At 46.4% G+C, this 137,314-nt stretch overlaps 5 protein-coding genes across 8 annotated transcripts; 3 read left to right on the top strand and 2 right to left on the bottom strand.

Annotated features, from left to right (window-relative positions):
• Positions 1-18,352: 18,352 nt before the first annotated feature.
• On the top strand, positions 18,353-45,191 carry Gnl2 (G protein nucleolar 2). The gene is made up of 16 exons (XM_048350923.1): positions 18,353-18,528; positions 20,071-20,155; positions 21,109-21,203; positions 23,161-23,300; positions 25,795-25,979; positions 28,997-29,063; positions 30,376-30,534; positions 31,075-31,188; positions 36,501-36,629; positions 37,872-37,976; positions 38,705-38,863; positions 39,051-39,164; positions 41,352-41,803; positions 42,523-42,641; positions 43,701-43,786; positions 44,978-45,191. The coding sequence occupies exons 1-16, from the start codon at positions 18,465-18,467 to the stop codon at positions 45,128-45,130; spliced, it is 2,226 nt and encodes a 741-aa protein (XP_048206880.1). The 5' UTR covers positions 18,353-18,464; the 3' UTR covers positions 45,131-45,191.
• A 635-nt stretch (positions 45,192-45,826) lies between these two features.
• Positions 45,827-54,217, bottom strand: Dnali1 (dynein axonemal light intermediate chain 1). Of its 2 annotated transcripts, XR_007211568.1 has the most exons (7): positions 54,080-54,200; positions 53,452-53,597; positions 50,880-51,049; positions 49,859-50,037; positions 49,356-49,520; positions 46,614-46,722; positions 45,902-45,926 (listed from the first exon to the last, which is right to left on the bottom strand). XR_007211568.1 is itself a non-coding variant. In XM_048350924.1 (6 exons), exons 1-6 carry the CDS (start codon positions 54,158-54,160, stop codon positions 46,687-46,689), a joined length of 777 nt encoding a protein of 258 aa, XP_048206881.1. In that variant the 5' UTR covers positions 54,161-54,217; the 3' UTR covers positions 45,827-46,686. The 2 variants fall into 2 exon arrangements, 1 of the variants encoding a protein (XP_048206881.1); XM_048350924.1 differs by having other exon boundaries at positions 45,827-46,722; positions 54,080-54,217.
• A 1,820-nt stretch (positions 54,218-56,037) lies between these two features.
• Snip1 (Smad nuclear interacting protein 1) lies at positions 56,038-63,162 on the top strand. The gene is made up of 4 exons (XM_048350922.1): positions 56,038-56,322; positions 57,632-57,734; positions 59,932-60,518; positions 61,698-63,162. The coding sequence occupies exons 1-4, from the start codon at positions 56,111-56,113 to the stop codon at positions 61,963-61,965; spliced, it is 1,170 nt and encodes a 389-aa protein (XP_048206879.1). The 5' UTR covers positions 56,038-56,110; the 3' UTR covers positions 61,966-63,162.
• Positions 63,163-70,232: 7,070 nt separating this feature from the next.
• Positions 70,233-93,530, top strand: Meaf6 (MYST/Esa1 associated factor 6). Of its 3 annotated transcripts, XR_007211567.1 has the most exons (8): positions 70,233-70,401; positions 71,520-71,635; positions 74,364-74,451; positions 74,552-74,597; positions 86,524-86,716; positions 90,679-90,736; positions 91,355-91,388; positions 92,911-92,970. XR_007211567.1 is itself a non-coding variant. In XM_048350920.1 (7 exons), the coding sequence occupies exons 1-7, from the start codon at positions 70,312-70,314 to the stop codon at positions 92,917-92,919; spliced, it is 576 nt and encodes a 191-aa protein (XP_048206877.1). In that variant the 5' UTR covers positions 70,233-70,311; the 3' UTR covers positions 92,920-93,530. The 3 variants fall into 3 exon arrangements, 2 of the variants coding, with proteins under 2 accessions (XP_048206877.1, XP_048206878.1); XM_048350920.1 differs by lacking the exon at positions 90,679-90,736 and having other exon boundaries at positions 92,911-93,530; XM_048350921.1 differs by lacking the exons at positions 90,679-90,736; positions 91,355-91,388 and having other exon boundaries at positions 92,911-93,530.
• A 10,239-nt stretch (positions 93,531-103,769) lies between these two features.
• Zc3h12a (zinc finger CCCH-type containing 12A) lies at positions 103,770-112,582 on the bottom strand. The gene is made up of 6 exons (XM_048350919.1): positions 112,465-112,582; positions 111,263-111,742; positions 107,165-107,304; positions 105,834-106,068; positions 105,325-105,431; positions 103,770-105,209 (listed from the first exon to the last, which is right to left on the bottom strand). Exons 2-6 carry the CDS (start codon positions 111,706-111,708, stop codon positions 104,362-104,364), a joined length of 1,776 nt encoding a protein of 591 aa, XP_048206876.1. The 5' UTR covers positions 111,709-111,742; positions 112,465-112,582; the 3' UTR covers positions 103,770-104,361.
• Between the last annotated feature and the right edge of the window lie 24,732 nt (positions 112,583-137,314).

Here is a 137,314-nt window from a genome sequence, read left to right as displayed (position 1 = left end):
ACATATATGCATATATGTAAGTATATGTGTGTGTCATTCCAGATCTCATATGTGTGTTATAAATATTTTTAGAGAAATCTTTCACATTAAAAAAAAATCTGAGGGGCTGGGGATATAGCCTAGTGGCAAGAGTGCCTGCCTCGGATACACGAGGCCCTAGGTTCGATTCCCCAGCACCACATATACAGAAAACGGCCAGAAGCGGCGCTGTGGCTCAAGTGGCAGAGTGCTAGTCTTGAGCGGGAAGAAGCCAGGGACAGTGCTCAGGCCCTGAGTCCAAGGCCCACGACTGGCCAAAAAAAAAAAAAAAAAAAAAAAATCTGAGGCACCAGTACCTCACATCTGTAATCCCAGCTACTAAGGAGGCTGAGATCTGAGAACCACAGCTCAAGAAAATTCATGAGACTCTTCTTATCTCCAATAAATCACCCAGAAGAGCCAGAAGTAGAGAAGTGGTTCAACTGGTAGACCACTTGCCTTTAACAAAAGAAGCTTAGGGACAGCACCCAGGCCCTGAGTTCAAGCCCCAGGACTGGCAAAAAAGAAAAAACTACTACTCTGAGCATAACTTAATTTGGATGGCAAAATTTCACCAGAAATATTTGATCTGTATTTAGACTTCTTACAAATTAAGATTGAAGTGGAAATGTGCATACTCTAGTTGTTTTGAGAATAAGTTTCCCAGTAATTGAATATTTTCAATTTAGTTCATTAAAATTGTGCAACATTAAAAATTCAGTTCTTCAGTGGCACAGGGGCCATATTTCAAGTGCTCAGTAGCCACACACATCTGTGGGGACCCTGCCTGAGACACCACAGTCCCATGCAGGAGACACAACATGTACCAAATGTCCTGTGGCAGAAAGGAGTGGTATTGAAGGAAATGAAAGAATAAAGGTGGAAGACCTGGAGAAAAAGTGAGGTGAGATGATTCCAGAAAGGTCTTCTGGATTCCAAGTTCAGGAAGGGGCTGAAAAGTGATAAGCAGTAGATGGACATGATAAGGTTTGCGGTATGAAAGCAGGTTGAATGGAGAATGCTCAGGGAGCTATTGCTGTGGTCCAGGGGAGGCATGTTGGAGGCTTGGAGTAGGGTATGGGCTGTTTGGAAGAAAGTGGAATGAGTCAAAGGTATTTGGGGAATAACGCTAGCAGAGTTGGGTGATGCTCTGGGAATGAAAGGTACAGGGAAGTGGAGGTGTCAAGGACAAAACCACTCTTTCTGGCTCAAACACAGACAGATGATGGTGCTGTGTGCCCCCAAGGGAAACCTGTGAGGAAGGCCAATAGGGAAAAGGAAGAAGAATATAAACATGGCTTGACCATGTTGAGTTTGAAGTGCCTTGGAGACATGCTGGTGGAGATGGTGCACAGAACAATCAGATCTAACCACAGGACTTTGGGGGAGGGGCATTGCAAGGAGCACACAGAAATCAGCTACGCCTCACACCTGTAGTCCTAGCTACTCCGGAGGCTGAAAACCATGGTTCAAAGACAACCTAGGCAGAAAAATCCACAAGATCTCCAATTAACCATCAAAAATGAGAAGTGGGAAGTGGAGCTGTGACTCAAGTGGTAGGGTGCTTTAAGCAAAAAAAAAAAAAAAAAAAAAAGCTAAGGAACAGTGCTTAGGCCATCGAGTTCAAGTCCCAATACCTACACACGAGAAAAGGAGGAAGGAGAGGAAGGGGAGGAGGAGGAAGAAGAAGAGGACAGGGAAGAAGAAAAGGAAAGGAAAAGGAAAAGGAAAGAGGCTCTGGGCTTGGAAGAGGATAACTAAAGGGGAGGCCACTGGTGAGCTCAGGACTCAGCCTGGGAAATGACTTCTCACACTTTACTCAGAGCTGTTGAGGAGAGGGGTGGAAGCAGACAATTCTTTATTGGAAGTTTCCCTGAGGAAAAGGGGAGAGAAAAAAACACCACAGAGGATAGAAAAAAATTTGAGTGAGTTGTTGCTACTTGAAGAACTTGGAGTTTTCACTCAGGATCTCGTGTTTGCCAGGTGCTCTATCACTTGAACCACACCTCTACTCTCCCCTCCCCCTTTTGTACCTTAGTTATTTTTCTAGTAGGGTCTCACAATTTTGATGGGGGTGGCCTCAGACTACAATCTTCCTGCTTCTAGGTTCCCTTGTATCTAGGACCACAGACCTGCCACCCCCAACTCCAGGCCCAACTTATTGATTGGGATGGAATCTCACTAACATTTTGTCTAGGATAGCCTTGGACCATGACCCTTCTAATTTCTGCATCCCAAGTAGCTGGGATAACACACATGAACCACCACACCTCATTTTACGTTTTGGGGCCAGAAAGTCTTACACATGCTTCAGGCTTTCTGGGAAGGGTCCAATGAAGGGAAAGGTTAAAGACACAGGAGAGAGGGGGAAGTCCATCCTGGAAGATTTCTGTGGAGAGAGCCAGCTCTTCAGGGTCAAGGTGAGGATCATGGGTCTGTATACCTGGCATTCCACAGGTGCCATCCCCCTCTGCACCGGTCAGGACTCAGAGCTCATGCAGGAGCTTCTCACAGCCCACCCAACCTCTCCCCCTCACTCTACCTTGCATCATCTCCCTGACCTTCACCTGCCTTTGCCAGTCTCTCTGATCCCAGCAGTCTTCCACTTTGGCTTTTGTTATTTCTGTTCCCCTCTGTCAGTCATCACTGCCTCTTTAGGGTTCCTCCTTTGCTCTCCCCTCTTTCTCTGTTCCCATCACAATCTCTGCTCTCCTGTGTGTACCATAACCCTTTGTCTTTCTCTCTCACTTCTGCTGCCATTTCTCAATCCATATATGCCTTGGCATCTTGGGTTCTAAATTATTCCAATCTCCTAGATCCTTAGATGATTCCCAGTGTGGCCATGGACCAGCCTCATCTGGGAGCTTGTTGAAAATGCTAAAGCTTAAAACCAAATGCTGGTGGCTTACACTTATAATCCTAGCTACTCAGGAGGATCTGAGGATCATGGTTCAAAGCCAGCCTAGATAACAGTGTGTGAGAGACTCTTCAATTAACCACCAAAAAACTGGTAGTGGAATTGTGGCTCAAGTGGTAGAACACTAGCCTTGAGCATAAGAAGCTCAGAGACAGGGGCTGGGAATGTGGCCTAGTGGTAGAGTACTTGCCTAGCATGTAGGAAGCCCTGGGTTTGATTCCTCAGTGCCACATATACAGAAAAATCTGGAAGTGGCACTGTGGCTCAAGTGGTAGAGTGCTAGCCTTGAGCAAAAAGAAGCCAGGGACAGTGCCTAGGCCCTGAAATAAAGCCCCAACTCTCTGTCGCTCTGTCTCTGTCTCTGTCTCCTCTCTCTCTCTCTCTGACACACACACACACACACACACACACACACACACACACACACACAATTAAAGCCTAGGCCCCAGCCAGACGTAAAGGATGTGAATCTCTCTCCAGGATAGTTGCTTACCCTTAGTCATGTAAGCTTCCTGCTCTGAGGCATTCGGCTTCTGCACATGACTGCCTCAAGCTTCTCTTGAAGCTGAGCAGCTTGGGTGAGGAGTACATGGATCCAGCAAGTCTCTAGCCCTCAGATGTCCATGGCATACCTCAGCTTCCACATCTACAGAGTTACCAGGGAGAATCCTGATCCTGACACTCTGAGAGCTTCTAAGGTGTGATCTCGGGGATCCCTTGATACAGAGAGCCCTGGGCCTACCTTCTCTCATCTTCCTCCCTGTCCTGTGCTGAGCTGGAGGGTGATGTGGGTCTCAAAAAGAGGGGCAATTCTTACAGCCCTGAAAGCATTCAACCTGAGGCCAAGACCAAGAAGAGGAAAAGGGACCAGAGTTGATTTTGAAATCACACTTAGTACTTTTTAGGGATGAATGGGTTCTAGAGAATGGAGTCTATGTATACTAAAATTCAGGCTTTTCCACATCTCCCCAGGTTAAGACAACAGCATGTGATTGTACTTGGTTGTTATTGTATACCACATTGTTATTTGGAAAATCTTAGCTTTTTCCTCTGCAGGCTCACAGCCTTGCTCAGACGAACACATTTCTGGCCATCTTATTCAGTTCCAGCTCTGGTATGTTTCAGACTGATTCTCCAAAGCATGAATTTGTTTTTCCTTTCATTTTTTTGGGTGATGAGGTTGTGTTTTCTTGATTTGTTGTTGTTGGATTTTTTTTTAAGTGGGGATTTTTCCCCTTTCTGATTTGTTTGGTTTGTTCTAAGAGGACTATGAGAGAATTTAGGGAAAGGGTCAGCTTCTTGGGACTCTGTTACAAGTCCCTGACACAGGGCCAGGACCCCAAGTGCTGGCTTTCTGCCTCTGACCCCTCCAGCTATGGGCCGGACAAGATTTAAATGGGCAACAGGTGGAAAACTTATTGACTGGTGCTAAGGAAGGAGGAAAAACAACCAGAGAAAACAGGTTCCATCTTGAGGGACTAAATGGATTCATTGAAGATGGCTAAGGATACTGTCCATACGACCAGTCAAAGGGAGCAAGAACAAAAGCCCAGTTATAGCAGAAAAGAGATCTGAAGATTAGATGCGGGGGGTGGGGGGGTGGAGGGGTGGGTAGGCTGAGCCACAAGCATTCCAGGGCTGGGTGCACCTGCTTTGGTGTGGCAGACCTGCTGGCTCCTCCAAGAGAAAGAACCAACAGAGAGCGAAGAATAAACAGACCTTGCTTGACTCAAGACTTGGTTGAGGGGCCCCTAGCATGGACGATGGTAGAGCCACTATTCTGGGCTCCTATCTTTCTCTGGTACCCCTAAGTCTACTATGTTGTTGTTGATGAGGATAAGAGATTCCTGCCAATGGCTGGAGAAGGTGACTTGGGTTATACCCTGGAGCCTTCCAGTACTTAAGTAGGAAATTGCGAAACAAGGCTACATTTTGAAAGAGAAAGTATGTGAAAAATGGTTCCTCCCTCGCCCATTTTCTCCTGGAGCTTGGTGCAGGGAGGTGGGTGAGATGGATAGCTGGCTAGATTCACTCTGCTGTGAAAAGAGACTAGAACCCAGTCCCTAAGGGCCCCCTCAGGTTAGCTCCTGGCAGCTGCCAGCCTTTGATGAGGCATTATTGATACTGGGATGCATTCTTGCCATCTGTTGAGCATCAGCCTGGTCCATGGAGAAGGCCAGCTCTTTTTCCCGGCTGAGTTTTGTCTTCTGAAGGGGTTGGCTCCTGAGGGCTCCTACTGCAACCCAATATGGACGATGGGCTGCTGATTGAATACTTGGAACGTCTTCAGTTTGAGCCAGACCCGTCCATAAAATGGGAGGCATTTTGGCAGTTCCAAGGCCCCTGGCACACCCAATCTTGGCCCAGGCCTGGATGTCTTCTTCAAGGAGCCGGGTGGGCCTCCTGCCAACATACTTCCCTGGGAAACATCGAAGTGAGTTAAAATCAACAATGAGTTCATCTCCAAAAGGAATAAGCTGACAGCCTTAGGGCAGGGGGACAGGAGGAGGGAGAGCAGAGCACTGGGGGCAGAGGGAGCTAGGTGATACTGGAACAATCAGACCAGATCCAAGCCTGTCAGGAGAAATGGCAGCACAAGGAACAGCAGAAGTGTTTTCCCAGGCAGGCCAGCCCTAGAAGACTGTCTTGGCAAAAATGATGACAATAATGGTGTCAGAATCCCAGGGCCATGAGAAGGATTCTTTCAAGGACTGAGGTCTAGAGCAAGGCAGATGGAGAGAGGTTGAGATGGTAGCTGGTAGCTCGGTTGGCCCCAGGCCTGCCTCAGGGTGGGCTGTATCCTTTTGGGGGATGTGAAGGGGGAGGATCTGACCAAGGTCAGGGGATGCGAAGGCTCATGAAGGATGATCGTCATGGTTGTCATGATGATTGTCCACTTTGTTTTGTTTGTGTGTCCGTACTGGGGCTTGAACTCAGGATCTCATGCTCTCACATGGCTTTTTTGCTTGACCACTCAAGTCATCCTTTCCACTCCAGCTTTTTTCTGGTCAATCGGAAATAAGTCTCACAGACTTTTCTGGGTTCAGATCACGGTCGTCAGATCTCAGCCTCCCGAATAGCTAGGATGACAAGCGTGAGCCACCCACCAGGACCCTCCCCCCTCAACATTTGAATCTGAACACCTCTCCTCATTAAATTTGTCTCTGAGGACTCAATGTGAAGACAATGATGCCTGCTTTTCGTTGCCCTTTCTGAAGGACACTGACTGCCCTTGACTCTCTTAGCCTGGTGATGCCCGGTGACACTCAGGAGTCAAAGTGGGACTACCTGCAGCTGAGGCCACCTCCCTGTGGGCATCAGAGTAGAAGCCCCAGCCTGTCCTATCATCTCAGGGTGGGCTCAAAGTGGAGGAGGGTGGGCCGCACTTCCCTCCTGCCAGCTACTCTGGATGGAAAAGTCTGATAAAAAGTTGCTCCTGCCAGGTCAAGATACACATTACCCATCTGGCTTAGACCTCCCATATGCCCCCGGGGCTCAGAGACTGGCAACAACTGCCTTGAATATACACTTGGCCTCTCTCCCAAGGGCAGGATCATTGCCGATAGACTGTGTTTGATTTCTCTCATGCCCTCACATTCATTCTCATAAGATATTTTATTGTACGAGGTATTTGCCTACCATGCATATTTACAATTCTTTTCCTGCCACCAAACCAACAAAATGTCCACAGACATTGCATCTTGATTTCTTACAAACACATTCTCTCTGCATTCCCATGGTTTACCCTTCTCCAGTTTCCCTTCTTTTCTTTCTCTCCCTCTCTTCTTTCTTTCTCTCTCTCCCTCCCTCCCTTCCTTCCTTCTTTCCTTCCTTCCTTTCTTCCTTCCTCCCTCCCTCCCTCCCTCCCTTCCTTCCTTCCTTCCTTCTTTCTTTCCTCCCTCCTTCCCTCCCTCCCTCCCTCCCTCTCTCTCTTTCTCTCTCCTACCTTTCTTTCCTTCCCTTTCCTTTCTTCTCCATCCCCCTCATCTGTTTCATCCTCAGATCTTTCTGATCCCTCTCCATGCTGGTTGGATTTCTGTGCTCTCCAGGAGAGGCTTTATACTTTACAGCCCCATGGGATATTACCTTCTTTTTTTATCTTTCTTGCCAGTCCTGGGGCTTTATTTCAGGGCCTGAGCACTGTCCCTGGCTTCTTTTTGTTCAAGGCTAGCACTCTACCACTTGAGCCACAGATCCACTTCTGGCTTTTCTGTTTATGTGGTACTGAGGAATCAAACCCAGGGCTTCATGCATGAGAGGCAAGCACTCTACCACTAGGCCATATTCCCAGCCCCAGAATACTACCTTTTGTCTGCCTTTTCCTGCTTTCCTTTTGATGTATAGTTTCAGGCTCTTCATGGCTAGGACTTGCTCAGTCCAGATTTCTCCATCTTTGGCCAATGGCTTCTATTTTGGGCTACCATAGACTAGATGGTGAATGAATGAAAAAAAAATTAGTGGATGAAAAAGTTTCAGCTTGAATGTTTTTTTTTTCTGTTTTTCTTTTCCCCTGAAGATGATAGTTATTGGTGATGTTTATTTTTCTTTCTGGGAGGAAAAATGAGAGCTACATCAAAGATCATTGGAACACTGGACCAAAAGCAAGCTGGCCTTGATTTTTCTGCCATTCAGATACTATTGGTTATGACAACCTAGATGTCAGGGGCATCTCCCACTACCTCCATCCCTGTCCTATCCACACCTATGCTTAGAATTCCTCCTGGTTGGGCTAGGAGACTGCTACATTTCAGTGCTGTTGGACCTGATGCTTCCTCCCCTGCAGTGTTTCCCTATACTTCCACCAATATGTAGTACCCAGTGCAAATTAGTGCCCTCTGTGAAGCAGCCCTGCAAGGCTCCCTCTGCATTTCTTTTTCTTTCTCTCTGTGGATATGTCTGTGTTTGTGTCTATGTCTGTGTCTATGTTCTGGTAATAGGACTTGAACTCAGCTGGAACACTGTTCTTTAGTTGAGTTGTTTGGGTTTTTTTTTTTGCCAGTCCTGGGGTTTGAACTCAGAGCACGAGCACTGTCCCTGAGCCTCTTTGTGCGCAAGGCTGGAGCTCTACTACTTGAGCCACAGCTCCACGTGAAGCTTTTTCTGTTTATGTGGTACTGAGGAATTAAACTCAGGGCTTCATACATGCTAGGCAAGAACTCTACCACTGAGCCACATTCCCAGCTGAGTTGTTTTTTTTTTTTTTTTGGCCAGTCCTGGGGCTTGGACTCAGGGCCTGAGCACTGTCCCTGGCTTCTTTTTGCTCAAGGCTAGCACTCTGCCACTTGAGCCACAGCGCCACTTCTGGCCATTTTCTGTATATGTGGTGCTGGGGAATTGAACCCAGGGCCTCATGAATACGAGGCAGGCACTCTAGCCACTAGGCCATATCCTCAGCCCCCCCCCCTTTTTTTTTTTTTTAACTCAAAGCTTATGCTCTGTCCCTTGGGCCATAGCTCCACTTCCAGCTTTTTATTAGTTAATTGGAGATAAGAGTCTCCCAGGCTTTCCTGCCCAGGGTGGTTTCGAACCCTGATTCTCAGCTCTCAGCCTCCTGTGTAGCTAGAATTATTGGCCTGCCCCCCTCTGTATTTCCAAGAACCTTTATTACTGTTGTCACCATCCATCCACTTTTATCACATCTGTTATCTGCGCCCTCTCAGCTGTATGTCAGCTCTAGTATTCATTATTCCATTCCCTGCCCTTTTCCACACCTCCCAGGGTATGGATCCAGCTGGAAACACAATGGCAAACATTTACACAGCACTTGGAGCCACTTTAAATCCCTTTATGTGTAATGCTTCCGTTTACCCTCAGTTCAGCCCTGTGTATATGGGGGGGGGGGTGGATGTCCATTTTACAGATAACTGATATAAAGAAATGGAAAGAAAAACAGGTGACCAGGGACACACAGCTGGTGAACACTGTGGTTAGGATTGGAACACAAGCATCTTGGTTACCACCAGCTAGTGGGGAAATTCCCATCTGGTATGTCCCTTTCTCCACCTGGGTGCCATGACACCCAATCTATGCAGCGTCTTACTCATTTGCTGAAAGAAGTACTTTAGAGGGTGCGTTACATGTGATCGTAAACGACGCCATCGGGCCCACAGGAGCTTCCACCAGGCTCTGCCTCTCCTGCCCCTCATCAGCATCCACTGCTTGTGGCAGCCCAGGTTGGATATACTGCCAGTGCTATGGCTGCCAAGTGTGGCCTGGTGTCACTCCCCAGCAGCTATCCTGGGAGAGAGGGGAGAGTCTCCCAAAGCTGTCCACTCCAATGCCTCAGGGCCACATTGGGCAGAGGTGGTCAGCTCTCCCCTTCTCTTGGTGTCATGCCTTGACACTAAAGTTGGTCTCAGTCAGTGGCTCATGCCTGTAGTCGTAGCTACTCAAGAAGCTGAGATCTGAGGATCATGATTCAAAGCCAGCCCGGGCAGGAAAAGTTTTGAGAGTCTTCTCTTAATTAACCACCAGAAAATTGGAAGTGGTCCTGTGGCTCAACTGGTAGAGTGGTAGCCTTGAGCTGAAGAAGTCAGGGACAGCACCCAGGCCCAAAGTTCAAGCCCCATGACTAAGAAAAAATATAGTTGGTCTCACAGAAACTAATGAAGTGTGTGTGTGTGTGTGTGTGTGTGTGTGTGTGTGTGTGTGTGTGTGCACCAGTACTGGGGCTTGAACTCAGGGCCTGGGTGCTGTCATTTTGCTTTATCGCTCGAGGCTGGCGCTCTGGCACTTGACCCACCACTCTCCTTCTGGCTTGATGGTAGTTTAATTGGAGAAATGAGTCTCATAGATTTTCCTGCTTGAGGTGGCTTCCAACTGCAATCCTCAGCTCTCAGCCTCCAGAGTAGCTAGAATTGCTGGCATGAGCCACTAGTGCTCAGCTGTCAAGAGCCTATTTGAGATTCCACTTGAAGCCTCTTTCTCCTTCGGGATCAGAGATCATCTGGCATGTGCATTCCTTTCAGTACATCACCCCAAAGACCTGATTTGTGCTCAGGCACAGGCTCTGTCTTTCTTCTCCACATATAGTTTAAACCTCTGCAGAGAGCCCCCTGCTGGCCCACTCATGGAGGGTGGTGGTGGTGCTGACTTGAATGCCAAGGGCAGAAATAAAAGGGAACATCAACATTGAGGTAGGCAATGTACATTCTCAGAGAGCAATGGCGGCTGGATAGTCGTTCAGGAGTCAGTTACATGCCCAGTCAATGTGCAGAACACCACCGGTGCCCTTGGATAGGGATAGTGAACAAGATTTTTTCTCTAAAGGGCCAGGAAGTAAATATTTTAGGTTTTGCAGTCTAAACATTGCTGTCTTTCACAGCAATCCATCCTTCCCTGGTAGGACAAAAACAGCCATGTGCAAATAAATGGTGTGGTTGTGTTCCAATAAAACTTCATTGAAATTTCATATCACTTTTATATGTCATAAAATGTTACTTTCTATTTTGTTTGCTGGTACTGGGGCTTGAACTCAGGGCCTCACATTCTTCCTTAGATGTTTTTACTAGGGCTAGTGCTGTACCACTTGAGCCACATCTCTACTTCCAGCTTTTTGCTGGTTGGAGATCAAAATAAGAATCTCTTGAATTTATCTTCCTTGGCTATCTTCAGATGGCAAGCCTCAGATCTCAGCTTCCTGGGTAGCTCTAGATTGACAGGTATGAGACACTGGTACTCAGCTTACTTTATTTTTGACCCTTTGAAAATGTAGAGCCTGGGGCTGGGGATATAGCCTAGTGGCAAGAGTGCCTGCCTCGGATACACGAGGCCCTAGGTTCGATTCCCCAGCACCACATATACAGAAAACGGCCAGAAGCGGCACTGTGGCTCAAGTGGCGGAGTGCTAGCCTTGAGCAGGAAGAAGCCAGGGACAGTGCTCAGGCCCTGAGTCCAAGGCCCAGGACTGGCCAAAAAAAAAAAAAAAAACAAGCTTGTGAAAATGTAGAGCCTATCCTCAGCTTTAGGGCATATTAAAATAGGCAGCTGGTGGGATTTGCTCAATGGGCTATATGTTTTGCCTACCCCTATGCATGCTTTTCTTGGGCCCTGATGGCAAAGGGGACAAGTTGCACAGCAGAAACTTGGGTCTCAAGTCCTGGGTGCAATAGTGAGGCTTCCCAGAGAGTTGCTCAGATCTAGCTAGAAGCAAAAGTGATAGCTCTCTTGGGGCTGGTTGAGTGGCTTAAGTGTGAGATTGTCTGCCTTAGCAAGTGGGAGGTTCTAAGTTCAAACCTTAGAAGATCCAAAAAAGAAAGGAAAGGAAAAGAAAAGAAACTAAAAGTGACAACTTTCAAATCTCTCTCTCTCTCTTTTTTGCCAGTCCTGGGGCTTGAACTCAGGGCCTGAGCACTGTCCCTGGCTTCTTTTTTTGCTCAAGGCTAGCACTCTACCACTTGAGCCACAGTGCCACTTCTGGCTTTTTCTATATATGTGGTGTTGAGGTATTGAACCCAGGGTTTCATGTATACGAGGCAAGCACTCTACCACTAGGCCATATTCCCAGCCCCTCAAATCTCTTAAACATCTAAAACGAAGATTTCTCCATCCAGCTTGCACAGGATGTTGAAAGACTGCTTTTCCCAAAGAACTAGAGATTGCTCTTTTTTCTCTAATCAGGGTTTTTGAAAGTTATACAAATAACGTTTCAACCACTTCTTCTGCTGTTTCGAAGGTATTCACTACTTTTCTTCCAATACTTTGGCCTAAATCCCTATTTTGGAAATATTCCCAGTTGACACTAGACAAGAAAGGAAGCAAGATGGATGGAGAGGTTGAGGAAAATCTCAGTATCTGGCTGGGTAGAAGCTGCCCCTAGGACAACACTGGCTAGATAGAGTGTCCCATAACACACTGTTTCAAGAACTGAGTTTTTCTGATTCTCTCTGTGTGTCTGTCTCTCTGTCTCTCCCTCTGTCTCTCTTGGTGCTGCTGGGCTTTGCAAAAGCTAGGCAAGAACTTCCCAAACTTGAGCTGTAGCCCCCAGCCCCACTTTTCAGATGCTTGAACATGACATTATATTTCTGGGAACAATCCAAGAAACTTGGTGAACATTTTTTAAGTGTTTTCCTAAGGAAAAAGGAGGAGGTGGGCAGGAGATGAGAGGGTAAAGAATTACACAAGATTTAGTCTAACTGCTTAAAAATCAAAAGGATCATTGGATAGATAGATATCAAGAGTAGTGAAAAACACACTGATCCTGGAAAGATGACTTAATATGGGCCCTCTAGCCTCCTTGGAGCTTAAACAATTATCTACAATTTGGAATTATGCTTTAAATTCCCACATCAATGTGTGTTCTGGATCCATTTCTCAGGATGCAGCCAGCAGCTCTGAATTCTCTAAACCAGGCTGAAAATGAGAGGGCACTAGCAGCATTCCATAAATGTGCGTCTCAGATTTTTCTTCATCAGATTCTCCTGAGGACCTTTGGGATCCAGTTATAGCAAGAAGCAAAACACTGCTAGCTACATTTTCAAAGCTTAACCTAAGAGTCCTTTGAAGAGCTCTTTATCCAGCAATGACAGATGCCAAGACCAATAAAAACTACATTTTTCCCACTTACAAGTGATAACCAGATACATAATCCATGAGAGTTGTTTCTAAGATGAATCTCTCAGTCACTTCTTACCAGCTTGCTGCCATCCTTACCCCAGAATTTCCCAGGCATCATCAACTGATCACTTAAGGCAATCTGGCCAGTTAAGCCTTAATTTATTTCCTTTTTCTTCTGTCATGGGGCTTGAAGTCATGACCTGGGTGTTGTCCCTGAGCTTCTTTTGCTCAAGGCTAGCATACTACCACTTGAGCCACAGTATCACTTCTGTCTTGTTCTGTTTATGTGGTACTGAAGAATGGGCTTCATGCATGCTAGGCAAGCACTCTACCCCTAAGCCACATTCCCAGGCCCCGACTACTGGCTTTTTGTGGTGAGTTAGAGTCCCACAGACTTTTCTGGGCTGGCTTTCAACCTTGATTCTCAACTTTCAGCCTCCTGAGTATCTAGGGTTATAGATAGATGTGAGCCATTCGTGCCCTGAAGCCTTAGCTTACTTTTCTCATATTTGCTGGCAAATTCTTGAGGCTGTATTTCCAAAGACTCCTTTCATTTTCTATCAAGTAAAACAAGAAAACCCTGAAACCATATTGTAAGTCTGTATCTATTCTTGCTGGGTCCAGAGCCTTCTGTGTGAGGACTAGGACTGTTTTGCATTCAGCAGCAGCCACTCTGGGGGTCTTACTCCTGGCCCAGAAAGACAGGGGTCTGTGCATCCTGGGCTTGCCAGAGGACAGACCCAAGGGGAGAAAATAGAGGAGTCTGCTGAAGTTCAGCTGGAAAAGCAAAAGCCAACAAGCTGGCACTAATTAAGGACTAATGGCCTTACAATGGAGCATTGCCAAAGGATAACGACCCTCTGGCTGCAGCATAAATATCAAGACAGTTGGGACAGAGCCAAGACATATATTTTCAGAGAGCGTTAGATCCCACTGCAGCCTTCTTCACCCTCGTTCTGCTGCAGGAAAAACATGAGAGGATGTAAGATAGATGGAGAAGAAGCTAAGACTTCCAGAACTTCCTTCTGGAAAGGCAGCCTGAGAAGCTCAGAGTTATCGGAGGGAAGGACTTTGCTTTTCAGATCTGGAAGTATTATGAGCATCACTAGGGGGCTAGGGTGTAGCTCAGTGGTAGAACACTTGCCTAGCATGGATAAGGCCTGATTTCTATCCTTAGCAATGAATAAAATAACAACAACAAACAAAAAAACAACACCACTGGGCACTGTGGCTCACCCTTGTGATCCTAGCTACTCAGGAAGCTGAGATCTAAGGATCATGGTTCAAAGCCAGCAAGGACATAAAAGTCCATGGGACTCTTATAGCTAATTAACCACCAAAAACCAGGAGTGGTGCTGTGGCTCAAGAAGTAGAGTATTAGCCTTGACTGAAAAACTTTAGAAATAACCCCTAAGCCCTGAGTTGAAGCCCCATACTAGTTCCAAAAAACAACAACAAAAACCCCATAACAATAAAAATGCCCCCTTCTGCCCTACACTGTCCCTTAAATCTCCAAGTAGCTATTTCTAACCAGCTCCCCCAAATGACTGATGCTGGCATTCCTCAGACCCCACTTTGAAAAATGCTATGTCAGAAACAGCTGCTATTTGCCTATCCAACTCCAACAACAGGTCGTTACAGGTGGAAGATGAAAGTGAGTTCAGTATGCTCTGCTTCCCGAGAAAACATCAGTCTGAGACATGGCACTATTGGAATCAAGAGGTATTTCTAGCTAGTCCCTGTCAGGCTCTTCCCATTGACACAGGCCTGTGGCTACTAGTAGCAAGATTGCACTGGGATGAAAAGCTCATCCAGAGTCAGGGGCAAAAAAGAAAAACTCCTATCTGCATAGTGTGCAGCTTTCTGTGAGGCTTTGTGTACCATAACTCATGTAAGCATATTTCAGGCTTTTAGGGTAGTTAACTTATTCCGTCTGTTTTAGGGCTGAGGAACCATAGGCCTGGAGGTGTCTTGCCTCCTCTGGTTGCCATGACATTAGCAAAAGAGTGAAAAATAGTCACTGTAGTACAACTGTGGGAAGCAAGGCTGGCAAACCAAACCAGTCATTTGAGCTAGAACCTATCTCAGTAGGACTGAGCATGGTTGTCGGGATGGTCAGTTCTGTTGTAAAAGGGTCCATAGGTCAGATTGTAAAAATAGATGGGAAATTTGGATGATCAATGCAAAGTAGGAGAACAGGAGAGAAACAACCCGCCATATCATCTGGGAAAATGAAACTCTTTGGCAAGACTTCACAACAGCTTGATTCAAAATTTCATAATGAAATTATGTCTCTGATCAAAGCCTGCATGAGCTCATGGGCTGATTTTTGCCATTCGTGTTTATTCTGGTTTGCACCAAGTTGAGGCAGCAGAAACACATTAACCTAATCTTCTCTCTTTGTGGAGGCTATGGTACCCTCATTTGGGGATCAAAGGGACAGTGTGGAGCAGAAGGGGACATTTTAGATTGTCACTGAACTCAAGCCTTCTCCTTCTAGCCATCTTAGATCCTTTGCACACATGTCAGGGGTAGGGCCTTTCTAGTAAGATTGTCTTTAATCTCATAACACTTGCCTTTAGGTCAATCAAAGCTTAGATAAGGACAGAGAAAAAACATCCAGCTCTCCTCTAGGACATAGCCTGCTTTGGGTCTAGAAAGAATATTTTTGGCGTTTCTTAGTTTCAAATTCAGAGAAATGTTCAATCATCTCTCCAACTAGCGAATCTCCCTGTATAACAATCGTTCTTTTTAGGGGCTGGGAATATGGCCTAATGGTAAAGTGCTCACTTCATATACATGAAGCCCTGGGCTCCATTCCTCAGTACCACAAAAATAGAAAAAGCCAGAAGTGGCTCTGTGGCTCAAGTAGTAGAAAGCTAGCCTTGAGCAAAAAGAAGCCAGGGACAGGGCTGGGAATATGGCCTAGTGGCAAGAGTGCTTGCCTCCTATACATGAAGCTCACGGTTCGATTCCCCAGCACCACATATATGGAAAACGGCCAGAAGGGGCACTGTGGCTCAGGTGACAGAGTGCTAGCCTTGAGCGGGAAGAAGCCAGGGACAGTGCTCAGGCCCTGAGTCCAAGGCCCAGGACTGGCCAAGAAAAAAAAAGCCAGGGACAGTGCTCAGGCCCTGAGTTCAGTCCTCAGGACTGGCAAAAAACAAAACAGTTGTTCATTTTTATGACTTGTGTTACACTGTACCAACCCACACCTCCTCCCCTGTATTCTGGCTTATCCCAAGGGCATGATGATGGTCACTTCCAAACAGCATGAAGTACCACAGCAGAGGGAGGGTTCTTGATGGAATGACTAGAGGCTTTATTTTGGCTTATAAGAACAGAAATTGCTGCATCTCAATGTAATAACCTGGGGGGGGGGGGGAGTCCCGCCCCATGTTGTCATTGCCACACCCCACTGCAGAGCATAAAAGGGGATCCCGTCCCACCTTGAGGGGACCAGAACCACCACCCCCAGACTGCTGGGGGGGGGAGGGATATAAGAGGGTGGGATTTCTGGGGGGAAGAAGAGGCATGCCAGGAGGTGCCTCATGGAGCTGAGCAGTGCCCGGGTTCCCCTTGGAGGCCCAAGCCCCTGGCCTGTGGTGTGGAAAGGCCTTACCCGGGACTGCAGACAGAGGAGACTCGAGTCCGGACAAGCCGGTTAGGGAGGCCCGAATTTGGGCCTGCAGAGAATGGAGGGCAGAGGGGCCTAGCTCTAGGGAGGAGAGGCCTGCAGAGCCAAGACCTGCAGAGAGGGGACGGAGAGGAGCAGAGCAGAGCCTAGCGGAGAAGAGCCTGAGGCCTGCTGAGGAGTCCAGAGCCTGAGGCCTGTGGGAAAGTCTGAAGCCTGGTGCCTGTATAAGCCAAAGAGGACATCGAGAGCGGAGTGGAGGCCCAGTGGAGCGCAGATGCCCATGGAGAGCCACGTGGAAAGTGCAGTCCCTCAGAGAGGGGACAGGCCTATGAAGAACAGAGGCCTGTGGAGAACAAGAGGCCTGCAGAAGCCTTTGGAAAGGAAGAAAGGAAAGAAACTCACCCCCTGGAGGCTACAACTGCTCCTAGCTCTGGGGTAGCCTGGGGCAAGGCAGTTGCAAACTGACTAATAAAACTCATTTGTCAGCCTTGAGCAAAAAGAAGCCAGGGACAGTGCTCAGGCCCTGAGTCCAAGCCCCAGGACTGGCCAAAAAACAACAACAACACAAAAAAAACTCATTTGTCACCTTTAACAGTGCTCAGTGGATTTTCTCCCTCCCCAGAATACAACACTCATTGCCTTTGTCTGTCCTCAGTTAAAAAGACATTTCCCTCTATTCTTTTTTGTTAATCTAGAGTTTGAACTCAGAGCCTCACATTTTCTTGGCTAGCACTCGACCACTTCAGCCATGTGCCCAGTCCTTCTATTCTTTTCTTATTTATTCAATGAGTAGTTAAGGAGTCTTTATTTTAGTTCAGGTGTTTATTCTAAGCTTTGCAGACAGTAAACAAGTTTGTAAGGTGTCTGCTTATAATGAAACATGTATTCTAGTTTTGACAACGTAGTCAATATATACTTATAGATAAGATCATTTCAGCTAGTGCTAAGTACCATAAAGTCAATAAAGCAGAATGATGTAACTGAATAACCTCAGAAGGTAGTAAATTTGAACATATTAGGCAGGAAAGATTTCCTCAAAAAGAAAGGGTTGCCAGATAGATGAACAATGATTTTTTTTTAATTTTTATCAATCGTGGGGCTTAGGAACTCTGGGTTTAGGCACTGTCCCTGCGCTCTTCAGTTCAAGGCTAGCATTCTACCCCTTGAGCCACAGCGCCACTTCCAGTTTTCTGGTGGTTAAAGAGTCTCACAGACTTTCCTGCCCAGGCTGGCTTTGAACCATGATCCTCAAATCTCAGTCTCCTGAGTAGCTAGGATTATAGGCGTTAGCCACTGACACCCTGGCTCAATGAATAATTTTTAGTCAATGGATGTCCTAGACAATATTTGGAATTAACTTATTCTAGGAGATTTACTCATTTTGTCACCTGAAATTCCAATTTAACTGTATGCCCTGCATTTTTATGTGCTAATTCTTATACCTTACCAATAAAAGACCTTTGTGCAGAGAACAGAAGAACCAGCCATGCAAAGGTTCGGGGACTGATCAGACGGAGATATGAATTATCACAAGAATTCCATAGGGTGTGGTGAGGAGCCTGGCCTTTTCTTTCTCTTCCTCCTTCCCCTCTCTCATATGATAAGCCAACAGACCATTAGAGGTCTTTTTTTTTTTTTTTGCCAGTCCTGGGGCTTGGATTCAGGGCCTGAGCACTGTACCTGGCTTCTTCTTGTTCAAGGCTAGCACTCTGCCACTCGAGCCACAGCGCCACTTCTGGCCATTTTCTGTATATGTGGTGCTGGGGAATCGAACCCAGGGCCTCGTGTATACGAGGCAAGCACTCTTGCCACTAGGCCATATCCCCAGCCCTAGAGGTCTTTTTTTCTTTTTGGAGCTGGGGTTTGAATCTAGGGCCTGTGCTTTCTAAGCAAGTGCTTTACTTCTGAGCTACTCCCCCAGCTTAAAGCTTTAAGACCCATCATTTTGTGGAGCGCTAAAGGACAAACTCAGAAGGTGAGTCTTAGCCATTGGTCTGAGAAGAGGCTTTTTAATCTGGAGTTCTGAAGTTCTGAGCCGCTGGTCCTGGATAACTGGGAGGTTGCTATGGAGAGGCCGCTTGGCGGTTGCTAGGGTGGGAAGGGGCGGAGCTCGAGTCCGGATGACGTCAGAGCGTCAGAGGCGGAGCCAGAGCCTGGAGTGTCTCGGAGCGCGCGGCGCGCTCACCGGAAGTCGGGCGGGGCGGGCTGTAGTGCGGGCGGAAGTGACGTATCACCGCCTTCGTAGTTGTGCGTGGTTCACGCGGGTGACTCCGGCCTAGGAAGTTCGGACCTCGTTTACCCAGTCTAAGCCAGGGGCGTCCCGGTAACGTCGGCAAGATGGTGAAGCCCCAGTACAAAGGACGGAGCACCATAAACCCCTCCAAGGCCAGCACAAACCCGGGTACGGTGGACGGGGCTCGCCGAGGGTGGGGGCCTGGCGGAAACGTGGGGGGGGGGGAGGAAGAGCTGAGGAGGCGGCGCGGGGGGGGGGTGCACCTGGCGCCACTGCGCGGGATGGGGAGGGGAGGGGTGGGGGATGGGGAGGGGAGGGGTGGGGGAAAGCGGGTCACGTGTGCGGCTGTTCTGCCACACGCCCCCAGGTCCCGCCGCCGCCCACGGGAGCACCAGGGTGTCTGACAGCTGAACGCCCGGCAGGCCCACGGGAGTCACCTGGCCCGAAGTTGGGGCATGGTGAATTCGTTGGCAGCCTTGGAGGCCCTTCAACTGAGATACAGTAAATCATTTTACAAGTGGAGTAGGACGTGCTCCCAACCCTTGGGAAACTCAGTTCGAAGCTATGTCAGAAACAAAAACAACCCAGAGCACTAGGCCCACCCAGGAGGAGCCCTTTTATACTTTGACCACACGTTCTTGCCACCTTAGCTTTGGCCAATTAAGTGAGAAAGAAACTTGCAGCTTTGGCCCGTGGAATTTTCCCGCTAGGTAAATAGATAACGATTATTTTTGCTACAGGTGTTTTCGCAGATGAGAACCAGTTTTGGCGAGTTTCCACCACCGGGGTGAACAAGATGGGCTTTGGGGTAGTCTCTTCCATTCGAGTTTAGTTAGTGAGACTTTATGGTTTAGAGGCTTGGTTGTGTGTTTTGTTTTTTAAACGACTTAACACATGTTAGATGTTTCCCCTGGATGAATGATCCAGTTTGAATAGCCTGGAATCTCAGAATATTGGCCCAAAGAGGCCCTCAGAGATTGTGATTTTTATTGGTGAAGAGACTGAACCGAAATAGGGGAAAAACGGCTTTCCTTAATAGTGCTGCCAGTAGTATTTCAGGTGCATACAGGTGCTAGGAGAAGCTAGGTAAAAGTAGCTTGCTTATTTGCCTTGCTGTTCTCTTTGTCTCTGACATGGAAGGCAAGAATTGCTACCAACTTTATAACTTCTTGACTTAAGAAATTAAGAACATGTATGCACTAAAATATGGTGCATGCAAATGATGCTCAGCCTTTGATAAACTGAGACATGGCCATGAGCATCTACATGGTTAACAGCACAGCTGTTGATCACATGCTTTCTTATTCTTCTAATTTTGGCCATGACAATTGGGTATTTGACTTTAGGTGAAGTGCCTGAGTACTGTGCCTTGATTTCGTGGCCTGCAGCATGAGCATGAATGTATCTCTTAATATGATTATTGTATGGATTAAATGAGATGATGTCTGCAGTGTGAGTGGCACAGTGCCGTAATTAGACTTAAAAAAATTAGCAGTCATTGCTGTTACACCCAGTCTTTTTGGGGTTAAAGATTGGATCAGCCATGATGTACCACATAGCTGCCAGTAGTAGTAATTTATTGGAGTAGAAATTTTGTGATGTGGTAGCAGCTTGACTAGTCTAGATAGTTGCTTGGTGCATTGTAACCAGTGATCATACTCAATGCTTTTGATTATCCAATAGTATACTGTCAACTTCTGCTATTCGTAGATCGAGTACAGGGAGCAGGAGGCCAAAACATGAGGGACCGGGCCACAATCAGGCGCCTGAATATGTACAGGCAAAAGGAGCGCAGGTGAGTGTTGGGCACTGTCTTCCTTGCCCCTTTCTTTATAATACTATCCTGATTTTGAGTTAAGACCTGTTAAGCTTCTGAGGTTCCCATCCACATTGGCCCCAAATAGGGATCGTGCATTTTCAAATACCATTTTACATGAGTGTTGTGATAAATCGTCGATTCCTAGTTAAAGTCATAGGTAGTGGAGGGTGAAATGGTGATTGTTTCACATACTCCCCAAGGTAGAGATTTTGTTCCTTATAAGCTAACCTCCACAGATGGATCATTACATTTCAGAGGTAATTACCATCAGATAGAAATTTAAAAAACATGCAGGATTAATTATGAAAGCTGCGCCCCTAAAAAAAACCCAAGACCTGTTTTCTCTAGTCAAACTTTAGATCTCAGCATTGTGGCACTTAGAAACTCTGAGTTCTGCTGGGGCAGCCTCTACTCTAGGGACTTGCTGACTGTGGCATTTTGCTAGCTACTCTAAAGTTATCTGGTAATTAGATTCTTCATCTCTTCTAAAAGATGTGTCTTAAATACAAACATCAGTAAACTTAATCTCTCTTAGTCACCTACTTTGAAATTTGTTTTAGAATTTTGAGTTCCAGGATAAATCACTCTCTACTTGAAATTCATTTAAACCAGTCTTCAACTAATTTACCAAAAAGACTCCAAGTATGTGACTTACAAAAAATAAAGCAAACAAACAGTAAGTGGATTTTTAAACAACATTGTTATTCATCTAGCAGAAATCATTACGTGCTCTGTTGCAAGAGGTTAAATGTCTTTTGGGCAATCTGTTTCAAATGTAGAAGTGCTTTTTGTTTACTGAAAGCTGTATTTCATGATGATTTAAAGCAAAAAAAAAGTCTTTTTGATGGAATGGGTATTCCATAAGCCAAACTTTGCTGTTGTTGCCTTTCTTCTGTTGTCAACCCAAATCTGTTATTTCCTCAATTTAGAAACAGTCGTGGTAAAGTGATTAAGCCTCTGCAGTATCAGTCAACAGTGGCTTCTGGCACGGTGGCACGAGTAGAGCCAAATATTAAATGGTTTGGTGAGTGTTTCTTTGTTCTGTAAAATGTATACTATGTGGAAAAGGACAGTGTGTGTAAATGCCTAAAAGGCAGACGTATTTAGTTAAACTATCAAGGATTGTATGAGAAAAGGACAAGAAATCCTTGTAGTGGGAAACAAGTGCTGAGACTAGTGGTGAATTTCTTAAATACTTTTTATTGGAAAGAGCACCTCATTCGTAATTGTGAGCCTCCTTACCACTTAAGCAGGCAAAGCTATCCTAATGATTAACAATCATAAATCTTGGAGTTCTCACCTTTCACTTTCTAGTTGCACTGTCTGATAGGTGGCTTTGCAGTCTAGGCCTTTTTTCAGCTTGCAGCGGAATGGATCCCATTTTTAGGCTTTTCCAGATGTGAATTAGAAGTATCTCTAGTCCCGGGGTACATCTTCCTTTGGGAACTCCTCCCTTTCAATCTTTAGTTGGCTCTTGTTTCGTTTTGTTTTTTTGCCAGTCCTGGAGCTTGGGACTCAGGGCCTGCACACTGTCCCTGGCTTCTTTTTGCTCAAAGCTAGCACTCCACCACTTGAGTCACAATGCAACTTCTGGCTTTTTCTGTGTATGTGGTGCTGAGAAATAGAAAATAGGCTTCATGCATGCTAGGTACACACTCTACCTCTAAGCCACATTCCAAGTCTTTTAGTTGGCTCTTGATAAGGTGCTTGGTGGTCATTGTTTGACTGGTATTTGACTCTGTGCCTGGGAAGAGATAGTAATTGCCTGTCTTTTATACCTTTCAATAGAATAACCCTTAACTGCCACACAGAAAAAGAATCAAAGAAGGGGCTGGGGATGGAGCTCAGTGGTAGAGCATTGTTGCCATGTAGGCATAAAGCCCTTAGCTTTAGTTTTCACCATCGCAAAAAAAGAATGTCTGCAATATGGTATAGAGGGGCATTTAGCATGGCTACTAGGTACTGGAAATTCAGATCCATAGAACCTGAATTTGAAATCAAGTTCTGCCAATTATGTGACTGTTTATTAAGTCTATCCATCCGTCTTGGTAATCTCTAAAAGATGGAGTAAGAGCAGTACCATCATGAGATTGCAGTTTGAGGCCCACCTGAGGAAGAGATTTAGCAAGACCTCATCTCAAGTGTGGTGTGTATGTATACCTATAATCCAAGATATGTGTAAGCATAGGTTGGAGGCTATTAGTCTGAACTTGGCACAGGCAAAAACAAGACACTTTATCTGCAAAATAACTAAGACCTGGCTAAAGTGGCAGAACACCTGTCTACTTAGCCAGCAGGAAGAATAGTATCTCACAGGACTGTTGTGTCAGTTAAATAAGTATGTGGAAAATACTAGCAAATAGTAAGCATTACTGTGTAAGCATTAACTACTGTCATCAGCACTGATGTTTAACATTTGTGCTGCACTGCTGTTTAATCGAATACTTCCTTCTGGGTTTCTCAGTTATAAGGAGTTCACCACATAGTGTTTCAGGGTTTTGTTTTTGTTTTCTTTAGAATAGATTTAGTGGTTCATAGTTTCTTCAAGCCCTCATAATCCTAAAAATTAAAACTGTGAGGAGTTTCTGAGCGTTAAGGTTCCTATCTATACAAACTGATCAGCTGTTGATTGGCTCCGGATTTCTTTGCCAGAACTAACAAGAATGAGGACATTTGTCAAATCTTATTTCCATTCTTTTTTTTTTTTTTTTTCAGTTTCATTTAGTCAGGAAATGGGCTTGGAAAATGGTCGATACTCATGTGTTGGGGTTGGTGGATTTGCTGTCACTGTGGATGAGTGCTGGAGAGAGTGTTAGATTTTTTTCCTTCTGATGTTTGAAAACAGCTACACGGAATGATGTATAGTTGATTGGGTGGTTGAGAGTCATATAACATAATTGCCTTTCACTGTGTCAGGTAGAATGGGTGCAGAAGTGAGTGAATCCAATTATTAAGTGGCAATGTTTTTACTTGTGAAACAGGAAACACACGTGTGATTAAGCAGTCATCATTACAAAAGTTCCAAGAAGAAATGGATAAAGTTATGAAGGATCCATATAAAGTTGTCATGAAGCAAAGCAAGTTACCAATGTCTCTTCTCCATGATCGGATACAGCCTCATGTAAGATGTAGGATATTCTGGTGATGGAATTGCATAGACAAACTTCCTGGAGATTCCTCTACAACATTTTTTAGCTTTTTCTTCTGAGACTTTTCTCTTTTCCCCTTTGATAGGGGTCTCACTTTTAGTAAGAATTGAGTTTTTCCAAACAGCTACAGTGGAATCCTGGATTGAAATGTGGAGTTTGGAATGGGACCTTGCTCAGTCCTTATCGGTACCCTTAGTTAGGTTTCCCTGTGAGCATTAACTTCCTTGCCAGTAAAGACTACTTGTCTTCCTGTGTGGATACGGATGAAATGACTGTAAAGCGTTTGGCCCACAGTAAGCACATAGCTCACTTCCTCATAAAGGCTAAGTCGACAGTAGTTGGAAGTAATTTTAATATGTCTTCCTTGCAGTACTGGGAGTTGAACACTGGGTCTTGCACATGCTTGGCAAGTGCTACCCCTGAGCTACATCTCCAGCCCCTTTTTATGTTGGTTAGGCATACTTGTTTTAAGTGGTAATTCCATCAGACTACAGAGAGATGAAGCATTAGGACTGAAGTGGAAGAAGTCCTTTGGTGCTTTGTTCTTCCCTGTCTTTGATGAGATCCTTGGAGATTCTTTTCAGCTGAAGGAAAGGAAAGGGTGCTGTTCAGACAGTTGTTGATTGCTGAAGTTTGAAGTACAATGAGAACTGAATCTGGATGGAACAGAATGAGTTTCGAATAGAACAAAGAAATGGCCTAATGTTTGTCTGCACGTTTTTACTTGCATCGAATAATAATTCCCAGAAATGTAGCCAGTACATACACTTCAGTTCCAGTATAAGGAGGAGAGGAAAACATTGACATGCATACATGGATTAAACAGTTCAAAGAAAAGTGTTTACTCAGAGAACAAAATAAAAGCCAGGGCCTGGTTATTGCCTCAGGTTTTGTCAATTATGTTTTGTTTTATGATGGACTAGAAGAATGGCACCTATTAGTGGAGTGACTGTTTTCTTTCAGGGAAACACATGAGTGTAATTCATGAACCACAGACAAGTTGCTCATTTCCCTTGTTCTCTTTGTCATTTCTCCCTAGAGCCATCTTCTAACCAACTATTGAATCCTGTTTCTGGGAAGAACAGAGAGGTTCTATTATGGATTGTTTTGTTCCAGTTATTGGTGCTCCTAAAGCCTTAAACAGCTGATATGTAGAATTGGAGGGCCTGCATTTACAGCAGTCAGCTTACATTTTAGTACAACAAAAGTTTCAAAATAATTGATGGATTTTCTGCTTTGGCCACAAAAGCTTACCTGTTTTATTTGAATTTCATATCTATATGATATATTAGATCTAACTCCAAGATTATTCTGAACAGGGAGTAAAATCAGATACGGCTTTAAGTTTTGCACATTTAGCTCTTTGTGTATTAAAAATATGTAGCAGTATGGTAAAAGTATTTTATGTGATTTACATATGAACATTAATTAGTTTCAGCAGACACACAATACTGTATTTCATAGGTATAAGATTTTCAAGGATAAACTTGGTTGAACTTGACTTTATAACCTAGTTCCCATGGAAAATGTGAGTCTTTGTTTAAGGATGTTCCCTCGCTTGGAAGCTAGCAAGGAAAACCGAAGCAAGAGCCTTAGAAATCAAAGAGAGATGAGTTAAAGTTCAAAGCTGTGAGGCTTGCTCCAACCCCAAGTTTTGTAGCAGTCACTTACCAAGGTGCTCTGAGGGGAAGAGAGTGATTTTTTTTTTTTTTTTAAGGAGATTCTCTGCCACCTCTTAACATTCTGTTACGTGATAGATGCTAACTCAAACTTTGACTTTTATCCTGCTTCAAGAATTCCTGTGCCTGTAATTCCTTTACAGGCACATCAAGTTCTAGTTAGTATCAAGTTTCTTTTATCACATCTAACCTATTCTTTTGGACTTTGCTAGATGTTTTTCATCTGAAGTCTTTCCATGTGCATTTAATAAAAATGTTACCTAAATTAGGGAAAATGTTATCTGAAACTAAAATGCATCTTACAAAACAAGCAGTTCCTTTTAGCCATGAAAGAAGTGAACTTCCAAGAAAAAGTTGGCATTTACAGTTGGTTAAAAAAAAAACACATAAATTTGAGTATGATTGCCCTTGACAAAATCTGTGAATTTGGTGAATTTTATGCACTTGCTTGAAAGCTCAAAAAAATAAATGGTCAGAAAAGATAAGTTAATTTTCATCATTCTAGCCTTAATTGCATTTGACTGCAATTTATGATAAATGAAATAAAACCGTTTTTGGCAAATACCGCACAACTATTCATGTTTGCTTTATTTGTGTTTCTCCCAGGAAGTGTATAGTACTTCAGAATAGAAGAACAAGTGTACTATTTAAGTGGGCATATCTGATTTGCAGCCAGACTGAATCCATGTTCTTGTAGATCTTAATGTGTGTAGAGCAGGTGGTTTTACTAGCATTCTACTTTTTCTCTGTGCTTTTCTTAGTTTTATCTGTAATTCTTTCCCTTTAGAACTCAAAGGTGCACATTCTTGATACTGAAAGTTTTGAAACTACATTTGGACCCAAGGCACAGAGAAAGCGGCCAAACTTATGTGCAAGTGATATGCAGTCTCTCATAGAAAATGCTGAAATGTCCACAGACAGCTACGACGAGGGCAAGGACCGCGACTTGGTAACCGAGGACACTGGTGTGAGGTATGCTTTTGATGTTTGTTTGATCTCCTTATTTGCTCTTCAGCTTCTTTTTGTTGCTACTTTGTCACTCACTCGAGCCATGACTCCAGCCTGGTTTTTCGCCGGCCTATTGGAGATGGTGATGCTTGTTTTCAGGCTGACTTCAAACCATGATCTGCCAGGTGTCAGACTCCTGAGTAGTTAAGACTATAGGTCAGAGCCATTTCTTACACTCTTGTTTTCTTTACAACTACAATACCTTAAGCCTACTTTTAACGTGTGTGTGTGTGTGCGCGTGTGTGTGTGCTCACACATGCACATGTACCAGTACTAGAGCTTGAACTCAGAGCCTGGCTGCTGTCCCTTAGCTTTTTCTGCTCAAGCCTGGTAACTCTACCACTTGAGCCACAGCTACACTTCTAGCTCTTTATTAGTTAATTGGAGATAAGATTATCACAGACTTTTCTGCCTGGGTTGGCTTTGAACTGAGATCCATGGGTATCAGCCTCCTAAGTAGCTAGGGTTATAGGCAGGAGCCACTGGTACCCATCTAACTTGGCTTTTTAATTTTATAGATTTTCCTAAATTTTTAAGACTATGTATCAGATGTGTAATACATATGTGTAATGCCAGAACTTGAAGGTTGAGGCAAAAATTAACCTGAATTTGAGGGCAGCCTTGTCTACATAGCAAGACCCTGACTCATAAGAATAATGACTTGAGGATTGGGCATGGTGGTTCCTTCCATCTTGTGATCCTACCTTGGAAACTGAGACTAGGATCTTGTAGTTTGAGGCCAGCCAGTGCAAAAAAAAAATTTGTGAACTTCCATGTTCACCAATGGCTGGGCACAGTAACCCATACCTGTGATCCTCAGCTAAGGGAAAGCACAGTGGCCATGTGTGGTGGTACATGCCTGTCATCCCGGTGGTGCAGGGAAGCACCAACAGAAGGATAGCAGCCCAGGTGTAAACAGAGACCTATTTTGAAAAATAAAGATTCAGCTAGGAAGGTGGCTTAGTTGTAGAGTGCTTGCCTAGCATGCACGAAGCCCTGGTTTCTATTCCTCAATACCACATACACAGAAAAAGCAGAAGTGGCACTGTGGCTCAAGTGGTAGAGTGCTACCCTTGAGCAAAAGAAGCTCAGGGACAGTGCCCAGGCCCTGAGTTCAGTCCCAGTACTGCAACAAACAAGATTCATAATTTTGTACAACCTTTATTACCACTACTTAAGTCTGACTCCTTTTATCTTGTAAAAGTAAAACTATCCCTTAAACAGAGAGAGAAAGTAGAGAGGGAGGGAATAATAGCCAACAGCAAAGTGGTGACAGCAAATGGTTCAAGTGATAGAGTGCCTACCTCACTGGCAGAAGGCCCTAGAAAACGTAAAAACCCCAAAGTTTAGGGGAGTAGCTCAGTGGTCTGGCGCACTTGCCTAGCATGCACAAGGCCCTGAATTCTTTCCCCAGCACTGCCTCCAACCCCCACCCCCAAAAAGGAATACATTTCCATGTCAGTCAACAGTAGTATAATAGTTTTTCCCTGGGTGAATCATCCATGTGACTAAATTTCCCTCACTTTCATATATCCCCCAAAGAAATTCTTGTGTGGCAAATCATGGCGTCAAAGGTTGTGCTTGTTACTGACAGACAGCTGTCCTGTTGCCCTATAGGAAGGGCTTACCTGTTCAGCTTCCTTGGGCAGGGCTGGAGAGATGTCTTTTGACTGAAGTGGAGGTTTTACCCCTTCTTCAGTGGCTGTAGTGATGTCACCTCATTTCTTTTGCCAGTTCACCCCATGCTTGGGGCCTGAGAGAGATAATACCAAAACCATTTGAGGCCAAGCAGAAGGTAGGAGCAGGCTCATTTATATTCTAAGAAGTATTTGAATTTTTTAGTTGGCTTCATCATCTAGTGATTTGAAATTTTCCTTCCTCCAAAAAGTATAGGAGGTAATAGGGGAAAGCAAACTATTTTTGCCAGGTACCCGTGGCTCATGCCTATAATCTAAGCTACTCAAGAGGCTGAGTTCTGGGGAGTGCTGTCCCTGAGTTCATTTTGCTCAAGGCTAGTGCTTTACCACTTTGAGCCACAGTGCCACTTCTGGTTTTCTGGTAGTTAAATGGAGGTAAGAGACTCACAGACTTCCTGGCCCAGGATGGCTTTGAACTGTGATCCCCACATCTCAGTCTTCTGAGTAGCTAGGATTATAGGTGTGAGCCACCAGTGCCTGGCAAATCCAAGGTTCTTTATCTCCAGTTAACTACCAAAAACAAGAAAACAAAAAAACAGTTGGAAGTGGAGATGTGGCTTAATTGGTAGAGTGCTAGCCTTGAGTAAAACAAGCTCAGGGACAGCATCCAGTACTGAGTTTAAGCCCCGAACTGGCACACACAAAAAACCCCAAACTTTTTTATATTTCTCAGGTAAATAGATTCTAAACCTTATCAGAAAAAACAGATTCTTAAACTGAGCAGAAAAAAAATCCCATCACTTACTTTACATGTAACTGAAATGTACGTTATAATTATGGTCCTGCTGGTAGCCTTTCATAGTTCTCTGTGACAAGGTAGCCATGTTTTCCCCCCATTTAATTTTTTTTTAATTGTAGTAAACTACATACTGTCAAAAATGGACCATTATAACCATTTTAAGCACACCGTTGGGTGGTTTTAAGTCCAGTTACATTGTTGTACAACCTTTACCAGTGTCCACCTCCAGAACTTCTCATCATCCCAAACTGAAAGTCTGCACCCAGTAACACCAGTCCCCATTCCCCCCTTCCTCAATCCTTAGTAACTACCATTCTTTGTTTTGTGAGCGTGACTTGTCTTGGTACCTCATACAGGTGGAATCATATAAAATTTGTCCTTTTGCAGTAGGCTCTTTTGCTTTGTACAATGTATTCAAGGTTCATCTATTTTGTATTGTGTGTTAGAATGTGCTTTCTTTTTGAAGCTGGGTAATACTCTGCTGTAAGCATCTTTTTCATCTTGATGGTGCTTCAGTTGCTCATTTTTAGTGCTTTCTTATTTAGAAATGAAGCCCAAGAAGAGATATATAAAAAGGGACAGTCCAAAAGAATATGGGGTGAGCTGTACAAGGTAAGATTCTTCCATTCTCAGTTCCTTTGCCTTTCATAATTCTTGTGAGCACCTGATTTTGGTAGATTGATACTCTGTCACTTGAAGTACAGGTTCTGCTACCTGTTCATCCTCTTTCTCCACAAAGTAACCATGACTGAGGTAGCCACACATACTATCATTGTTCTAGGGAACTGTATTTAAAATTACCTGTACAAGAATGACAGCTACCTTATGTACACTAAATATTTTGCCATCCAGTATTTCCTTAGATTACCAATTTATCTTACTTAGAGCCTCATGAGAATTATTAAGCTATTTAGTCCTGCCATCTCTCTTTATAGGTGAGAGAGCATATGTCTGGAAAAGTTGATACTTTGCCCAGCTCTCTTATCCTGAGTCCTGATCTGAGGCTTAACTGGATGAGATCTATGCTCATGAGAATAAGGAAGAAAGACCTTCAAATGTCACATACCTGGACAGTACAGTAATAGAGAAATTGTGTGTGTGTGTGTGTGAGTGAGAGAGAGAGAGAGAGAGAGTATTCATTTTCTATGAAATATACAAAACCTATAATACTTAGTAGTTAGGAAGTAGAGTTAACTCAGGAAGTTAAGGGGTTTTTTTTGTTGTTGTTGTTTGTTGTTTGTCAGCTATAGAGCTTGAACTCAGGATCTGGGCACTATCCCTGAGCTCTTTTTGCTCAAGGCTAGAGCTCTACCACTTGGAGCCACAGCACTTCCGGTTTTCTGGTGGTTAATTGGAGATAAGTGTCTCACAGACTTTCCTGCCTGGGCTGGCTTTGAGCTGCAATCCTCAGATCTCAACCTCCTGAGTAGCTAGGATTACAGGTGTGAGCCACCAGCACCCAGCTGTTAGTGTTTGCATTTAAAATTTGGCAACTTTGCTGGGCGCTGGTAGCTTACCTCACCTCTGTAAATCTTGCTACTCAGGAGGATGAGATCTGAGGATTGCTATTTGAAACCAGCCCAGACAGGAAAGTCCATAAGATTTTTTTCCTCTGATCAATGACCCCTCAAAAAGCCAGAAGTAGGGCTGTGGCTCAAGTGGTAGAGTGCTAGCCTTGAGCACAAAAAATCCAGGACAGGTACCCAGGCCAGAAGACTGACACACACAGAAAGGCAAGTTTTAAATATTCATAGAATGAAAAAAAATTGAATTCTGGTAACTGGCATTGATATTGGCTATACCTACTTTTCCTTACAGGCTGCTTTGCAGTTTGTAAATAGTTTTCCCAGGTTTCCTTACAGGTTGTCCATCTTGGATTTTGTATGTATTACAGCAAACTACTTCTTCCTCTTTGAATTTGCAGGTAATAGACTCCTCAGATGTTGTAGTTCAAGTTCTTGATGCTAGAGATCCAATGGGTACCCGTTCCCCTCACATTGAAGCTTACTTGAAAAAGGAAAAACCCTGGAAACACCTCATTTTTGTACTCAACAAATGTGATCTTGTTCCAACCTGGGCAACAGTAAGTACAGAGCTAATTCAAAACAGATGATAAAGGCCTCTTTTAGCTCAAGTAAACTTGAGATACCTGTCAATACATCATTGTCATGGTTCCTAGAACTTCAGAAATCGAAGTGCTGTGCTCTTGAAGTGGTTTTTAGTCACTGCAGAGTTCTTACTGGAAACACAACTGCAGTGTGCTGCATTGATAACGTATAGGGGCAGGCACCCTTCTTCCTCTAATGGCATGGTGTGTTACAGGGCAGCTGCAGGACCCATCAGTGATAGGCCGCTGCCGCAGCTTCAGTCCTGCAGCACACATTGTGTTCCCATTGACTGCATGTAGTAGCAGTACGGGCATTCGGGAAGTACTGTTTTGCAGTACTCAGACAAAAGACAAGCACTTTCATACTTGACAGAATATTTCCAAGAATTATAAATAACTTTTTTTTCCTTAGGCAACTATATTTGAACATAGTACAGTAATTCCAGCTCTGATTCTTCTGCATATTGTAACTACAGGAAGTACAGTTCACCAGCATGTTTTGCTCTCTCCTTTTAGAAACGATGGGTTGCTGTTCTCTCCCAAGACTACCCAACCCTTGCTTTCCATGCAAGTCTTACTAATCCCTTTGGCAAAGGAGCCTTCATTCAGCTTCTACGGCAATTTGGGAAGGTATGAAGACCTTGACTGCTGCTTCTGGAGTTACATAGTTGAGAGTTTGTGTGAGAGCCACTTTTGCCACAGGTCTTGTCACCAGGTGACTTTATGTCCCACTCAGTATGTGTTCTAGAGATGGAAAAACCTCAGTCTCTGGATCATGAGGGCTTATGAAGTGTTTTCTCATTCATTCTTCTCTACCATCCCAGTTTCTTCCTTTTCTGCCATATCCTAGACAGAATTCCACCCTCTGCCTGAGGATGGATACCTTCCTCGAACTTTGTGTGCCTCACTCCTGGTTTCCAAGGCTCTCCTGGCCTCCTCTCTACCCTCCCGGCCTATGCAGTTTTCATCTCTCAACCCAGAGAGAGCCCTACTGCCCATCCTCAAGGATGTCTTAGAACCACATTGGTGTCTCACCCCCATTAATCCATGCTCTGTATCTGTAATTTTGTATTTCTCTATTTGATTACTTTGTTTCCTGTTCTGCTCTTCGCAGAAACAAATACTTCTGACTCTTAGCTATCATTTCTAGTGTTTCCTTCCATGTTGCTAGTACATGCTTATACCCAAGAATGGTGCTCTACCACTTGAGCTATGCCTCTACTTCCAGCTTTTTGCTAAAGATAAAAATCAGTCTGAGCACAGGTGGTTCTTGCCTGTAATCCTAGCTACTCAGGAAGCAGAAAAGCCTCTGTGAGACTCTGATCTCCTATAAACTACTCAAAAGCCAGGTGGTGCCTTGTGGGCTTGAGTGGTAAAGCGCTAGCCTTGAGCACAAATAGGCTCAAGGACAGTGCCTCGAGTTCAAGCCCCAAGACCAGCAAAAAATAAATAAAATTTAAAAAGATAAAAATCTCTTGAAGCACAGGCTAGCTTCAAATCTCTGTCCTCAGATCTCAGCCTTCTGAGTAGCTAAGATTACAGGCATGACCCACTGGCATTCTGCTCTGATTTGATTTCTTGATCTTTCCTGCCCCTCCTCCCAATTTTAATTTCCTCCTCTGTAGAATGAGGATTAGGGTTTTTCATGATTACTTAGTGTGAGAGGTTAAAATTGAAGTCCTTTTGTACCCATAGCCAGGATTCGGTTTCTTATAGTCCTCCCTCCACGCATTTTTCATTTACTTTGTCTACAGACAACAATGTTGGGCTGTTACTCGGAATTTATATTATTATGACTGAAACATTAGTTACAGCTGATCCACTCAGATTGATATGATTATAATTCCTTCCTGATAGGAGCATATTTTTTTCTGGTGTTAATTGGCTTGTTTTGAAGGGGTGTGTGTGTGTGTGTGTCTGTGTGTCTGTGTCTGTCTGTCTGTCTGTGTGTGTGTGCCTATGTGTGTGTGTCTGTCAGTGTCTGTGTGTACTAGGGCTTGAACTCAGGGCTTTGTGCTCTCCTTCAGCTTTTTCACTCATGGGCTAGTGCTCTATCATTTGGCCTTGCCTCTCCTTCCACTTTTCTGTTTTGCTTGTATCTACCACTCACATGCCTGCAGATGCTTTGGTAGAGTGAGAACCTTGAGAATTTCTGAGCATATAGTAGTCTACTCTGGCATTTAGTCCTTTACCCTCTCCAGCAGGAACTGGCTGTTCCCAGGCCTGCTCTAAGTCTGACTTCTGGTATTTCTTGTCTTTTTTACTTACTTTCCCTCCCTTTTTAAAATTTTGCCAATACGAGGGTTTGAACTTACGGCCTTGCATTTGCTTGTTTGTTACTCTGTCAGAAGTCACATGTCCAGCCCAGCTTTTTGCTGGTTATTTTGGATATGGAGTCTTGTAGACCTATCTGCCTAGCTGGCTTCAAACTGATATCCTCCAGATCTCAGTCTCTTGGGTAGCTAGGATTATAGATAGGAGTCACCAGCACCAGACAGCTCCTGCCTTTTGATGGCCTTGTTTTCCAAGTTTCCTGAGCAAGAATACTTAGAACAGTTTTAAGAGACCTTGCATCCTGAAAACATCTTCATTTTACCTTACAGTGTTGTTTCTTATGATATTAAAGGCAGTACTGCATTGCCTTCTGGTTTCTGTTGCTGCTGAGAAATCTGAGGCCATTCTGACTCCTCATCTTTTGTGGCTGGGTTTGTTTTTTTGTTTTTTTTTAAATTCCTGTTTATTACTGTGCCTGGTGGGTCTTTTACTAGTTCAGTAAGCTACACATGCAGTGGAACTTATACTCTGATACTGTGTAGTTCTTTGAAGTTTACTTTTTGCCCTTTGTCATCTGTTTTCCCTTTGAGGAATTTGGGTTTTACCTCCTGATTTAAGTTTTAAATTGTATATGTTTTGGAGCATATATGACATTTTGGTCTACTTTGCAGGCTCAACCACATACTCTTCAACTTTTGAGAGCTCTTGTTTAACTCACTTTCTGACCCCTTGTCATCTTATTTTATGGATGCAGTGTTTTCTCTTCCCCCAACATTGACTCTGTTACTTTCAAGCTGCTTTTTCCCCCCTGACTTCTGAAGCAGTAACATTTCATATGTCTGGTTGTCTTGATTTTCCATTCATATTTTAAAATAAGATATTATGCTGGACACAGAGCCATAGCCCTGTAGTTCCATTTATTTTTAGGAGGATCAACTGAGTTCAGGAATTCAAGACATGTCCACTTATATCCTAAAAAAAAGAACTTGTATCGAAAAACAAGAGCTAGGATGGTGGTACACCTAGCACTTGGGAGGTTGAGGATAATGAGTTCAAGGCCAGGATGGGCTACATAGAGAAACTATCTCAAAAGGGAGATGTGAGAAACAACATATATGTTTTTATGAAAGGGGAGGATGGGCTGTGATGAAGTAATAGATTTCACTGTATTGGTGATTAGATAGGAAACCAAATATTTTGTTGTAGGATACTCTAGATGGTTTTTGGCTGTAGTATTTTTTCCCCTTGGTCTATGATTCTCCAGAAAACAATCTTCCAGTCTTCAGCTCTGGGGGTCTATAAACTGGATGCCAGCGTTCTATGAGAATAGGAATTGGAGGATTTGTCTGGTTGATGTTCAGATTGAGTTAATGAGTTAGAGAGCACTTTTCTTTTGCTGTGTTTTCTCTAATCGAGAGTCCCTTTGGGTTTGGAGAGTGAAGATGTATGCAGACAGGCAGGGGTTCAGAAATGGTTTTTTCAGACCCTCGGCTTCTGTTGGAGAAGATGACTGTGTGCCAGTGCTGAGGGGATGGAGAGAGGTGGATACTTTGGCAGACTGGCTCTCAGTCCTTTTGTCCTATCCTTACAGATATCTCCCACCAGTTCCCCAGGTTTTTTGTGGTTAATTGGTATTATTGTAGGATTTTTATTTTTAATGTTTCTATGTTTGCAGGCCAAGAAAATGAAGTCTTGTTTCTTTTGTTTTTGCCAGTCCTGGGGCTTGAAATCAGGACTGGGGCAATGTCACTGGGCCTTTTTGCTCAAGGCTATAGCTCTCTACTACTTGAATCACAATTCATTTCTCAGTTTTGTGGTGTTTAATTGGTGTTAAGAGTCATATAGGGGGGCTGGGGATATAGCCTAGTGGCAAGAGTGCCTGCCTCGGATACAAGAGGCCCTAGGTTCGATTCCCCAGCACCACATATACAGAAAACGGCCAGAAGCCGGCGCTGTGGCTCAAGTGGTAGAGTGCTAGCCTTGAGCGGGAAGAAGCCAGGGACAGTGCTCAGGCCCTGAGTCCAAGGCCCAGGACTGGCCAAAAAAAAAAAAAAAAAAAAGAGTCATATAGGCTTTTTTTGCCCAGGCTGGTTTTAAGCTGCAGTCCTCAGATCTCAGCCTCCTGAGTAGCTATGTTACAGGTGTGAGCCACTAGTGCCTGGCATTAGATGGTACTTTTTAGCTTCTTGTATTTTGTCGTCTTTGTTTCTTTACCTTGTTCTTTGGTTTCCTGTGTTTCATTCTACTAGTTTAAGTGTGTAATTCCTGCAGTTGTCTTTGTGGTATTTGGTGAGTGAGTGAGGTCAGCACATATGTGCACATTTAGTCTACCCTCTTTAGTCAGAAGCTTGTTTTCTTTGTAGCTCTCTTCTGTGTTGCTCAGGCTGGCTTCAAACTTGTAGACTCAAAGAATCTTTCTGCCTTAGCCTCCCAAGTAGTTGGGTCTTATTAAAATGTTGAGACTTGGGCTGGGAATGTGAGTTTGTGGTAGAGTGCTTGCTTAGCATGCATGAAGTCCTGGGTTCGATTCCTCAGCACCACATAAACAGAAAAGGCCAGAATGGTGCTGTGGCTCAAGTGGTAAAGTGCCAGCCTTGAGCAAAAGGAAGCCAGGGACAATGTTCAGGCCCTGAGTACAAGTCCCAGGACTGGGGGGGGGGGGGGGGGTAGTTAAGACTTGCTGGGCACTGATGGCTCATAAGCCTAGCTACTCAGGAGGCTGAGATTTGAGGATCACGGTTCAGTGCCAGCCCAGGCAGGAAAGTCTGTGAGACGCTTATCTCCAATTAACAATCAGAAAATGGGAAGGGGAGCTGCAGCTCAAAGCAGTACGAGTGCTAGCCTTGAGCAAAAAGAGCTCAGGGACAGCATCCAGGCCCTGTGACAGACAAAAAAGGTGGAGACTTTACCCAGGAGTCTTAATGTTTGAAACCGGTTTCTTTTCTTTTCTTTCTTGATGCTTCTTTTCAGCAGTGAAAATATGAACTATATAAAGAAAAGGAAAAACAAGTCTTAGGATTGTCAGTAAGTGAATCTATTAAGGTTCTCAATTCTGAATGTATTTTAAAAGTGGATGATGATATTCTAAATTGGCATTTAACAAGCCGTTTTTGACAGTACTGGAGTTTGAACTCAGCCTCATGCTTTCTAGGCAGGTGCTCTACCTCTTGAGCCATAATCTAGCCCTCTTTGTGTTATTTGTCAGGTAGGGTCTCATGCTTACTGCCTGGGACAGCCTCAAACTACCATTTTCCAATCTACATCCTACAAGTGCCACCTACTATGCCTAACTTACTATTGCGATAGAGTGTCCGTAACTTCCTACCCAGGAGGAACCATCATCATCCCAGTCTGCCCCTCCAGTAGCCGAGATTGCAAGAGTGAGGCACTGTGCCTGGCCTCTTCTTTTTTCTTCACCTACATGCAGTTAATCTTCAAACAAGGATGTTTTTTACATGAATGGCTAAGGAAATTATTTGCCTCTAACTTAATAAGTGTGTAGGTGCAGCTCACTCAAGCTGTGTAACCAGTATGTCTCAAGCTTCACATTAAGTTCTGTCAACACTTGTGCTGTGTTCTTTAAATTAGCAAAGCAACATAGTTGGTCACCATAAGGGATAATATTTATGTGTATTTGTATGTGATATGTATTCTTTTTGCACATACAGTTGCACACGGACAAGAAACAGATCAGTGTGGGGTTCATTGGCTATCCAAATGTAGGCAAGAGTTCTGTGATCAATACATTGCGCTCCAAGAAAGTCTGCAGTGTGGCTCCCATTGCAGGTGAAACGAAGGTATGTCTGGCTTACAGGATCCTCCTGCATGTTTTATTTTTAATGGAAGGTGATTGTTTAACACATGCAGGGTTTTTTTTGGTTTGGTTTTGGTTTTGGTGTCAGTTCTAGGGCTTGAACTCAGGGCCTGAGGCACTGTCCCTCATCTATTTTTTTTTTTTTTCCAAGAATAGCCCTCTACCACTTTGATCCACAGCTCCACTTCCAGTTTTTGAGTGGTTAAATGGAGATAAAAGAGTCTCTCAAACTTTTCTGCCCAGGCTGGGTTTAAACCACAATCTTCAGATCTCAGCCTCCTGAGTAGCTAGGATTCTAGGCATGAGCCACCAGTGCCCAGCTGATTCTAGTTTTTTGCTATTAACTGGATATAAGAGTCTTGAAAATTTGTCTGCCTGGGCTGCTTTCAAATCACCATCCTCAGATCTTAGCCTCCTCCTGAGTAGCTAGGAGTATAGGCTTGAGCCAGTGGCATCCAGCTCTGTCTACTTTGATGAATGCTTTGTATATTACCGCTTGGCTCCAACATGATTTAGTGGATGACATTCAGATTTAAGGCTATTTTAAGTTGTCCTTCCAGCCTTCTACTTTGATGGACAAAACTAACCCAGGAATATTTAATACCTAGTCTAAGAAAAGTCACCCAGAGTAGATTGTGATAGTTGAGGGATCAATACCTAGAACACAAAATGTTCTGTAGGGGAACAGTGTGATTCTCTCAAGAAGCAAAGAAAAAACAATATTGTTCTTCCAAAAGTAATCTTAAAATTAAGCCACTTTTGTTACTGTGCAATCCTAAATGGAAGTGCTGTTTATTTTATTCTTAGATTCTTAATCTGATGGAAACTAATTTGTGTGGTATAGAGGGGAGTGTTGTTTGTTTGTTTTGTTTTTTGCCAGTCCTAGGGCTTGGGACTCAGGGCCTGAGCACTTCACCTGGCCTCTTTTTGTTCAAGACTAGTACTCTACCACTTGAGCCACAGCACCTTTTCTGGCTTTTTCTATATATGTGGCACTGAGGAATTGAACCCAGGGCTTCATGTATATGAGGCGAATCCTTTACCACTAGGCCATATTCCCAGCCCAAGGAGAGTGTCCTTGGGTTCGATGATTGCTTAGCAGATTGCCTTTCCTCAAGCCCTCCCCTTTGTCTTCTAACTTCAACCACAGCTTCAGCAGTTGGAAGTTAATTAAACTCTTAGTATTTGAATCAGGATGTCTCTGACTTAGAATTTTATGTTCCAGGTCTGGCAGTATATTACCTTGATGCGTCGGATATTCCTGATTGATTGTCCAGGTGTGGTTTACCCCTCTGAGGACTCAGAGACAGACATTGTGCTGAAAGGAGTTGTGAGTATTGGTCATTGCAGTCTCTGCCTGGCTTCTGTGATGGAGGAAATGGGGTGGGGTGCTGGGTCCCAGAGACCTTTGTTTCTTGTTGGAAAGGCTTGTCTACCAAAACTGGGGGACATGATGCTGAACAGGACAGCCTCCTTTCCACTTAGTCTACCTGAGGAGGTCGTGGGGCCATAGGCAAATCTGGTGAGTATCATCCCACAATACAGTGTGTAGTTTACACACATGAACCAAAGGGGAGCAGGGGCCTGTTTATGCTTAGTGATCATTCATCTCCGAGGGTTTATGGGTTGAGTCATTTTGGAGCCCAGTCATTTCCTTGCTTGTTTCTGAGTAGGCCAGAAACTTTAAATGGCTCCCCTTAAACATAACCATGCCTCTGGCCGCACATTCCTCTCTGTTCTCTCAGTATTTTTATGTCCTAGGAATGGCAGGATTTTAACCATTTCTACAAATGGTAACATAAATTGTTCTAAGCCTATACTGCTTGTGGTAGCCACACAGCCAATTTGTGGTGAGCTGGGGTTAAAGCTGAGTTCTGGGCTCCTTGGCTGTGGTCAGTGGTTCTTGTAGACCACCATGTCTGGCCACCCCAGAGGCAGACTTCTGCCAGGCTCCTCTCACTCTGTGATATTGAACTTTATTTCGCCTTACAAAGTACACCAGAACTTTCCCAAGTCCACAATAGAGTTTGCAGGCAACAGATTTCTATTACCGTCTAGGTTCAAGTTGAGAAAATTAAGACTCCTGAAGATCACATTGGTGCTGTTCTTGAACGAGCAAAGCCAGAATATATTAGCAAGACATACAAGATTGATTCTTGGGAGAATGCGGAAGACTTTCTTGAGAAGCTAGCTTTCCGCACTGGGAAGTTGTTAAAGGTGAGCCAGGGTTCATGGAGAGTGTGCTGTGGAAGGGGGCTTGTGAACCTGTTTTGTATGTGTCGTGTGAGCAGTGGGAGACCTGGCAGAGGAGTGGAGATGAGCACCTAGGACAACTAAAATGCCCCCAAAGTGAGAAGTGACATTGCTGCTGAAAGTTAACTGGGAATATTTCCTGACATTTCAGGGTGGAGAGCCTGACTTGCAGACTGTGGGTAAGATGGTTCTCAATGACTGGCAGAGGGGCCGGATTCCTTTCTTTGTCAAGCCTCCCAATGCAGAGCCACCCACTTCCCCTCAGGTAAGAACTGGAAATCATGGTCACCAGCCTTGATGGAAAGTCACTTTCGACTGCTTCCCTTTGTGGAGTGTCTTCGTTCTTCCTTTGTGGTAATATTTTAGCTGTTTGTGTCATCCTGAACTGCCACCTTTCATTACCTTTTGGAAGTGGCATTAGAGGCAGAAGTACATCAGAGATCAACTTAGATACCACCTTGGGAAAAGATGGCTCTTTTAAGTGTAAGGATCTTCTTGACCGTTTTTTTCTTCGATGTGAAGAACAAAGGCACTGACAGGATTCGTGTATTGAATAAACATTTATTAGAACCAACCATGTGCCCTGCACAGAAACAAGAGAATGAGGCCCTTGCCCTCGAGAAATGTGTACTCAGATGAGAACATGTAGTTGGTGCTCCAGGAAAGCAGTCTTGGGTTTAGAGCCGTCCACTGGTTGGGAAGCGAAGCATCTTTTTGGTCCCTTTCCCTTTTCACAGCAGTGACTGCCCAGGGCACAACAGTAGCACTTGGCTTTTCTCTTTCTAGGACCAGGTCTCAAGAGATGGCTTCAAGTTTTGCTTCTATGCCAATAACATTTGAGTTCATGTAATTTTTTTTTTCTGACAGGTTGAAACTTGGGGCCTTGCTCTTGCCACTTGACCCATACCCTAGCCCTTCATATAGGAATTTATTTCCACAGTCGCAACTGTAGCAGGGTGTTTTCAAGTTGAATATTTTCCTCAGCATTAAAAACTTAACATGCCTGAAGTAGATGTTAATCTCCTTTCCCCTAAAACCACAACCAGCCAAGCAGAACAGTTCTTCCTTTCCAGTGTAGGTGAAGTCAGCCGCTCTTGGTATATTCATTCAGCATCTGTGCATGGAACATCCACTGTGTGCCAGGCTCTGTGTGTACTGGAGGTATCACAGTGGAAGAACAGGCCGATCTCCTGCCCTGCAGCATGTACATTCCTGCCAGGGAATTGTGGGTGTGGGTATGATGCCAAGCGTGCACTGTTTTTCCACACGAGTTCTGCAGCTTCCAACGCTAGCTGGTTGTCCAGCAATTCAGACTTGATTCTGATACTAACTCCTGGGGATATAGTATGGACCCCATAGACTAAGGGCTCAGTCCCACAAGACTTGCCAAATGGAAGCCATGGCCAGGGCAAGGAATGGGAAACTGGGTCAGGGAAAGGCACTGGCAAGAATTGGTAGCTTCTGAGTACTCTCTGGTGTGCCTCTCTCCTGCCCTGTAAGTATCTCCACTAACCTGGAACTCCAAACCCCATCATGGGGAGATTTTTATGGAGGCTTTAGTATGTGGACACAATTGAGTGGCCACTGGTGATTGAGCTCAGTCTCCAGCCCCCAAAAGGTTGAGGTGGGGCTGGAGGTCATGCCTTAGTTAAGCTATCTAGGGGTGAGTTAGTACATTAGCTTCAACTCAGTGGGGGTAGAAAGGGCCTGTTTTAGGCATCAGTGCCCTGACAGTACATGCTGAGCTTCCCATGGTGCTTCTCTCTACCATCTTACCCATGCAACTGGAACTCCTGAATTTGAGGTTTTCCAGAGTCAAAGCAGCTAAAGTGTTAAATAAGTCCAGGAAATGCTGTAAAAATTTGTATATTCTCTCGTGAGGAGATTGTTCAGTTTTCAGATTCTCAGTAGGTTTCTTCCTTTCACAAAAAAAGACAGCGACAGAGTAAGGGCCAGAATAATGCTTGCAAGAGTTATAAGGACCACTAAACTTAGGTCCAGTTGCTCATTAACTCAAAATTCCCTGGGTGGCTTCCCATCATACCAGCTCCCCTTGCTACTACCCCTCTTCAGCCAGTGACTTCTCAGTACTCCAGATATCCCAGGCACACTTTGGGGTGCTCGCTGCACCCTTTGTGAGGAAGAGACTAGGAAGGCTTTTGTCATGGAGGTGTGTGTCAAATACTGGCAGTCCTCCTCAATTACACACACATACCCCACCACCTCGCACTGGTTAGCTTTCCTCAGGCGCAGGACTTCCTGACATCACATACTTGGCTGTTAGTGGATCAAACATACATTGTCTTTGCTCCTGAAATCCTTGGAATTTCCCAAAGGATACAAGTATTAGGACATTTTTTGGAATTAGCCCCTTGTTAAGTACCAGACTAAATTTTCCTTTTCTGGTTCCATTTTTCTTCCCGTCGCCACCCCCTCTTTTGGGCCTCAATAGCCTCCACCCACTTCATCTTTGGAAGTTGTCACAGAAGCTTCCCAGAACATTCTGGAAGAGGAGCCTGCAGAAAGCAAAGAGACTGTCATTGAGAAAGAAGAAGAGGACAGTCCCTGTGATGCCAGCTCAGAGATGCAGCAGATCCTGGCCCGGGTTCGCCAGAACTTTGGCAAAATCAATGTCGTGCCTCAGTTTTCTGGGGATGACCTGGCTCCTGTGGAGATGTCAGACATGGAAGAAGAGCTAGAGAGCTTCTCTTCAGATGGGGAGGAGCAGGAGCCAGCAATAGGCGAGCAGGAGGAGGAGGAAAAGGAGGAAGGATCTCTCCAGGATTCCCCAGAAGAGCCTGTGGGAAATGACACCAAAGCAGTGATTAGAGCCTTGGACGAAAAGATTGCTAAATACCAGAAGTTTTTAAATAAAGCCAAAGCTAAAAAGTTCTCAGCAGTCAGGTAATACCTTGTTATCTTATGAATTGCAATTTGTTCATGTCTTTGCCCGGAACTTGCTGGGAGAATGAGGGTTTTTCTTGTTTCTGGGTACTAGGGTTTGAATTTAGAGCATCAGGCTTGCTAGGCCGAACCATACTTCTTCTAGTCCTTTGTTTTTCTTTAGGTTATTATTTCACATTGGATCTCTGGGGTTTTTTTTTGTTTTGTTTTGTTTTTGTAGGTCATGAACTTAGGGTCTGGGCACTGTCCTTGAGCGCTTTTTTTTTTTTTTTAAGAACAGTTCTTCAGTCTTTTGCAACCTTGCTTTCCCCCCCCTCCCCCTTATTGGTTTTGGGGCTTGAACTCGTTTTGAGTATTGTCCCTGAGCATTTTTTTGCTCAAGGCTGGTGCTTTAACCACTTTACTTTGAGCAATAGCACCTACTTTCCCACGATTGTTTTGCCCAAGGCTAGCATTCTACCACTTGGAGCCACAGCTCCCCTTCCTGTTTGCTGGTGGTTAATTGGAGACAAGAATCTGGTGGACTTTCCTGCCCGGGTTGGCTTTGAACCTCCGTCCTCAGGTCTCAGCCTCCTGAGTAGCTAGGATTATAGGTATGAGCCACTGGTGCTCACCTAAGAGGAGTTGTTCAAGGGAGTGTGCGGGTATCTCTAAATTGCCTGCTTTGGACAGTTGAGAGGAATGTTAGGTACCACAGTTACTTGGCCTTTCTCTTTCAGAATTCCTAAGGGGTTAAGTGAAAAGATTTTTGCAAAAGATGATGAACAGAAGAAAACACTCAAACAAAGGAAAACACCTGAACAACAAAAGACATTTGAAGAAGATGTGTATGATACAGGTGAAGACAAATTATTTAAGTCATTTAGAATGATTTGCATGTAGGATTTTTGGAAGCCTGAGTTTAAATTTCCAAATTATGTCTACTGTCCTCCATATAAATATTTAGTCTATTTGGCAGATTTCCCTGATTCCTCGTCATATAAATTATATTCTCTATTTTTCAACCTGCTCATCTGTTAGTATTAAATTGGCAGTTCTGGAACTTTACTTTTATTAACATTTTTTTTTTCCTGTTTTGTTTTTTTGCCAGTCCTGGGGCTTGAACTCAGGGCCTGAACACTGTCCCTGGCTTCTTTTTGCTCAAGGCTAGCACTCTACCACTTGAGCCACAGCGCCACTTCTGGCTTTTTCTGTATATGTGGTGCTGAGGAATCAAACCAGGGCTTCATGTATACAAGGCGAGCACTTTATCATTAGGCCATATTCCCAGCCCCTTACATTATCATTATCTTTTATGTTTTTGTACTAGTCCTGAGGCTTGAACTTGGGGCCTGGGCACTGTCTTGAGCTTTTGAGTTCAAGACTAGTGTTCTGCCACTTGAGCCATAGCTTTGCTTCCAGCTTTTTTTCTGGTGCTAAATTGGAGATAAAAATGTCTCATGAACTTTGTTGTTGAGACTGACTTCAAACCAGAATCCTCAGATGTCAGCCTCCTGAGTAGGTAGGATTACAGAAGTGAGCCACCAGCCCCTAGCTTAATACTAGTAACAGCATTAATCTTTAGAATCTAAAGGAGGGTCTACAGTCAAAGTGGGGCAGGGTATGTTTCATGTATTTCTTTTTCACTCCCTTAATTCTGACAGCTTTCATAGCCCGAGTGTATTTATCTGATATAAGTATGAACTGCCATGACCCAAAAGGTCTGTGTTGACCTAGTTCCCTCCTAGCATCCTACTTGCTCTTTGCTTTGCTTACCCACTCCACTCCGTTCACCCTGGCCTTCCTCTTTCTGCTGGCCCATTATGAAGTCTTTTTCTCCTTGTAGGACTCAAATTTTGAAAAAAACCCGTTTGCTTTTTTTTCCCTTATGCATCTTTTATATACTTTTTGTTTGCAGAACCCACCAAAAAGGGAAGGAAGCGGAAGGCACAGAGGGAAGATGAACAGTCAAATAAAACTCAGAGGACAATGACATCCAAGGAAGTATGTGTTTTGATTCTTTAATAGGAGCTACATATAGGAAGGAGATGGAAGTCTAGTTCTCAAGACCTACCCTTTCTGAAACAAATACGGCCTGTAGCTGAATCCCAAGAATCCCATGACCTCGTTGAAGTTACTAACAATTGGATCAAGAAGTGTCTCACTGGATAAGAGTCCTTAAGTACACATCTTATATTTCAGGAATTCCTGAGCACTGATTCCAAGCATGGCCTCATTGGCTGGAAGAGTTGTCTTGTGTCATCCCAGCAAGATGACACAGAGCAAGCTAGGGTATCAAGATTAGTGACCTCTATAAAGGCCAGCTTTGTAGTATATGTGTGGAGCTGTAGCAGCCCCTCTGGGGAGGGCAATAGTTTGTCAGGAATGCTGCAAAAAGGATTTTGGGCTTTTTTTTTTTTTGCCAGTCCTGGGGCTTGAACTCAGGGCATGAGCACTGTCCCTAAGTTTCTTTTTGCTCGAGTGGCACTCTACCACTTGAGTCCCAGTGGCACTTCCAGCCTTTTCTGTTTATGTGGTGCTGAGAAATCGAACCTAGGGCTTCATGCATGCTAGGCAAGCACTCTGCCACTAAGCCACATTCCCAGCCCCTGCAGAAAGGATTTAACAGTTGGGTATCAGCAACCTTTTGTGTAGTTGTGACCAAAATACCTAGGAGGACAGCTTAGAGGAGACATTTTGGCTCCCAGTTTTCAGTGGGTTTGGTCTTGGTTGCTGAGCCCCATGTTCTGGGCAGAACATCATGCCTGCAGGAGTATGTGCTAGGTAAAAGTTGTTCACCTCATGGTGCACAGGAAGCAGAGAACCACGATGGAAGGCTCTACAGCAAGGTAGAGCTCCTAAGGACATACCCCCAGTGGCCTGTTTTCAACCAAGCAGGAAGTTCCTCTTAATTCCCAGTAATATATTAAGATTTTTTTGTCCCATCAGTGGGTTAGCAGAACCCTCATGATGTAATCAGCTCTGCAAGTGGCACAGACATACCCGGAGGTGTATTTAATATCTAGGCATTTCTTAGAACTCAAGCCTATCTGGTGGATCCTGCCCCTCTGTAGCTCTGCTTCTAGTAGCTGTGGTAGAAATGCACAGGGAATAAAGCAGAAGTGAGAAACAGGGCCATTCAGGTGTATGGCTCTCAAGTGTGATGGGTTTCCTGTCTTTTTTTTTTTTTTACAGAGGAGGAGAGCAGAACGACAGCAACGATTGAAAAGAGTTGGTGTGCGCTACTATGAAACACACAATGTGAAAAACAGAAACAGGAACAAGAAGAAGAGCAGTGACTCAGAGGGACAGAAACACAAACACAAAAAATTCAGACATAAGCAGTAACGTCTAGAAAGTGGTTTATTAACTTATACAAAAATAGTCAATTAAAGACTGTATTCATTTTCCTCATGTACTGTTGTCATTACTAAGGCCACAGTGCACTGGTTGTGAGGTTTGGCATCTGAAGCCATTACCAGTGCTGCTGCGAACAAAAGTAGAGGCCTTTGGCATTAAGTTCTGCTGTCCAGGCTGATGGCCCTTGGGCACCTCAGATAGTCCCGGGTTCTTCCAGAGTCTGTCCTTACAGTATGTCTACAGAAACAGGTGGCCCACAGAGTGCCATTGCTCTGTGCTGTAAGTGCAGGTTTGAGACAAAAAGCACACAGGACTAGACTTTAAGGGAAAGCTCCAGTGATGTCTCAGTTCATTGAGAGTGTTAGGTGGGCTCATTAGGACATTCTTGTGTTACTGTGGAAGTGATGGAACCAGCAGGTCTCAAAGAAGAGTTCTTTCCCAGGAAGATGGCAGCACAGGCAGGTCACTTTAGCGGACACTTTAGAGTTCCCCAGGACACCTGGTTATGACTAAAGCAGTGCCTTCCAATTTGAATTAAGTGGGGGCATGCTTGACTTAAAAAGCAGCTCTTCTGTAGGATCAGTTCTTCCAAAGAGCCTTGGAGCCCTGAGCAGGAACAATGACAGATCGAAGCTCTGCCAAGGAGTGTGCCTTCTTGCCCTCTTCGGAGGATACTGAGCGCCTGTCTGAGGCATCCCATCTGCATGGAATGCTTTGGCTTAGTGCTGTCAGCAATACTTAGATAAAACTTGCTGAAATGGTGGGTGTCACCCAGCTCGCTGCCCTGAATAAAGATATAAGTTGTTCATTTACTCTCAGTCTATAAAAGATGTCTGCAGGCGCTAGCCTGATAATTTGTAATTAGAACTGCATGTGAGGTGGTATATTAAACAGCCAATTAGGGAGTGTGGATGAGGGTTTGATAGTTTGCAGAACAAGGAACGAGTGGCATTTATGATTGGGGAGAGCTGAGGCGCAGGGCCCCAAAACTTCTGGGACTTTGATTTCCACCAGTTGCTTTTTATACAGCCCTGGGTTCTGCTGTTTCCTAACCTAGGCAAGAAAAATGAGAGCGGAGGGATCTTGTTGACTTGCTGGCTGACATACCCAGGCCTGATAATGTTACTAAAACTTGCCATAGAGTAGGATGAAAGTGGAGGGACAGACCAGAGAACCCAAGTTAGAGTGCAAAGTGAACTGAACCAAACATTTGAGGGACAGGAGCAGTTTCTTTGGCCAGAAAGGCCTGGTAACGAGTGCTGATGGGAAAGCAGTTGCCTCCTAAGTTACTATTTTGGTTGACAATCCCCAGTGTGGCTGTAAGCTGAATACTAGAGCCCAGGTTCTCCACCTTCCATTGCCCAACTAGGAGCCTGGCTGCCAGACCTGAGGGATTTTACAAAACTGGGGCAATAGCTTGACTTCTGACAAATACGTAGGTGTTGATCTCAGGAGGGGAGGGCTTGCTCACTCAGGAAACTAGCTTTTAATTACAAAGGGCTGTGGTGGGGTAGTAGCTTTTGCTGAGACCCATATGGAAATTATCACTTCTTCGGTGCAATAATGCCTTCCAGTTGGGCCTGAAAAACAAAAGCAAATTCCGTTAATACTTGTAGCTTGCAGCCTGACACACATATCTGGAAGGTGATAGAAGTCTGGGAAGCAAACTCCAAATGATGTCCTCCAATTGTTTTTTGTCCTTTCATTCCCAATTTTGTATTTTCTACATGAACTGGCTTCTGGTACGGCAATATAGTTGCTATGTTAGGGAAACCAGAGCACCTAGTTTCCATACTGTAAGGGCTTAGTGTATAATAGAAAGCATTGAAAAGGAAATTGAATAAAAGTTGTTGAAATAGTGGTTTTTCATTGCTCAGACTTTAGGCCTGAGTATGTCTGTTAAACAGTCAGCTGGCCAGTTTAGGATTCTGGGAGCTCTGCTGGGACCAGAGTTTTGGGAAACAGCAAATTATCAGCCACTGAGACAACTTGACACCCAATTAGAGAAAATTACTACCAGTGAGCAGGGAGCTGTCCATCTTGTACGTAAAGCTTAAGACACTTGGGAGTTACTCTGCTTTCCTAGCAGCCAGAGCAGTGATTTACTATCAGGGTATGTGGACAGATCTTTAAGTAGGTCTGCCGAAGGGACTGCAAACTGTTTTATTTGCAGTGCAGCTTTGAGCCAATAAAAATAACTCACTTGTTAAGAATCCTTCACCCTGGGGATTACAAAGTTGTCTTTGAATGTTAGATGTTAAAGTATTCAGCTTTGCCCTGGTTGCAGATACTATAAGGGGGGAACTGAGGAACTGGGATTTGTGACAGAAGAATATGGCAGATAAAGGCATGTGGCACATAGGAAACAGCTTCAGAGATTGTTGAGTAAACAGTCACATCTGGCTGTGAACATGTGTCGCTTTTGTTTCTGTTAAGCTCTTCCGCAACATGAAAGTCCCTGTCATCTGGTGGTAATACAAAGCTGTCTTTTTCAAATGGTCAGACTTTTGGGGTGGTAGAGCCAATATGCCTGCCAATCTAAAGAATGTAAACTTTCTAGGAGGCCAGTGCCAAAGAGGGTAAGCTGTTAGACATAAATAGGCTGTCGTTAGAAGAGTAATGCTCACACCTCACCAAGCCCCAGAATGGCTTCTTCAGACCTTAAGATGGATGATTGGACCTTGACCCCATGATTTGTGTTTTAGTCAGTCGTGGAGCTTAAACTCCGGGCCTCGGTGCTGTCCCTGAGCTTTTCCCCTCAAGGCTAGTCCTCTTCCACTTTTGAGCCACAGCACCACTTCAATTTTCTGTTGTTTAGTTGGAGATGAGAGTTCTCATGGACTTTCCTGCCCAGGCTGGCTTCGAACAGCAATCCTCAGATCTCTGCCTCCTGAGTAGCTAGGATTACCAGTGTGAACCTTATTCAGTCTTTTGTTTTTTTCTCTGTGCGTTCTGATAGTGGGGCTTGATCTCAAGGCCTGGGTACAATCCTAGTTTTTTCTTACTTGAGGCTGGCATTCTACCACTGGAACCACAGCTTCAATTCCAGCTTTTGGTGGTTACTTGGAGATAAGAGTCTCATGGACTTCCTACCTGGGCTGGCCTTCAACCTTAGTTCTCAAATCTCAATTTCCTAAGTAGCTAGTATTACAGGCATGAGCCACAGGCTCTTGACTTTTCAGCTGATCTTAAGTGGGCCAATAATTTGTGAGGAAGAGCATGCTGGTCTGGGCTCAGCCTTTGGAAAGCCTGGACTCTGGCCTCCTGTTGACCAGTCCTTCCTGCAGGTGCCTCAGTTGCATAAAAACGTGTCACCAGCAAGTTAGCTCTGAAGAACTAACTACAACTCTGTTCAACTGATCACACACCTGGAGGAGGGTGTGTTTCTTCCTCTGAAGAGCCTTGATCGCTCACTTGCCCTCTGCCCGGCCTTCCCTGCTTTTGCCCCAGAGCCTGCTTCAGCGGATGCCAGCAACGCAGCACTTTCACCAAAATACTGAGGTACCTTACCCATGGAAGAAGACCAGCTCCAAAGACCAGCTTTAAAGGTAGGCAGCTCCAAGCCAGGTGCCTATAATCCTAGATACTCAGGAGGCTGAGATCTGAGGATTGGGGTTCAAAGAAGAACCCCAATCTTGGGCAGAAAAGTCTATGAGAGTATTATCTCCAATAAACCACTCAGAAAACCAGAAGTGGCACTGTGGCTCAGGTGGCAAAGTGCTAGCCTTGAGACTGAAGAGCTCAGGATAGCGCTCAGGCCCATAGTTCAAGCCCCACAACAAATTTAAAAAAAGATAGGCAGCTCCACGTTTTGTGTGTGCTGGTCCTGACGCTTGAACTCAGGTCCTGAGTACTGTCCCTTAGCTTTTTCACTCAAGGCTAGCTCTCTACCAAACGGTGTTCTACTTCCATAGCTCCACATTTTGCAATATCTTCTCTCCTAGAAATTGCCCACTCGAGAGCCAGGGTGCAGTGCATGGTGGCACAGTAGAGGGAAAGGGAACTCAAGTAACGAGCCCTCACTTGTGCCCCAAATCAGCCTCCCTATTTCTCTGCAGTGTGTAGGGACCAACATTTAAAGCCATGGGTGGGGGCTGTGGTGTGGCTCAAGTGGTAGAGCACTTGTTTAACAAATGCAAGATGTGGAAATGGATCCAATGGTCTGGGAAGCAAGGCGGGGCACCTTTGGCCTGGGGCCTGTGCCTCCATTTACCTTCAGCTGCTGATTTGTCCGCTTTAGGAACTGAATCTCCTCATTGTGTTTCTTCTCCTCCACCTGTCTCCTCTCGCTCTCCCGCTTCTCTGTGGCCTCACATTTCGCCTTCTGCTCATTCACTTGCCTCTCCAGATCTCTCTTCTCCGTCTCCAAATCTGTAATCTGAGGACAAAATGCCCAGTCATCCTGAGATGTTGCCAAGTGGGAATTTGGTATAAGGACCTGGGGTGAGGGGTGGGGGACAGGACTTGGGACACAGTTGTCCAACCCAAGACATTGTCAGAGTACCTACTGCCACCCAGTGGGAGGTCAGTGATCGGCACAAGGTGGCCTCAGACAAGATCACCAGCCTTTAAGCTCAAGCAAGAAAGAGGCCCTACTGAAGTGGCACAGGTTCACAGCAGACTAAAGGCCATAACTCAGTGCTGCAAAGACAATCACATGCCAGGAGATGGGACAGAAGAGTCTCAGGGCCATAGAGGATGATGAACCCCACTCACTTTCCTCTCCATGTCTGACTTCCCCTGTTCAGCCTGCAGGGCCTTCCTCATGCCAAATGCCACGCTGCTCTCATACAAGGTCTGGTAGGCAGCAATGGTCATGCGGATCTCATCCCGGACTCGGAGCAGCAGCAGCCCCCTCTCTGCACAGTTGATGGTGACCTCCCGGATCAGCTCATCTTCCAGTGTGCACAGGGGAGAACAAAGAAGGTGGAGAGCGGGGAAGAGTGGACATTTTCTAGTGTAAAGCATCCTACCTCTTGGGAAGAGCTCTAGGGTGTGTCCTTAGGTCTCAGGAAGGCAAAGTCTAAGGAGCCTAGTCATGCAGATGCTCCACTGAGCTCTGCATCTGGGAGTAGTATACAGCCAGCAAGATACCAGTAAAGAAATCAAACCTTTTCATTGGGAACATGGCGGTATTTTAATAAAGCAGTCCCTTTGGCTGGACTGATTTGGAAAGCAGGGTCTAGAACTTGCCTCTGTCTTTCTGCAAACATCTGGAGGAAAACCACACCCATACTGAAACTGAGGGGAGCCTGCAGCTGCCCAAGAGTTCGGAGGTGTTTTGAAGATTAGAGTCCACATAGCCAGTGAGACTAGACTAAGTGACATACTGACACCAGCACTCAAGATAGCACGTCTCAAATCTCTTGTATCTGTTAATTAACTGAGGGGCCAAATGTTGATAGATGGATATATAGAACACGGATTTTTTTCTGATTAAAAAATAAGTGCATGCTTATTATAGAAATCTCTGAAAACACAAAGATTGAAATGGAAAGTTCTTGTCTTAAGTCCAATCATCTGAGCTCAGGAATAAGGAACCCAGGTTGCCAAGAATACAGCGACTGTCACATGGGCTACTGGTATGAGAGGTGTGGCTTGGGAGGGGAAGAGGGCTCATTTAGTAGTTTCTAGGTAAGTCAGACAGAGATGGGGTGGGCTTCCACTTGGGGGTGTTCAGGGGTTAGATTTGTGCTGAAGGAGAAAGGAAAGAGGCAGGAGGATGGGTCATTCTCACCAAAGCACTGCGAGTAGAGCTCTCTGCGGACAGGGCAGATGCCCGTCTCCCTGGCCTGTCGCTGCTGCAGCTTCAGGTCCAGTTGCTCCTGGAGGTGCACCACGTCCATCCTGGTGCTGGGGGTGCTGGACACCTGCTGGATCCATAGCTGCGTGTCTTCCACCCACTCCCTGCGGCACAGACACAGCCAGGATGGGCGGAATGAGAACTCAGAGGTGTCAGAAGGCCTGTCAAGCTCTGGCCATGAGCAGGAGTGAGGACAGGCCGGCTACCAGCACTTTAGAATCTCTCTCCCTCCCTCAAGCTTGGACTATGAGCTTCAAAGCAACACCCACTATGGTATCTCCCCAGGGACCCTACCTCAGGGCTGGGTCTGTGAGGTCACCTTCCACAAGTCCTCCATGAACTCATCCACCACTATTCCAGACCTTACCCTCCTGGCATGGTGAGGAGGTACTTAGTCCTGCTGCCTGATCTGAACAGAATGCCCACAAGACACCATCAACCTTTCATGAGCCAGAAAGAAGCACATGTGTGTCAGGAGTGGTGAGGTTCTTGGACCTTGTGCCAGGGCCATGCCAGGTTCCAGAATAACAAGGGAGCTTGAGGGCAGACCACCATGGGAGAGAGGACTTCTGTGCCATTATTGGTAAAAGGGAATCAAGGGACAAATCAACCCCTCTCCCTTGACATCCATCTCAGAGATGACCATCCCTTCTGGTTTCTCCTCTTCACAGCCTGACAAAGGGCACACATGACACCCAGGACTGTGGAAGAAAAGACAGGCAAAGCAGCATGTTAGAAAGGGGCTTTAAAAGAGGAAAGGACATGACCAATGTCCGCATGAGTAATGGAAGGAAGAGAACTTAAGAACAGCAACTGTCAAGGCCCTGAAGTGACTGAGGTGTTTTGGAAATGGTGTGGTGGCCCTTTTGGTGTTAGCCCAGTGAATAGGATGGAAGATAAGGTGATAAGCACAGGGATAGGTCATGTGCCACATCATGCCATGTCTTCGGGGCATTGTAAGGAGTTTGCATTTTATTGTTATTATTAATTCTTTTTGCTGGCCCCAGGGCTTGAACTCAAGGCTTAGGCACTGTCCCTGAGCTTTTTTGTTCAAGGCTAGCACTCTACCACTTGAGCCACAGCTCCACTTCTGGTTTTTTTGTGTGTGTTGGAGATAAGAATCCCACAGGTTTTCTTTCTTTTTTTTTTTTTAAACCTGGGCTGGCTTTAAAGCATGATCCTCAGATCTCAGCCTCCTGAGTAACTAGGATTACAGGTGTGAGCCACTTGTGCCTGGATAGGACTTTGCATTTTAGAGAGTCTGTTGATCTGGCTTATAGTCAAGGTGTTGAGGACAGAGTGCAGAAGCAAGAGTTTCCCAGCAGAAAGCCTCTGCAGCAGTGCAGATGGCAAAGAGTAGGAACAAGATAGCAGAGGCAGTGGAGACAATTAGTTAGGTGGACTTGGGAGACCATATGAAGCTGGAGTAAAAGAAAATTGAAGAGAAACATTGGGTGAAAATTCAAAAGCAGTGAAAGGAATGCGCAGGATGGTACATGCTTGTGATTCTCAGGAATCAGAACCAAAGGATTACGAGTTTAAAGTCAGCCTGGATGATGTAGCAAGACCCTGTCTCAAGAAAAACCCCCAAACCCCACAAATAAATAAATAAATAAAGCTGGGTGCCAGTAGTGCAGGCCTGTAATCCTAGCTACTCAAAAGGTTGGGATCTGAGAAAGGTAGTTTGAAGCCTGCCAAGGCAGGGAAGAACACTCTAATCTCCAATTAACCATCATAAAGCTGGAAGTGGATTTGTGGCTCAAGTGGTAGAGCACAAGCCTTAGGCAAAAAAAGCTCAGGGAAAGTCCTCAGTCTCTGAGTTCAAGCCCAGAACCAGCACAAAAATAACCCCTCAAACCAAAAAAATAAACCCACCAATGCTGGGCACTGGTGGTTTATGCCTGTAATCTTAGCCACTCAGGAGGCTGAGATCTAAAAGATCAAGGTTTGGAGCCAGCCTGGAAGTAATGTGCAAGAGACTCACCTCGAATTGTCCAGCAAGAAGCTAGAGGTGGAAGTGTGGCTCAGTGGTAGAGCACCAGCCTTGGGAAAGTACAAGGTCCTGAGTCAAGCCCCCACCCCACCTAGAGCAGCACAGCAATTGCAAAAAAGCAAAAACTAAGGTGGCCTAGTCTCTATTAGAAAAAGACACAGTGTGACAAGCTGGTTAAAGAAGCAAAACATGGTGGTTCACTTTGGACACATCACATTTGAGACTCTATGTTGGATATCTTGAAGAAGATAAGGGGGAAGAAATTGAATTTATGGTCTAGAGCTTAGAGGGGAGGACACTGTTGTAAACTTGGGAGCCATCAGGATATACAGGTGGCATCTAAAGCCAGGAGTCTGGCTAAGGACAACTTGAAAATAAGGGCAGACTGAAACTTTCCCTGCAGAAGCTGGTGGACCAGGGAGGAGATTCAGGCCAGGCCCAGAGGCAGACTACCTCTCCCCACACTCCTCAGTTGTGGCTCACAAAAGCCTGAGGCTTTTTTTTTTTTTTTACCTTGGTGGAAGAATGGCATTCAAGATTTCTTCTGCCTGCTTGGTAGGATCTGGGACACAGGAAGTTGCTCCAAGCTTGGCCTTGGGAGGTTGTGGAACTGGGCCTGAGGGTCCAGGCTGCTGAGGGCTGACTTTCAGTGGCCGAGCCTGAGAAGAAGGCACAGCTGAGGGTAGATGATAGTTGAGACATGTTGGATTGCTCCTGTCTCCTCTGCATCCCTCCCCATCCACAGCCCACTTTCCCCATCCTTCTTCTCAGTAGAAACGTCTCAGGGCTGGAGGAGGCTAAGAAACGTCTCAGGTCCCAACCCCCCAAAAGATGTCACTGACACGAGTGGTCCAAACCTCTGCTCTGACCCTTCTAGTGATGGGGAAATCACTACTTGCCCTTTACCTGGACATGGCTACCATGAACAACAGAGCTCCATCCGTCTCCCTTCGATGTCTCTTTCACCCTCACTCTGTCCTCTGGGCCACACCAACATCTGGGCCTCTCAGACGGTTCTCCACCCTCCTTCCCAGACGCAATGCCATCCCTGCCCCTGGAGATCCCCGACCCTCAAGGGTCACCGACCTCTCTGCATGGGAACTTCCAGCCTGAGCCATCCCCCCCGGAGACCTGCCCTTACCTTGGGGCTCCGTTTCTCCGTGTTCCGGCTCACCAACACTGGAGTGTCATATTTGAGCAGAGAATCCGCTGGGGGGATCATGGCGGCGGCAGGGGAAGCAGTCCAGCAGCGGCCCCTCCACTCAGGACCTTGTTTGCCGTCACCATGGAAACCCCTTCTTGGTCGGGGCGGGGCTTCGAAGAGGGGCTGGGCTCCGTTGTCCCCGAGCTTCCTTCCACCCCAAACCTCTCAGACTTAGCCTCTTAGGGGCCTTGGCTGTGGAGGAAGCCCAGGTACTGGGGTTCGAGTCCCTATGCTGAGCCTAATTCCCAACGTGAGTGGGGGCGGGGCGGTTCACCTTTAACGGAAGTTTTGCAACAAATGTGAACACATCCATACAGAAATATAAAGATTACACTTCTTAGAAGGTTTACGTCTACAGTGTGTGCTTGTGAAAAGTTTTGTGGGAGGGGGGCAAGTAATCCTGCAAATAGTATAAAGGGTAGAAAACTAGTGCCACTTGTTTGAGGCAAGTGATGTCAATACATTTATAAGCAATGAAACGTTCCAGCAGTGGTTGTGTTTGACTCCATCTTGTGGTGTTCTGAAATGTCTAGAAATATTGGTCTCCTTTCTCCAGCAGATAAATCACATCTGAAAGAAATGCTTGCTTCTATTCGAGAGGGTTGAGATATTTACTTTTACAGGAAGATACTGGAAGTAAATGGGTATGGAATTCAACAGCTGATAGTGATGTTTTACCTTCAGTTGTTGCAGCACATAACTCAGTGTCTCTGAATCTCCATAAGTGTGCTTTTAAATTTACTTGTATTTTTGTGTATTGGGTGTGAACTCAAAGCGAGTGCTCTCTCTCTCTGACACACACACACACACACACACACACACACACACACACACACACACACATTGCCAGTACTGGGACTTGAACTAAGTAAGTGCCTCGGCACGGTCCCTAAGCTTTTGTTCAAAGCTAGCACTCTACCACTTGAGCCACAGCACCACTTCTACTTTTTCTGTGTATGTGGTACTGAGGAATCAAACTCAGGGCTTCATGCATGCTAGGCAAACACTCTACTAAGCCACATTCCCAGCTCAATACATACATACATACACACATACACACACACATATATATACACACACATGCATATATATGTGTGTGTGTGAGTGTGTGTAGTTAATTGGCGATAAAGTCTCCTGGGCTTTTCTGCCTGGGCTTGCTTGGAAATAATCCTATCTCAACCTCCTGAGCAGCTAGGATTAAAGGCGTGGACTGCCTGCCCTCTGCTATTTACTGATTAATTGTTACAGCAACGAATACCACAAAAGATCAAGACCACTTTTTAGAGAGATAAAGTTTATTGCCATCATCCCGGACTAGGCTAGTGCCAGAAGTCTGGATCCCAAGGGAGGGGAGACCCCTGGTTTTATATAAGCTGGTTATATTTATAGGCATCCATCAGATATACAAAAGGTCGAGGAGGCTGACATCAGCTTCTGACCAGGTGGTCAATTCCTTTCTAGTTGTGTAGAAATCATGATATCCTGTTACTACCCTTTCTGTATGCTATTTTCAAGTCCTTCACATAGCCCCATCTTGCCTGCCCGGAACGCACTTGCCTTCCAGCATCAGCCCCACCGAGCCACTTTCCCGCAACTGGGTGGGGGGCCAAATTCTGGCTAGGGGATGCTAAAAGGTTCTTCCGCTGGGAGGGGTAACTCGGATGCCGCCTGGTTCTTCTGGGGCTCAGAACTCAGGACCTGACACGCTTACCGAGCTGGCGCTCCACTACTTGAGCCACGACCCCAGCCTTAGACACTGCTCGAAATCTAATCATCCCACTACCTACCGTGGTTACCTGGGGCCACGCCCACAGGGCGTGGCCAAGCGCTCAGAATTTTTAGGCCGTGACGGCTTCTGGGAAGGCACATTCTCCCGGAAGCGGAAGTTCGGAGCGTAAGCGCGTCATTTCCTGAAGGTAAAGGAGAGCTCAACGGCCTGGCCTTCATTCGCTCTGTCCAAGCTGCGGGATGAAGGAGGGGAAGAAAGAGCGGGAGCGCGGGGGCCGGCGGAGGCACCGGAACGGAGACGTGGTGACGATGGCACCGGCTGTGGTGGTGAAGCAGGAGCGCCTCAGCCCGGAAGCCGCGCCGCCAGCCCCGCGCCGTCCCGACCTCGCCAGCGGCGGCAGCCCAACCCCGCTACCGGGCCGCCGCGGGAGCCGAGCCCGGGGAACGAGCCGGTAAGTGGGAGACAGCCGGGGTGGAGCCCAGTGGGGAAGGAGCCCTTGATCCTGGGGCGGCGGGAGCGCCCCGGGGTGCTCCTCACGGAACCTTCAACCCCCCGCGCAGCCTCTTGCATTGTGGCGCTGCTAAGTGCACGCCTAACGACTGGGGTCTCGCGTCTTTGGCTGGGTTTACCTTTCAGCAGGTAACACGGAACACTTAGGAAGTCAAAAGGAGATCCGCCCTCCTCCCCTGCCCACTGAGGAGTGCGACTGGTGTCTTTCCAGTGGTATTCTCCCCCCAAAGATTCCCACACTGAAGTTATAGGCAGTCCACCTAAAACTCGGAGGGGAAAAAATACGTTTTACACATCCACTCAACATAGTTTTTACTGAGGGCTTAGGCACCAACCAATCTAGGTACTGGGCCACAAGGGTCAATAAGATAGAATTTATCTTCCAGAAATTGTTGGCGGTGGGGTTGGGGAGAGGACTTCTGTAGCCCCAAGACAGAAGAGATAGCCAGCCAATGGCTGAAACGGTAAACCCATAGTAAGACCTGTGGTAAGAGTATGGGGCTGGCGATTGGAGACAGTGGAAAGGATTTATTTTAAACTGAGCCCTGAGTGATTGGATTGATCCAGCTTTTTAAGATCCAGGCAGAGGAAACAATTTGTGGAAAGAACCTGAAGCAGAATCGTTGTGATTCTAGGTAGGATCAGGGGAAAGTCCTCTGGATGACCTGTTGATAGATTGAATGTGACTATCGATTGAAAGGGGAGACAGTTGATGGCTGGTGAGGAAAAAAAATACTGGAGGCAAGGTTGACTTCTAGGTGTTGGTTAATAAAGTGGCAAAATCCGGGGCTGGGGATATGGCCTAGTGGCAAGAGAGCTTGCCTCATATACATGAGGCCCTGGGTTCAATTCCCCAGCACCACATATACAGAAAATGGCCAGAAGTGGCGCTGTGACTCAAGTGGCAGAGTGCTAGCCTTGAGCAAAAAGAAGCCAGGGACAGTGCTCAGGCCCTGAGTCCAAGGCCCAGGACTGGCCAAAACAAAAACAAAAAAAAATAAAGTGGCAAAATCCGATAGAAGAACAGTTTACAGGGGTTGAAAATCAAGAGTTAAGATATCTAAGCAGGAAGGGTCACGATTTAGAGAGGGACCTGAGTGTTAAGAAATAAAGCCTTTGATTCCTTTAGTGATCAGCAGCAACCTTCCAAATGTGGTGTTTATGTTTAGTAGGTAAGCTTGATATGAGAAGCTGACTAATGTGGGGGAAGGGAAATCGAGCTAAAATCTAGTATTCCATTCTTTGTAAAGGTCCCCATCCAAAAAGAAAATCAAGTCCTCAGGGAGAAGAAGCAAGTCTCCTCGAACTAAGAGAAGCCGGAGTCCTCACCACTCAACAGTCAAAGTAAAGCAGGTAAATGGATCAGGGTGTTTGATAGCTGGCTCAAATTTTAGAGCCTCTTCCTGCCAGAGCTGGAGGGGTGGGGGAGAGAGAGAGAATGAGAATATGTGTGTAAACTTTGCTTTTCTAAAAAGTGTGCAGAAAGTGATTCTTCCTATTTGTTTATATTAAGCTTTTTTAAAATTTGTATTTTTTTTGCCAGTCCTGGGCTTGGGACTTAGGGCCTGAGCACTGCCCCTGCCTTCTTTTTGCTCAAGGCTAGCACTCTACCTCTTGAGCCACAGCACTACTTTGGACTTTTTCTGTTTGTGGTGCTGAGGAATTGAACCTAGGGCTCCATGCAAGCACTCCACCACTAAGCCACATTCCCAGCCCCTATTAAGCCGTTTATTTTTTTAAGTAATTGTTGATTCGCATCTGATCATAGCATTTATCACAAATGATTCAGAGAAGTGTATGGTACCTTGCTTCTCCAAATGGTCACATCTTACATAACTGTGTTACAGGATCATAACTAGAACATTGTTATTGATGTAGTCTAGATATAGAACATTTCCATCTCTACTGGGATCCCTGAGGTGGCAATTTAGAGCCACACCCACTTCTTTCCCACCTTTATCCTTCCTTAATTCCTGGCTGCTTCTGCTTTGCTTTTGCTTCTTTAAAGTTGTAGGTTTCAGTTTGTTTCAATTTGGTATTAAGATTTGGGACTGTATGGAGATGCAGGCTTGAGAAGGCTGTTTTTTTCACCAGGTGCTGGTGGCGCACACCTATGATCCTAGCTATTTAGAAGGCTGAGATCTGAAGATGGTAGTTTGTGGCTGGCTCAGGCAGAAAGTGTGGTTTAAATGTTGGCAGTCTGTAAGAAGAAAATGTGCACTGAGAATTCTAGCTGCAGAACCAGCATCACCACCTCTATACCCCCCCCCCCAAAAAAAAAAAAGTTTTCCTCGATTGGATTGATTTTTACTCCTTTGCCATCAATCAGTTGGGCTGGACACTAGTACTTATACCTATAATGTTAGCTATTCAGGAGGCTGAGATCTACCCAGCTTGGGCAGGAAAGTCCCTGAGACTCTTTATCTCTAATTAACTAGCAAGGTAGAGCACTAGCCTGAGTGAAAAAGCTAAGGCACAGTGCCCAAAGCCTTGAGTTCAAGCCTCAGTACATACACATACACACACACGCACATGCACGCACACGCACACATCAGTTGGGTATGTATGTACAGACATATATTTCTAGGTTCTCAATTTTGTTTTGTTTGTTGGGGAGAAGGAGTACTAAGAGATTGAACTTAGAGACTCAAACTTGCCAGACTCAGAACCTTGAACTCATTACACAAGTTCTTGACCCTCAGTGCATTTTGCTTTTAGTTTCTTTTCAGATAGTCAAGGCGGGCCTCAGATCAAAGTACACCTCCAATATAGTGGCACCATAATACCTAACCTTGTTGGTTGGTTGGTTTTGTTTATGTGTGTTGGTACTGAGGCTTAAACTCAGGATCTCATGCTCTGACTTAGTTTTTTTTTTTTTTTCCTTGAGATTAACATTCTACCACTTGAGCCACCCCTCTGCTTGGAGATAAGAGTCTCATGAACTTTGTTTGCTACCTGGGCATGCTTTGAACCAGGATTCTCAGATCTCAGCCTCCTGAGTAGCTAGGATTACAGGTGTAAGCCACCAGAGCTAGGCTATGTGTTTCTTTTTTCATTTGTTGGTCATGTGGCATGAACTCAAGGCCTGGGGGATGTCCCTGAGCTTTTCCACACAAGGCTAGCAAAGGGGTTAAGTTAGCACTTGGAGTCATAGTTCTACTTCTGGTTTTCTGGTGGTTAATTAGAGATAAGAGTCTCATGGCCTTTCCTGCTTGGGCTAGCTTTGAACTACAGTCTTCAGGTCTCAGGCTCCTGAGTAGCTAGCATTACAGGTATGAGCCATTGCTTCTTGGGTCAACTATTGATCTTTTTTTGTGTGTCATTGTTGTTGTTGTTGCCAGTCCTGGGGCTTGAACTCACTGCCTGGGACCTTCTTTTAGCTCAAGGCTAGCACTCTACCCCTTGAGCCACAGCTCCACTTTGGGCTTTTTCTGTTGGTGCTGCGGAATCGAACCCAGGGCTTCATGTATGCTACCACTAAGCCACATTCCCAGCCCCCAGATAACTTTTTTCATTATAGTAGCTTCTTCAGAGATTGTTTGAATTTCAGGAACGTGAAGATCACCCCCGGAGAGGACGAGAGGACCGACAGCACCAGGACCCGTCACAGCAGGAACACAGGAGATCTAGAAACAGTGATCGAGATAAGCATCGTGGCCATTCACGCCAAAGGAGGAGCTCTGATGAAAGGCCCGGAGGTGGTCGGGATCGAGATACCCAGGACTTGCAGGCTCTAGAGGAAGAGCGGGAGTTTTATAATGCCAGGCGCCGGGAGCACCGCCAGAAGAATGAAATCAGTGGCAGTGCTAATGAGGCTCAAGAGACGGCTCCTCAACCTGGTGGCAACAGCAGAAACAAGGAAGTGCCTGTTAAAGAAAAACCAAGCTTTGAACTTTCTGGGGCACTTCTCGAGGACACTAACACCTTCCGGGGTGTAGTCATTAAGTACAGTGAGCCCCCAGAAGCACGTATCCCCAAAAAACGCTGGCGTCTATATCCCTTTAAAAATGATGAGGTACTTCCAGTCATGTACATTCATCGACAGAGTGCTTACCTTTTGGGTCGACACCGGCGCATTGCAGACATTCCCATTGATCATCCCTCTTGTTCAAAGCAGCATGCAGTCTTTCAATATCGGTGGGTATACACCTGGAGGAGGACCCTAAAATGCTAGTAGGGGCTGTCGCAGCAGTGCTGAGATTGTGTCCCTCTTATCTAGTAGCATTATTAAAAGAGTACTGTAATCTAGCTGCTCACTGTATAAGAGCTTTCAATTTGTTTTCAGAAACTTGGATTTTTAATAATCCCCTTATCACTTGTCAAGTATTTGAGTCTGGGGCAAGCCACTCTGGGCCCACTTGCAATTGCCTTTCAGGGTCACTATGAGGTTTAATTGGAAATACAAATGAGAATGGAAATACAAATGAGAATACAAATGGTGTATTTATCAGCTGATTCTCTTGAAAGCTTGAGTTGCATATCTGTTACCATTTGATCCTTACAACAACCCTGCAGGAAAGATGAGTTAATATCCCATTTAACAAGAGAAGGAAAGTGAAGGTGGGCACAGCCAGATGACTTTCCTAGTGAGTGATTACCAGAGTAGAACTCTGACTTAGATCTACCCTCTTTGAAGTCCTAATCCACAGTTTTTCCACTTGGACTAGAGCTAAAGTAATATTGATGTAGATAAAAGCATTTTATTGTTTATCCACAGCTATCAATTTTTTTGTGTGTCATTCCTAGAGCTTCCAGCGCCCAGGGCCTGGGCACAGTCCTTGAGCTTTTTTATTCAAGGCTACTGCTCTGCCACTTGAGCCACAGCTCCACTTCTAGCTTTTTGCTGGTTATTTGGAGGTAAGAGGCTTCATAGACTTTCCTGCCCTGGCTGGCTTTGAGCTGCGATCCTCAGATCTCAGCCTCCTGAGCAGCTAAAATTACAAGTGTGAGCCACCAGTGCCTGGTTTCTTCTTCTTAGAGGTTTTTTTTTTGGCCAGTCCTGGGGCTTGGACTCAGGGCCTGAGCACTGTCCCTGGCTTCCTTTTTGCTCAAGGCTAGCACTCTGCCACTTGAGCCACAGCACCTCTTCTGGCCGTTTTCTAGATATGTGGTGCTGGAGAATCGAACCCAGGGCTTCATGTATATGAGGCAAGCTCTCTTGCCACTAGGCCATATTCCCAGCCCTTCTTAGAGTTTTAACTTGAATTGTGTTCATCAGGTTGCTTACATCATCTAGGCTGGGCAGCAAGGAGTGTTAGGAAAGCTGGATAATAGGGCAGGGTTTCGCTCACAGCTTTTCTCCTTGATTTCTTCTAGGCTTGTGGAGTACACCCGTGCTGATGGTACAGTTGGCCGGAGGGTAAAGCCCTACATCATTGACCTTGGCTCAGGAAATGGAACCTTCTTGAATAACAAGCGTATTGAGCCACAGAGATACTATGAACTGAAAGAGAAGGATGTACTTAAGTTTGGATTTAGTAGCAGAGAGTATGTCTTGCTCCATGAATCATCGGATACCTCTGAACTAGACAGAAAGGAAGACGAGGATGACGAGGAGGAAGAGGAAGCAGTGTCTGACAGCTAGCAAACTAAGAAACCATTCTGTTGAGACACCTTTTCCTTCTTGAAAGGCTTGGGATTGACTTCAAAGAGCACCACGGTGCGGTGCTCACTGTAATGCCTCTTATTGCCTTAAGTCTTTCCTCTATTGCTGACCAGCTTGTGTTAAGAACACTGACTTAGGTTTTGTTGATTTGTTCTGTGGCACATCATCGTGTGCCTGTGGTCATTTGTTTTTAGAACAGTCTCGCCAATTAAGTACATGTGTTTTAGTAGAAGCATTGTGGCTTTAGTTGGTGCTTTGAGAACTGCTGCCTAAGGAACAGAACCCTTGGTTGAAGGGGAATTGTGGGTTGTTCTCTTTGTGTAGTTTATTTATGTAGTTATTAAGCTTTGTGGACCAGGAGTTTCTGTTTTGGGGGCAAATCCCTGAGCAGATAATCTTACTGAGCTTTGGTTGTCAGCAGAACACCCTCCAACATATACCAAAACTTTGACCTGGTTGAACTCTTGAGTCATGTAAGTTAATTTTGCACTTTTTTGAGGTTGGGGGAGGAGTTGCCACATGACCTCATTATTGACTTAAGCAGATGCTTTGTGGCACCTGCTTAAACATGTGACATACAAGAAGATTATGGCTACTATCAATGGGTGCTGATTGAACGGGAGAGGCTGAGATGCTTGTGGATCTGTTTCCTATAGAGAATTCCTGCTTCCTCCATGGAGCATGTATGTAACTATTTTGATCATCTGTCTGTTCTTCAGTTTTGCATTTTTATTCAAACATTAGCTCTTTTCTTTCTTCCTCCTTTTCTTTGAGAAAAACACCTATGTGACAAGGCCCTTGCTTTATTCTAACAACATGTATATATATATGTCTAGAGAAGGTTGTATAGCATTTCTACATATTTCATCTTTAAAAGTTGTTTGGAGAAGTTGTATTTACCTTCCAAGGCAGGAAAGCAAGGGGGCTGCCCACTTTCCTAATTTTCCACCTGAGAATAATGTGTAAGTAGAAAAGCACTACTTACATATAGTGTGTGTGTTTGTGTGTGTGTGAGAGAGTGATCAATTATACGTTCAAGAAATGTGTGATGATTTTCATATGACAATGTCTTATGACATAAATGTAACACCATAAGCAAAGGCTTCTCTGCATTTGAAGAGAAGGTTTTCATTTATATGTATTTTTGTGATAAAAAAAATAAAATTTGTAAATAGAGCCCCACTTCAAAGGGTAATACTTTCCTAACATAGAGGACTTAAGTGAACATCTGTTTGCTACTAAGAGGAGGTTTTGTAGGGCTGGGAATATGGCCTAGTGGTGAAAGTGCTCGCCTGGTATACGTGAAGCCCTGGTTCAATTCTCAGCACCACATATATAGAAAAAGCCAGAAGTGATGCTGTGGATCAAGCGGCAGAGTGCTAGCCTTGAGCAAGAAGAGGTCAGGGACATTGCTCAGGCCCTGAGTCCACATCCCAGGACTGGAAAAAAAAAAAAAAATTTTTTTTTTGTCATCATGGATTTGAGTAAAGTAGGCAATTGTGTAGGGAGTCATGGGGAGAAGTGGGCCCAGGTCTGCACTGGCCCAGCCCATCTTATCTCAGCAGGCGAACGTGGGTCATGGGGAAGCAGTTGTACTTCCTGAACTGGCGGAAAATAACAGCTTTTCTTTCGAGTAGAGTTTACAGGCAGGCTATGTGTCGTGGGTCTTGGTATTTTACACAGCAAAATACCATCCCTGCTGAGCGCTAGGGACTCAACACCTGTAATCCTAGCGATATAGAAGGCTGAGATCTAGACATCACAGTTCAAAGCCAGTCTAGGCAGGAAAGTCTGTGAGACTCACCAGAAACCCTGAAGTGGAGCTTTTGCTCAGTGGTAGAGTGCTAGCCTTGAGTGAAAGAGCTTAGAGACAGAGCCCAGGCCCTGAGTTCAAGCCCCAGGACTGAAAAAAATAATGAAAATAAAAAATACCATCCTTACCATTTCATCCTCATGGGGTTGGGGAAGGTGACAATGCTGTTAACTCTTCCTCTGAGGTTGGAACTTTAGATGTTATTGAGTTAGATTGTCATTTCCATTGTTTTTGTTTTTACATTTTTTTTTTCCAGTCCTGGGGCTTGAACTCAGGACATGAACACTGTCCCTGGCTTCTTTTTGCTCAAGGCTAGCACTCTACCACTTGAGCCACAGCACCACTTCTGCCCTTTTCTATATATATGTGGTGCTGAAGAATCGAACCCAGGGCTTCGTGTATAGGAGGCAAGCACTCTTGCCACTAGGCCGTATTCCCAGCCCCCTACATTCCTGTCTTACTCGGACTCAAGGCTGCATGTTGCCTACTGTAGAGGGGCAGCTGACTAATGTTCATTCAAAAGAAATGGAAAGATTTTTTTTTTTTTTTGCCAGTCCTGGGCCTTGGACTCAGGGCCTGAGCACTGTCTCTGGCTTCTTCCCGCTCAAGGCTAGCACTCCGCCACTTGAGCCACAGCTCTGCTTCTGGCCGTTTTCTGTATATGTGGTGCTGGGGAATCGAACCTAGGGCCTCGTGTATCCGAGGCAGGCACTCTTGCCACTAGGCTATATCCCCAGCCCGAAAGATTTTTTTTTTTTCCATCAGTCCTGGGGCTTGAACTCAGAACTCAGGCCCTGGGCACTGCCCCTGAGCTTCTTTTGCTCAAGGCTAGCATTCTACTACTTGAGCCACAGCTCCACTTCTGGCTTTTGCTGTGTAAGTAGTGCTGATGAATTGAACTCAGGGCATCATGCATGATAAACAAGCACTCCATCACTAAGCCACATTCCTAGCCCTGGAAAGATCTTTGAAAAGTGAGCATTTAAGGTTAACTAGATGAAAGGTATGATGAAGGGAAGCTACAGGGAAACTAGCATTTCAACTGTCTAGGAAGTAGATACTGTTTTGATGAGTTTATGTTTCTATCCAGAGTTTTTTCTCTGGGATTAGGCATTGATCTGGCATCTTAATCTGGGGCTTCCTAATTCAGTGTGTGCTGCTGCTACGGCTCCCTGGTAACCTTGGGCTTTCCTTAAACATCTTGGTGGGCACTGTGATAGATGACAACTTTGCCAGCCTTTCAATAGTAAGTCCCAGTTACATTGTGAACTTAGCTTTAGTAGGGCAATAGCTTCCTTGATTCAGAGATTTTTTTTTTCATGCCAAAAGATGGAAGGTCTCTCTCTCTCTCTCTCTCTCTCTCTCTCTCTCTCTCTCTCTCTCTCTCTCTCTCTCTCTCTCTCTGTTTGTGTGGTGTGCAAAAACTGTTTAAGAGGGGCTGGGAGTGTGGCTTACTGCTAGAGTGCTTGCCTAGCATGCATGAAGCCCTGGGTTCGGTTCTTCACCACCACATAAACAGAAAAAGCTGGAAGTGGCCCTATGGCCCAAGTGGCAGAGTGCTAGCTTTGAGCAAAAAGAAGCCAGGGCCAGTGCTCAGGCCCAGAGTTCAAGCTCCAGGACTGACACCAAAAAAAAAAAAAAAAAATTGTTCAAGAAAGAGCCATCTCCAAAGTTGAGACTTGTTAATTTTAGCTTTTTGCAAGTTCTCTTAACCCTGGCTGGCTTGTCTGCATATCATTGCTGTCAAAAATCAGGCTATCGTTATCACAGACTTTTGCTACTGAGCCGTTATAGAATGAGAATGGCCTCTGGTGTCTCACACTTCTGCAGAGGTGTAGGACAGAATCTTCAGATTTACAATATAGCTTATAGTTCTGCCAAGCTTAGAGGTTGGATTGTGGAATTAGGTCAGTGGCAGAGCACTTGCCTGCTATGCTCAAGGCCCAGGTTCCATCTCCAATTCCTTCCCTCTGACATGAAAAGTTTAGAACTTAAATCTTTCAGGCTGAGTATTCTTGATCTAGTGCACAGATGATCATATTTTTTTAAACATCCTCATTGTGAAAATGAGTTGTAGATCTGAGGAACAAAATGGCATCATGGTAACAAGCCTAAATGTGCCACACAATATGTGCTGTACAATGTGCCAGCAACACCTGCTTATGAACTAATGCTCTCCACATGAGTTTAGGGTAAGGAAACAGGCTACTTGATTAAAGTGAAAACTTGGAATTTAAAGATTGAAAACTTTTGTTTTGTTTTTTACCAGTCCTGGGGCTTGGACTCAGGACCTGAGCACTGTCCCTGGCTGCTTTTTGCTCAAGGCTAGCACTCTACCACTTGAGCTACAGCACCACTTCTGACTTTTTCTATATCTGTGGTGCTGAGGAATCAAACCCAGGGCGTTAGGTATATGAGGCGAGCTCTTCACCACTAGGCCATATTCCCAGCCCCGACTGAAAACTTTTGAGTTTAAAGCTTCATTTGGTCTCTTTGGTAGCTTGTAGTATAGTTACTGAGAAACAATTTACACACACAGTTGTTAAAAGTCTCAATAGTGAAACTCCTAAGTTTTCCCAGCAAATACTTTTTATTCTATGTTAACATAAAAAGTTGAGAAGGACTTGGGGATGTACCTTTTTGGTAAACTGCTGGCCTGCCATGAGCTGGATTCTTAGGATTATTGAATAAATAAACATGTAAATAAAAAGAAGCAGTGGAATGATTTGTTCATGCTGTCAAGGTAGAGTGAGTGAGTCTGTCAGCAGTTGTATAAACTTAGTATGCTAGCAGTTGTTTTGTAGCTGTGAAAGAGCAATAATGAGGTTTGTATTTGTGGAAGAGATAACATTTGAAGTTTGCCTTAGAAAGCAGATTTTGGACCAGTAGTAGAGGATATTGTGCCAGGTGGAACAGTGCAGGAAGCAGCCGGACTGCAGTGGGTATGGGGGAGAGACTATTGACCCAGAGTCCCATGGTGGTAGGGCTGGAATGAGAAGTCACTCAGTCCAGGATCTTGTGGTTTTTCCCACCTGCAGAGCTTACTGAAGAGAGTAGAGGAGTGAAAAGAACCAGTTGGTATTAGGATTCCCCACTCACAGGGGGCTCAAGAAATCACACTGGGTAAGACATCTGGGGGTAGAGAGAAGCTTGGGCAAATTTTCAAGTCATAGATAAGGCTACTTGAAAATTGCCATGTTGACTCTTACAAAAACGGGCAAATGCTTAGTAACTGAGTGCTGAAGACATGCCATGAATTAAGAGTGTCAGTAAAACGGGTCAACATTGAAAAACACTATTTGGTTGATTATAGTACTAGAGTTTGAACTCAGGGTTCTTTGCTTTCTAGGTATGTCCTACCATTTGAGCCATGCCTCCAGTCTTAAGAGTGCTTTCTATGAAAAGTGAAGTTCTAAGCATTTTAAATGTGCTCTAAGAAAAATGTGCTCTAACATGCACGGGCTCTTTCATTCCTTAACCCAGTGAGGCAGGTTTCAGCTATCCTTGCAAATGAGAGAGCTGAGGCATAGAGAGGCTAAGGTCACACACTGGTAGGTAGGACTGGGATGCAAACCCAGACACTGGCTCCAGATACCATCTCATTCCCCTGCCTCTCTCTGTCTCTCTTTCTTTCTCTCAGTCTCTCTTTTCTTTTTCTGATATAGAGTCTTAGTATATTGTCAAGTTTGTCTCTTAATTTTTTGGTTTCAAGGAATCCTCTTGAACCTCAGCTTGGACTGTCTTGGCTGTTGCTGCTGCTGCTGCATTTCCTCCTCCCCTCCCCTCCTCCCTCTTCTTCAAAAAATTGTTAGCATACATTCGTTCTCCTATCACTTTCTGCTATTCCCCACAACCCCTTCTTATAACAATTTCAACTGGTTTTATTGTTTTCTAAAATTATTGTTGTTGACTACAGGGCTTGAACCCAGGGCCTGGGTGCTATCTCTGAGCTCTTTTGCTCAAGAAGAGTGCTTGACCACTATTGTACCCTCCTGAGTAGCTAGGACTATAGATGTGAGCCACTAGTGCCTGGCTCATTATTCTATTTTCATAAATGCAGGTAAAGTATTCTGACCATATTCACTCTTCATTGACCCTCTACATCCATCTTCCCTGCTCCCCTGGTACCCATTCCTGTTTTACTGTCATTTAAAAAAAATGTATATTATACCAAGTCATTTCACTATGGGATTTTGATACATACATACATATATATAGTGTGTATGTGTGTGCACACGTGTGCATGTATACCTTTGAAGTTCACTTTCCACAAATGAGTACAAAATGTGTTATGTAGCTTTTTGTAGGCAGGACAGTACAGGTGGGTAAGCTCAGCCTCAAACTCAACTTGCTTGGTTGATGCTCTATGATTTTAGCCATACCTCCAGACCTGCTTTTTGCTGGTATTTTATTACTATTATTATTAATTGGACACTGATGGTTCACACCTGTAATCCTAGCTACTCCAGAGGTTGAGACCTGAGGATCATGGTTCAAAGCTAACCTGGGCAGAAAAGTCTGTGAGACTCTTTATCTTTAATTAGGCTACCAGAAAACCAGAAGTGATACTGTGGTTCATAGGGATAGAATGATAGCCTTGTGTGAAAGGGCTCAGGGGTGGCACTCAGGCCCTGAGTTCAAGCCCCATGATTTACTAAAAAACAAAGATTATTATTTGGTTTTGATGGCATATTGGTTGGTGAGAGTGGGTATTGAAGTTTGTCACTATTATTATGCTGGGGTGTTGTGTACCAGTGCAGTAAGTCCAGATGGATTTGTGTGAACTTGGGTGTACCAACATTTGGTACATGTTAGACGGTTGTTTCCTTTTAGTACATTTTTTCTCTCTATTAATATGAATTGACCTTTGTCTCTTCTCATTTTTATTTAAAATCTGTTAGACATAAGTATAACTACTCCTATCTGAGTTTTGGAGCCCATGAGCTTGGAAAACTTTTTTCCATCCTTTGATCTTAATCCTGTGTTTATCTTTGCCAGTAAACATGTTTCTTGGAGACAACTTTGTTTTTTAACCTAATTTACCATTCTATGTCTTTTTGTATGTGTGTGGTACTGGGGCTTGTACTCAAGACCTTGAGTTCTCATTCAGCTTTTTTGTTCATGGCTGGTACTCTGCCACTTGAACCATATCTCCAACCAATATTTTGCTGGTTAATCAGGGATAAAGTTTTACCAGACTTTGTGCCAGACTGGTTTCCAAACTGAATCCTCCAGGTTTCAGCCTCTTAAGGAGAATGAGCCACAGGTACCTGGCCTTATTCTATGCCCTTCCCCCTCCCTTTTTTTTGGTGCTGGTGTTAGTACTAGGTCTTGAACTCAAGGTTCTGTGCTTTAACTCTCATAGCTTTTTCACTTGACCCACACCTCCACTTCTGGCTTTTATTGCTTAACTGGAGATAAGAGTCTTACAGACATTTTTGTCTGGCTGGTTTTGACCTAGGATTCTCAGGTCTCAGCCTCCTGGGAAGTTAGCATTATAGGAATGAGCCATCAGCAGCTGGCCATTCCTTGTCTTTTAATTAGAGAATTCAGACCATTAACATTGATGTTAACATTGAGAGGTATGTCATGTTTACTGTCACCTTGCTGTTTTCTGATATTTTATAGTCTTTTACCACTTTATTTTCCTTAGTTTGTTGTCTTCTGTGTATAGGCCTCCTCTGTGTATTCTAAGCTAGCCTGGAGCCGCATTGGTCTCAAAGTCAAGATCCTGCCGCCTCAGCTTCGGGAGGGCTGGGATTACAGGGATGGGCCACCACTCTCCGTAAAAACAGGATTCAGAACGAGATAGTTCTGGCACCACTTAGTACGTTTACCCTCCAGACACAGGGCAAGGGGGAGCTGACTCCTAGCATCACTGAGGACAAAGGATTAAGAAAGGTGAAAATTGCATCACTGAGCTAGGGAAGTCGCAGAGAGGACAAAAGCATACGGATGTGCACGGTCCTCCGGAGTGCAGTCCACAGGCCTTGTGGTCCGGGGTCTGCTCTGAATCCAGAATGGAAGAGGACGACGTTCATGTTTCTAGGGCGATGCGGCACACACAGGGCAGTGAGGCGGGAGGAGCCTCGCTCAGCTACCGACCCGGTGAACGACCCGGTGAACGGGGTGGATCTGCAAAGCCGCACTGACCAACCGCGGAGCAGGAAAGCAAACCGGATAAACACCAGTCCGCAAGAAGGGTCGGGCTCTTCACAGACTTCACCGTCTTTTCACAAGTGGCGCGCGCAGGCGCAGTGCACAGCCCCGTGTCCCGTCGCCCGCCTTCCGGAAAACCGGAGCGCAGGCGCAGTGCGGGAGGCGCCCTCTGGTGGGCGGTGCCGGGGACGCACAGGGTCCGCCCCCAGCCGCGCGTCGTGTCGCCCCGCCTTTACGGGAAGCGCCTGACGCAGGCGCAGTGCGCGTGGCGCCGTGTGGTGGGCGGTACCGGCGACGCTCAGGGCCTGCCTCCAGCCGCGCCTCGCCTGCGACCGCCTTCGCCTCAACCCAACATGGCGATGCACAACAAGGCGGCCCCTCCGCAGATCCCGGACACTCGGCGAGAGCTGGCGGAGCTGGTGAAACGGAAGCAAGAGTTGGCGGTGAGGAGCTGGTTGGGGCTGCGGCAGCGGCGCGATCGATCCCGCCGCGCAGGCTGGTCGTTGCCGAGAGAGCGAGCGTGGTGGGCGGGCATGCGGCGGCCGGGTCTCCTGTGCGCTCCGGGTCTGCTGGCGGCTCGGCCTCGGGCTTCGGGCCTGGGGCCTGGCGGGGCGGGGACGGGGAAAGGGACAGAGCGGAAGCGTGGGCGGGCGGGCGGTGTCAGGCGGGGGGAAGGGCGGGCGGGCCGCAGCTCCGGGTGGGCGCTTGGTGGGGTGGGGGGCGGCTGTGGGAGGCGGGGCCCGAGGCCTTGGGAGGATGGGGAAGGTGGTGTCTGTTCTGGTACCCAGAGTCGATGGGTTGGGCGGTGTGTTTCCTGGGCAGGGGAACCATCTGGAAGGTGAGCGGCGTGGGGAGAGGTCGCCGGTGGGGAATTAGCCGTCGTGTGGCTGCCAGCGCGCTGGGCGCCTGTGCTCTCTTCACCCCCGCATTTCGGTGCGCCCCGGGAGGCCCCTCTCACCTGCCGCTGCCCTTCCAGGTTTCCATAGCAACCGGCAGCCGGGGGGGCCCCGGGCCTTCCTGAGGTGCGGGGAGGGGAGGGAGCAGCCCACGTTCTGCTTCAGCCCTGTCTTGACAGCCAGGTTTGTTTTTCTGGGAAGGATGTGCAAAAATCCTATGCGGTTTTTTTTTTCTTTCTTTCTGAGAACAGGCTCTGTATTCTATTCACCATCACCCTCAGATCTAGACTGTCATAGACCTAAACATCTTTCTATGAAGGTAGTTTTATGTGGATTAGCTTGGATTTACATCTTTTTTTATTTTTATACCTGTTTTGGGACTTGAACTTGGCTTGGGCTCTGTTCGATGCTTTACCTCTTTGAGCCACAGCTCCACTTTTGGCTTTTCGGTGGTTAACTGTAGATAAGAGTCTCAACAAGGGCTTTCCTGACTGGGTTGGCTTCAGTCGTCAGATCTCAACCTCCTGAGCAGCCAGGAATACAGGCATGAGCCATTGGTACCTAGCCTGGGTTTGCAAGTCTTAATAATAGCAAGATTTCAATGTGTTCCTACTTAATGTTCACAGTTAAACACCTTTTCCATGTCTCTGTTTTTCATTTCTCAGGAAACACTTGCAAACTTGGAGAGGCAGATCTATGCCTTTGAAGGAAGCTATCTGGAAGACACTCAGATGTATGGCAATATTATTCGTGGCTGGGATCGTTATCTGACTAACCAAAAGTGAGTGGCAGATACTCTGGAAATATTTGTAGGACTCTTATGTTCTTGGTAATAGTAGTAAAGTAGGGGGTGTGAAAAGTGGTCTAGGTTTGAACTTGAACTCCTCTCTTCCACTGTTTCTCTGAATAACCTTGGATAGAACCCACACTTAGGTCTGGGGATATGGCCTAGTGGCAAGAGTGCTTGCCTTGTATACATGAGGCCCTGGGTTCGATTCCCCAGCACCACATATACAGAAAACGGCCAGAAGTGGTACTGTGGCTCAAGTGGCAGAGTGCTAGGCTTGAGCAAAAAGAAGCCAGGGACAGTGCTCAGGCCCTGAGTTCAAGGCCCAGAACTGGCCAAAAAAAAAAAAGAACCCACACTTATAAATAAGGAAGGATTTGTAGCAGAACTGTACGAGGCTTTGAAGTAGTGCTCTCTGTAATATTTTTCTTTTCTAATTGTTGCTGTATCTGGGAGCCAGCTGTACCCGATATTTCCGTAGCAATACATTTCTGTCGAATTAATGAATGTGGTCATTTTTTAGTCTATAGAAAAATTGAAAGAATGAAATACCCAAATAGTTGATATTCTTCACCTGTATTTACAGGTTGTTAATGTGTGTATGTATGTTCTCTCTTTACCTCTTTCTCTCAGGGTGTTTATATCTGGGTAGTTGTATATCCCTCCTAATCCCCAGCCTCCTCCTTTTTTAAGTCAGGGTTTCAACTATGTAGCCCATGCTGGCTCTCAGTTCACAATTCTGCCTCAGTCCTCAAAGTGCTGGGATTATAGGCATATGCTACCATACCGAGTTTTCATGGTTGGTGCCTTTAGTTCTGGCTTTTTTTTTTCTCCTTCTTCTGGTTAAGTGGAGATAAGAGTCTCTTGTCTGCCTGAGCTGTCTTTTTTTTTTTTTTTTTTTCTTTGCCAGTCCTGGGGCTTGGACTCATGGCCTGAGCACTGTCCCTGGCTTCTTTTTGCTCAAGGCTAGCACTCTGCCACTTGAGCCACAGTGCCACTTCTGGCCATTTTCTGTATATGTGGTGCTGGGGAATCGAACCCAGGGCCTCGTGTATACGAGGCAAGCACTCTTGTCACTAGGCCATATCCCCAGCCCCCTGAGCTGTCTTTGAATCATGATCCTCATATCTCAGTCTCCTGAGTGGCTAGGTTTATAAATGTGTGTCAAAGGCACCTAGCTCCCTTTTCCTACTGATAGGACCTTATAATAAGTCTTGGAGGGGCACTTTTTTTCTTTTTGGTCTTAAAGATGTCCCAGACTCACTTTGTCTCTAGCCATTTTTCTATTTTTTTGTTGGTCCTGGGGCTTGAACTCAGAGCCTGGCTGCTGCCCCTGAGCCTCTCTGTACTCAAGGCTAGCGCCCTCCTGCTTGAGCCACAGTGCCACTTCCAGCTTTTTCTGAGTAGTTTGTTAGAGATAGGAGTCTCATAGACTTGGCTGCTCTTAGCTGGCTTTGAACCATGATCCTCAGATCTCAGGTGCCCGGCTTCCAGACATTTTTCTAAAGTACCTGGTTATTTCTTAAATTTGAAATTTTAAGTTTTTTTTTTTTAATTTTAAGTTTGTTAACAAGACACTTCATTATCATTGGTCTGTGCTAATTGGCCTTGCCATGTAGCACATATCAACTGTGGTGCTTAAACTCTGGGCCTGTCTTGTCCCTGATCTCTTCAGCTCTACCACTTTGAGCCAAAAATTTCTGGTGGTTAATTGGAGATAAGAGTCTCAAGCACTTTCCTGCCTGGGGTTGGCTTTGAACTGTGATCCTCAGATCTTAAATCCTGAGTAGGAGTATAGGCGTGAGTCACTGGTGCCTGGCTCATACCTAGTTTTGGTACAAGTCATTTCATATAAACATTAAAATAGATGTGTATTGAAATGGATAGGAAGGAAGAGAGGTTAGTGACGTGCCTGGCTGCTACCCCTGGGCAATATGTGCCTCTCATGTCCCTCAGTCCTTTCAGCCCTTTCAGCACCTTAAGAAAATAATGTCGCTGGGTGCTGGTGGCTTAGATCTGTAATCCTAGCTACTCGGAAGGCTGAGGATCATGATTCAGAGTCAGCCAGGGCAGCAAAGTCCATGAGACTTTTTTTTTTCTTGCTGGTCCTGGGGCTTGAACTCAGGGCCTTGGCACTGTCCCTGTGCTCCTTTTGCTCAAAGCTAGCACTTTACCACTTGAGCCGCAACACTATTTCTGGCTTTTTCTGTTTATGTCATACTGAAGAATCGAACCTAGGGCTGCATGCATGCTAGGCAAGCACTCTACCACTAAGCCACATTCCTAGCCCTCCATAAGTCTCTTAGCTCCAATTAACTACCAGAAATCCAGAAGTGGTTCTGTGGCTCAAAGTCTTAGAGCGCTAGCCTTGGGCAAAAGAGCTTTCAGGGACAGTACCTAGGTCCTAAGTTCCAGCCCCATGACTGACGAGAAAAAAAAAGAAAGAGAAGAATTTATAAATGAAAATGTTTCTGAAGTAATTAATAAAATCTCAGCTTTACAGTGGAGCACATCCCATTCATTGAGAAGTACTGCTGTGTAGGAGGATTCAATGTGAAGGTTGTTTGGGTCATCTCGTGCAAATCAGAATTTCTGTGTGAAATTTGGTGAAAAAAGAAAAATGAGTTTCTTCCATTTGTCCTGGATATCCCTAGCTCCATTCATCCCTAGTTGTATAGGCATTGCTGGATGCTTATAACGAAATACCTTTTGTATGTTTTAGAAACTCCAATAGCAAAAACGATCGGAGGAACCGGAAGTTTAAGGAAGCTGAGCGACTCTTTAGTAAATCCTCAGTTACTTCAGCAGCTGTAAGTGGAGTGGTGGTCTGTGACCTTTTGTCAAGGGATATGAATTCTCTCTCCTTTTCTCTGTGGTCACTTTTCTAGTAACCAGTGGCTTTTCTTTTAGGCAGTAAGCGCATTGGCAGGAGTTCAGGACCAGCTCATTGAAAAGAGTAAGTTTATGTTTTCGTTTTCAGTTCATTTCAATCTGTCATAATTCTTAACTTTAATTCATATCAGTGTACTCATATATTTAAGGGCTATGTACTGGGCTGGGAATGTGGCTTGTGGCATAGTGGTCCAGTGCTTGCCTAGCATGCATGAAGCCCTGAGTTGGATTCCTAAGTACCACATAAACAGGAAAAGTGGCGCAAGTGGCGCAGTGGCTGAAGTGGTAGAGTGCCAGCCTTGAGCAAAAGAAGCTCAGGAACAGTGCCCAGTCTCTGAGTTCAAGCCTAGCACTGGCAGAAAAAAGGGAAAGGCAGGTGCTCCCTTTTCCCACTGGGAAGCCTTTTGGACACTCCAATCCTTCCTTTCCTTTGAGGAAGAAGGCTCCATGTCCTTCCTGGCTTTTCTCTCCCAGAAGGGTTGGCTCTAGCCTTTGCTCCTGATAAGTCTTGTAAACTTTTATAGGAAATTCCAAATATACCTGGTATGTCCCTGGTACTGAACAATTTTTAGGAAATTTTATGTTTTTGAGACAGTGTCTTGCTGTGTACTTCATTCTGGCCTTGAACTAACTATATAGTTCAGATTAACTTAAAACTCACAAGTGCTGGGATTACTACCATACCTGAGTCTTAGGAAATGTGACTCTAAATATGTACCTGTGTATTCATTCTTATAGAAAAGACAGTACATACCATTTACTTTGAAAACTGGTTAAAACAGCTTATAGCATTTCGGTATGTAAAGCACTTAGTCTAAACTATAATGATAGGATGTAGATCTGCTCATTTATCTCTGAATATATGGTGTTGGGTATTCTCTTTGAAATACAGGGTGTGTGTGTGTGTGTGTGTGTGTGTGTGTGTGTGTGTGTTGCTGCTGTGTACTCTCATTCAGATGTGGATATTTTTTTCTGTCAGTGATTTTAAACTGCACCTTCTGTTTGCTAGACCAGTGCTTTACCACTTCAGCCAAGTCCCCAGCCCTATTTACTATAGTGATTTTCAGATAGTGTATGGAGTTATGACTAGGCTGGCCTCAGACTGTAGCATGGGCTTTGAGATAAGATCTCACTGACTCTTTTTTTTCCTCTAGGCTGTTCTGAAACTGTGTTCCTCCTACCTCTAGTTCTCAGCTACTTGGAATTTAGTAACTTAGACATTCCTGCCCCCTGCTGTTATTGGGGAAAGTAGTTTGAGGAAACGATATATTGGTTGTTGAGGAATTAGAACTGCTCAGTAACTTCATTTATCTCTGTGCAAAGTTTTTTTTCCCCCTCTTTCCTGGGACTTGAACTCTGTACCTTGTGCTCTGACTTGGCTTGCTTGCTCACATCTGGTGCTCTACCACTTGAACAAAACCTCCAAACCCAGCTTCTTGCTGGTTAACTGAAGATGTAGTTTTTACAAGCTTTGAGCCTAGTGTTCTCCAGATTTTAGCATCCAGAGTAGCTAGGATTGTAAGCTTTAAGCTGTCAGCTTTTGAATGGTTTTTGGCCATATGTATTGAACTCAGCTTATACTTGGTAGGTAAAAACAAGTTGAGCTACACACCTCCGCCCCAGATTTCTAAATTTGTTGCTCTATCCCTAACCTCTTTCTTGTCCTTTAATTCTGATTTTCTGTAGTTTAAACATGCCCACTCAGATGTTTGCACTCAAACATGTTTCTTAAAAAACACACAATTGCTATTTCCTTTTTAAATTTTCTGTCCAAAGCTGGGCATCCTGGTGCACACATGTAGTCTCAGCACTTGGGAGGTTAAAATAGAACAATGAGTTTGAGGCCATTCTGGGGTACATAGTGAGGCATTGTCAAGACTTTTTTCTGAGTTACTCAACTTTTGTTTTATTACAGTTCTTCTGTTCTCTTGCATTTAGACCTCAAGCCATTCTGCCTCCTTTCTGCTAACTAGTCTTATTACATTAAGTGCTTCTGAGGTTTCTGTTGGTTATGATTCTCAGCTATAAATAGTTTGTGTTGTTTTTTTTTTCCAATTAATGCCACTTCTTGAATTCGTAGAGCTGCATCTTCTCCTTTGTGGAATCCTTTGTGCTCTGGTTCTCCTCTGAATGGAGATGGGATGATGTTGGACTTCTCAGCTTCACAGGAGCCTGTAATTCTGTCCCATGTTAGCTGACAATTCAGCAGGAAGTGACTACCTCTTTATCTACCGAGAATACCTGTATCATGACACTTGTCAAGAAAAGACTTTTTTAAAAATGCTAGTGCTGGGGCTTGAATTCAGGATCTCAAGCTCCTGCTTTAAGCTTTTTTTTCTCTCAAAGCTGCTGTTCTACGTGAACTATATCTTCATTTGTGGCTCTTTTGTGGTTAACTGAAGATAAGAGTCTCTCAGACTTCTCTATCTGGGATAGCTTTGAACTGTGGTCTTCATATCTTACCCTCCAGAGTAGCTAGGATTCACAGGTGTTGGTTGTCTGCACTCAGCCAAAGAAAAGACTCTTATTAATAAAGCCACTGCTTCCAAAAGCTTGAATTGGGCAACATTACGCATTAAAGATTTCCTAAAGTATATTTAGGCCATTCATTCCATATATATATGTATATATATGATCTATACATAATTTTTTCTTTTTTTTTTTTGGTTGTGGGGCTTGAATTTGGAACATGGGTGTTGTTCTGAGTTTTTGTGCTGAAGGCTAGAGTTCTACCTATTGGAGCCACAACTGACTTCCAGTTTTTAGGTGGTTAATTGAAGATAAGAATCTCAAGGATTTTCCTGCCTGTGGACTGGTTTCCAACCCTGGTCCTCAGATCTCAGCCTCCTGAGTACTAGAATTGTAGGCATGAGCCACCAGCACACAGTTTTTTGGGGAGGTATCAGTACAGGCATTAGAATTCAGGGCCTGGGGACTGTGTGCTGTCCCTTAGCTTTTTTTAACTCAAGACTAATGCTCTACCATTTGAGCCACAGCTTCAGTCTGGCTTTTTGGTGATTAATAAGAAGTGTCATGGACTTTCCTGCTTTGGCTGGCTTTGAACCAGGATCCTCAGATCTCAGTCTCAATAGCTAGGATTACACATGTGACCCTGTGGCACCCAGTGTTTTCTCTAAAATCTTTATTCTGGATTGAATCACACTCTTGGAGGGCAATATAATTGATATTTCTTCATTTTCCCATAAACTTACTTCTGAATTATGCTTTGATTCTAGAAAATATTTAATGGTATTATAAGAGAATGTTTCAGATACTGCCTTTTTTTAATCACTGCTAATTATTGTCTTTGTTTGTTTGTTTGTTTTCCCAGTCCTGGGGCTTGGACTCAGGGCCTGAGCACTGTCCCTGGCTTCTTTTTGCTCAAGGCTAGCACTCTACCACTTGAGCCACAGTGCTACTTCTGGCTTTTTCTGTTCCTGTGGTGCTGAGGAATCAAACCCAGGGCCTCGTGCATGCGAGGCAAGCACTCTACCCTTAAGCCACATTCCCAGCTCTTTCACTGTCTTTTTTAGGAGTACTTTGCTCTCAACCGCTGTTTTTTGTTTTTTGTTTTTTTAATTCAAAATCTTGTTTGGCCATTTCCCTGTTTGTGTGTTTGCTGAAATCCTTAGAGCCAAATTTGTGGTTCCCTCCGAAAGAGCAAATAGATATTTATAGCATGGATTTTGGGAATAAATCTTAAGGAATATCCAGCTTACTTTATTCTTTTATTTCTCATTGCTTTACTCTAATCAACCTTACTTTATTGTGTTTCATTGTATGAGTCTTGATATGCTGCTTTGAATTCTTTTTGGGATAATGCATAGTATAGGAAATTGTATATATTGGAATCCATTAATTCAAATAGCTCTCCCTCTTTCCAACCTTTTCTGGCAGTACTAGGTTTTTAGTTCATGTCCTTTTGCTTGATTGGCAAGTGTCCTATTACTTGAGCCCTTGGTTTGAGCTCTGTTACAGTAGTTGTTACGTCTTTTTTTTTTGTTGTGGTGATTAACACACTATAATTGGTGCAGTATAATAGTAGAGGAAATTCACAGATTTTTCCCTATTTTTGATGAGTCCTGAATTTTATTTAAAAATACGTTGCAATTAAAGGATGATATTCAGGGGCTGGGAATATGACCTAGTGGCAAGAATACATGAAGCCCTGGGTTCGATTCCTCAGCACCACATATATAGAAAAGGCCAGAAGTGTGCTGTGGCTCAAATGGCAGAGTGCTAGCCTTGAGCAAAAAGAAGCCAGGGACAGTGCTCAGGCCTGAGTTTAAGCCCCAGGACTGGCAGAAAAAAAGGATGATATTCAGCTGGCCTCAGTGGCTCATGTCTGTAATCCTAGCTACTCGGGAGGCAGATCTGAGAATTGCAGTTCAAAGCCAGCCCAGACAGGAAAGTCCATGAGACTATTATCTCTAGTTAACCACCAGAAAACTGAATTGGCACTGTGGCTCAAAGTGGTAGATGGCTAGCCTTGAGTGAAGACCTCAGGGACAGAGCCCAGGCCCTGAGTTCAAGCCCCATAACTGACAAAAAAGATTATGTGTGTTGATGGCTCATGCTGTAGTCCAAACACTACTCAGAAGGCTGAGATCTGATGGATAGCTGTTCAAGGCCAACCCAGGCATAAATGTTTGCTAGATTCTGTCTCCAAGTAGCTCAATTGGTAGAGTGCCAGCCAAGCAAGTGTGAGGCACTGAGGTCAAACTTTACTAGTATCACGAAAAGAAATTCCAAAATTTGTATTAGCCAGGTACAGACATTTGTGTATGGTCCCAGCACTGTGAAGCTGAGGCAGGAGGATCACTTGAGTCCATTAATTCAAGACTGGCCTGGGACATTACATCAAGACCCATTTGCTTTGTCTCAGCTACATTTGTAAGATGAGAAGCAACTTCTTTTCCTCCCATTTCTTTTCTTCCCCAGATTTGAACTTGGGCTCTTGTGCTTGCTAGGTAGGCATGTGGATGTGAAGAGTCATGGTCTTCTGTGCCTTGTCCCTGTATGAGCTCAGAGGTTTTGTGTCCTTGGAACATGTAGAAAAACCAGAGAGGTGGCTAGATCATTTCAGGGCTGGGAATGAGGCTCAGTGATAGAGTGCTCGTAGTTCTTCAAGCTGGGAAGTCTCAGATCCTAGGGTATCATGTCTGAATCTAGGTGAAAGCTCTCACCTGGATTGATACATAGCCCAGGTTAGCTCTAAACTCACTGTGTAGCTCCAAACTTCTGCCTCCACCTTCCAAGTGCTGGGATTATAACTGTCACTGGATGCAGATGAGGGTCTGTGAAGCTTCCCTCTAAAGGTAGAGACTCTTCACTTTGATCATGGAATAAGAATTTGTGCTCAGGGCTGGGAATGTGGCTTAATAGTAGAGTGCTTGCCTAGCATGCCTGAAGCCTTGGGTTTGATTCCTCAGTACTACATATACAGAAAAAAGCCAGAAGCGGAACTGTGGCTCAAGTGGTAGAGTGCTAGCTCAGGGACAGTACCCAGGCCCTGAGTGCAAGCCCCAGGACTGGCAAAAAAAAAAAAGAGAGAGAATTTGTTCAAGTCATAATAGTAAGAAAACTTGGCAGAGCTTTATTTGAGTAAGCATGTAGGCAAGCAGACAAGCAGAAAGGCAAGGGGTGCACATCAGGGGTATTTATATGATCAAGGCAGGGTCTGACTTAAAAGTTATGCAGGTTTATCTTGGTGTCCTGATCACTCTTGGTGTTACACTTTTTTTTTTTTTTTGGCCAGTCCTGGGCCTTGGACTCAGGGCCTGAGCACTGTCCCTGGCTTCTTCCCGCTCAAGGCTAGCACTCTGCCACTTGAGCCACAGCGCCGCTTCTGGCCGTTTTTTCTGTATATGTGGTGCTGGGGAATCGAACCTAGGGCCTCGTGTATCTGAGGCAGGCACTCTTGCCACTAGGCTATATCCCCAGCCCTGGTGTTACACTTTTACCACTGGGGCGAGACTAACCTGCACATTTAATAGATGGCCATGATGTTTGGGCATCTCTTTTAGGAAAGAATGCATTCTGCCATGTATTCTAAATCTGGTGTTTATCCTTTGAGATAAGTGCATTGTGTCAGGAGGAGCCATTTTTCTGAGTATTTGCTTCTCTTTCCTTTCTCAGTTTTTAGAGCACACTAATTGTTTGGGGCCAGCAGGCAAGGTCAAATGGAGAAAGCTACTCCTCTCCCCCTCTCCCCTTTGTTAGTACTGCAGCTTATGAAGGAGTGCAAGGGTTAAAACAAAGAAGATAGTGCTATGTTTCTGAATATATAGTTGCCACATTTCTGGCTGTTACTCACCTTGTTTTCCCTAGTCTATCCTGCCTCATAACCATTTGGCTTTTTTTTTGCAGTTAACTAGAATGTGTCTAAGTAGGAATTTCTTTTAATTTGTCTGGCTTTGAATATCTCTGGGTTTTGTTAGGCTTATTTATTTTTTACTATTTTATCTATTTGTATTTCTGGGAATCAAACTTGGGACCTTATGCATGGTGTGTGTTATTAGGTAAGCTCTACTACTGAGTTGTATCTCAGTCCCCCATTTTTGTTGATTTTTGGGTTTTGGTGCCAGTACTGGGGCTTGAACTCAAGGCTCATGTCTCCCTTAGCTTTTTTACTCAAAGATGATGCTGTGCCACTTGAGACACAGCTCTGCTTCTGGCTTTTTTTTGGTTGGTCATGGGGTTTGAACTCTGGACCTGGGCACTATCCTTGAGCTTTTTCAGCTCAAGGCTATTGTTTTACCACTTGAGCCACAGCCACTTCCGGTTTTCTGGTGGTTAATTGGAGATAAAAGTCTCAGGGACTTTCCTGCCTGGGGTTTGCTTTGAACCATGATCCTCAGATCTCAGCCTCCTGAATAGCTAGAATTTTAGGCCTGAACCACCAACACCTAGATTTTCACTGTATTTAGGGAGTAATGACAAGGGAAAAATATGAATATTTTCAGTTTTGTTGTCATGGAAATGGAACCTACATATATAAGGTCTGGACTGTATTGGTAAAGTAGTTTGAGGACTAGGATGAAGTTGCTGTCTTCCAGAGAAGACTTGGTTTGCTTCTGAAAGATGCTTTAATCGTTTTAACCAGGCTAAGGCTTGAGGGGTTTGAAGCTCAGGCTCAAAGCAAGCTTTAATTCCTTGAGAGAAATTGTCTTCTTTGCCTTTTAATCCTTTTCCTTTTTGTGGAACTCCCCCAATGGCCTAGAGTTTCTGTGCTTATAGTGCCTTTGATCTTTGGTAATAAGCATTGTATTCTCTTAGAATTTTGCCTAGGATGTTCTTAGATTTCAAGGATTTGGGATTTTTGCACTTTTGACATTTTATTTTCAAACCTTCTGAAAAATTTCCTCAAAAATGCTTTATGTACTTTCTGCTTCCTTTGACTACATATGTACCCAGACTAGAAAGAGGGGATTTGCATGGTTGCCTAAGAGGAATTTCATGCAAATTTGTGAAATGTTGTATGTTTTTATAAAAAGAATAAAAGAAAAACAGGCCGATTTTTATCTTGCATTCTTGAGAGGATTAGCTGTTTGTTTTACTGGGCTTCTCTGAAGCTTTCATCAAACCAGACTCTTCAGCATTTACATCATTCCAGTGGCAAGAAGTATACTGAATATCTTGCCCTCTTTAAACCTTTTGTGCTGATCAAAATTTACTGACTTTAATAACTATTCCTTCTTTTTATAAGTAGACCTCCTCATTTTGGGGCTTATTAAGTTAATGGAAATCTGATCTTTGCACTCAAAATGAGCTGTTCATTTTTATGTCAGTGAGAAGCAGATTTGTGTCTTTCATGGTGTCATCATTGAAATAATGATCAACTTTTTGCTGCTCTCTGAGATAGGCAACTTTCAAACAGTCTTCCTCAGATCTCACCCTCCTGAGATCGGATAATGAATCCAATGCTTCCATAAGCTAGGAAGAAAAGAATTCTTACTTTGTGATGTATTTTTGTATTTTAATAGTGTCTGGTCTGTAGAGGCTATATGCTACTCCAGCCTAGTAATTCTAAATCATAGGCCACATTCCCAGCCTCCTTAGCATTCTAAGTCCAGTTAAAATTCTACCTCCAGCTGGCTACCAGCGGTTGATACCTGTAATCCTAGCTACTCAGGAAGCTGAGATAGGAGGGTTGTGGTTTGAAGCCATCTGGGACAGGAAAGCCAGTGAGACCCTTTATCTCCAATAACCAAATAAAATAAAAAGAAGTGGAGCTTTGGCTCAAGTGGTAGCATGCTAGCCTTGAGCTTTTAAAAAGGTCAGGGACAGTGCCCAGGCCCTGAGTTCAAGCCCTAGGAATCACACACACACACACACACACACACACACACACACACACACGCTTCTGAATTGTACACTTTTTTTTTTCTCTTACTTCCATGGTACTAAATGTATTAGTCCTTTGGACATCTGCTATTGCCTTGAAGGCTACCTTATCAGAGAGGTAGTTCTCTGTTTATGGGGTTTAACTGGATTGACACTGTTTTGTAAGTGTGCTTATAGAATGTGACTGACCTATCCTTTTACTGGGTATTCCCGTAGCAGCTGACTCCAAATGCATGAACAGTTGGGTTGGCCTATCAGAATTGTAATGTAGACAGACTGTACTGTCTTGTGTGTCTTCCTTGCTTGTCTCCCATGTTTTACTTCCCTTTGTGTGGAGTCCCTACTGTGTAGCTTTGTGTTCTATCAACCTTTTTCAGTGCTTCCACTATTTATATTTTAAAAGTGATTTTTTGGGGGGAGTCATTTGTGGGGCTTGAATTCAGGACTTGACCACTGTCCCTGAGGTCTTTTTGCTCAAGGCTAAGTGCTCTACCACTTTGAACCACAGCCCCATTTCCAGTTTTCTGGTGATAAATTGGAGATAAGAATCTGATGGACTTTCCTGCCTGGGATGGATTTGAATGGCGATCCTTAGATCTCGGCCTCTTGAGTAACTAGCAGATTATAGATGTGAGCCATCAGTGCCTGGCTAGAAATTATTTTTTAAATAGGTTTTTAAAAGTTTTTGGCAGTGTACTGGGGAGGTTAAATTCAGGGTTTTGTAGGTTATTTTGTTTTTTTTTTTTTGCCACTCCTGGGGCTTGGACTCAGGGCCTGAGCACTGTCCCTGGCTTCTTTTTCCTCGAGGCTAGCACTCTGCCAACTTGAGACACAGCGCCACTTCTGGCCTTTGCCATATATGGGGTGCTGAGGAATCGAACCCAGGGCTTCATGTTTACAAGGCAAGCACTCTTGCCACTAGGCCATATTCCCAGGCCCTTGTAGGTTTTTTTTTTTTTTAATTTTTGCCAGTTCTGTGCATTGAACTCAGGGCCTGAGCACTGTTCCTGGCTTCTTTTTGCTCAAGGCTAGCACTCTACCACTTGAGCCACAGCGCCACTTCTGGCCGTTTTCTACATATGTAGTGCTGGGGAATTGAACCCAGGGCTTCATGTATATGAGGCAAGCACTCTTGCCACTAGGCCATATTCCCAGCCCCATGTAGGTTATTTTTTTTTTTACATAGGCTTTCAGGCTTTTGTCCCAGCTGGCTCATGATCTTCCTACTTCTGCTTCCCAAGTATCTGGGATTACAGATGTACCCCACCATGCTTGTCTTGGTTTTGGTTTTGTGTATGTGTGTGTGTTGTGGGGGGAGGGTGTCCTTTCTGGAGCTTGAACTTAGGGCTGGAGTACCCTGAGCTTTTGTAAAAGCTCAAGGCTATCACTACCACTCTACCTCTGGCTTTTTGGTGGTTAGAGTTAAGTATGTCAGGGACTGTCCTGCCTGGGCTGGTTTTGAACTCCTCAGATCTTAGCCTCCTGTATAGCTAGAAATATAAATGTAAGCCATTGATGCCTGCCCACCTGTTTTGTTTTTTGAGAGACAGCTTTGGTAACTTTTTTACCTGGAGTTGGGCTCATCTGTTTCCAAACTGGAGTCCTCCTGTCTCTGTATCTGGAGTAGCTGGTAGTTCTTTATATATCTAGATGTATATCCCTTGTCAGAAATTGTGTGGGATGTGCAAATATTTTCTCCCATCTAGGAATTGTCTTTTCACTTTCTTGGTGGTATTGGTTTTTTTTTTATTCAAAAGTTTTCAGGTAGATTATGTAGTCCATTTTGTGTATGGTTTTTGTTACATTTGCTTTTGTGGTCATATCTAAGAAAGCACTGCCTTTCCTAGTGGATTCTAAGAGGTTAGGTCTATATATGCTGATATTGGGCTCCTGCTCAGCTTTTTCACTTAAGGCTGGAGCTCTACACTTTTTGTGCTTATACTGGGGTTTGAACCTCAGGGTCTCACACCTCAGGGTCTCTCTGACATTTTGCTCTGGCACTACCACTTGAGCCATACTTCTACTTAGGGCTTTTTACTGATTAATTGGAGATGAGAGTCTCTAGGTTTTGTCTGTCCAGGCCGGCTTTGAGCCTTGTTTCTTTGATCTCAGCCTCCTGAGTAGCTTAGAATTCCAGCTAGAACATGCATCTTTTGGTCACTTTAATGTGAAACTAATTTTCATTAACCTCAAGTAGTTCTGAATACTTTCTCAGGTTTTCATAGCTCTAGAGCTCCCTCTTCTGTTGCTTTCATGAGGTGCGTTCAAAACAACATTAAGGATTATTGAAATCTGGCTTGTCTATTGTGCTTTTTTGAGACTGTCTTACATCTGTTCTTGGTATCCATATACTTCTTCATGGAAGTTCATAATAGACATAAAAGGAAGACAACTGATCCCTGGTCCTGCTGCTCACATAACTCCATTTCTTTCTTTTTGGGGTTTGAACCTAGGGCTTTATGCCTAATAGGCAAGTGTTTTATCTCTTGAGCCACACCCATATCATACTCCCCCACCCAGTGAAGTACCGAGGATCAAATACAGGGCCTTGTCATGCCAGTAAGTACTTTGCCACTCAGCCACATCCCCAGCTCTGTAGTTGCATTCTTTTATTATTGTTATTATTAAGTAGTTGTACAAAGGTGTTACAATTCTGTAAGTCAGGTTATGAGTACAGTGCTTCTTGGTCAGTGTCACCCCTTCTTTTTTCTCCATCTCCCCTCTCATCCTTATCTTTTATACAGTCCATTTTTTATATAATAAGGATTGAATATAATGACTGCATTTGCTTTCTCTTTCTCCATTCCTGTGGTCACGTTTCCTCCCTCCCCCCAAACATGTTTCAGCTTTCTGATATTCATTGTGTTGAATATTCATTAGTTATACTGTTGTGCTTTTCCCATAAGTATACTATCCTTAAATCATTTTGTGTGTATATGCATATACCCCTGTATATGTTATTGTATATATTTGTTTATTAGATTTAACATCCCCATATAAGAGGAAACGTGCTGGTTGTGTCTGAGCTTGACTTGACTCAGTTTTTCTTGGTCCATCCATTTCCCTGCATATGACATCTTTCTTTCTAATGGATGAGAAAAATTGTGCTGTTTATATATATGTACCACATTTTTGTTATCCACCCATTTGTTGTAGAGCATCTGGGATTTTCCAAAAACTTGGCTATTGTGAATAGTGCAGGAGTAAACATGGGTGTGCAAGTGTCTTTTCTGTATTCTGACTTGTGATGCTCTGGGTAGAAGCCCAGGAGTGCTATTTCTGGATCATAGGGTAGTTCTGTGTTTGTTTTTGTTTTTTAATAGTTTTAACGTTTAATAATCAGTAATGGTAGCGAGACAACTTGACAGCAGGAAACAAGAAAATAAAAGTATTATTTTAAATAGAAATACAAATGGTTTTACCTATGAACTGCCCCTCTGCCCCTTGTGTCTGTTTTTTTTGAGGAATCTCCAAACCATCTTCCAGAGTGGTTGTTCTAGTTTACATTCCCATTAGCCTTGCAGTAGGGTTCGTTTTCCCCCTCACCTCCACCAGCATTTGTTTTTGTATTCTTAGTGATGGCCAGGCCACTCTTAATGGAGTATTGATGAGAATTTTGGGAACTTGTGTTTTATTCTGTGTAGGGGAGCCAGGAAGCGGGACAGAAAGTGATACCTCTCCAGACTTCCACAACCAGGAAAACGAGCCCACCCAAGAAGACCCCGAGGATCTGGATGGATCTGTGCAGGGAGTGAAGCCTCAGAAGGCGGCTTCTTCTACCTCCTCAGGGAGCCATCACAGCAGCCACAAAAAACGGAAGAATAAAAACCGGCACAGGTCAGTGGCAGAAACCCTGCCTCCCAGAGCTCCGTGACCATTGCCGGGAAGGGGTTTGGAGAATAAAAGTGCTCCAGGTCGTTGCAGAGCCTTTCTGCTGCCAAAGCTGGGATGGGGTAGGAATTCCTCTGGTAGTCTCTCTTAAGGATGGCATTGGTGGGCAATAAAGTAACTGAAGAAGGACTAGGGCATCTTCAGCTGCTGTTTGTGCAGAATGAAATTGCCAAAACACCTGCTAATGTGGGCCTTTTAGAGTCCTTTGAGAAGAGAAAAGGGGGAAATAGAAATGGAATCTGTATAGTAATACTTGAAAAATGGTTCTAGTAAAAATAGGGAAGTTATCTGGTAGGGTAAAGTGTTTGGCTCTTACTTCTGATCCCTTGTCTATTTTTCGAGGAACTGACTGGGAGGTTGTACGGGGGCTTGAATTTCGGGTCATACACACTCAGCTTTTTATCTCTCAAGGGTGGTGCTCTACCACTTGAGCCACAGCTCCACTTCTGCTTTTTGCTGGTTAATTGGACATGAGAATCTCATGGACTTTCATGCTCTGGACGGCTTCGAACAGGGATCATCAGATCTCAGTCTCCTAAGTAGCTAGCATTACAGATATGGCCACCATTGCCTGACTCCATTGCCATTTTGAAAATAGGATTCCTAGGGTTGGAGGTATGACTTAGTTGGTAGAGTGCTAGCCAATGAGCAAAAGCAGTGGGCGGTAACGAGTTTGAGTTCATCTCAAACCTTGAAAAAAATGATTCCTTTCTTATTTCAAGCTGTCTAGAATAGGGAGGAAATTCCTTGAAAATGTCTGGAGCCAGGTGCTGGTGGCTCGTGTCTGTAATTGTAGCTACTCAAGAGGCTGAGATCTGAGTATTGAGATTCAAAGCTAGCCAGGTCAGATAAATCCTTGAGACTCTTATTTCTGATTAATGAACAAAAAACTGGAATTGGAGGTGTGGCTCAAGTGGCAGAGCTCCAGCCAAGATTGGAAAATGCCAAATAAGAGCTGAAGGCCCCTGAATTCGGATTCCAGTTCTGGCAGCAAAAAAAAAAAAAAGGGGGGGTGGTAAGGAAGGATGGAAGGAAGGAAAGAAAAAGTGGGAATTTATATTACTGATCAGATAGTCTATTTAGATAGGTGATTATTTCACTAAAGATGTGGTCATCTGTTGCTGATCAAAGGGAATTAGAGAGTTCTAAATTTCCATGAGAACAACACTGCTTTCTTATTTTCTCCTCTTCTGGTCTTAGGTATTCCAGACAAACTAGTATTTATAAAGATTGTTGTTATTAGTTACTGCTTTCACACGTGGTGTTTTTTGTTTTTTAATTCAGAAAGCATGATCCTGGCCTTTTAATTTTTCCCCACTATTTAACATCTGGCTGATCTCCCTCCTTGGCCTTAGGTGCTTGACTGCTCAAGAGAGAAGAGTGGAGCTGAGTTGCTTTTTATTTCTCAGGAAGTCAAGTTCAGTGCTCCTGAGTGGTTCCTCAGGGAGCATTGAAGGTTGTTGGAGGCTTGGCAATTATATAGGCAGGAATTGAGTCTGGCCCAACGCCCTCCTGATTGATGGCTAGTCTGCTGACAGATTGGGGTGGGATGAAATGTGTTGTCTGTATACACTGGTAAGTTGTCCTCCAGAACCAGTGCTGCCTTCTCCTTCAGAGACAGCAGTGAACTAGTAAAAGTTTGAGTTCTTACTGTGTTTCAGGCACTGAGTAGTAGTGAAGTAAATATGCTACTTAATAAAACGACTAGTGTATCTATATTAATTGTACACTGAAGACTTTGTTGAGATATTTCTATATATGCATATCATGTGCCTTACTATTTTTTGTGTATGGGCCAGTACTGGGGCTTGAACTCAGGTCCTTGAGCTCTCCTTTAATTGAAGATAAGAGTGATAAGTCTCACAAATTTTTCTGTCCATGCTGACTTTGATTCTAAAATCCCAACTTATAGGGAGGAAGGGGAGTGTTCTGGGGTTTGAACTTGGGGCCTTGGTCTTAGTGTAGGTACTTTTTGCTTCCCTTTCCTCTCTCACCGCCTTTTTTTTTCTTTTTTCCAGTCCTGGGGCTTGACCATTAGGGTGCTGTCCCTGAGCTCCATTTGCTCAAGGCTAGCACTAGCACTTTACCACCTTGGGCTCCACTTCCAGCTTTTTCTGTGATTTATTGGAGATAAGAGTCTCACAGACTTCCCTGCCCAGACTGGCTTTGAACCCTGATCCTCAGATCTGTTTCCTGAATATCTAGGATTACAAGTATAAGCCACCAGCACCTGGCTCCTCTCCCTTGTTTTTTAATCTTTTGAGACAGGGTCTCACTGTGTCACTCGGGTAGGTCTCAGGCTTCCTATGTAGCTTGTCCTGGCCTTGAACTCAAAATTCTTCGAAGTCAGCCTTCCAAATCCATGTACTGCTATGTTCAGCATCAAACCCACATTTTGGACTACGTAGGTACACTCTTAGTATTTCCAATTTAGATATAGAACCTAGGTCCTTATGTATAGTAAGCATGCACTCTACCAGTGAATTACCTCTTTCCCCTATCTCCAGCTTAATTTGTGAATATAGTATAAAGTCATTCTAAAAGTCAACTTTTTTTTATCTCTCTCTCTTTCTCTCTCTCTCTCTCTTTTTTTTTTTTTTGCCAATCCTGGGCCTTGAACTCAGGGCATGAGCACTGTCCTTGGCTTATTTTGCTCAAGGCTACCACTCTACCACTTGAGCCACAGTGCCCACTTCTGGCTTTTTCTGGTGCTGAGGATTCAAACCCAGGTCTTCATGCATGCTAGGCGAGCATTCTACCGCTAAGCCACATTCCCAGCCCCCAAAGCCAACATTTTTACTTCAGTTTTGTATACTCAGTACATACTTTCTCAAAGTTACAAATGAAGGGAATTGGAAGGAGTTAAGCTTTCTTCCAACTTTACTGTTAGAGACATTTTCTAGGAGGAAAATGCAGTATTAGCATATTTTTTACTGCCTGAGTAATCAAACAAGGGGCAGGTGTCATTCTGTGGGTTAATATTTGCTTTGGAGATCTGCTCAGACCATGCTCTGTTAGTGCAAAATGGCCTCCTCCATGTCCTCCCTTACATATTCTCCAGGGCTTGGGTGCTTGTGGATGTCAGCTTTTTTTGTTTTGATAGGGGCTCTGCAGACTTCGCTATTCCCTAGTTGTTGCCCTGACGTAAACAGGTGACTGCCATCACCAAATTACCAGGCAGAATATTACCTGCTCTTCACGTCTGGATCAAGATACTACTGCTGGAGTTTATTCGTGGAACCCCCTTGGCTTCTAGAATGGCTACTGTAGCAAAGGAGCACAGTGTTCTTGGTTGGACATGTTTAGAAATTTAGAACTTACCACTTAAGCAGAAAAATTGCAAAGTGCTTTTCCTTTTGAAAGGTTGAAATAATTTTTGTCCTCTTTTGTTTTAATGAAAATCTGTTGTGCTGAGTTGTTTATAAGCACCTCTCATTATGTGATTAAACGTTCCTTCCTTCTGTTCTTTCTAATGTTCTAATTATGTTTTCCAGTTCAAATGTCTTAAAAGCTCTAACTGAATCTGGTAACTCATATAAAAGGGCTCTAGGTATCTCTAGTTGTCTAATGAAATAACTTCTTTTCATCATCTATTCTGTCAACTCTGTGGAGGGAAGGGAATCACAGAATCTTTGGTGCTTTTGATGCTTGAAACTTTATGGCTTAAAATTCTTAAAGCTGATTTTGTTTCTATAAACCTTGCTAATCAACTAATTTGTTCAATTAGTGTATTAATTTCTATTGCTTTCTTCCTTTCAAATGCTGCCCCTCAGCCCGTCTGGCATGTTTGATTATGACTTTGAGTAAGTTTGATTTGAATTAGTATTTGTGCTGTGTTGTTTAGTGTATAGATACTGGTATGCCTTTTTGAGACCTTTCTAACCCATAGTTTATCTGTTTAATTGTAGGTATGTATATTAGGTTAGGCTGGGAAGTTTTTTTTAAAAACAGAAAAACGTGATGGAGGTAACATTTTATTTAATAACTTAAGCAAAATTAAGTAAACTTCACTTTCATGCCTTTTAATTTCTTTTGAATAGATAATCTTTACTTTTAATTCATATTTAAATTGTTTCCTGGCTTTGCTTCATAAGAATAGTTTTAAGATTTTGATGCTGTATTTTGGAAAGATTTAAACATTGAGATTTAAGTAACCTCTGTTGTGTTTCATATCCAGAGCATAAACTCTTAGTCACTCTGCTGTGCTAGTCACCATGTGTCTCAGTAATTCTCAGTGATAAAGTTATAGAGCTAACCTGTTAACATAGAGCATGCTTTCTTAATCCAATCTTTTTAACATGTAATTTTGGAATAGTGTTTAGAAATTATATTACTTTCATAACTGCAGTGTATTTCCTTTTTGAGTTATCTAAGTTTGCCTTATGGCAAAAGTTCCTGCTTATATTTTTAATACTTGCTTGATAGTATCTGGGTAAACAACTAAATGTGACATAGTCTAATGAAGAATGTGGATTTTACTTAACCAAATAGCCTTTGTTATAGCTTGTCCTATACAGTAGCTGATTGTTAGACCCTTTTTCTGTAAATTAAAATGCAAATATTTTTTAATTTTTCCTATCACAGGATTGATCTGAAGTTAAACAAAAAGCCACGAGCTGTAAGTATCAGCCAAATAACTCAGGGAGGCTGGCAGGTTTTCATGTTTACTTAAATTTTTTTTTTTTGTTAGTGCTGGGGATCAAACCTAGGGCCTCGTGCATACTAGGTGAGTGCTCTACCACTGAGCCACATCCCCAGCCCAGAATCTGGAAATTTTGTAGATGATTAGAACAATGTAATGTCGTCAGAGTTAGAGTTGCTCCTAATGTGGAAAGAAAATGCAGCCATTTGTGTATTACTACCTGTCTATAGTCAGAACAAGGTTAGAACCAACAAGGGGCAGGTGTCATTCCATGGGTTACTGTTAGTTTAACTCTGGGCCACATTCTTCTTTTAAAGTCCCAGGGTGAAGTGTAGATTGAGAGAACTGAAGTTTAAGGCCTAGCCCAGGCAAAAAGTTAGTGATGTCCTATACTCACCCCCCACCTTCAATCCCAACTAACAAGCCAGGTATGGTGGTGAATGCCTGTGGTCCTAGCTGCACAGGAAGCTGTAGATACAAGGGTCAGGCTCTGAAGTCAGCCTGAGCAAAACCACTCTACCCTACTTGAAAAATATCTACAAGCAAGAAAGAGCTGGTGATGTTGCTTAAGTGATAGAGCAGACTGAAACTGAGGTCCTGTCAAATCCCACTACTATCCCTCCAGAAAAATAAAACTGGATTATCTGTCCATCTGGTTATACTTTAGTTGTTCCTTTTTTGTATTTTAGAGAAAGATCACACACTTTTTGTGTGTGTGATACTGGGAATTGAACACAGTGCCTCACACAAACCTCTTTTGCATTATTTCTAAAGTAGGGTTTGGATTTATGTCTGGCTGGGCTGTGATTCTTCTACCTGTTCCCTGTATTGCCCAGGATGAGGGCATGTTCCACTGTAGCAGTGATACCAGGTGTCTGCCACCTCTACTGGTTGAGATGGAGTCTCACATACTGTTATGCCTGAGCTAACCTTGGACAGAGATACTCCAATCTCAAACTTGCAAGTAGCTAGGATTACAAGCCTGAGCCACTGAGCCTGGTTCACAAACTTAAAAAAAAAAATGTCCCTGAGCTTCTACAGTCAAAGTTGGCACTCTACCATTTGAACCACAGCTCCACTTCTTGCCTTTTGGTGGTTAATTGGATATCATAGACTTGTGAACTTCCTGCTTGGACTGGCCTCCTGAGTAGCTGGGATTACAGGTGTGAGCCATTAATGCCTGGCTCACACACACACTTTTAGTGAAGAAAAATTCCTGCTGATTAATAGATTATTTATACTAGTTCCCTTTTTGTCTTGCTTTCTTTTTCTGACTTTCTAAGTCTTAGGTGCTCTATTAAGAACAGAATTGATGTTTGCTGTTCCTTTATGGACACGGAGACAAGCCATTTTCAGATGTGAAATACAGTTCAGTGCATTTGCCATAAACTCTTCAGCTACAGAACAATCCCCAAGCACAAATGTTTATGTGATTTTTTTTTTCCTCTCTTAGTTCTACTGAAAGTAATTTGGGACTTTTCTCTTTCTTTCTTTTTAGGACTATTAGAAGACTGTTTAGTGCAGAAGTGTCCAGGCTGTAGAGCCCTCCCTCCCCTCTCCAGTCTCACGGAGATAAATGTCCCTCACTTGAGTGTGTGGCCGCCCACCTCTGCTCTCCCAGACCCAGTGCCTGTGACTCTGAGTACTTTGTTCTAAATGTGGTGACAAGTCATTTCAGCAAGATACTGGATCATTTGCTCTGTGTCATTTTTTAGTAGCAAAACTACAGGAAGATCATTCCATGGTTCTAATCCCAGCAAGTGGTTAACTGCATTTCTCCCTTAGAATGACTGTCTCCCCTCAGACTGGATTGTACCAGCTACACCTGTAATCCCACCAAAAAGTTCTAGCTGGTTTTGTTTTATGCTAAAAGTAGAACACACTTCACCTTTCAGATGGAAGCTGTAAATATCTGGCATTCTCTTTTTTTGTTGTGTGTTTTATTATTTTTCTATTGTTGTTTTTACCATCTTATTTTCTTTTGGGACTTTTTGTAATAACTGTGCAGCTCATACCTTCCTGATGACATGTCTGATCATCTGTTTAATGTGGCTGTCACTATTCTTAGCTGAAAACAATGTAGTTTACCATAAGTAAAGTGGCAACTTGGCTCTTTGCTTTTTTTGTTGGTCTGCTTGTGTTTGTTTTACAGTATTTATTTAAATCTTAAATCATTCTGAGTTAGAAGCAATTTCATGCTAAAGAATGGGGGGGGGGTGTAAGTTTAATTCCATCCTTTTAAAATAGGTATTTTTATTTTATAAAAATAAAATTTTAAGCTGAGCGCTGGTAGCTCATGCCTGAGGCTGAGATCTGAGGGTTGGGGTTCAAAACCAGCCCAGGGCAAGAAAGTGTGTGAGAGATTGCTCCAATTAACCACCAGAAAATCAGAAGTGGCGCTGTGGCTACAAGTCGTAGAGCACTAGCCTTGAGCAAAAGAGCTCAGGTCAGGCACAGCGCCTACACACTGAGTGAAGCCTCACAGCAAAAATAAATAATAAATAAACCATATGTATATGTATATATAATAACAAAAAATTACAGACTTTCTTTTTTTGTGCTTTTTTGTGTTTTAATTTTAAACCTGAGATTTTTATTTATTCATATCATACCTCATAGAAATTCCATTTTCTATCCTTTATCTTTTTTTATTGGTATTCACTTAATTGAATATTGCTCTAAAAATCACCAAGGCAATAGAAAGGCTCAAGATTGCACCCAAATAAGGTGTTCTTGAGTGGAGTGAAAGATTGCATTAGTGAACTAGTTGCCCCATGAACATCCTTCCTTGCATGGTCCAAGGAACTTGCTTTATGATTATGTCCTGTCTCTAGGAACAGTAGCATCAGTTGCACAGTGCAGTCACCTGGGATGCCTGCCAAAATACTGATGCCCTGGACCCCAGCCCCATGCACTCTGGGGTGCAGCCTTGATACTGGGAATTCCTTATTAGACTCCTTTAGATTCTGATTAAAATCCAAAATGGGATCCACTGCATTAAGAGCCTGAGTGTTCAAGTACTGTTTTTGAATCAGTTGAGTGGATAAGATTTGGGGCTTCACTTTCCTTTCTTTTGATTTTCTTTAGTGGTAGTCCTTTACTTAGGCCCTTATTTTTGTCTTGCCAGGCACCATGGCCCATTCCTAGATACTTATGTAGACATCAGGGGGATTGCAGTTTGAGTCCAGCCTAGGCCAAAAAATAAAAAAGGTTGGTGAGACCCATCTTAGTTGATAAGCTGGATGTGGTGTAGTGCACTTCTGATCCCAAGTATTGAGGAGGCTCTGGTGAGATGATGGTTTGAACCACCCACACTTGGAAATGTGTATTTTAAAAGCATGTCTGTTTCTGATTATACCTGTATGTTTGTACACATGTATGTAACACCATGGTCAGCGACAGGATACTTGATTTATACTTTCTCTGCAAGATATAACCGTTGATTAGGGGGCCTTCTGATTTTGCCTAGGCAATGGCAAGACATACTGGAGATAGCCAAAATGTGAGAGACTGCTTTGTTTCTCTATACCATGGTGGTTTAGAGAGACACAAAGGGGTCCTTGCCTGTCATATATCATGCTTGTGCTACTTTGGTTACCAACCAAATTTGCTTATGTTGAAGATGAGGATGAAGTAATAATAACTTCTATCAGGTTTTTGATAGAACAGATAAGCTCATACCAGGGAACATCTGTGCAGATAGGCCACTGGGTGACCTGTGTTGCCTGTCTCAGCCCACCAGCCATCTCTAAATTGGAACCATTGCTAGGAAGATGCTTGCCTGCTTTTAGAACCGTACTGTGCGTCTGCTCATTGTAGGGACAGAAAACATTGCTTTAAGACCCAGAATTGGAAGACAGATGAGGTGTTGGTAGGAGGATCACAGTCTGAGAGTAGCATAGGCAACAGTGGGAGACATCTGAAAAACAAGCAAAAGGCTGGGCGCTTGGCTCTAGTACAGTGCAGTGCCCCTTTGGAAAAACGAAACAAACTAGAGCCAGTTAACAAAAAGCTAACTCCAGTGGTGTGTCTTTCCTTACTCCTAATCCAGCAGGACGAAGGGAATGTGAGCATTTAAAACAGCCATACAGGGCTGGGAATGTGGCTTAGCATTAGGGAGTGCTGGCCTAGCTCGCATGAAGCCTGGGTTTGATTCCTCAGCACCACATACACAAAAGAAGCCAGAAATGGGCACTGTGGCTCAAGTGGTAGAGTGCTAGCCTTGGGCAAAAAGAAGCCAGGGACAGTGCTCAAAAGCCCTGAGTCCAAGCCCCAGGACTGGCAAAAACAACAAAAAACCTAGCCGTACATTTCTTTTTCTGTCTGGGTACATTTATTTTTTCTGTATTTATCCTTGCCTAATGTGGGAATAGGTGGTGGTTGGCTAATTTTGATAGAAGTCATTAAAATGTGCAGGTCCTCTATGCAAACAGTTTTGTCTTGAACTGGGAGGATGGTGCTAGTATCAAGTGTTGGGCTTACAAGTATGCTCTTCCAAGGACTGAGAAAGTAGTTCATTCCACCTAAGCTCAGGGTGCTCTGACTACCCTCGGACTGCAAGGTGAGGCTGGAGAGCAGAGCAGCCACAGAGTACAGGATTGGGAGCTGTTTGGGGTTGGAGGAGGGATGCAGGGGTTGAGAGTTCTCTGCTGGTGTGGATAGGCCATGGGGCCTTGGTGCAGTGAGAAACCCATCTGTTAGGTTCCTACCATACTTGGGTAAACGCTGTGCTTAGAAGGAAATCCTGTTTTCTCAGAGGGAAGCAGGTATCAGGAATATTCCTTCTTCTAAACTCAAGCCTTTAGGTGCAAGGTGTGTTAAGTAGAGTGTGTGTGTGTGTGTGTGTGTGTGTGTGTGTGTGTGTTTAGCATTTTTTTTTTTTTGCTTTTTGCCAATCCGGGGCTTGGACTCAGGGCCTGAGCACTGTCCCTGGCTTCTTTTTGCTCAAGGCTAGCACTCTGCCACTTGAGCCACAGTGCCACTTCTGGCCGTTTTCTATATATGTGAGGATGGGGAATCGAACCCAGAGCTTCATGTCTATGAGGCAAGCACTCTTGCCACTAGGCCATATTTCCAGCCCCTTATTACTTCATTTTTGACAGTACTGGGGATTGAACCCAGAGCTTTACATTTGCCTACCACTTAAACTACACCTGTAGCCCTTACTTCTCCATTATATGAATAAATTAGAATTTTATACAGAGTAATTGGCTACTAAGAGAAGTTGAAGCGACCGTAGTAAAAATTAGACTTAATGTTTGATACCTTATGGATGCATGCAAAAAATGTTGAAAGACAGTTTAAAAGTGACAAAGTTCTACACAATGTATTTACTCTTAGATGGTTTTAAATATAGATTTTGGCTAAAAAATGTGAAGGCATTAAGTGTAAATGGCTCAAGTGGTAGAGTGCCATCCTTAAGCAAAAAAAAAAAAAAAAAAAAGCCTAAAGGGCAGTGTGTTCAAACTCTAGTACTGGTGCATGTATACATAACACACACACACACACACACACACACACACACACAAAGTTAGAGGAGAGTACAAATAGAGAAAGGAAAAGCTAGAATGGTCCAGTACCTTGTCCCTGTTCAGGCTACGTGATGTGGCCCTTTTAGGTCTTATCATTTATGTATTTATTTAGTGCTGCTGGTACTAGGGCTTGGACCCAGCTTTGTCCTGCTACCAGACTTGCTTACTCTTGACTGGTCCTCTACCACTTGAGCCATGCTTCCAGCCCAGCAGGTTTTTTTGGTTGTTGTTATTTTGGAGATAGTCTCTAGACTTGGCTGGGAATATGGCCTAGTCGTGGTAGAGTATTTGCCTCGTGTACATGAAGCCCTGGGTTCGATTCCTCAGCACCATATATATAGAAAAGACCAGAAGTGGTGCTGTGGCTCAAGTGGCAGAGTGCTAGCCTTGAGCAAAAAGAAGCCAGGGACAGTGCTCAGGCCCAGAGTTCAAGCCCCAGGACTGGCAAAAAACCAAAACAACTCTAGACTTCTGCCATGACTGGCATTGAACTGTGATTCTGTAGATCTCAGCCTCCTGTAAGTAGCTAGCATTATAGCATGAGCCACTGGCACCTAGTAGCTTTTATTTTGTCTCTGACCTAAGGTCTTGCTGATTTTGCCTAGGCTGGTTAAGATACAAGATCATCTGCCTCAGCCTCTGCCTCCTGAGTAGAGAGGATTACAGATGGGTACCACCACACCCATCTTAGAGCTCTAACATCTTGACTCATGGTTAATAAAATGGGTGTTAAATAGCCTTTGCTTGGCAGTAGTTACTTGTGTTGTTTTGTGTGCTCTGAATGTTTTGCATCGATTCCAACTTTTCTACCCTTCAACCCTATTCCAAGCTGTAGAGGCATGGTCACCTGTAAACATTCCCATCTGAAACCCTGGACTCCTTTTGGGTAGGAGAAAGTGCAGGATTCTGATTTGCCCACATTTACTTCTAGTATGAGGCTATATTCAGTGCCTAGGAAGGCGTTTATTACTGTGTTGATCTAACTGAAGGTTTGTGGCAAATCTGAGTGGTAAGCTTTTGTGATTTTAAACAAAGCTTTCTCTTTGGAAAACTACTCTGGAGTAATAATTGTTACCAAGGATGGGGGCACTGGTCTCCAGGGGAGTGGGGGGGGGGGTGTGGATGGCTCAGGTATGAGGAGGAGAGGTTAAACCTTTGACATGTATTCACTCTGGGGGGTCAGCCGGATGTAGTTCATCACTTTGAATGTGTTGTATAATATGCCTAAGTATTAGTCCATTAATACATGTAGATAATTTATAAATAAATACTAGGTTGAGCCACCAGACATTGTTGTATTCAAATTGCTTTGGTTTATTAAAGTGGCAGTTGCGGTTTAACAACATGTGTGTTGGAGTGTGTGTAATCCCCGAGTTTTTTCTCTTCCTCCTGGCCAGTACACCTGCATTTCCCCAGGTCCACATTTCCACCCCATAACCTCTGTATCACTAGAGGGGAGAGGGGGCTTGAAATACATAATATGAATACTTGTGCCTTAGTCTCTTTGGGCTTCTATAACAAAAAGCACAAAGTAGATGGCTTTTGCAAACCCATTTCTAACAGTTGTAGAAAATGGGGTCTAGGTCAGGCCCAGCAGTTGTCTGTGAAGGCCTGATTCCTGAGCCTCTGCTGAGTTGTCAGATGGTGGAGGGGGGAACAAGCTCCATTGGCCCTCTCATGAAGACCCTCCATGATCTAGTCGCTTCCCATGGGGGTGCCCCCCCACCTTATTGCATTTATCCTGGGGGTTAGAGTTTGAAGAGGAATTGGAGGGAATACCATTGTTCAGACCCACAGCAACATGGAAATAGCATTGGCTCAAATTTTATCCCAAAGCATGTCTTCCTTCCTCTCAGTCACCAGTTGCCCTTTCACAGGAACTTGGTACGTGTGTGAGCCGTGTACACACATACATGTGACTGCTAAGATGGTCCCATGCTATGCACCTGCTTTGTTCATCTACATACGTGGCTTAGCGAACATTCTAAGTACAGCTACCTCATTTTTATGGGCTCCTTAATATCTTGTATGTGCATTATTAAAAAAAATAGCTAAGTGCTTTTCATGTGGGGGGAAGAAGGGGGTGCCTTCACACTCCCCCCCCCCCAGTGCTGTATTATTTCCTGTTTTCTGCCATTTCAGCCCTGTGGTGGACAGCCTTACATCTTCAGATATGTGCCCATGTGTTACATTCATAGCAGTGGGGTCTCTGTTGAGGAAGATGTGCATTTTGGGAAACCTCAAGCTGTGGGTATGGACAGACCTGTTTCCTTCACTTCCCATCATGACAAAGTCAAAATAATGGCATATCACTGTGATTTTATACTAAGTATGAATATTTTTCTCCTTTTCCTTTCCTTATTATTCTGCCAGTTCCCATTTCGGTGCTGGGAATGGAACCCAAAGCATTGCCATGCTAGGCAAGTGCTCTGCCACTAAACTTTATGGAATGTCAGAATGTAGAGTCATGGTGCATCTCTGAAGCTTTATAGGAAAAATTTCTCTGCTTGCAGTGGTGAGGATGGAACCCAAGGCCTAGCTCATGCTGGACAGGCACTACTAGAGCTGCAGCCCAGCTCCCGTCTGACAGTGACCTCTGGTGGTATTTTTCAGGGTAGAACTACAAATGCCACTAAGATTTTTTTTAAGCTCTGCATTTGCCTCAGTGCTTTATTGCCTTGTTATTACTCTTCTTTCTTGATCCTTGTCCAGGCTACCCATGTTATGTGGTGGCAGCCTCTAAGCAAGTCCTTGACTGCCAGGCAGCAGTACCAGGAGCCACCAGTAGGTGGCAGGCGGGCCACTGGGTGCCTCCAACAAGGCCCTGGAGAGCAGCCAGAATCTGCCTCTGGTCTATTCCCAGCTCAGGCCCAGTGTAGTGTGGGCTGGAGCCCTTGGGCCTTTCCTCCCACCAAGCCTTATGGCCAATTCTTAAACTGATAAGCAGTGTTTAAGATCACCACCAGTGGCCTAGCGTGAAGCATGAGGAGGCCACACCCAAGGTGACAGCCGAGGCCACCTCCACCTCCAGGAACTAGCTGGAAGTCTTTACATGCCATGGCTTGGCATGGCTTGGGTTTCCTTAATTGCTGGGCCCTACTTCCTGCCTCCTCCAGTCAAATCTCCCACACCCTTCCCATGAACTGGGAGGGCCCTGGAACAAGCTAGAATGCAAATCTGCCTCACCCACTCTGCTAAGGGCTAGGGAAAAAGGATGAGCCAGGATTTGAGGAAGCCTGGGGCTTGGGCTGATGGCACTACTGCCTTCCCCCTCAACTCCTGTCAGAGGCCTGACCCAGGACCTTGGGCACAGGGCTTTGCTCTTCGGAGTAATAAGTGTTTTATCCAGGAGGGGAGGACAGAGGATTTTGCTGCTGGTGGAAAGGGCCAGAACTGGAGAGATGGGCCTGGTTCTTCCCAGCCTGCAGGATGTAGCAATGCTTGGGGGTTAGCACTGGGAAGGCCTCCCCCCAACCCCACCCTCAAGCACCAGTTTTCCTGCTCTTAATTGGGGGCCTAGATCTTTATGGACTTGAAGACCAGATGGAAAGGGTCAGGGCATCTAGAACAGATATTTCATCCCATTGTGATCTGAATTGGTCTACCAGGGACTGGGCTGTGGTCCAGCCCCAATCATTCCAGCTTCTGGGTAATCTGTGCACTGGTGGAGTTAGCCCTTATCTAGCAGAATTTAACAGGAAAGCTCGAGGTCGGTTCCTGTGGTGAAATCAGGGGTGGTGGATGTGGGGAAGAGCGGCTGTCCTCGGTGGCTCCCTAGACTCATTTCCCAACAGTGCTGGAATTTGCATACTCTGGTTTCCCCATCAGTTTCTTGGCTCCTGGAACCAGGAAAATGGAGGCGGAAAGAGCAAGTGGGGCAGCTACTTGGAATTTGATCCCTTCCAGCCTGCCTGCCTCTGTGGCTTGAGCTTTGGTCTCAGGAATCACGTTCCTTCCTCGCCAGTCTCTCACTTGCTATGCATACATGGAGCTGCTTGTAGGCCAAACAGCCGAGACTCTGACAAGGCAGTGGGCTGCCCCGCTCCACACAGGGAGTGTGGGCTTCTGTTCTCACCTGCTGCTACCTGTGAACTGAGGTGTCCTCTTGGTACATCCAAACAGGCAGTAAGTCCCTTGCACAGGTGGCAAGACTAAATCCCTCTGTATAAATGCCACCTAGCTAAGCTCCTCGAGTGGGCAGTGGTAGAGGGGGTGGCAGGGAAAACTTGGAGTCCAAATCCAAATCATGGGAAAGAAACAGCCTTGGCATTGGGACCAGAGGCCTCAGAGTAGCAATGCCAGAGGCTAGATTGGGAAAGAGACTTGGAAGGGAGGCTCTGAGCCCTGGTAGGCCTGCTTAGCCAGACCATTCCTGTCCAGAAAGCATAGAATGCCAACGTGAGCCATTAGAGGTACCGAACGTCATGACTTGACCCTTCCCAGACCCAGCCCTAGCCGGCACCTGCCTCATGGATTCCCCATTCTTTGAGGGTGCCTGTTGAATGAGCAAGGTTAGGCACAGCCTCCTAACATTAGCCATAGTCCCTGGTCCAAATGCCATTGCCTATCTGTGTAGAAACACCTGTCTCTCTTTAACTTGCAGAAGCAGGAGCAGCAAATGACTAGAATTCAGCTCTTCTGGCCTAGCAGCAAATGTGACTTTCCAACTGTTACTAAATAAAGAAGACCCTTCATTGCCAAACACACATTTGTAGCTTGTATAATAGCAGAGTAGGCTAGAAGCTTAGTGTTGGGACCTATCTTGAAAATAGCATGTCTTGGGTGACAGTGGCTTCTGTAATCCTAGCTACTCACGAGACTGAGATATAAGGATCCAGGTTGGAAGCCAGCCCAGGAAGACAAGTCTGTGAAACTCTTAGAGCACCAGTCTTGAGTGAAAAAGCTAAGGGATAGCGATAGCACTTAGGCCCTGAATTCATCTCAGTACCAGCACAAAAGAAGAAAAATAGAAAAAAGAAAATGTATCTTGAAATAGAAAGTAAATAAATAGTTGGGTGCTGGTGGCTCACACCTGCAATCCTAGCTACTCAGGAGGCTGAGATCTGAGGATCACGGTTTGAAGCCAGCCCAGGCAGAAAAGTCTGTGAGACTCATCTCCAATAAACTACTCAGAAAAAGCCAGAAGTGGCGCTGTGGCTCAAGTGGTACAGCGCTAGCCTGGAGCACAAAGAGGCTCAGGGACAGTGCCCAGGCTCTGAGTTCAAGCACTAGGACCAGGAAAAAAAAAAAAGATGAAATAAAAGCAAGTGGGAGAGAGCTCCCTGACTCCCCTTCTAAGGGACTCCGGAGCCTCACAGCCTCTAGCCCCACTAGGTGTGTGGATGGGCCTTGGTGGATAGGGCTGTAGAGTCTGCTCCCAAACAGGCCGGTAAGTCACTCCAGATGCTGTGTTGGGGACTCCAATGTGAATGTCATCAACTCAGAAGGTGTGGAGGTTATGGGGCTAAGGGTACCCCCACTTACTCTTGTAGGTTCACCCTATCTCAGGTTTTGGGGCCAAAGGACTTATACTCTTGTGCTGCCCCAACGTGTCCTCCTCCGTGGCACCTCGGACAAATCAGCATTGCCCAAGTGGCTGATAATGAACTGGACAGTCTGGTATTTTTCACTTCCTGTCCCATAAAAACAAACAGAGGCCCATAAATAGCCTTTTAATCCAGAAGTACTAATTGGATGGAAAAACTGGCATATAAAATAAAGCAATGACATTTCTTAGTGAAGAGGAAACCTGATGAGGAGGCTACAGGCAAGAGGGACCAGACACCTTCAACACCTTATGGGAGGTTTTGAGCTTTTGCTTGCCAGAGCTGTTTCCATGGCCCTGATCCCTGCCTTACACCTGTGCTGGGAGCTCCGTCTTGCATGCAGGGGCGACAGTAAGCTGATCCTTGCAGAGACTGTACAGCTGAGGCAGTTACAAAAAAAAAAAAAATCAAAAAAATCATGTATATGAGGCAAGCCCTGTAATCACTAGGCCATATTCCCAGGCCCTAGCCCAACTTTTTACTTCAACTATTTAACCTCCAAATCTCTTTTTTTGGCTGTAAAAGGGGCGGTGAGAGGGATGTTAGAATGCCCAGCCTCTCTTTTTCCAGGGACAGATGAACAACATGACACAGTGGCCAAGGCCAGCCCACAGGAGTCACGCCCAAAGCCTCTTAATGAGCAGTTGTATGTGGCAGGTGGCAGCTTACACACCCAACATGTATTATCTTGTGGAATCCTCATGACAACCCTGTAAGGTGACTGCCCCATTTCACAGATGAGGCCCAGTGAGGGACCCCTTGCCCCTGGTGACCTCACCGATGGCACAGCCTCTTCTTGAGTTGGTTCCAGGACCCTCAACCTGCAGGAGGGCCCCCTGGCAGCACCTCTCCAAGCTGCTGCCACCCAGTCCTCCCCGCCCGGCTCTGTGATGCAAGTTCTAGGACACGGTATCTGGTATCTGGGAGGTGCCAGAGGAGCACCCTAGGGTTCCGTCACAAGCCATTGTATCTGCCAAATCATTCTCATCCTCACTCTGGTCAGCACAGACTACAGCAAAAGCTCTATCCTCTCCCCCAGTGCTGCTACCCTTTGTACTTCAACTTTGCTTCCCACCTCCCTCCCCTGTAGCCCTGCCCCTGGCCCCCTGCTTTGTGTCCAAGGCCAGCCCAAAGCCTTAGGAAAGAGGCCTCGGCCACAAGGGACAGCACTCCTGGAAATCTTTCCAGAGGACAGAATGGCATGGAGAACTCCTGGGACAGGCAGGCTGGGAGTGGCCTGCCTCCCCACCCCCCCACCCCCCAACAAAGATAACCTTTTAAAATGGTTGACATTCTTTATTGCTGCCTTATAAGAGGTAAGGACTTTTCACTTAAAATATTTCAAACTTACATCTGTACACAGCATACATGGTGTCCCCCATCTTTGGGGAAAGGCAAGAGAGAAAGGGACAGAGGGCTCTGGACCCTGGCAGGGGTGATGGGCTGGGTGAACGGACGAGGCAGAGGTGGGTTATTAAGGAGCATCTTGCTTACTAACATGAAGCCTCATGGCCTGTGAGAGCAGGCGGGAGGCTGCATTGGCTTTGAGGAGGGTTCCTGGAGGGAAGGCACACAGTGCCCAACTAGCCGGCCACACCGGCATCCCAGGGGGTGAGGTGGGGCAGGGCAGGGGCCTCTGTTCCCCAAGGCCTTCCTCCTCACCCACTGAGAAAAGAGGGTTTGGGCCTCAGCCCCAGATCGAGGGCCTAAATGACATAGATACAATGTGTATCAACAGGGTGATCGCTTCTGACCCAGAGCCCCAAGGGGCCACGGGGGCCAGAAACAATCCTACAGGATCTTTGGTTTGGGGTTCCTTTCCCTCCTCTAATCCTCCCTCTGCCCCCTGTGGGCTGCGGGCCACATGCCGGCTCACTCACTGAGGTGCTGGGACTTGTAGGAGAGGATCTTGGCAGCCAGCTGCTGGGGGTCCAGGAGCTGTGGGAAGCGCGCCATCGCGGCCTCCACCAGGTGTGGGGGAAAGACGCCGCACAGCTTGGTGTACACACCAGCCCGCTCCTTGGCCAGGCTGCCCACCCTGCTCCAGGGGATGCTGCCAGCCCCTGGGCTGGGCACCTGGGGCTTCTGAAGGCCCGGGGTTGGCGGGGGCAGTGGGTACGGCTCAGACCAGTACTCTCGGGGTGCAAAGGCGGGTGGGGGAGGCGCATAGTCAGCGGGGACACTGAAGTGGCCAAAAGCAGGGAAGGCAGGGGCGGCAGGGTGTTCGGACCCATAGGGGCGGTAGCCAGAGTAAGGGCCTCGAGCAGGGGCTGGCTCTCCAGCACTTCCTCGCACCCCCCACAGTTCTGACATCTGACTCTCCAAGGAGCCAATGCCAGAATCTAGGGGGTCCTGGGACGTGTATGGGAGCGAGTCCAGGGTCTGGGGGGGCCAGTCTAGGGGCCCAAAGCTGCTGCCACTACTAAGGGGGAGGCTCCTGCCTGCCGGGGCGAAAGCTGGTGTCAGCCCATCATGGTGGAGCCTTGGGGATGCCTGGACCCCCAGCTTCTTCCCATCCAGGCTGTTCTGCTCGCTGTCTGGGGGCACAGATGTGGACTTTGGGGTGGGTGAAGGCCGCTGGCTACTTTTGTCCTTGCTGGGGGTCCGGGGAGGTGAGAGGAGGGCATTGGCCCGGAGCTCGTCGGCCACGGAGCGCTGGGGTCGGCTTGGCCGCTCAGGGTGGAAGAATCGGCACTTGATCCCATAGGTGCACTTCCTTCCTGCCGGAGGAGGGGAGACACGGTGAGCTGGGGCCCAAGGGGAGGGAGCAGCTGGGAGAAAGGCAGGCTCTGGTGAGCAGAGGGGCAGGGGTGAGGAAGGCAGAGCTGGTCTTACCGTAGGGGCAGGGCTGCTTCCTGTGCTCAGAAGGCAGTGGCTTTTTACGCAAGAAGTTGTCCAGGCTGGGCCCATGCCTGCCCAAGGGGTCATCAGGGGGCATGAACCTACAGAGGGGGAGAAAGCCAGACTCCTAAGGGAACTTCCATCTGTGGAGGGCAGGGCTAGGTGGGTCGCCTCACTGAGAAGACTAGGAGGGTGGCCCTAACGTGGGTGCCCCTGTCCTGACATCCAAGCTCTTGGGGTTAGCCAAGGGAAAAGGGGATCCCCCTCTAGAGGGTCACAGCCCAGGGACTTTTAGGGCAACCCCAGGTGGTCAGGAGGCCACATCCTAGCTGTATCTGCTGGTGGGGGGGGGGGGGGGGCGGAATCTGCATGAGCAGCTGGAGAATAGACTCCAGCCTATCCCCAGCCCAAGAGCCTCACCCAGCCTGCACTGGGCCCATCCACCTTCCTCCCCGAGGTGCCTGGTGCCCAGACCCTGGGGAGCCCAGGGCTCGGGAGCGTACTTGTCGTTGACGAAGGAGTACATGAGCAGCCGCTCCTCTATGAAGCGCTTCCACTCCTGCCGCTCGTTCTGGAGGTCGCGGTAGGTGTCGTTGGAGACCACAACGCCGTCAGACTCGAAGGCCAGCTTCACGATGAAGCGGTCGTCGTAGCACACCACCCTCTTGCCGCCCACCCGCCGAGACGGGGTGAACACCAGGATCTTCTTCTTCTCCAGCTCCCGAAGGATGTGCTGGTCTGAGGGCATGAAATGGCACAGGTCAGGGCCCAGTAGGGACCCAGAGCCCAGCCCATGGCACCGTCCAGTCTCCTGGTGGCCAGGGGCTGTGAACAGCCCAATGTACAGCAGAAAGCCAGTTGTGCCAAGTTCACTGCCAGAAGCTGCTCCCTGCCTGCAGATTGGGAACTGTATACAGGGCTACTTCCCCTGCTTTGGGTGGCAGGGCTGTTGGGAGGCAGAGGTGGTCTTGGCTTTGGCTGGTCAGCAGCCTGTCTTGTAGGGGTTCATGGAGAAGCACCTTGCCCCTTATATAAGGAGGACAAGGCTGTTTGGAAAGGGCAGCTCTTCCTGGAGCCCACAGCCCCATCACCCTGCCCCCTAGATCTCCAGTCCAGACCTCTAGAGGAAAAGTTCCTCTCCAAAGTTGGGGGTCTTGCAAGAGCAAAGAAGCAGCCCGAATGTACTATGCCTAAGACTCTCCTAAGTACTCCTAGACTAACACATACAGCCTTGTGAAGAAGGCTGTCACCCAACCTCCACCTCACCCCCATTTTGCACAGGAGGGGCAAGAGGCCCCTGGGGGAGGGGAACCTAACCAAAGTCCTTGTCTGGGGCAGAGAGCCAGCCACAATGTCAACCCTGGCTGCCCTAGTCCAGTGCCCACAGCCTCGAGTATTAAGCTGCACTGCTCCTCTGCCATTGGGGACATTGGAGGAGAGATGTGGGAAGTGCCTAGGACTGGAGGCAGAGGTGGCATTAGGCGATTCCTATTTCTTGCCCCCCCCCTTTTTTTCTGCTTCTAGGGCTTTAATTCAGTGTTTCGAAGTTTTGCTCAGCTTGCTTGCTCTACTGCTTGAGAGCCATGCCTCCAGCCTTGCTTTCTGCTAGTTAACTGGAGATGGAGTCTCACAGACTTTTCTGCCGAGGCTGACCATGAACTGCCATCCTCTGATCTCAGCCTCCTGGGTAGCTACGGATTACACAGAGGAGCCGCCAGCATTTGGCTGACAAGGGTGATTTCTGAGGAGAGTTAAAAACTGGGACAAGAATGGCTGCTCCTGGCTTGGGTCTGGGGGGTGGGGGGAAAGCAGGGCCCCGGGGCAGCTTGCCTACCTGTGATGGGCACGTCGGGCCGGGGCTGCTCCTTCCTCCAGGATGGCACGAACACTGTGATGTCGGTGTGGCCCCGCTCTAGAAACCAGTTCACAGCCAGCAGGATGCCCCGGCAGGAGAAGATCTCCTTGTTCCCGTGGCTGGGAGGGAGGGGAGGGACAGGTCAGCTCCCAAAGGCAGCCAGCCAGCACGCTGTCACCAGGGCCTGAGCAGGAACACAAGGCAGCTCTTGCTCCAGCCCCTGGCTCCTGGCCAGCAGGGCCTGAGGCCTCGTTCCCACAGTGCCAGGATGGCCGGCCCGGGACTTTCCCTAAGATTCCATCTCCTCCAAGTACGGACCCACCCAAGAATCTGGCAACCTTGGCTACCCACGCTTGGTGAAGGTCGGGCCACTTACAACAGGGAAAGGTACTGGGTTCCTGCCCCGCCCCACGCTGCCGGGATCACGGGGGCACAGATGTGCGCACGCCCACTGAGTCACCCACCCCCTCCAAAACCACGGCTCCACGGCAACATCGTGACACAGCACTGCTGTGGTGGGGGTGGGGGAAGCACCAGCGCGGCTCACCAGAGGGAAACTAGAGCTTTCAGGATTAGAGTTCAGTCTGTGTACCATGCCACAGGCTGGGGCTCCAGCAGGGCCTCGGCCTACCTTCCACACTCAGGACAGGAAGTAACAGTGCGGCTCTAGACACACCGTGTGAAAGTGAAAGGCAAAGCTTTTCCTCCCAAGAGGCCAATTCCCTGCCTCCCCTCACCGCCTGGGGGGGGCTGGGGCAGGAAGATGGCCAGGCAGTGCTGGCGAATGCACTAGCTGGCCAGGAGAGCTAGGGCCAGGGCTTCCCGCTGGCCTGGGTCTGTGGACCCGACCTCAGTAATCGTGGCTGGACTACTGGGAAGACAGCCTTGAAGGAGTTGCCCTGACTCGGTTTTTCCATCAGAAAAATGGGCCCAATGGACTTGTAGCTTCCTTAGGCCATGTTGGTGAACAGCTTTCAAGCTGATTTGATGCCAAGGCCAGTCCAGAAAAATGGATTTCCTGTCAGGGGAGGAAAGGTCTGGGGTTGGGGGCTCCCTGCCCAGACCTCTGACTTTCACTGGCCCCTTCATGAGCAACTCAGACTCTTGTGTTTGGTAAAGAAGACAGAATAAATGTTACGCAAAAGAGGCAAGTCCACGGCAGACCACATCCTGTGGGTGGCTGGTGGGGGTAGGGGGGGCATAGCTGCAGCCCTGAGAAGGTAGAGTGGGAAGTGGGGCAGCAGATGGCACCGAGGCTCCCAGGGGGGCAGCTGGGCTCCAGGGTCTAATGTAAATTGTAGGGGGAGATGCAGTCCAGTCCCACGGGCAGCCATCATTCCTGCCTGGTGCCCTCCTATCGCTCAGCTGCTTGTAAGCTAACATTTACCAAAAGCTGCTGGCCTGCTGGTCTGAGTCTCAGCACTGAATCATCAGCAAGCCCATGAGTACTGTCATGGGCTTTTCCCTCCCTTATTTCAGAGGAGGAAGCTGGCCCAGAGAGGGCCACTTAGTCACTAAAGTCACACAGCAATCACGGAGCAGAGATGCAGGAGCAGAGCCAGTGTTCATAATTACTCTGCTGATGCTCCCACAATTATGAGCAGGACTGACTCCCACTGGAGGCCAGAGGCATCACTTCATCCTCCTGACTAATGATGAGGCCTGAACTGAACCCAGGATGGGTGCCACTGGATTACCTTCCTGCCTCTAACAGAAGACCAGAAGTGTTGAGACAGGGTCTGACTCAAGTTGGCTGGAACTTTCTATGTAGCCTAGGCTGGCTCTGAACTCACAATGCTCCTGCCTCCAAAGTGCTAATAATATAGGTGTGTGCTCCCACAAAACTTCTTTGGGAGACAAAAAGTAGATGAAGAGGGAGGAGCAGGCTGGGAACAGAAATGATGTACACTGAAAACTCCTGTCCCCCCACCCCCACCCCCGGAGCCCACTGGAGGCTCCATAGCTTGAGCAGCTCTTCTCTTAACCTGCCAGGATGGGTCAGGTCCTTGGTCTGTGTCTTTGCAATGCCCAATGCTTCCCCATCGTACTGTCCCCTTCTCTGGGCCCTCTGCTGTCTCCCCAGGTGGCAGCTACGCTGATCACACCCACCACCCGCCTCTACATGTGCTGCCAAGCCTGGAATGAGGCATGCCAGGGTAACCAGGGTATGTGCTGCCTCTGGACACTGAAAACATTGGCTGGGAATGAGTCTGCTCTCAGGAGCCCTGGCATCTGGAATGTTCCTTCAGCAGGTAGGCAGAGCCCTACTCTTGGCAGAACCACAACACCCAGGCCTGAACACCTCTAGACTTCCATCCAGTTCACCGTGACTCAAGAACTTGGCTGGCCCAGGACCAAACAAGCTAGGTTCCCACACCCAGAGTCCAGCTTGCCGAAGGTCAGGGGCCCGGCAGCCCGGCCCAGCCAACGAGATGTATTTATGTGGGATACTCCAGCTTTGTGACCCCCAACCCAGGATAGAGGGCAGGGCTGGGCCAGGCTCCCCAGGTGAAAAGATTTGCCTAGGCTGGGCTGGACTAGTGGAGAAAAATTCCCTTAGAAGGAAACAGAGAGGTGAATTTCCCCACGATTTGCATATGGTAAGGGCTAGCCTGCCTGTACTGGGGGAGGGGGGACAGTAGGGCAGGAACTAGCGGCAGCTGAGACAGGAAGTACGAGGTTGGAATTCCCCTCTTGCCTCTGCCCCAGCCTAGAAACCCCCAGCAGTCAGTCAGACAGGCAAAGGCTCCCTCAGTCCCACCTCAGCTTCCCTGGACCCTTCCACCACTGGCCCTCCTCTCCTGCCCCCAGACCTCTCCTCCTCCTGCCAGGATATATATACACGCAGCACACGGCTACCCCAGGGCACACTGGCCAGTGCCTAGAAGTCACAGACTCTTTTAGCCCAGAGCTGGGGGTGGGGGTGGGAGAGGGCTCACTTGCATGCCTGCTGAGCTGGGCCAGCACCAGCTCAGCAGCTCATTTGCCCTTGCTGGGCCGGGAGTAGGCGTGGCCAAGTGCCAGAGAGAAGATGTCATGCCAGCCTCCAGCGGCCCACCTGATTCCTCAGGCCAGCAGAGAAAGAATTCCTCCCCACTCTTTGCTCCTGTGTCTGGGGTCTCCCGGAGTTCATGCCAAACAGGAACTTTTCCTTCTAGGTGATCCACCCAGACTTGACTCATCAGCCACAGCGCAGGGAACTGGGAGAAAGGAGGGCCGGAGGGTGGGGCTTAGATGGAAGGGAGAAGTCAGGGTTCCTTAAGGTCAATGGCAGCCTCTCCTCACCCTTTGCCTCCACCTCATCCTATTCCCTGTGCGATATGCATGGCGGGGGCGGGGGGGGGGTGGGGAAGCAAGTACTGGGCCGGGGAGTCCCTAGAGGCCAGTCTAGTCCAGGCAGTCCATCTGGATCAGCGTGCATTCACCTTCAGCCAGAGCATCAGCTACCTGCCCACAACCCACCTTGGGAAGCCAGGGCCTACTTCCCATGGTAGCCTCAGAGGACCCTGCCGCTGAATAACAACCACCAACTACTGTATACCAGACACTTGGGACCCTCCAGGTCCGGTGCAGTCACTCCCCATGAGGATCACCTGAGGGTGGTTTGGTTCTGTCTTTCAGATGAGAAAATGAGGCTCATTATGTGATTGGCTCCTACAGAGAGCTGGCGCCCACAGGCTAATCCCTGGCACCATCTGGTATCCTGTCACAAGTGAGGAATGGAGGCTTGCGAGAGTGGCTCCATTGGAGATCACACAGCAAAAAGCCAGCTCTGAGGACAGAAGGATCTAGATTTGAATCCTTGCTCTACTGCTCAGCAGTAGTGTGGCCCTGGACAAGGGTTTGAGCCCCTGGGTTTTCAATCCTAGGCCATTGCTAGAAAACCCAAAGAAGTCCTTTGTTTGAAGGGAGCCACCTGACATGCAGTAGGACTGCATGGATGACTCCCCTCTCCCCTCACTAGCAGTCCATGGGGGGAGATCGACCTCCTTCCTGCATGCCCCGCTACCATGGTGGCAGAGGCACACACACCACGACCACTCCATGCCACATATCCTCTGCTGAGGTGGCACGTACCTCATGGCCACATTGCTTCCATCGATGACCACAGGCCTCAGGTGGCTGCCTTCTTTGTCCTCTTCTGGGAGTACAGGCTCCAGGGTGGGAGCCTTAGGGGTGCCCCCACCCCGGGGCACCAGAGGGAGCTGAGGGCCAGGGTCTGGCGGGGCCTGGTGCTCCCGCTCCGAAGCCGAGCCATGTTTCACCAGCTCCCCTAGCACAGTGTTAGTGTCTGCATGGGCCCCCAGTTTCTGTAGGACTCCGTGGATCTCAGAGGATGAATAGCCCAGCTTCCGGAAGAAGTCCAACTTCATTTGCAGCTCTGAAGCCAAGGCCTCTTCAGTGGTAGGTTCCTGGGCCGGTTTGGGGGTTCCCTGACAGCTGTGGCTGTCCTCAGGACTCCACAAACTCATGATGGGGTCGGCTTCCAGGATGGGCCTGTCTGTGTCACAGGGGCCATTCATATCTCGGATTGCAGAAAGGCACCCACCGCGGCTCCTGTGAGAAAATCACAGAGTTGAACCAGGACCATCACTTTCATTTTCTCCTACCGGTGCCTGCCACACCGACTACTGGAAGCCATCTACACGTGTCAGCTCAAGCCATCCTCAGCTGGGGATGATCATCTTCATTATAGAAGGGGGAAACTGAGGCACAAGCATTTAGAACTTACTCAGGGTCATCCTGCAGTTCACTGGTGACATAAGCATTTGAACTTGGCCAAACTCCACCCACGTCAACCCAGGGGACCCAGAAGGCAGGGGCGGGGCTCTCAGATGGAAACTTGGGGTTGTTAGTGCGCTGAGGGGGGGTGGGGCCGGGGGGGTGGCTGGGGACGGCGGGAGGGGAGTTCCCCATGGAAGCCATCACCTCCGTTCACCCCACACCCAGAGCCCAGGCCCAGGGCCTGTGGCCGGACTCCAGGACAGGAGAGGGGGAGGGCAAGTTTCCGGGGTGACCAACCGGGTAGAAAAGTTACTGCGAGACTCCGGTTGGCTGCCGGGAGCCCGTGACGCGAGCCCGTCTCGGATCGAGACTGCGAGCTCTCGGCGCCCCTTTCCCAGAGCTCCCCAAACTTGAGTTAAGCCTGCGGGGGGGGGGGGGGCGTCGTGAGGACCGGCGAGGCGGGGAGCAGCGGCCTCCTCCGGGTTCCTCCGCTCGGCTCTGACCCCGCCGAGGGGCCCCCAGCCCCTTCCGCCCGGACCCCACGGCCCACTCACCCCGCCAAACGCCAGCCGCTGCCGGCGGCGTCTCCATGGGGCCGCGTCCCGGGGGTCAGCAGGCGGCGCCTTTGTACGGGAGGACGACGAGCAGGTGCTTTAAGGATAGCGACGCGGAAGCCCGGTCCGGCCGCCGCCCCTTCCTGCTCCGCCCCCTGGACGCCACGCCCCCGGACACACCCACACACGGCCACGCCCCGGCGATGACACGCCCCCTGCCCCGCGGCCTGCGTGCCGTCTGCTGAGAGTAGGGTCAGGCTTGCGTCCGCGGCTCCAGGCCTCTGCGGCCACGTTGCGGACCGCTGTGGGGAGCGCGCGGCCCGCCGCACGCCAGGCAAGCGCGCTGCACCAGGTGTACGCACCTACTCGGTACCCACCGAGCCCCGGTGGCTGGACTAGAACACTGGCCTGATGAAGGCGCACGTGGAGCAAAGGAGGTCGAGGGAGGGGGTCCATGCCCTGATGGAAGTAGCGCCAAAGTGATAAAGCGAGCACATCCAGCAGACCGGAGACCAAGCCCCACTCCTGATGACCAGTACACAGAGGTGGACACACTCGCAGGGGCCAAGCACTTTTTTCTGAAATAAGTACCTACCCCAAATGGGAAGATGGTGGCCACCTGGCATTGCACAATGGCTGAGGAGAAAAACCGGAGCAAGGGGTACTTGTGAGTGCTCAGAAGGCCGAGGCCCAGGCCATTGGCAGTGGTCCCTCCCAAGATCACAGCACTCTGTGGGTGTGGGGGGAGGGGAGGGAGTGTGTCCTGGTACCAGGTCTTGAACTCAAGGCCCAGGTGGTGTGCCTGAGCTTCTCTGCTCAAGGCTAGCACTTGAGCCACAGCTTCACTTCTGGCTTTAAAAAAACAAAAACAAAAACAAAAAAGTAGGATTAAATACTTTTACTTCTTTTAAAAAAATTGTTTATTTTAAAGGTGATGTACGTGTGTGTGACATATGTCAGGTTAAAGTACATCTCCTTTTGGACAATGTTATCACTTCCATCCCCACCCACGAGTTTGATAGTTCATTTTCAACATTGTGTCTAGTGAGTACCACTGCTATCTTTGTTCACCCATTGTCCCTCCATTTCTATGCCACCTTTAACCTCGCAAAGACAGAGGAACAAACAAGACAAAAAACAGCAACAAAGAAAAACTCTTGTTTCTATTTCCTGGAGTTCATTTTAATAAATGCTATTTTATATGATCAGAGGCACATAGCCATTGAGCCTCTGTTTTCCTCTCCTTTGGCCTCATTGTGTGTCACTGTCTAGAGTCCTGTATCATTTATCATGTCCTGATGTATTTTAGCTCTAGCTTCTGTATAAGAGAGAAAACGTGGCATTTGTCTCTCCAAGCTTGGCTTACCTCACTTACCAATTTGTTCTAGGTCCATTCATTTCACTTCTGCCTTTTTGCTGGTTAATTGGAGATAAAGAGTCTCATGGACTTTCCTGTCCAGGCTCGTTTCAAACTGTGATCCTCAGATCTCAGCCTGGTGAGTAACAGGAGTACAGGAGTGAGACATTGGTGCCCAGCTGAGAGCATAGCCCTTCACAGGACTTACCCAGGGGCTCAGATGAAGGGGATTGACATGCTTGTTTATGTTTACCCTTGAGAAACTCAGAAAAGGCAGAATTGCCCTAGCAGGAAAGATATAGGTGGGACTGGAACCAGGAGCACTGATTCCAATGCATCAAGGGTCCTCTTTGCTCTCTGGGAAAGCCCCAATGCAGGACAAAAGAGCCTGGCTTTCAGTGCATGAGTGTACATGGCTGCAGATGTTTTCACTGCTAGTGAAAAAAAAAAAAAAAAAAAAGGACCAAGAGGAAGGGGAGAGGGAGAAAGGGAACAGAAGCCACAAGGTAGAGAACAAAGTCTCAGTCATACCACTTCACTGGCTTACATTGCACCTGGTGATACTGAGGTTCAGAGGGCCCAAGCCCTCAAAATTAAGTGCTTATTACTCTGTGCTGGCACTTTAATTACACAATCTCTACCTTATCAAAAGCAAACGGTGCTGTTCTTGTGAGGATCAAACTTTGTTTATTATGAAAGATCATATAGATACAACTGTACCTGTACAGCCTAAAGAATGATAGCAGTAGCCAGGCACTGGTGGCTCATACCTGTAATCCTACCTACTGAGGAAACTAAGATCTCAGGATTATGGTTTGAACTCAGCACAGGCAGGGAAATCTGTGAGACTCTTACCTTCAGTAAACCAGGACAAAAGCCAGAAGTGGAGTTGTAGCTCAAGTGGTAGAGTGTCAACCTTAAGTGAAAAAGCTAAAGGACAGTGCCCAAGCCCTGAGTTTAAGACCCAGTACCAGCAAAAACAAAACAAAACAAGAGAGGGGGGAAATAGCAATAATTTCAAAGAACACACATTATTTTTATTTTTTATTTTGCTAGTTTGGGGGCTTGAACTCAGGGCTTGAGCACTGTCCCTGGCTTCCTTTTGCTCAAGGGTAGCACTCAACCACTTGAGCCACAGCGCCATTTCTGGCTTTTTCTGTGTATGTGGTACTGAGGAATGGAACCCAGGGCTTCATGCATGGTAGGCAAGCACTCTACCACTACGCCACATTCCCAGCCCCAGCTTACTTCCTTTTAAGATGACAAAAGCATGAAGTGAGCCAGGTATCAGTGGCTCATGCCTGCAATCCTAGCTACTCAGGAGGCTGAGATCTGAGAATTGTGGTTCAAAGCCAGCTGGAGCAGGAAAATTTGTGAGACCTTTATCTCCAATTAGCCACCAAAAAAACCTGGAAGTAGAGCTATGACTCAAGTGGTAGATCACTAGCCTTGAGTTAAAAAAGCTTACCAGGAGCTGGTGGCTCACACCTGTAATTCTAGCTATTCAGGAGGCTGAGATCTGAGGTTCACAAGTCAAAGCCAGCTTACTACCTTTCAAGATGATAAAACATGAAGTGAGCTGAGCAGCAGTGGCTCACGCCTGTAATCCTAGCTACTCAGGAGACTTGAGATCTGAGGATTGTGCTTCAAGGCTAGCCAGAGCAGGGAAGTCTATGAGACTCTTATGGCCATTAACCACCAGAAAACTGTAACTAGAGTTGTGGCTCAAAGTGGTAGAGTGCTAGCCTTGAGCAAAAAGAGCTCAGGGACAGCGCCCAGGTCCAGAGTTTAAGCCTCACAACTGACAAAAAAAAAAAAATCTCAGGGACAATGCCCAGGCCCTGAGTTCAAGATCTGGGACCAGCAACACACACACACACACACACACACACACACAGAGTGATGTGTCCAGGTTCATATTCAAGTAGTGCTCATGACCCATCACAGTGGTAATGCCTCACACTTAGGCAATGCTCTCCTGGGCACAATGCCAGCACCTGGCAGACACTTCTGTGCCTCCCTCTGTGTCTGCTCTTTCTTGGGCTAGGAGTGTCTCTCTCACACTGTCATCATGTGTCCTTCCCCTCCCCCACCCTGCCTGCCCAATTCCATTCATTTTTGATGACATCACCTCCTCTGTGGGACCTGCTTGAAGTCCAGTGGCTTCCTCCTCAGCTCCCTTGGCTCCCTGCTGCGCCCTCCCTACACGCTGGGTTGTCCCTGCCAGGCCCTTTTCTGGCTCACCCCATGGGCTCAGGTCTGTGCTGGCTAGCTCTTGCCAGGGGGAGCCCACAAGACCGGGTGATTAGTCAACCACAGTCTCTCTTCCGGTTGGTGACAGGAGCTCCTTCCTGAAAATTGCTTCTCTTCTGCAGAACCCAGGGCTCCTCTGGGGAAGCCCTGCTCCACTTACAGCTGGATTTTGTAAACCTTGGCCCCAGTCCTCAGAGCCCTCTGGAGTTCATGGAGCTGGTCACGAAGCTGAGCCCTCTTCCCACCATGTATGACTAGGAGGCTTGGCTGGCCCACTTCCTTCCCATGTAGCTGGGTGAAGTTTACAAAGCTGACTTCCCTTAGGGGCTTGGTGGAGGAGGCCGCACAGGATAAGATCCCAGGAATGACTTTGGACAGCTCAGCCTGGGGTGGACTCTGAAGATGGGCATCTCTGTAAGAGGGTTGGGCCGGACACTGGTGGCTCACGCCTGCAATCCTAGCTCCTCAGGAGGGTGAGATCTGAGGATCACAATTTGAAGCCAGCCAGGGCAGGAAAGTCCATGAGACTCTTATCTCCAATTAATCAACCAAAAGCTAGAAGTGGATCCAGGGCTCAAGTGATAGAGTATCAGTTTTGCATGAAAAAAAAAGCTAAAGGGCAGTGCTCAGGCTCTGAGTTTAAATCCCAATATGGTACAAAACAAGAGGATGAGGAGGTGGAGGAGGAGGGGGGTTGGGTGGAATGCTCCCTTGCCTTAGCCACGGAACTGACCCTTAAAATCAGCAAGGCCCTCTGAAGTGGCAAAGGGACCATCCATATCTCCCTCATTTTAAGACTTGGTGTATTTTACAAAGGTTCATCACAACAGGGTTACAAAAATCGAACAGCTAACTTTTGTTTTTAATCATGCACTCAAATGTGGTACATTATATTTGGATTATTGGCAAGATAGCTGAAGGATTTGTTTAAAAAATATTTCCCTGAAGACATACCTGATTATAAGCATGGGGCCATGAAAATGTGTGCCCAGAGCCTCTGGTGGTGCTGGCGGGTAAAGAACAGCTCCAAACGCTCGAGTGGCAGAGTGCCTAAGCCAAAGGAGCTCCGAGGGCCAGCGCTGGAACCCTGGGAATACATTGCCGACCATTGAATTTCACGGGGAGAGTTCAAAGAAAGGATCTGCAAATCCGTATTGATACTGTTGTGCCAAGTCGTGAGACCACCACCAAGAAGACCACCGAGACTCAGACATTCCGAAATGCAAAAGCAAGGCAAGGCTTTATTTAAGCGGGCTGCAACTCGGGCCTCATCCTACCCACCGACACAGGGAGGTTAGGAGGGAGCCCCGAGCTGTGATTACACAGGGCTTATAAAGGCAACGAACAAAGTTACAACAATCAGGTGTTCAAGCAAGCAAGATTAGGATACAGGTACAAATCTGATTGGCTCAGGGTTCGATTCTAGGGGTGGTTAGAGTTAAGCATTCCCAGCGGTTAGAGTTCTAGACTGACTGGGCCCTAATGGGCTTGTCCTGGGTTTGCTCACAGGGCCTGCTTATCTCAGGTTCACGTGGTAAAGTGGGGTTCGCATGGTAAAATGGGGCCTGACTTCAAAGTCTGGCACTTCAATACAAGTGCATTATTAAATATATAACGATGGCTGGGAATATGGCCTAGTGGCAAGAGTACTTGCCTTGCATACATGAATCCCTGGGTTCTGTTCCCCAGCACCACATATATAGAAAACAGCCAGAAGTGGCGCTGTGGCTCAAGTGGCAGAGTGCTAGCCTTGAGCAAAAAGAAGCCAGGGACAATGCTCAGGCCCTGAGTTCAAGCCCCAGGACTGGCAAAACATAAAGTAAAATAACCTACAGCAAAAAGGAAATATATAACAATGGGCAAAGAGGTGGCTTTTTTTTTCTCTGTAATCCCAACAGCCTGCTCTCCCCATAGCTTAGCATGTTCCTTTCCTAGGCAACACGAGGCCCATTTAGTAAGGGCTGTACATAATCAACCTCCACCTCCTTTTACCTCGACACCATATAAGGCAACAAGATCCCCTTAGAGTGACTTTCAGGCCTGGACAGCTGCAAGACCCCTTATCTACTACTTGGGCAGCAGCCATAAATCCTAGGCCGCCATGATGAGGCCCCTGGTCCACATATCCACACCAAGGTCTCTGCCTCCTAGCCCCTCCTAGCCCCAGTAGGTAATATAGGTCACCTCAGACAATAGCCGGCACTTCTTACTTCTCTCTTATGAGAAGGGGTCTTGCTGGTCCCTTTGCTGGCAATAAACCTTTCCTTTGTTCTTGTACCTGGATATCTGTGAGGCTTTCTGGCATTTTTCTTTCTTTTTTTGAGACAAGGTCTCTCGGTACAAAACTAGTACCTCATGCTACAGTCTCTTGCCAGTTTGAACATCTGGGTCTCCTTGAGCCACAGGTGCAGACAGTGTGCCTGGATATCTGAATCCAGGAAAACTTTTCCTAGTTTCCTTGACTTCCTTCCTTCCTCCTTCCTCCTCCTTCCCTCCTCTTCCTCCTCCTCCCCTCCTCCTCTTCTTCTTCGTTTATTTGTTTTGTTTTTGTTGCCAGTCATGGGGCATGGACTCAGGGCCTGAGCACTGCCCTTGGCTTCTTTTTGCTCAAGGCTAGCACTCTATCTCTTGAGTCACAGCGCCACTTCCGGCTTTTTTTGTATATATGTGGTGCTGAGGAATTGAACCCAGGGCTTCATGTATATGAGGTGAGCATTTTACCAGTAGGCCATATTCCCAGCCCTCCTCCTCCTCCTCCTCCTCCTCCTCCTCCTCCTCCTCCTCCTCCTCCTCCTCCTCCTCCTCCTCCTCCTCCTCCTCCTCCTCCTCCTCCTCCTCTTCCTCCTCCTCCTCCTCCTCCTCTTCCTCCTCCTCCTCCTCCTCCTCCTCCTCCTCCTCCTCCTCCTCCTCCTCCTCCTCCTCCTCCTCCTCCTCCTCTTCCTCCTCCTCCTCTTCCTCCTTCTCCGTCAGTCATGGGGCTTGAACTCCAGGCCTGGGTGCTGTCCAGAGCTTTTATGCTCAAGGCTAGCATTCTACCACTTTGAGCCACAGCTCCAATTCTGGGTTTTTGGTGGTTATTTAGAGATGAGTCACATAAGCTTTCCTTTTCTGGGCTGGCTTCGAACCACTATCCTCAGATCTCAGCCTCCTGAGTAGCTAGGATCACAGGCATGAGTGACTAGAGCCCAGTGCAACTCTTCTTTTCTTTTCCTTCCTTCCTTCCTTTCTTTCTCTCTCTCGTGTGTGTGTGTGTGTGTGTGTGTGTGTGTGTGTGTGTGTGTGTGTGTGTGTGTTTTGGCCAGTCCTGGGACTTGAACTTAGGGCCTGAGCACTGTCCCTGGCTTCTTTTTGCTCAAGGCTAGCACTCTGCCACTTGAGTCACTGTGCCACTTCTAGCCATTTTCTATATATGTGGTGCTGAGTAATCGAACCCAGGGCTTCATGTATACAAGGCAAGCACTTTACCACTAGGCCATATTCCAGCCCGCTTTCTTTCTTTCTTTCTTTCTTTCTTTCTTTCTTTCTTTCTTTCTTTCTTTCTTTCTTTCTTTCTTCCTTTTGCTAGTCTTGGGGCTTGAACTCAGGGCCTGGGCACTGTCCCTGAGCTTCTTTTGCTCAAGACTAGCACTCTACCACTTAGGCCATAGCACCATTTCTGGCTTTTTTCTGCTTATGTGATACTGAGGAATTAAACCCAAGGCTTCATGCATGCTAGGCAAGCACTCTACCCACTAAGCCACATTTCCAACCTAATAACTCTCTTTTCTTAAGGCCTTAAATCTACCATCCTTCTGCCCCACACAGCTCCAAGTGCTGGAGTTACAATCATGCTGGCCTGTGGCAAATCTTCTTTACAAAATAATCCCTAAGAGGGAATATAGATGCCCACTTGCTTTCCCAGGAGGTAGAGCTTGAGTGTGTTCTGGAGATAGTGATTGGAGACCACTCATGTGAGGCAAGGGGTTGCCAGTAAGTTTACAGTTAGGGATGCCTGCAGACAGACAGCACCTCACCTGTGAGACTGAGGTTAAACATGGCAGCGAGAAGTCTTTCTTTGCCAGGAGATGATGTGACCAGAGGCACTTCACCTCTGTGATACCCAGCACCCTGGAGCAACACATGAGACAAACCCAGATTAAAGCTGTCAACAGTCATGAGAACTACTGACAGATGGGAATGGTCATTGACCGGAGGCCCCATACTGACATGATGCAGAAAGTATCCAGCATTGGATCTGAGGATAGAAAGAGGAGTGATGAATCAGTGTGTGTGTGTGGGAATCACCAACAGCTGGAAATAAACCTTGAACAAGGGACTGGAGGTATAAGTTGTTAGAAAGATAGCTGGATACTGGTGGCTCCCATGTAACCCTAGACATCTGAGGATCAAGGTTTGAAACCAGTCAGGATGGAAAACTCCATGAGATTTATCTCCAATGAATCAGCAAAAATCTGGAAGTCGAAGTTTTTGTGTGTGGTTCAAGTGATAGAGCATCAAGCTTACGGTGGAAAAAGCTAAGGGGCAGTGCTCTGAGTGCAAGCCTCAGTACTGGCACATGCACACATTAGGAAGAATGGACAGAAACTGGGGTGAGGATCAAGGGAGCTCTGCACCTGTTTGTAGCGCCCCTGTAAACCCAAAGTTAATGACCAAAGCTGAACATTTGCCTGGGAAACACAATCTGATCTCATGGCCCTTACAGATCCACAATGTGTTGAGTGATGGGGCCTTATGTATTTGTTCAGTTCTCCTGTATCCCAGTAGAATCTCATTTGAGGGAATAAAAACAACAAACCAACCCATCCGAGGTCTAAACTTGAGGCCTTGTTGTCCAGCCTTCCCCGATCCTGCTGCCTTTGCTCCCTGTAAGCCTGAGAGCTTCCTCTCCTATAGCTTTAGCATGCTCCTTCCTAAGCAACACGAAGCCCCTCTAGTAAGGGCAATAAATGATTAGCCTCCACCCTCTTCCTTGATACGACACTCCTTTAGGGCAATTATGACCATGCCAGGTAACAAGATCCCTTTACAAGTGACTTCTGGGCCTGGGCAGCTGCAGGACCCCCTTGACAGCAGCCATCAATCATAGCCTGACATAGTAAAGCCCTTGGTCTGCACATCCACACCAAGGTCCCTGCCTTCAAGACTTCCTAGGTTATATATGTCACCCCAGACAATAGACCACACTTCTTCTGACTTCTCCTGGTGAGAAGGGGTCTTGCTAGCCCCCTTTGCCGGCAATAAACGTTTCCTTTGTTCTTCTGTACCTGGATGTCTGTGTGGTTTCTGGCAATGTCTAATATAGTCTAACACTCCCTCTTTTCTGAACCTTGAGTCTGACTGCTGGAGCTGGAAAGCCCCAGGGATTAGTTAACTTGAACCATGGGTTTATAGATGGGGAAACAGACAGCAGGGAGGGAAGGAGGAAAGGACCTTGCTTCTGGCCACATGCCAGGCTCCTCTAAAACTCCAAGACTAGCTCCAGGCTTCCTCTGCCCCACCACCCCTGGCTTCATTTGATGGCAGTCAGACCTGCACAGGGCCCCCAAAGTACCTGTGACTCACTGAGGGCCCTGGTGTGAACTAACACTTAAGGAGGGGCAGAACCTTAGTGCTGACTGAGTGGAAAGTGGAGGCTTCTACCTTCGTGCCGAGCACTTCGCTCATAGGTGAGTCCCATCTGGTTTTGATGCTCTTGGAAGAGGCAGGGCCCAGAAGTAGGTAAACAGTCAAGGGTCTCTACTTCACCAGCTAGGCCCTAAGGCTTCACCCTGGGGCTCAGGGAGGATTCTGCACAACCCTGAGCCTGCCAAGAGGGACTGGGTCCCGAGTTTGGGTTGAAGTCCCTCATCTGCACTGAGGGACTTGGTATTGGTGATATACTGAGTGCTGCCAGAGAAAACAGGGTCTTTTTCTGGGCTTGGTAAGTGGGGCCCTAGTGGAGGGGCCCTGTAGGGAGGGGGGCCTTGAAGAGCCTCCTAGCTGTGTCTCTGTCTGGAATTCTGGCCTGAGGACAAGGCCCTTGGTCGTCTACCTAACAGCTCCCATGGTGCTTTGCGTGGCCACCTCTTCCTGAGTCACCTCCTGGGGTGGGGTGGGGGGGAGGGGGCCTGGGGATGCAGAGCTGCTGGGAGACAGCGGAGAATTTGAGGGGTCTCCAGCTGGGCTGTCTGTGGAGATACCATGGGAGCTGTGCAGGGATGGACCAACAGTGAGACCAGATCTGATTGCAGAGCTGGGACCTGGCTGCCCCTCTGGGCTGGCAGGGACCCAATGAAGCCAGCAAAGTCACACATGGGTGCAATGGAGAGGTCAATGCAGGTGCTTCACAAGGCGCTGGGGGCCACTATTGTGCCACTTCCCGGCTGGTCAGAGGTACCATGTGTTGATAATAATTTTATTTAGACTTGCTGGCCCTTCCTAACTGGACTGGGAATTTCTTGGCCTTGTGATTCCCTTGGGAATCACCTCATTTGAGGGGTTAGCTGGCCTCAGTGAATCAGAAAAGCTCATCCTCCAGGCTATGGTAATTGGTCCAGAAAAGACCCATTTAGGCCAACTAGAGACACTGAGTCTTAGTTCTGAGATTCTTTTTTTTTTTTGGCCAGTCCTAGGCCGTGAACTCAGGGCCTGAGCACTGTCCCTGGCTTCTTTTTTGCTCAAAGCTAGCACTCTGCCACTTGAGCCACAGCGCCACTTCTGGCCATTTTCTGTATATGTGGTGCTGAGGAATCGATCCCAGGGCCTCATGTATATGAGGCAAGCACTCTTGCCACTAGGCCATATTCCCAGCCCCTGAGTCTTAGTTCTGGATCTTCTCTTTGAGCTAACCAGGAAGCCAATGGTTTCTTGTTAATTACAAATAAGAAGAGCAAAGAGTATCAGGACATAGAAGAGAAGATGGGACCAAGAAATTAAAAGAGCATAGATCTTGGTTACAGCTGCTGGATCAAGCCTTGCTTGAAGCTGTAGGAGTAAAGATTTGGAGCATGATAGGCCCTCTTCTGGCCTTCCTTCTCAGCTCCTGAGTGATTGAAAAGCTGTATAGGTGGAGGAAGAGGTAAGGGGAACTGACAGACAAGTCTTTCCCCTCAACTGTACAACAACTCTAGGATGTTTCAGTTGCCAGAGCTTTCAAAAGGGAGGTCAGCCTAGAGAGGCTGTATTTGTGAAACGTTGGCCTCACAATCCTCACAACCTCCTGACCCAAGCTTTTGACAACAGTCTTCCCTTTCCTCCAAAGCCATCCGCATCTCTAGCAGTTTCTGTACCCAGAAGGCTGATGTGTGGGGCTGCTCAGGTGGTACACTGTACACTGTGGGTTCCGATCTGTGCAGTGCAGCTTATGTCTATACAACCACACAGGGCAGATCTAGGTTGCATTGCTCAATATGTTCAGACTCTCACATGATTTTCACAGCAATTGATGACCTCACAAACCTTATTTTGAACCAGGAAAAAGAAATAATTCTATCAAAAAAATCATTCTATCATGTCTACAGGATCTAGAAAATGAGAAAGTTTATGTCATTTTAGTCCCACCAAATCCAAACATTGCATTAGAAAGTTTATGTGTAAGTAGAGGTATTATTCAGCTGTAAAGAAGAATGAACAACACATGTCACTTGCAGAATAATGCATACAACTAGAGGGCAACATGGACATAAATGGGGGACTGTTAAAGGGGGTGGGAGGAGGCAGGGAGAGGGTCCAGTGGGAAGCAGGAGGGGAAAAAGAGAGGATGAGGGGAGAAAATAATCAAAGCACATTGTATATGAATGTGAGAAGGTTTTAATGAGATGCACATAGATTATTATTATTATTATTATTGCCAGTCCTGGGGCTTGAACTCAGGGCCTGAGCACTGTTCCTGGCTTCTCCTTCTTTTTTTTTTTTTCTCACTTTACCACTTGAGCCACAGCGCCCCCTCTGACTTTTTCTATGTATGTAGTGTTGAGGAATGGAACCCAGGGCTTCATGCATGCTTGGCAAGCACTCTACCACTAAGCCACATTCCCAGCCCTTTGTGAAATTCTTATCTCCAAGTAACCACCAGAAAACCAAAAGTGGTGCTGTGGCTCTAAATGGTAGAACACTGGCCTTGAGCATAAGAGCTGAGACAGTGCCCAGGCCCTAAGTTCAAGTTCCATGAGTGACAAAAAAAAGTTTATGTGTAAAAATACTCATTATTCTCCCCTGAGTAAGCGTGCGCACGTGTGTGTGTGTGTGTGTGTGTGTGTGTCTGCGTGTGTGTATGTGTCTTGGGACTTGAACTTGGGGTCTGGGTGCTGTCCCTGAGATCTTTTACTCAAGGCTAGAGTTCTGTCACTTTGAGCCACAGGGCCACTTCTGGTTTTCTAATGGCTAATTAGAGATAAGAGTCTCATAGACTTTCCTGCCTGGGTTGGCTTTGAACCACAATCCTTAGAACTCAGCTTCCTGAGTAGCTAGGATAGCAGGTGTGAGACACCAGTGCCTAGCTAGATTCATCATACTTAAAGGCTACTTATGATTGTCTTCTTCTACTTAATAAGTGAGGCCTACTGTTTAACAGAATTTACATTAGTTTTGTTATGAAAACTAAGGTTTATAGATAAGTGAATTAAAAATAATTTTCTAGGCTTGATTTGAGAGCTGATTGTATACTGAAATGATCATTGCAGATCAAAATCTTACAGGTGGGCTGGGAATATGGCCTAGTGGCAAGAGTGTTTGCCTCATATGCATGAAGCCCTGGGTTCGATTCCTCAGCACCACATATATAGACAATGGCCAGAGTGGCGCTGTGGTTCAAGTGGCAGAGTGCTAGCCTTGAGCAAAAAGAAGCCAGGGACAGTGCTCAGGGCCCTGAGTTCAAGGCCCAGGACTGGCAAAAAACAAAAAATGGGCTGGGACTATGGCCTAGTGACAAGAGTGCTTGCCTCATATACATGAAGCCCTGGGTTCCATTCCTCAGCACCACATATATACAAAATGGCCAGAAGTGGCGCTGTGGCTCAAGTGGCAGAGTGCTAGCCTTGAGCAAAAAGAAGCCAGGGACAGGGCTCAGACCCTGAGTCCAAGCCCCAGGCAAAAATAAATAAATAAATAAATAAACAAACAAAATATTACAGGCTATGAATTTTAAAAAATGAATCTATTTGCTTTTAGTACATGAGGGGGTTAGAGTTCTTGCATCTTGGGCTCCATTTTTGTGAATTCGTTGGTTGTTTTAAAAACAAATCATGTGCTTTCCTTCTAAATGAAGAGATAGAGCCTCTCACTTCTTCAAAGAACTCATTTTAGTTGTGAATAGCTGTTATTTCCAGAAGATGAAAAGCCAAAATGGCTACTTTCTCTCTTTTTAGTGTCCGTTTTTTGAAGTAGTAGAGACATCTTGATGTTTCAGGCAAGTTTTTTTTTTCTTATTTTATTTTCAAATCGGGGGATACATGAACAGTGCAGGTGTGTTTATAGAGGGGGAGAAAAATCCCTTTTCCAAGGGCCTTAAAAAGCTTCTGCTTGCCAGGGAAAACTAAAGCTAGCTGTTTCTCAGGATCTTTCTAGGGAGAATCTGCACCTGGGAGTAAGAATTTGCACTCACATTCTGCCCTTCCCCCACCCCCCAGACATAGAGAGATAGGTAGGTAGGTAGGTAAGTAGACAGATTCTATCTTGTGCCAGTTCTGAAGCTTGAACTCAGGGCTTCATGCTTTCTCTTTTGCAAAGCTGGTGCTCTACCACTAGAACCAAACCTCCACTTCTGACTCTTTTGCTAGTTATTTGGAGATAAAAAAAATCTCTCAGATTTGTCTGCCAGGTCTGGCTTCAAACTGAGATTCTCAGATCTCAGCCTCCTGAGTAGCTAGGATTATAGGTGTGCGCCACTGGTGCCTGGCATAGAATATATTTTTGAGACAGAGTCTCACTATATAGTCCAAGCTGGCCTCACACTTGTGATCCTACTGCCTCAGCCTCCCCAGGGCTGGGCTTATAGGTATATACTACTATGTTTGGATCTCTGTCTTGTTTTACATGTGAGTGCAATGCTGGGGATTGCATGCTAACCCTTGTACCTGCTAAGCAAATGTTCTACCACTGAGTGATGGCTTTATCCCATTTGTTTCTCTATTTATACAAAGGAGGTCCTCTATGCAACCGACTAACTATACTTTGCTTTTCCTCATTTGAAAACCCACCCGTGAAAGAGCTCCACTCAGTTTGTGTTACCCTGTCCCTTACAGTTGTCAGCTGTAGAAGGTTCTCTAGTAAGGATGTCTTCTGAGGCAGTCTGCAGCTGATGGTAGTTTCTGACCTCTAGCTATTAGGAACAAGACTGTCACGCATGCCCACTTTGCAACCACACCCGTGGATAGTAGGTGTGCCAGTCTGCTTTCTGTCACTGTGATAAAGTGCCTGAGATAAATCAACTTCTAAGGCAGAAAGGTCGGCTCATTCCATGGTCTCTTGCTCCTGTTACCACTGGGCCTGTGTCAAGTCTATACATCATGGAGGGAGCATGGAGAGAAGCTGCTCCCTTCTGGGAAGTGGGGAAACAGAGACCAGAAAGGGCCAGGTCTGGCTCTTGAAGTACACATCCCATAACCTCACCTCTTCCCAGTATCCCTTTGGGCTCCTGAAGCCCTGAGCACTGCCAGGTTCACCCTAGACTAGTGACCTAGCCTTTCACATGGGCCTTTGGAGGACATTTCAGATCTAGACTGGTGTAGAATACATTCCTCCTGCTCTGTCAAAGGGTGTCTTTGTTTGGCAGCACTGCTGTCACCATTGACCGTCAAATGTGTGTCATAGCTCTGGAGGCTGGAGGCCCAAGATGGAAGTGTGGGTGAGGCTGCTTCCTTCTGAGAGCTGCATGCAGGCTCTTCTCCAGGCCTGGGCCCAAGGGGGTTCTCCACCTGCCACCTAGCCTGCTTTGATTTGTAGCTGCAGCACCCCAGTCTCAGCCTTGATGCTCCTAGGACTCTCTCCCAGTGCACGAGTCCTGTGGCCACATTTCCTCTTTTCATTAAGACACTGACATACTGAAATAGCACCTGTCCCTGCCCACCATGTGACCTCATCCTGATGAATTACATCTGCTTTCCAAATTAGGTCACACCTTGAAGTACCAAAAGGGTTGAGATTTCAGTATATGAAACCTGGGGGGGGGGGGAGCAGAGAAACTATTAACTTCATCACAGAGAATATGAGCTTTTATTCATTTGTATGTTGGTACTAGACTTGAACTTAGGGCCTAGGCGCTGTTCCTGAGCTCTTTTACTCAAGGCTAGGGTTCTACCACTTTGAGCCACAGATCCACTTCTGGCTTGTGGTTAATTGGAGATAAGAGTCTCATGGGAACTTTCCTGCCCCGGCTGGCTTCAAACCTTGATCCTCAGATCTCAACCTCTTGAAAAGCTATGATTACAGGTGTGAGCTACAGGCCCCTGGCTTGGCTCATTTATTTTTAATTCATTTACTCTTTTTTCTTTTTTTCAGTATGCCTGTCCTGGGGCTTGAACTCAGGGCCTGGGCATTGTCCCTGAACTGCTTTTGCTCAAGGCTAGCACTCTACCACTTGAGCCACAGCACCACTTCTGGCTTTTTCTGTGGTACTGAGGAATTGAACCCATGGCTTCATGCATGCTAGGCAAGCTGAGATTTTCTTTTTTTAAATCAAGGCTGGCACTCTACCACTTGAGCCACAGCTCCCCCTTTAAAAAAAATTAATTGGAGATATAAGTCTCACGGACTTTCTTGCCTGGGCTGGCTTTGAACTGTGGCCCTTAGATCTCAGCCTTCTGAGTAGCTAGGATTCCAGGTGTGAGCCACCGGTGCCTGGCACATTGATTACTTTTTGCAGTGCTGGTTTTAGAACTCAGGACCTCACCCATTGTCGACAAATGCCTGTACCTCTGAGCTATACCGTCAGCCCAGCATCGACTCTTAGAAAGATCTTCTTAAATCCCTGTTCACAGACACTGCCAGCTTTCCTCTCACCAGTGGAGAGGAGTGGCCTTCATCTTGTGGACAATGTTATGCTATCTCAGAGGGTGTCAGGCCTCTGTCACAGGAGGTGGACAAGGGTCTCTCTCTGGGGTCCCGCTGGCATCTCCCACCATGTGAGGGAAGGGGGCTCTTTAGTCAGGCATTCCAGACAGTTTTTCACAGATTTCTGTGGCCAGTTGTTTATATTGTGGATCTTTTTATTTTTCTGTTGAGTTGGTGGCAGTCTTTTGTGCTTATTGGTTTGTAGGAACTCTATTTAAAGATAAGGAAAATGAACTTCCTTATGATGTGTTTCTACTATTTTTTTTTCCTGCTAGCCAATTGTTTTTGACTTTGCCTGTGAATTTCTATTGTTTTTTAAAAAACAGATTCCTCCCCCCCTCAGTTTTGTGTAGACCAACATCATTTTTCTTTGATGGCTTTAGCGTTTTCTGTTTTTGTTTTTTTTCAAGAAGTCTTTTCACTCTCAGCTGATGACATGAAATTTACCGCAGTTTTCTAAAGTAGCTATTTTCTATGTGTACCATCTTGCTCAGTTGGGACATGTCTTGGTGGGAGGTGTGGGGAAAGGACTCAGGCTTGTTGTCCTGGTGGGCACTTGGGTCCTCATAATGCTTCACATCTCAGTATGAGCACTGTGTTGGGCAGAAGCAAGGGAGATACGTGGAGGATTTACAGAAGAGTTTGTATTTTCTATTTATGTTCTTCATGTCAGTACTGGGGCTTGAACTCAGGGCCTGGGTGCTGCCCTTTAGTGTTTTCACCTATGGCTGATGTTCTATCCCTTGAGCCACAGCTCCACTTTTGGCTTTTTGCTGGTTTGTTAGAAACAAGAGTCTCACCGACTTTCCTGTGTGGGTTGGCTTTGAACTGTAATCTTCAGGTCTCAGTCTCCTGAGTAGCTAGAATTACAGTCATGAAGTCACTGGCACTCAGCATAGAAATGTGCTTTTAAAAAATTATTATTATTATTATTATTATTATTATTATTGGCCAGTCCTGGGGCTTGGACTCAGGGCCTGAGCACTGTCCCTGGCTTCTTTTTGCTCAAGGCTAGCACTCTGCCACTTGAGCCACAGCGCCACTTCTGGCCATTTTCTGTATATGTGGTGCTGGGGAATTGAACCCAGGGCCTCATGTATACGAGGCAAGCACTCTTGCCACTAGGCCATATCCCCAGCCCCTATTATTATTATTATTTTTTTTTTTTGCCAGTCCTATGGCTTGGACTCAGGGCCTGAGCACTGTCTCTGACTTCTTTTTTGCTCAAGGCTAGCACTCTGCCACTTGAGCCACAGCGCCACTTCTGCTATACGAGGCAAGCACTCTTGCCACTAGGCCATACTCCCAGCCCCTAGTTATGATTTTTTATTAATAATCTTTCTTCATGAACTTCTAGGATTTTAGAACTTGGGTCCATTCTGAGTGTAGACTACCCTATCATCAGTTATTAAATAAAAACAATTGAGAACCATTTAATAGGCAGAATGACCCCAGGGACTGGCAGCATGCCAATGAGGATTAAGGATGAGAACAGTTCCATTTCAAAGATTAATAAGTGTTTATTACTTGATTAAAATGTTGAACTAGAAACTGTTGCTATTACTGTCCTCCAAGTCAGGAACCCCCAGGGCAGATCCCAGGAGTTTTTGTGGTTTGTTGAAGAGCCTTAGGAATTTGCATCATGACCAGCTACTTCCCCACCCTACCACCCCAAGTGACTGGCTCCACTGATTCAGTTATAAAGTGTAGGTAGTAATAGGGGAAGGTTTTTGTAGGTCTTGGAAAAAAAAATTAAAAATGGCTTGTGTGAACTAGACGCTGTTCAAAGCCAGCCCGGGCAGGAAAGCCCAAGAGGGTCTTATCCTCCATTAACCACCGGAAAACTGGAGCAGTGGCTCAAAGTAGTAGAGTGCTAGCTTTCAGCCAAAGAGCTCAGGGACAGCACCCAGTCTCTGAGTTCAAACCCCATGATCAATCCCCCTCCCCACTCAAAAAAAAAAAAAAGGAAGGAAGGAAGAAAAGAAGGAAGACAGACAGGCTTGTCTGAAGCCCTGGGTTCCATCCTTACTATTGAAAATTTAAAAACAACAAAAAGAAAAATAAATGCAAAGCTAAGAGCGCCCCCTGCAGGATATGGAAAGTCTTGTGGGTTAAACTGCATTGGTTGCTTCTACCCTGATGGGGGCTGTTGGGAAGGAATGTGGAAGGCAGGGAGGTCAGTCTCTGCCCCAATGGTGGACAGTGTGGGTCCCCCTGGCTCTGAAGAGGAGCCAAGGTCTGAGAGGAGGGCAGGGTTCTTCCAGGGAGACTCCTTCTCTTCATAGTGCCTCTACATTCAACCTGTTGGATCAGCCAGGCAGTGCCATTCCCGAGTCCAGTCATCCTGGCATCTGAAATGGGATGGAATCAGCCTGCTCACCTATTCAGAGCAGTAGGTTCTTGATTGGAGTGTGTGTGTGTGTGTGTGTGTGTGTGTGTGTGTGTGTGTGTGTGTGTGATTCCACTTATTAAGAGAAATTATTGCCAAGTGCTGGTGGCTCACACCTGTAATCTTAGCTACTCAGGAAGCTGAGATTTGAGGATGGGAGTTCGAAGCCAGTCCTAGCAGAAAAGTCCCCATGAGATGTGTATCTCCAATTAGCCACTCAAAAACTGGAAGTGGCTCTGTGTCTCAAAGTGAGAGAGCACTAGCCTGGAGTAAATGACCTCAGTGACAACTCCCAGGCCCTGAGTTCAAGCCCCACAACTGACAAAGAAAAAAAATAAATTATTATTCCTTTGGAGGAGGAGATTCTACTTCACAAGGAATTTGGAGGAAGCTTCTGTTCTAGGGTGACAACATTTGGGTTTGAATGTGTCCACAATGAAGAAGAGCGTTCTCATAATGGACAGAACTCAGTACACTCCAGAGCATGAGGGCTGGGGAGTTTAGAAAGCAGACAGCTACTAGGCACTGCTGCAGGCCCCAAGGCCCCAGGGGCGGCTGTGCAGGAGGGCGGTGCCAGGTGTACTTGCCAATCTCTGTCCTCTCCCCCCATTTGGGGCCTGAATGCATTGAGAAACACATGTGGATTTTCAAACGCTCAAGCTGCCAAGGAGATCTTACTAGGAAAGATGTTTCAGAAACCAGAAAGGAACCGGGCCAAGGCCTGTGTTTGTAAAGGAGGCATGGTGTGCTGGGAAGGCCGCCTCAGATGAGGACTTGGCAGGGGGCCTTGGGCTCCAGGCCCTGCTCTGCCTCCTGTGCCCCCACCAGAACCTTGGGGAAGTTATGTAACCTCGGGGCCTCACATCACCCTTCCTGAAAGCCCCTGAAGCCCTCACATCAGAGGTGACTTGTGAGGCCTGACATCTACATTGTCGGTGACTCAATTGAAGACAGGCCACTTCCTTCCCAAGTTAGGCTCTGTGGGTGTGGTCGCCCTACCAGGCCTTGTCCCCAGGAAGTCTCAGTGCTAGCCAGACTCTCCTTGGGCTCTGGGGGATACAGTGTATGTTCCAGGATTGGCTCATGCCCTCCCCTCCTCATCACCTCAGAGAGGTAGCTACCCTGAACAAAAGGAAGTCTCTTCTGTAGTCTAATCTCTATCTTTCACGGGGCCCTGATGTACCCCCCTCAGTTAGGTACCTCATCAGGGTAGCCAAGGCTGGCTTGCTCTCTCTCCACCTTACAAAATTAGATCTTAGAGAGTTGGGAATGTGGCTGAGCAGTAGGGTGCTTGCCTAGTATGCACGAAGCCCTGGGTTCGATTCCTCAGCACCACATAAACAGAAAAACCCGGAAGTAGCCCTGTGGCTCAAATGGTAGAGCAAAAGGTCTCTGGGGTGTGTGTGTGTGTGTGTGTGTGTGTGTGTATGTGTGTGTGTGTGTGTGTGTGTTTGCTTGCGCACATGTGCATATGCATGCCAGATCTGGGACTTGAACTCAGGGCCTGAGGGCCACCTGTGAGGTTTTTTTTTTTTTAATGCAAGGCTACAGTGCTCTACCATTTGAGCCACAGCTTTACTTCCAGGTTTTTGGGAGTCAATTGGAGATACGAGTCTCATGAGCTTTCCTGCCTGGTCTCCCTTTGAACCTCAATCCTCAGATCTTGGCCTTCTGGGTAGCTAGAATTACAGGCCTGAGCCACTGACACCTAGCATGAGTGGTGTTCTTGGTAGCTGTGACTCTTGGGGGCAGGGTGAACCTGGGCAGGTGAGGAAGGGCAGGGGGAAACACAGGGGTCACTGCCACCCTGGCCCAATCCACCTTCCCACCTGCCCACCCATCTTCCTCTTCCATAGCTGGTCTTCTCTGCACGTGTCCTGCCCCCATGGCCTCCTTGCTGGGGTTCTGTCATGGCCATCCCATGTCTGTCCTCCCCTCTCTGCCCTAGCTGTGCTCCAGCACCTAGTGTGTTGCCTGACAGAGAGAGAGACAGAGAGAGACAGAGATAGACAGAGACAGAGACAGAGACAGAGAGAAAGGTCTAATTGGTCCTCCCCTCTCACAACTGTCAGCTGTCTATAAGTCCTAGGGGTTCCTTGGTGTACAATTTGGGTACTACATGAAAAAAAAAATCATGCTTAGCATAAAACATGGGCCAGTTGCAGCCCCTGAAGTGACTTTTCTGGGCTTTGAGAAGCCCCGAGGCAGCTCTCACAGGAGAGATGGAGGCTGAGGATGGTGATCTCTGAGGAGGCTGCTCTCTGAGGAGGCTCTGGGGCCTGAGCAGAACCAGGGTGCCTGGCGGGCTGTGGGAAGTGGGCTGAGGTCTGTGGGACACAGGCTGGTATTGCTGGAATTTCCACACCCTAGGGGTTGAGAAGACACATGGGTATCTGTGACCCTCTGTGCTTTCCACTGGCACCCTCGGGCTCCTGCTTTGCTGGTGGATGGATACATCCCTGGCCTAATAACTACTCTTGAGCGTGTGCACATTGTGTGTGTGTGTGTGTGTGTGTGTGCAGAAGGATGATCATATAATTCATCATCTAAGAATAAAAGGGAGTGCCATGAATATATTTCTGAGATACGTGGGGGAACTCCAGCAGGAAGCCTCTCCCACCTCTCCCCCCTCCCCTCCCCCCTCCCCTCCCCCTCCCCTCCCCCCCTCCCCTCCCCTCTGGTCTCAGCCCTGAAGCTTCCCCTTGCTTTCTTCTCTCTGTGCCCTGTACCCCACAGGCTCCTTTTCTGAATCTTCACTACATGTGGCTGATTGACACATGATTCCTGTTTCATCAATGGCCCAGAAGAAACTTATCCAAGAACACACAGCTGAGAAGTGTGAGAATTGCAGAAGGATGGGTTCTAATATGTATATTTTGCTGGTCCTAGGGCTTGAACTCAAGGTCTCTGTTATTGGTCTCTGTTACTAAGCTGCCTCTGTGCTCAAGGCTGGTGCTCTATCACTTGAGCCACAGAGCCACTTTTTCTGAGTAGTTTATTGGGGATAAAGGTCTCATGGACTTTTCTGCCTGGGATGGCTTTGAACCATGATCCTCAGATCTTAGCCTCCTGAGTAGCTAGGATTATAGGCATGAGCCACCAGTGTCTGGCTCTAATAATGTTTTTCTTTTCTTTTTTAAAAATTAAATTTAATTTTATTGTCAAGGTGATGTACAGAGGGGTTACAGTTGGTAACAGTAAGGTAGTGGGTATATTTCTTGTCTAACTTGTTACTCCTTCCCTCATTTTTCTCCTACTTTCCCTCTCCCCAACTCCCCCTCCAGTTGTACAGTTAATTCCCAACATATTGTTTTCTGAGTGTCACTGTGGCATTGGTTCACCCTTTGTCCTTTGTCTTACCATTTTGACATTCCCCTTCCCTTCCCTAATTCAGATAAACATATATCTAATAATGTGGTTTTTTTTTTCCTTGCCAATCCTAGGGCTTGGACTCAGGGCCTGAGCACTGTCCCTGAGCTTCCTTTTGCTCAAGGCTAGCACTCTACCACTTGAGCCACAGTGCCACTTCCAGCTTTTTCTGTTTGAGTGGTGCTGAGGAATCGAACCCAGGGCTTCATGCATGCAAGGCAAGCACTCTACCGCTAAGCCATATTCCCAGCCCTCTAACAATGTTTTAATGAATGGGTTTGAGCTACCAGAACTATGTTATGGAATATCCTCCCCTCCCCAACTCCCTACCAGACTTCTCAGCTGCTGTCAGCTGCCTTTAGCTCAGGGACTCCATAAAAGGAGCTTAGCCATGAGGAGAGGGGCCGGAAGGGCAGGAGGGGAGGGAGGTGGAGGGCAATGCCTTAGAGCGCGGAGTGGAAGGGCAGAGCTGGACAGGGCTGGAAAAGCGAACACTTGCTGCATACCAGTCTTTGGTGGAAGTTTTATGTTGTTTCTGTAGTACTAGAGGTTGAACCTTCATTTGCACTCTAACACTTGAACCATGCCCCCTGGCCCTTTTTAAAAAAATTGTTACATTTATTTTTTGTGCTGATACTGGAGCTTGAACTCAGGGCTTCCCGTTCTGGCTAAGCTATTTTGCTCAAGGATGATGCTCTACCACTTGAGTCGTACCTCCACTTGTGGCTGTTAGTTGGAGATGAGAGTCTCATGAACTTTTCTGCCTGGGCTGGCTTTGAACCTTGGTCCTCAGACTTCAGCTTCCTGAGTAGCTAGGATTTCAGGAGTGAGCCTCCAGCCTAGCTCTTTTATGTTACTCTCGTGTGTGTGTGTGTGTGTGTGTGTGTGTGTGTGTGCTAGTCCTGGGGCTTGAACTCAGGGCTTGGTCATTGTTCCAGAGCTTTTTTTTTTACTCAAGGCTAGTTAGTATTCTACTATTTGACTCACAGGCTTCCCTTCCAGCTTTTTGCTGGTTAGCTGGAGACAAGAGTCTCACAGACTTTCCTGCTGGGCTGGCTTTGAACTGCAATCTTCAGGTCTCAGCCTTCTGAGAAATTCGAATTACAGGTGTGAGCCACCACCAATGCTTGGCTTTTGATTTTACTTTGTAGGTAAGGTCTTCCTAACTTTTCCCTGGCTGGCCTTAAACTTGAGATCTTCCTGTCTCTGCCTCCCAGGGGCTGGACTCATAGGCATGTGCTACCACACCCAGCTTTTTAAGTATTTTCAAGGTATTCATCTATTGCTCACAACACCCCAGTTCACTATGTATCACTCCCACTTTACAAACGAGGAAAACGAAGGCGGCTATCCCACTCTGACACATCCATACATGCTCAGCCAGGCTCCTCTGGGTGGCCCAGCCCCGCGGGCTTCAGCATCCAGGTTGTCATGGTAGGAAGGGTGCAGCAGGCCAGCCCTCCTCCTTGTCCCCCTCCGCCCCCCCCCCCCGGGAGCAGCGGGGTTCCATGACCCCACCTCTGGGAAACCCGCGGAGAGTGTCCCCCCAACATCTTGATGTCTTCTGCTGTTCCTGCAGGAGGCTCAGGGTCCCCACCACCCTCCTACCTTCCGCGGGCAGCTCATTTCCATCATTTTCTTTAAACGCTTCTTGTTCGCTATTCTTAAATCTAATTTTTCAGCTTTTTTTTTTTTATCCTCACTCAAGTTGCTTTAATGAAATGAAAATGTGTCTGTTTCCTCTGCTGAGCTGCCCGGGGAATTTCAATATAAAACAAACAACTTGGCTTTTAAAATTAAAATTTTATGGGTGGCATTTTCTCATTTAATGGGAGGCACAAAAGGCTGGAGTAAAACCAATTAACACAGGGCTGGGACTTGGTGTTCAATGAAATTAAACAACGGAAGAGTGGCGGCTCCGAGCTGGGGAAGTGTGCGGGCTGAGTGGCTGGAAAGGGCACCCTGGGCACCTGAGGGGCACGGCACTGGCACACACAGGCACTGGCTGTGCCCAGGTCTCCCGTGGCCTGGTGTGCCTGTGCCCTGCGCAGCCGCGTGGCTGGCCGTGGATCTCGGGGGTAGGATCTGGAGCAGGCAGGCCTTCTTGGAGCCCTGGGATCCTGGTCTCTGGGATCTGGAGCAGGGTGGGCTTCCTCTTCAGGGCAGCTGTGCCCCAGGGTCTGGCAGAGGCCACACACACACACACACACACACACACACACACACACACACACATACACACACAGTGTCAGGCAGGGCTAACGGAGCACCTGCTCTGTCCACTCTGCCACCAGCTGCAGGCAGAGCACTTGTCATCCAGTGAGGATGTGTCAGAGGCCCCTGGGGACCCAAGGAGGGCGGGGCCTAGGGGGTGCGGGGAAAGGGCTGGACTGGGCCAGTATACCTGGAAGGCAGAGCACACAGGGCTGGCTGGAGGGGCGTTCTGTTGGAGGGCCCCAAGGCGAGGAGTGTGAGGACCCATGATCCTGGCAGCTCAGTAGCCCCAAAAGGGAGCATGCTTGGTTTTTATTTTTGTTGTGGTGCCAGGACTTAAATTCAGGGCCTTGTGCTCTAATCTTGCTCAAGGCTCGTGGCTCTAACACTTCAGCCACACTTCCACTTCTGCCACCTTGCTGGCTAATTTGAAGCTAAGAGTTGTTGGGGTTGTAAATTTGCCGGGCTTAGCTCTATCCCTCCCCAACACGTGGGGAAGGGTCCTGGGTTTACCCATCTATTCTGCGGGGGATCCATACCTACTCTCTTACATCCCCCCGGCTGGTAGGGCATTGATGCTGGAGTGGGGTCCCGGGGTTTAGCCTCCGGGCACGTGTGGTTGCGAGAGCTCCATACTCGCTAGCCCAAGGAAGAGATGAGCGCGTGAGATCTCGGAGATGTCTCTGGGACGTTCTGTTTATTCAAATGAGGAGCCCCCCAGATATACCCCCAAGGGCGGGCACAAGAGAGGGATTGCAGATTGGTCACAGAGGGCTGTCCGTCAAGTGATGTCAGGGGACCTCCTTTGGGGGGCAGAAGCCCAGTCCCCCAAAGATTGGGTTTCTGGGGTGTCCTCCATTACACACGTGCTGCCCCAGGAGCAGGGCCTTCTCTTCCTGCCAAAGGCAGGAAGGGGAGGGACAGGCAAAGGTCAGCTGTGGCCCCTTAAAGGCACAGCTGACCCCAACAAAGAGTCTTTGGGACTTTTCTGGGGAGGCTGGCTTGGAAGCTTGATCCTCCTATCTCAGCCTCCTCAGTAATGAGGATTACAGGTGTGAGCCTCCAGTGCCCCGCCACAGATTCTGATGGCTGGGCGAGGGAAAGCAGGGGACGCATCTAGGTAGGGTGGCCCTGGGCCAGCAGAGAGGAGGAGCCAGCTGGAGTCTGGCTCCTGGTGGAGGGGAGAGAAGGTGTGGGCAAGGGTGGAGGATTTCTCCAGGCTAATGGCTTGGCGAGGAGCT

The sequence above is a fragment of the Perognathus longimembris genome, chromosome 7 (assembly GCF_023159225.1).
Source record: "Perognathus longimembris pacificus isolate PPM17 chromosome 7, ASM2315922v1, whole genome shotgun sequence".
In the NCBI taxonomy this organism is placed as follows: Eukaryota; Metazoa; Chordata; class Mammalia; order Rodentia; family Heteromyidae; genus Perognathus; species Perognathus longimembris.
Note: the sequence above shows the minus strand (reverse complement) of the source record. Positions and strands in the feature narration are given on the sequence as shown.

Excerpts from the sequence above, each read along its gene's own strand:
- Gnl2 (XM_048350923.1), top strand. The coding sequence starts at position 18,465 with ATGGTGAAGCCCCAGTACAAAGGACGGAGCACCATAAACCCCTCCAAG. Across the intron at positions 20,156-21,108 it reads TACAGGCAAAAGGAGCGCAG|AAACAGTCGTGGTAAAGTGA; the intron begins GTGAGTGTTGGG and ends TCCTCAATTTAG. Across the intron at positions 37,977-38,704 it reads ACATTGTGCTGAAAGGAGTT|GTTCAAGTTGAGAAAATTAA; the intron begins GTGAGTATTGGT and ends ATTACCGTCTAG.
- Dnali1 (XM_048350924.1), bottom strand. The coding sequence starts at position 54,160 with ATGATCCCCCCAGCGGATTCTCTGCTCAAATATGACACTCCAGTGTTG. Across the intron at positions 51,050-53,451 it reads AATGCCATTCTTCCACCAAG|GGAGTGGGTGGAAGACACGC; the intron begins GTAAAAAAAAAA and ends TCTGTGCCGCAG. Across the intron at positions 46,723-49,355 it reads GGACAAATCAGCAGCTGAAG|GCCCAACTGGAAGGCATTAT; the intron begins GTAAATGGAGGC and ends TTTGTTTTTCAG.
- Snip1 (XM_048350922.1), top strand. The coding sequence starts at position 56,111 with ATGAAGGAGGGGAAGAAAGAGCGGGAGCGCGGGGGCCGGCGGAGGCAC. Across the intron at positions 57,735-59,931 it reads CAACAGTCAAAGTAAAGCAG|GAACGTGAAGATCACCCCCG; the intron begins GTAAATGGATCA and ends TTTGAATTTCAG. Across the intron at positions 60,519-61,697 it reads CATGCAGTCTTTCAATATCG|GCTTGTGGAGTACACCCGTG; the intron begins GTGGGTATACAC and ends GATTTCTTCTAG.
- Meaf6 (XM_048350921.1), top strand. The coding sequence starts at position 70,312 with ATGGCGATGCACAACAAGGCGGCCCCTCCGCAGATCCCGGACACTCGG. Across the intron at positions 71,636-74,363 it reads CGTTATCTGACTAACCAAAA|AAACTCCAATAGCAAAAACG; the intron begins GTGAGTGGCAGA and ends TGTATGTTTTAG. Across the intron at positions 74,598-86,523 it reads GGACCAGCTCATTGAAAAGA|GGGAGCCAGGAAGCGGGACA; the intron begins GTAAGTTTATGT and ends TATTCTGTGTAG.
- Zc3h12a (XM_048350919.1), bottom strand. The coding sequence starts at position 111,708 with ATGAATGGCCCCTGTGACACAGACAGGCCCATCCTGGAAGCCGACCCC. Across the intron at positions 106,069-107,164 it reads GCCCGACGTGCCCATCACAG|ACCAGCACATCCTTCGGGAG; the intron begins GTAGGCAAGCTG and ends TCATGCCCTCAG. Across the intron at positions 105,432-105,833 it reads TACTCCTTCGTCAACGACAA|GTTCATGCCCCCTGATGACC; the intron begins GTACGCTCCCGA and ends CCCCCTCTGTAG.